This window comes from Heteronotia binoei, chromosome 12 (genome assembly GCF_032191835.1).
Source record: "Heteronotia binoei isolate CCM8104 ecotype False Entrance Well chromosome 12, APGP_CSIRO_Hbin_v1, whole genome shotgun sequence".
Taxonomy (NCBI): Eukaryota; Metazoa; Chordata; class Lepidosauria; order Squamata; family Gekkonidae; genus Heteronotia; species Heteronotia binoei.
The window spans coordinates 74920978-75038657 of NC_083234.1; the positions used below are offsets into that span (position 1 = coordinate 74920978).

At 47.9% G+C, this 117680-nt stretch overlaps 2 protein-coding genes and 1 non-coding gene across 6 annotated transcripts; all 3 read left to right on the top strand.

Moving 5' to 3' along the window:
- Nucleotides 1–1089: 1089 nt before the first annotated feature.
- Nucleotides 1090–56157, top strand: LRRC8A (leucine rich repeat containing 8 VRAC subunit A). 3 transcript variants are annotated; one of them, XR_009556023.1, is made up of 5 exons: nt 1090–1216; nt 10778–10955; nt 35658–37821; nt 53741–55377; nt 55524–56157. XR_009556023.1 is itself a non-coding variant. In XM_060250565.1 (4 exons), the coding sequence occupies exons 3-4, from the start codon at nt 35665–35667 to the stop codon at nt 54014–54016; spliced, it is 2433 nt and encodes an 810-aa protein (XP_060106548.1). In that variant the 5' UTR covers nt 1090–1216; nt 10778–10903; nt 35658–35664; the 3' UTR covers nt 54017–56157. The 3 variants fall into 3 exon arrangements, 1 of the variants encoding a protein (XP_060106548.1); XR_009556022.1 differs by having other exon boundaries at nt 10778–10903; XM_060250565.1 differs by having other exon boundaries at nt 10778–10903; nt 53741–56157.
- TRNAT-GGU (transfer RNA threonine (anticodon GGU)) lies at nt 18660–18731 on the top strand. The gene has a single exon. It is a non-coding gene; the product is annotated as a tRNA-Thr (tRNA).
- An 18533-nt stretch (nt 56158–74690) lies between the features above and the next one.
- PHYHD1 (phytanoyl-CoA dioxygenase domain containing 1) lies at nt 74691–113364 on the top strand. 2 transcript variants are annotated; one of them, XM_060250862.1, is made up of 11 exons: nt 74691–74826; nt 77468–77626; nt 81882–81957; nt 84502–84585; nt 90766–90821; nt 90985–91047; nt 91146–91167; nt 99268–99396; nt 104866–104982; nt 108327–108453; nt 112709–113364. In XM_060250862.1, exons 1-11 carry the CDS (start codon nt 74794–74796, stop codon nt 112758–112760), a joined length of 918 nt encoding a protein of 305 aa, XP_060106845.1. In that variant the 5' UTR covers nt 74691–74793; the 3' UTR covers nt 112761–113364. The 2 variants fall into 2 exon arrangements, with proteins under 2 accessions (XP_060106845.1, XP_060106846.1); XM_060250863.1 differs by having other exon boundaries at nt 84502–84549.
- The last annotated feature ends 4316 nt before the right edge of the window (nt 113365–117680 follow it).

Here is a 117680-nt window from a genome sequence, read left to right on the forward strand (position 1 = left end):
GGGGGAGGAAGGGAAAGGAGATTGTGAGCCGCTCTGAGTCTCTGATTCAGAGAGAAGGGCGGGGTATAAATCTGCACTTCTTCTTCTTCTTCTTCTTCTTCTTCTTCTTCTTCTTCTTCTTCTTCTTCTTCTTCTTTCGTGTGCATGCGCATTTCTTCAGATGAGGAGTGAGGTACAGTAACCAGAGTAACATATAGCTTGTGGGATTTAGAATGCAAAGTAGTACAAAGTTAAAATCCAATAGCAGAATAGTAAAATTAACAGATTCAGAAAACCTTTGATCCGGGTAACATTAGCCTGGGAAACCAATAAAAACAGTAACGTGTCAGAATGTGAGAATGTCTGTTAATTATTGTATTGCTAATGAACTTGGGTCAAAATGTGGGCATTTCTTTCCCAGTCCAACTAATTTACCTTTTAACATGTGACATAAATATATACATCATTCTAGTTTGCCATTGAAAAAAAATACGTTAAAACAGAGTGGAGAAGATGGGTTTATTATATGTAATGAGATAAACAGCCAATATCCCTTGTTTGAGAATGTCAATGCAAAAAACATTATTCTGATACATTATTCCGATTTGAGAATCACTTTTTTTGGTAAATCATGATTTAAAAAAAAAAAGTTGAAAAGCTACTGATAAATTTTATTTCACACACATGGCTGCAGTTCTAAGCACATGTAACCCGGGAGTAAGTCCCATTGGTAATAATGGGACTTACTTCTGAGTAGACCTGTTTAGGCGCCCTCCTTGCGTTATGCAACGTGGCCGGCTCGCTTTCCCCCTTAACGTGAGGATGCCCTTTCCCAACATGGCTCCTCGCGCGCACCTTCCGCCACCTCCCCTTAGCCAAGATGGCCGCTCGCCGGCTTCAAGGGCTCTCCGTTGATAGAACGAAATATGGAGAAGGCGGGACTCCCACACCCCGACGGCCGACTCTCGCCCTTCCCCAACATGGCCGCAGCCGCTTCGACTCGCTCTCCTCAGCCGTGCCTTTTGCCCTTCCCAAAGATGGCGCCGCATCCTGTGGGGAAACTTTCCCGCCTTCGACTCGACATGGCGCCGTCTAGCGGAGGCGGGCGCTGCCTGCCGGGGATGCCCATGCCGGCTGGGTGAGGTCAGTTCCGGGGTGGAGCAGGCCGGAGTGCTGCAGTGAGGGACAAACAAAAGAAGGCAAAGCTCCGCGGACCGGACCGGGAAGGCGCCGCCAGGTGGGTGTGGGGGGCGGAGGGGCTGCCCTGAGGCGGGGGCCGCGGCTGGAAGGGGGGCGCCGAGGAGCCCTGCAGGACCAGCCCTGCCTTCCTGGACTGTGACACGCGAGTCCGGGGCACGTGGGAATGCCACTTCGGGGGGCTGCTGGGCTCCAGGACCGCTGGGGCTCCCGGGTTGCTTTGGTGCCCCTCTCTATTGCGGGAAAAATGGTGTTTTTAACTAGAGGACCAGTCCTGCCTTCGTGGACTGTGACACGCGAGTCCGGGGGCACGTGGGAATGCCACTTCGGGGGGCTGCTGGACTCCTGGACCCCTGGGGCTCCGGGTTTGCTTTGGTGCCCCTCTCTATTGCGGGCAAAATGATATTTTTAACTGGAGGACCAGCCCTGCCTTCATGGACTGTGACACGCGAGTCCGGGGGCACGTGGGAATGCCACATTCAGTGAGCCTCTTGGGGGGGGGGCCTGCTGGATTTCTCTCTGACGTGCCCCTGGGGCTCCTGGTTTGCTTTGCTGCCCTTCTCTATTGCGGGAAAAATGATATTTTTAACTGGAGGACCAGCCCTGCCTTAGTGGACTGTGACACGCGAGTCCGGGGGCACGTGGGAATGCCACTTCGGGGGGCTGCTGGGCTCCTCTTCGACGTGCCCCTGGGGCTCCTGCTTTGCTTTGCTGCCCCTCTCTACTGCGAGCAAAATGATATTTTTAACTAGAGGACCAGCCCTGCCTTCGTGGACTGTGACACGCGAGTCCGGGGGCCACGTGGGAATGCCGTATTCGGTGATCCTCTTCGGGGAGCTGCTGGACTCCACTCCGACGTGCCCCTGGGGCTCCCGGTTTGCTTTGCTGCCCTTCTCTATTGCGGGCAAAATGATATTTTTAACTGGAGGACCAGTCCGGCTTTCATGGACTGTGACACGCAAGTCCGGGGGCACGTGAGAATGCCACATTCGGGAAGCCTCTTCGGGGGGGGGGGCTGCTGGACTCCTCTTTGACGTGCCCCTGGGGCTCCTGCTTTGCTTTGCTGCCCTTCTCAATTGCGGGAAAAATGATATTTTTAACTGGAGGACCAGCCCTGCCTTCCTGGACTGTGACACGCGAGTCTGGGGGCATGTGAGAATGCCACATTCATGGAGCCTCTTGGGGGGGGGGCTGCTGGACTCCTCTTTGACGTGCCCCTGGGGCTCCTGCTTTGCTTTGCTGCCCTTCTCAATTGCGGGAAAAATGATATTTTTAACTAGAGGACCAGTCCTGCCTTCGTGGACTGTGACACGCGAGTCTGGGGGCACGAGGGAATGCCACATTCGGTGAACCTCTTCGGGGGGCTGCTGGGCTCCTCTTCGACGTGCCCCTGGGGCTCCTGGTTTGCATTGCTGCCCCTCTCTATTGCTAGTATCCATTTGAAATGATGTTTTGAACAAATGGATTGACAGTGAAACGGGTGGGGTTGGGGTTGGGGTTAGGGTTACCTTGAGGACTAGAAACCTCTTGCTGCTTGAGAAGGAGCTGGGTGCTCTGAGCAGCCCAGGCTCAGAAATCTGGAGGACTAGCAACTTCATTTTATTTAGCAATAGTGTGTGTGTGTTGGGGGGTGGGATATGTGTATTGGTTGGAGGGGGGCTGGGATGGGAGCAGTGTTTTTAAGCTGCAGAGTCTTGTGAGCAAATATTATACTTTGTGAGCTACTGGTATTAAAGTGGAGAGCTACTGCATAAGTTATTGTGCTCTGGGGTCATCCTTCCTGAGCTAAGACAAAAATGTGTGAGCTGGAGGCTAAAAATATGTGAGCTAGCTCACGCTAACTCATCTTAGAGGGAGCACTGGATGGGAGCACTGTTCCCTCTAAGCTGAGTTAGTGTGAGCTAGCTCACAGTTTTTTAGCCTCTGGCTCACACATTTTTGTCTTAGCTCAGGCCAAAAGGCCCCAGAGCAAACGAATTTATGCAGGAGCTCACCACTTTAATGTCAATAGCTCACATAATAGAATTTTTGCTCATAAGACTCTACAGCTTACAGGAAGCATTGGATGGGAGGATGGGTGCCTTCTCTTAATTGGTTTGGGAGAAAAGGGCTAGAAACTTGTGGTGGGGCAGAAGCCCTGGGTCCTGATCTGGGGCTGGAGGGGGGGGGGGAGGATGACTCAATGGGAAGGCGTGTGAGGAAAGGGGCTTGGCCTTGTGGGTCCCGAGTCTGGGGCCCGGAGCAGAGAAAGTGAGTGCAGCCTTTTTGTGGAAAATGGCAAAAGGCCTGTAGGGATGAATCGGCCACACTGGAGCTGGTTGTGGGGGGGAAGGGGTACAGAGAGGAGCAACATGGGGGAGGGAAAGGGGTCTCCAAAGATTTGATGGAAGGGTCTCTTCCCTCCCCCTCCCCCATGGTTGGCTTGGCAGGATAGAATGCAGTGAGAGAGAGACTTTGAAGAGGTGCAGAGAGAGACTTTGAAAGAGATAATCCTCAGGCAGGTAGGTGTTGGGCTCTTGGCCTTGGTATGGATGGTAGAGTGGTTGGGAGTTTCCAGTGAGAGCAAATAAAAGGTTCTGATGAGCCATATGGGGAGACTGGGCAGAGGGGTGGTCTGGGAAGGGCTTGGTTAGTCTGGTGCGACAGGGAAGAGCAATTTGGAAAGATGCTTTCGGTGGAAGGGTTCTGTCAAACCGGCCTGAAGGGTTTTTTGCTCTTTTTCCATGTGCTGAGAGACAGGTGATGGAACGGGAGATGGAGGAGGAAAATGAGAGGGCGGTAAGGGAGGCTGCTTGGAAGGGAACTGGAGGAGATGGAGCCGATATGCTGAGGCGGGCATCAGAACAGTCTCTTACTGTGCAGTCCCTAGCTGAGTGACACCTTCCAAGTCCATGATAGGGAAGACTGCTAATAGAGTGACAAAGGAACAGAGAACGGAGATGTTGATAAACAGCCTGTGTTATCAAGATCTTCTTGTCGCACCAATATTTAGTTTTTGAATTGCTTATATATGTTTTTATTCTTTTATGATCGTAATTTAAATCGTTTCATCATGGCTGTTAGCCGCCCAGAGTCCGCTCGCGGAGTGGGTGGCATATAAATCTAAAGTAAGTAAATAACTAAGAGGGCACAACTCTGGACAGGCAGGTGACAGAAAAAATAACAATGAAGTGCAGTGGTGTTGTAGCTGACCCCCAGAAAGAGACAAGCAGTAATGATTTGCCATTGCCTATCTCTGCCTAGCAACCCTGGGCTTCCCTGGCAGCTCCCCATCCGAGCACTAACCAGGGCTCAGGCAAGCCTGGCCTATTAAGTCTGTTACAGCCAATAGAGGAAAGGCAAGGTCCCCTGTGCAAGCACCAGTCGTTTCCGACTCTGGGGTGACGTTGCTTTCACAACGTTTTCACGGCAGACTTTTTACGGGGTGGTTTGCCATTGCCTTCCCCAGTCATCTACACTTCCCCCCGCAGCAAACTGGGGACTCATTTGACCGACCTCGGAAGGATGGAAGGCTGAGTCAACCTCAAGCCAGCTACCTGACAACCCAGCTCCCACCAGGGATCGAACTCAGGTCGTGAGCAGAGCTTAGGACTGCAGTACTGCAGCTTTAACACTCTGCGCCACGGGGCCTTGTACAGTCAATAGAAAGAGGCTGTAAAAGTAGAAAACGGGACCAGATCGTTCTCCAAGCCCTGCCTTGGAAACTTATCGTGCTAACAAGGGAGGAGTGAATGAATGCAGATCTGAGAGGGGGTAACAGTTGCAATGAAAACTGCAAGATTCCGAGGGCTAGAGGCTGCAGGAGGGTCCAATTCTGGTTGTGCTTCAAGGCTGCCTGGTCTTTTAGGAGGAGAGGGTCGTATGGGGAGGATGACCCTTTGGCACATTTGTTGTTGGAAACTTCAGGGGCTGCTGACCAAGCAAAGGGAAATGGGCGCTGGGGGGAGGGTTGAAGTTGTCCAGGGACATGATAGGAAGCGGGTTGGCTGATGCATGCAGAGTTGGTGAGTCAGGCTGTGAGCAAGCTGTGAGCGGAGCTGGAGAAGGGAGTGTGGGAGCTGAAACTACGTTACTAGTCCCTATTTATTTGTTTGTGGCTGCCATGGGAATAGAGGGGTGGCACCCAAGGGGGCAGGGGTTTCCTCCCAGGGCTGGGGCAATAAAAGAGGGCAACAGAGAATGCGTGGGAAAGGGTGCCAGGAGAGAAGGTACATGGAGGTCAGCCAGCCATGAGTGTGGGGCGACTAGTGCAACGAAGGGGGCTGAGCAGGAGGGGTCGATGTTGATGGGAGAAACGAGAAATGGAGTAAGAAGGGGGAAGGAAAAGTCTTAGAATTGCCAATCCCCAGATGGGGGCAGGGGATCCCACAGTTTGGAGGCCTTCCCCCTGCCTCAGGGTCATCAGAAAGTGTGTGTGTGGGGGGGGGGGGAAGGGACATTTCTGCTGGGAACTCCGTCATTCCCTATGGAGCGATTCCCGTAGAGTATAATGGAGAATTGATCTGCAGGTATCTGGGGCTCTGGGTGGGGCGGCTGTTTTTTGAGGTAGAGGCACCAAATTTGCAGCACAGCATCTGGCATCTCTCCTCAAAATACTCCCCAAGTTTCAAAAAGATTGGACGAGGGGGTCCAATTCTATGAGCCCCAAAAGGAGGTGCCCCTATCCTTCATTATTCCAAATGGAGGGAAGGCATTTAAAAGGAGTGTGGTCCCTTTAAATGTGATGGCCAGAACGCCCTTTGGAGTTCAGTTGTGCTTGTCACACCCTTGCTCCTGGCTCCACCCCCAAAGACCCCAAATATTTCTTGAGTTGGACTTGGCAACCCTCAAAAGTCTGCGGGAAGAAGGCTGAGTGAGAAAGGCAAAGATTAGGATGTGGGAAAGGAGAGCATGGCAGGAAAGGATTTGGAGGCTGTGGGTGAGCTGTGCGGGACTTTCAGGAGGGAGTGGCCAAATTTCTGCTGTTTAAAATCTGTCTCTTCTCCCCCCACCCCTTGCTTTAAAGCGCTAACAGTGGGGTTTGGTGTTGCCAGCTGCCTCCCAGCCCTTTGGCTCTTTCCTGTCTTTTGGGTTTGGCTCGTCTAGGCGTGTGAGCCCTGGGGGTAGTGGTTGATGTAACAACCAAGGGTGTTGCAGAGGCTTCCTCTCTCTCAAGGGTTATGGTGTGGTTCCGCTTACACCCAGAGAGAGGGTCATCTGGGGTTACTATCTCCTTGCAGTGCGGGGGAAGGAAAAATAAAGCGTGCACACAAGCGGGACATCAGTTGTGGCAATTCCAGGAAGCTGGTTTCAGCAGGGATGGGTGAAATGCATGCCTTCTCTGCCTTTCTTGAAATTAGCATTGGGCTCTTGATTTTTGTCTCTCCTGGCTAGTCAAGAAGAAGTGGCTGAGCGCTCAGGCATCTTTATCCTGTTTTGAAATTGTGTGTCTTGGGTTTCGCTGCTATGAAATGTACCTTGTCATGCCATTAGGTGCTTTACAAGCAGGAAAAAAGGAAACCCAGTCATAATTTGGGAAACAGGCATAAGCTTTATAGATTTATCCAGACCTCATTGGGGCAGGAGCTCACAGGAGTGGAGCTCCAGAATCTCCAAATGTTACTGTGCTCTTTCTTTCTTACCCTCCCCCAAATACTTGCTTCTGGGCTCCCTTGTTCAAACTCCCTGTGAGAATTTTTGCTGAACTCTAAGATTTGACAGTCTTTCTTAATATTTCTCCCCACAAAAAAATGGGAAAATAACCCAGACATCTAAAGCAGACAGATAGAAATCTTTATTATGCCGCTGTGGCCACTTAGGAGAAAGTAATTGTAAAAGTATGATGGGAGTAAGGTTTTGTTACGACAGTTACAATTCAAGAAGCATTTTAAGGTAGATGCTGAGCTGATGTAATTTAGTACACTTTCTGGCGATGTCAAGGGTTTGTGGCATGAACATATGAACATAAGAAGCTGCCTTATACTGAATCAGACCCTTGGTCCATCAAAGTCAGTATTGTCTTCTCAGACTGGCAGCGGCTCTCCAGGGTCTCAAGCTGAGGATTTTCACGCCCACTTGCCTGGACCCTTTTTTGGAGATGCCAGGGATTGAACCTGGGACCTTCTGCTTCCCAAGCAGATGCTCTACCACTGAGCCACCGTCCCTCCCTAAATGAGTGATGCAAATGAGCTCTGGCACCTCTTTTTCTACAAATGACCCCTGGATTTATCACAGGTGGTGTGGAGGAAGAGGTGAGAGTGGTTTCTAGGTCCCCTGTGACAGAGTTGCTCTAGAATGTAGTCCTTACGTTCGAGACAGACGAAATAAACTACTTGTCCATACAGCACTGAAGATGTTCTTTCGTAAGGTGTGGTGGCTTTAAAGGGGAGTAGACAGTTTGCAAAGGACAAGCCTATTGATGACATTTAGCCAAGCCAGCCAAATGGGGAACCTCCATGTTCAGAGGCAGTCTATCTCTGCTTAACAGATGCTGTTCGTGCCCCTGCTGATGAGCTTCCCAGGAGCATCCTGGTTTAGGAATGGGATGCAGGAGTAGCATCATTTGGCACCTCATTCCTTTGCATGCGTGAACCAGGCCTAAATCAGTTACTTGGTGGCATGTTAGATACGTGCTGTTGACTTGCGTGGAATGTGCGTATGCCAGGACCACACCTGCAGCCACTCGGTGTGCTTTGTGGCCTCACCTGCAGCTACAAGACCGGTTGAAGAACCATAATTAAAGGTTCTTACAGGCATTAAAGCTCACCCCACGTGTTGCATTAGCCCCATTGCAACAAATAACTGCTACTAATCTGTTCACTGGTGGTGATAAGGGACTAATTGCACACTTCCTTTGGGGAAAGTTGTTGGGTGAGTTTGGCTCACTCTTGGGGCCTGGCTGGTTTGCCACTCTTGGGGGTTTGAATAGCATGACCGGTGTCAGGTTTTTTGATGTTCTCTTCCCAGCCCACCCCCCATTTCTCTGAAGCGTGTAGTTTGGGTTGCTTGTTAGAGTCTTCTAATTGGGGCTACCCTTGAGGCTGTAGTGCGTACAGAATGCTGTGTCTAGATTACTGTTTGAGGCCAGATATTAGGACTGTGTGACCCCAATGTTGCAGCAATTGCATTGGCTGCTGACCCATTCTTGCACCTAATTCAAGGTGCTGGTTTTGACCTTTAAAGCCTTATCTGGCTTGGGACCTGGGTTTCTGTTGGACCATCTTCTCCTCTAGGTTCCTGCCCAAGGGAGGACCTCTGAACTGTCTCATCCATCAAAGAAGCCCGTTTGATGGGTATGCAAGAAAGGGCCTTTTCAGTGGTGGCCCAAGCAGGTGCACCTGCTCCCCCTCCCTTTCAGCCTTTAGGAGGCAGTAGAAGATGGTTTTCTTTAGGACTGCATTTGATTAAGCTTTCTGAAAGTCTTGAATTGCAGTTTAAAATTTTATTTTTGGTTTTATGTATTTTATTTGAGTTCTTGAAGGAAGAAAGGCAGCTTATAAATGTTTTAAATATAGAAATAGATCTAGAGCAGGGGTGACCAGACTTGTTTAACGTAAAAGCTGTATAGAATAAACATCAGATGTTTGAGAGCCACAAGGAAGGCAAATAGATGGGGAGAGAGGTGGAAAGAAAGCAATTTTAACTTCAAGCGCACTCTCCAAGCAGCTAGCTGGCTTAGCTTGGAGAAGAGACAAATGCCTTCTCCAAGTCAGCTGATGGAGTGGTGGGGGATTCAAGAGCCACACAATGTGTGTGAAAGAGCCACAGTTGGCTCCCAAGCTGAAGTTTGGCTACCCCCAATCTAGATTAAACTGTATGTACATATCACCTTTTTTGCCACCCCCATATGGCTTCCCGAGAAATAAGCCCACAAGCGGTTGACACAGCATACCTGGTGTTAGTCATCAGTGGCTTGAGAAGGGCGAAGAACCATCTTTTTGTAATGTTTTCCTGTCTGGTCACCTGGAGGTGATTCTTTCTCACAACAGGTAACCAGGCAGGTTCCTGTTTACAAGTTTGACATGAGGCACCGCCCACACTAGTTTGGATGGTTGGCTCTTGCGGCGGCAGAAGATTGATGGCATTGTCCTGTAGTTAGGGATTTCAGAAGCGGTAGCTGTGCGGTTGCTTCCAGCTTTCCATGCGTGCTTAAATTTTGATCCTTCCGCATCTGAGAACGTAAATGTGGTTTCAGGGTTTATGAAATAGTCTTTAAAAATGCGACCAGCAACGATTATGGGAGGGGAGAAGGAAGGATAGGAGGTGTCCCTGACGAGAAAAGTAGCATCGCTTCATAGATACCAGAGAATCGCCAAACCATCACATCTGATGAATGTCTGGGTCTCCATTTAGTTGGGGATTCCTCTATTTCTCCCTCCCCCCCCAATGGGGCACAACATTGTTTTCTCCTCTTACATTTTGTCTTCAGAAACAACCGCCACCAGGTGAGGGCGCTTAGACCACCACCTGATGAGGACGCTTAGAATATGTGACTGGCCCAAGCTCACCCAGCAAGGTTCTATGCCTGAGTAGTGGTTTCCATCTGGGTTGCCCGGATCCTAATCCAACACTCGAACTACACTGGCTCTTAGTTAATGGAACAAAGATTGAGTCAACGGCACCTTTTAGACCAACACAAAAGCTTATAGTCAGAATAAAACTTTATTGGTCTCAAAAGTGCCACCGGACTCAAATTTTGTTCCGTGGCTTCAGAGCAATGCGGCTACCCACCTGGATCTGTCTTAGTCAATAGGTTTGAGTAGAACAATATCAAACCTTGAGGTTTTGAACTTTAAAAAGCTTTCCTCTCTTCACCAAACGTCCAACCTGAAAAGAAAAGGGTGTAACTTTCCAGCTGGTAGACATTCTTGCCTCCCCCCAATCCTCTACTTGGCAAGAGGTAGTTCCAAAGTAAGTTCTTGTTCCTCTGTGATTGGCTTTCATTCTCCCAGTGATAGCGACCGAAGCTGCAATGTCAGTGATGAGCAACGTTCCCTCTTAAGTTGCAGAGTCTTGTCAGCAAAAAATCTACTTTGTGAGCTACTAAAGTTGTGAGCTACTGGCATTAAAATGTATGAGCCGGAGGCTAAAAATCTGTGAGCTAGTTCACCCCAACTCAGCTTAGAGCAGGGGTGGCCAAACTGTGCCTCAGGAGCCACGTGTGGCTCTTTGACATATATTGTGTGGCTCTTGAACCCCGCACTGCTCTGTTGGCCTGCTTGGAGAAGGCATTTCTCTCTTTAAATCACTTCTCCAAGCCAAGCCAGTTGGTGGCTTGGAGAATGCATTCAAAGTTAAAGTTATTTTCTTTGCACCTCTCCCTCCCCCCATTTATTTGCTTACCTGCCTTCCTGTCTTGTGACTCTCAAACATCTGATGCTTATTCTATGTGGCTCTTACATTAAGCAAGTTTGGCCAGCCCTGGCTTAGAGGGATCACCGGTTATGAGGATAATGAACTTTTTTGCACACTTAAAAAAAATATCTGGGTGGAAGTGGGTGTTGTAGCCCTGCCTTTGGCAATGGCTGCAGCTTCCAGGCTCCGTGTACCTTTTCCAAGTATTCCAGGTGAGCCCCATCCCTCCTATCAGCATTTGTGAGTCAATATTGTGTGTTTATTTTAGGGAAGCTGCTCCCATGGCTCCTGGGGAATGTGTCCCTTCAGCACCCGCTCAGCATCCATCTCTCGGAGGCAACATCCGTCGGCAGCACAGAGGCCTGAAGTGCAGATAGCAGCAGCCAGCCACAGGGTGAGGGCCTGTGTCCTATTCCTAAGGGGCAACTCAGGGGACAATGTCCTTGGTAATGTGGCTTTTATTTTATTTAACACAGAAATGGGGAGGGCAGGGGAGGCCAAATGGAAAAAGCCTGCAGGGGGGAAAGACGAAGCAAAGGGGTGGTGGGAAAGGAAAAAAATGTTCCTGCATCTCATTACTGCTCAGGCATGACTCGAATCTGAAATGAGTTTGGCCGAACTGCAGAATGTTTGGTTGTGCAACTTGGAGAGGGACTTCCCAGGCTCAGATATGAAGAACACTTTCAACTCTTAAGGCTGGGCTTGGAAACCCCTCCCCAAGTTACAGTTGGAGAAAACAGCCGCAGCCTGCAGCTTCCATTTGTGAGCCTTTCCATCAACCAGACCCCTCTCTCACTGTCTTCATACCCTTTACTGTGTGACACTTATAGCCCCTTCCTCTTGAGAACATCCTTGTCTCTCCAGCAGTCTGTCCTTCTATTTTCCCTTTCAGTTTTTTAATTGACAGTAACAATACAGCATTGAACTTCTGGATTTTGACTTCTTCCCCACCCCCCTCCCACCCACTAGTTGGAGGCTCTTCTGGGGGAACAGAGATGGTTTTCGCTGTCATCCTTTTTGTGTTTTCTCATTTCTTCCTCTTTTCCCATATCTGTTGCTGCCTCTTGTAGCCACAGCCCCTGCCGCTCCAAGGGACATCCCAGCCTTGTATTTTCGAGAGTAATGCGGTCATGATTCAATTAAAGTGTTGACTTAATTAACCAGTTGCAGGTTCTCTATTCAACCAACCTGATGGATACTCTGGTAAAAGAACACCATTCTTCTTTTGAAAGTGGATCTATTGCTTTCATATGCATGGGAGGCCCGAGAGGTCTAACTGTCTGTTTTTTGCAAATAGCTGACCAAGTGAGTCATAAAACTACCAATTAACTTCCCTTGAATCTGTAGCTATGCCTCGAAATTCACCTGCAGTCCTGCAGGTTTCTGGGTGCTGCCGAACTAGAGATTAAAAACCGCTCATTAAAAACTATTCCTGTGGCAAAGAATTATCTCTCCTTGTTGCGTGTGGAACGTCATTAACACATGGTGGAAAATGCATCCTGGGACAAAGCAATAGTAGATTGGTCTGTTGCCCCCCCCCCCCCCCATGTTGAGATATTGGATCAATAATATTTAAATGTTTGTCTTTCATGTACTGAGTTGTCTGCAAGGAAACCTTGTCTAAGGCAGAGAACAATAGGACATGTTCTGTTTTGTTATTGATTTATATCATACCTTTCTCTCCAGGGGGAACCCAAAGCTGCTTACATTATTCTCCTCACCTCCGTTTTAGCCTCAAAACAATCCTGTGAGGGGAGGTCAGTGGGGATTCGAACCCAGGTTTTCCAGATACTAGTTCACGGGTGGCCAAGCTTGCTTAATGTAAGAGCCACATGGAGTAAGCGTCAGTTGTTTGAGCACCGTGAGATATGAATGCCAGATGTCTAAGAGCTGGAAGGAAGAGGGAGAAGTGGAAAAAAAGCAACTTTAAATGCTTTCTCCAAGCTGTCAGATGGCTTGGCTTGAAGAAGCAATTTAAAGAGAGAAGTGCCTTCTTCAAGCTGGCTGGTGGGGCAGCGGGGGCTTCAAGAACCACACAATATGTGTGAAAGAGCTACATGTGGCTCCAGAGCCACAGTTTGGCCACCCTTGTACTAGTCTGACACTCTTAACCACTACACCACACCAACTCTCTATTTAGGCATATTCTAGACTACACATCGGGTTCATTCGCCATTTTCCAAAGAAATGCATCTGCTGTTAGCATTCTTCAGATTGAAGAATCCTTAAAGCTCTTAAGGGAAGGGGGACCCATGGTAATTGCTTGAGAGCTTCCAGTCTGAATGAGACTCATAAGAACATAAGAGAAGCCATGTTGGATCAGACCAGTGGCCCATCCAGGCCAACACTCTGTGTCACACAGTGGTCAAAAACACCAAGTGCTATCAGGAGGTCCATCAGTGGGGCTAGAAGCCCTCCCACTGAGCCCCTCCCCCCAAGCACCCAGAATTACAGAGCACCACTGCTCCAGACAGAGAGTTCCAACGATAAACTGTGTCTAATAACCACTGATGGACCTCTGCTCCAAATGCTTATCCAATCCCCTTGTGAAGCTGGCTATGCTTGTAGCCGCTGCCACCTCTTGTGGCAGTGAATTCCACGTGTTAGAATTTTACCTTTTTAGAATGCTATTTTCTCTGCTCTCTGAATGTTAACAGATAGTTTAGAACTCTTCTTCTTGCTATATGAGAAAAGGCGGCATGTTCACGTCACAATTGCTAGACTTTAGAATGCTGGGGGGATTTGTGCTCTAGAACACTCTGGCTCTGAGGAAATTGGAGAGAAATAGGTGAGCATATGGATCTATTCTACAATACTTTTTTATGCCACCTTTTTTCAAGGGAACTCAAAGTGGCATGTATAATTCTGTCCTCCTGCATAGTATTGTGACATGGGTTAGGCTGACTGAGCCCATGAGGTAGGCTGGGATTTGAACTCAGGTCTCCCTGGTCCTTGGTTCAGCCTCACTGCACAATGTTGGCTCATACAAGCAGTTCTCAGCATCAGTATTTTCCCTCCTTTATTAGCTGGTTTTATAGTGTTCCTTCCCTTGTTGTGTCTTCCAGTTTTCTTCCAGGCATTCTAGTTCTCTGATAAAATGAAGAACAGGGCATAGGTAGCCTTCGATATTTTTCCATTCACTTGTTGTGCCGTTTTTCCATACAACACTTGAACCATCTCTTTGCGCAGGATATTTGTTTTTAAATAAGCAGCAAGGGATTTTGTGATCCACTTGTCAATCCTTTAAGCTGCAGGTCACCTTTGCTCTTGCTCTAGAGCAGGGGTAACCAAACTGTGGCTCGGGAGCCACATGTGACTCTTTCACACACATTCTGTGGCTCTCAAAGCCTCCACCACCTTGTTGGCCAGCTTGGAGAAGGCATTTCTCTCTTTAATTAACTCCTCCAAGCCAACCCAGCTGGTGGCTTGGAGAATGCATTTAAAGTGAAAGTTGCTTTCTTTCCACCTCTTTCCCCATCTATTTTCCTTCCCTCCCTCCCTCCCTCCTTCCCTCCCTCCTTCCCTCCCTCCCTCCTTCCTTCCCTCCCTCCTTCCCTCCTCTTTCCCCATCTATTTTCCTTCCTTCCTTCCTTCCTTCCTTCCTTCCTTCCTTCCTTCCTTCCTTCCTTCCTTCCTTCCTTCCTTCCTTCCTTCCTTCCTTCCTTCCTTCCTTCCTTCCTTCCTTCTTTCCTTCCTTCCTTCCTTCCTTCCTTCCTTCCTTCCTTCCTCCCTCCCTCCCTCCCTCCCTCCCTCCCTCCCTCCTTTCCACCTCTTTCCCCATCTATTTTCCTTCCCTCCTTCCTTCCTTCCTTCCTTCCCTCCCTCCCTCCCCCCCCCCCGTGGCTCTCAAACATCTGATGTTCATGTCTTGTGGCTCTCGAGCATCTGATGTTTGCGTCTTGTGGCTCTCGAGCATCTGACACTTATTCTGTGTGGTTCTTACATTAAGCAAGCTTGGCCATCCCTGCTCTAGAGCATGGTAATCTAGTCACCTGGCTGGGTGCAGAGAGTGGCATTGCAGCCAGATGACCTTTGCAGACTTCCCACCAATACATTTCCCTGCCTCTTGTAAGCACCCGTGGTGTCTCTCTGGCTGTGGGACGTCTGTCCTTGGCAGCACCTGTGTCCTTTCCGGCTAAAGTGCCAACACCAGGCTCCGAGCAGGGATGTGGTGACTTTGCATGTTCATAATTCATAAGCAGATGCTGTCTAGCTTGGGTTTTTTAACTTGTGTTTTTTTCCACTGAACTGCATCATGGTGACAAATGGGCCTTTGGTTGTTGCTGCAGTATCTCTCTCATTTCATCTCAAGAAACAGAATCCCCTTTCTCCTTGTGTCAGGGACTTGCGAGTCTTCCACATGGAATTATCCTACGAAAGGGCACAGCAACTGAGGTACTTCAAAGCTATGACTGGCTTTCCTGGAAAGGCAAAGTGACATGAAAAGTGGTTACCAGAGTGTGTCTGTCTGTCTGTCTGGAGATTTGGGTCCATACACAGACCCTAGGAGAGCCAGTTTGGTGTAGTGGTTAAGTGTTAAGACTCTTATCTGGGAGAACTGGGTTTGATTCCCCACTCCTCCACTTGCACCTGCTAGCATGGCCTTGGGTCAGTCATAGCTCTGGCAGAGGTTGTCCTTGAAAGGGCAGCTGCTGTTAGAACCCTCTCCAGCCCCACCCACCTCACAGGGTGTCTGTTGTGGGGGAGGAAGGTAAAGGAGATTGTGAGCTGCTCTGAGACTCTTTGGATTGGAGGGCGGGATATAAATCCAATATCTTCTTCTTTTATCCTCTTAACAATGAAGAAGATATTGGATTTATATCCCTTCCTATACTCTGAATCTCAGTCTCAGAGCGGTCACAATCTCCTTTACCTCCCCCCCACACACACACATTCACAACAGACACCTTGTGAGGTAGGTGGGGCTGAGAGAGCTCTTACAGCAGCTGCCCTTTCAAGGACAACCTCTGCCAGAGCTATGGCTGACCCAAGGCCATTCCAGCAGGTGCAAGTGGAGGAGTGGAGAATCAAACCCGGTTCTCCCAGACGAGAGTCTGCGCACTTAACCTCTACGCCTAACTGGCTCTCATTGTGGGGTAGATGAAGCTAAGAGCTTGAGGGGTCACAGTTATCCAGTGAGCTTCAAGGCTAAGTGGAGATGTCCACCCCAGTCTCCCAGATCCTCCTGCAGCACTCTAACCACTGTACTTGTTCTCCTTTCTCTTCTTCCCATCACTGGAGCCTGTTATCCAGTCCTGAGGGTGTGACATCCACACGTGGAGCTGTCTTATATGGAATCAGGTCACCTGTCCATCAAGGTCCGTCTTGTCCACCCCGATTGGCCATGGCTCTCACAAGACTCAGGAAAGGGTCTTTTGCACCACTTACTACTTTATCCTTTTACCTGGTGATGTCTGGGATCAAACGTGGCACATTCTGCATGCAGCCTCACAGCATGGCTCAGTGGCAGAGTATCCGTTCGACATGCAGAGGGGTCCCGGCTTCAATCCCCGGCATCTCCAGTTAAAAGGATAAGATAGCGGGTCACGTGAAAGACCTCTGCCTGAGACGCTGGAGAGCTGCTTCCAGTCTGAGCAGACAATACTGGCTTTGATGGCCTTATGGCCTGATTAATTATAAGACAATTTCATGTGTAAAGCAGTGGCCTTTCCACTGTGACAAGAGCTGGATACCCCCTCTCCCCCCAACAACAGAAGGTGGGAATAGCAGCAGGTTCTGTAGACCACACCCCGTTCTTAAGAGGATACTATAAAGCTTCCCATTTTTCTGCTTTCCTAGAAGCAGCCATTAACAGCGCATTCCAGTGCACCAGTCTTATACCTGGCTGCGTTTCCAGTTTCTTTATCTTGGGCGATTAGGAGCAGGAACTGGACTCCTCAAACATTTCCGGCTGCTCTTAATCATACTTTGCATTTGTATTGTGCTTTTCATGTACAGGGCACGCCACGTGTATCATCTTGGTAATCCTTAGAATGGCCTTGCGAGGCTTGTCTTAGGCCACCGAATGAATTTAGGCCTGGGGGGACATGTGAACTGGTGGTCTTTCAGATTGCTACACCGTCTTATGTATTGTCTGGGGATACCCCATCAGGGATGAGAAGATTCTCTCTTTCTGTCTGTGGTCTGCAACCAGACTTGCAGGAGAGCTGCTGCAAAGATGAGACAAAAGTCGGTGGGATGAGTCTCTGCCTGTCATTCCCCAAAGCAAACTCTTCAGCCAGTTCAACTGTCACAGTTTTCCCTGCACCTCTCTTTCCAGCAGGGGCAATCGTGGGACCTGCTCTGGGCCTGAGCCTCTATTTAAAAAAATTCATAAGGAAGCTTTCATTGATTTGCTGGCTGGTGGCTTTTCCCTTGTATGTCCTGGTCGTCATGGGGATGTGGGAAACAGGATGGTGGTGAATTCTTTTGGAAATTGTCTATGCCGGGCTTATCCTAGTAGGACTTGGTAACTTAAGGGAAATCAGTTTCCCTTCCCAGCCTTTTTCCTTAGTCTTGGAGATCCTTGTTGCCTGGAAACTGTTTTTTGCCCCCCATAAAAAGGGAGTTAGCAAGGCAGAATTCTTTCTGAAATGTCTGTCTCTGTCTTTGTCTCTCTCTTGTAATGGACATGAATGAGGGATGAGCAGTCTCTTTCCCACCCTCTTCCCTTTTTCTTACCCTTTTGGGGTTGAAGAGTTTCTTGTGCCAGAACAAAGAGGCTTTGTATGCCTTTTTAGGATTTCCAGGTGATGAGAAGTACCATGGGGGTGAGTTCCGAGAGAAGCTCCTAGACAAGATTTCAGCTTTTCTGCCCATCGCGTTTTAGCAAAGAGGGACACAGTTGAGTGTTTGAAGTCAGGTGAAGGTTGGGGCATCGTGCATTTGAATGTTTGCCATGGGTGTTGAAAAGGCAAGATTTCACGGGGCGGCATTGGGGGGGAAGACTAGCTGCTTGTCTTTGAGATAAGATCTATGAAATATTAAAGACAGTCAAAAGTTAGTTGATGGCATGTCGAAATTGCAGAGGCATTGAAAGACTGGAAATTGCAGTCTTGTTAGCTACTCTTTCTGAACAATGCAACTTCTGTTTGCTGGTGCCACTTTTCTTTTAAGCAGGGAACTTATCTTGTTCTCTGCAGGATTTGCATGTGTGTCTAGAAGTCTAAAACGCCCCCAATAGTGCTTCAAATCATGAGCGCTGTCCTCTTAGGATTGAGTGTGGTCAGTTTCCTCCTCCTGCATCCAGAGCTTTTGTCTCTTAGTTTCTAGTACTTTATGGGCACTAGAAAGAGAAACTTGAAAATCTGTGGGCAGTACTTGTCAAAGCCTCTGAGGAAAATGAGTAGCATTTCCAACTGTCTCCTAGGCTACCCGGTAACAACAGCTTGTGCACTGCTCCCTCGCATCTGCTTTACAGATTCTTAGTGCATCTCCAGTCGCTACATTGGTACTCTTCCATACCAGGCACCTACCTTTTAACCCCAGCCTACTACATGGGAGTCAGTGAGGTTGGTTCCCTTTGGAAAGGGGAAAGCCCAAGTGGAAGGGGGTGCTGTTTGCTTTATTTACAGGCAGAGAGACCAAGGCATTCTTGCAAGTCAGCCGAATCACTACTTTGCATCAGATCCCCAGAGAAGACATATCCTGTCACTAGGCAATTCCAACAGAGTCTTTCTTCCAGCACCGCAGCTGTGCTTTCTTTTCACATGGGGCATACCTGCCCTTCCCTCCAGCTAAGTTGGACGTTCACCTCTTCCAACCCTGGATAGGCACTTGAAGCAAGTCATTTCCTTATACCCAGAACTAGAGTTACCAGCTCTGGGTTGGGAAATATTGGAGGTTTTGGAGGGCAGGGTTGAGGAGGGACATTATGTCGAGTCCCTCTTCAGTTATCTGGTTTCCTTCTGTGTTCCTTTGATGTAGATTGTGGAATGCGTGAGTAAAAATGCTTAGCCTGTTGCAGAAACTAAACTTAACCAGCTAGCCTCCCAGGCCCTGGGAACCTGGGGAGGGACGGTGGCTCAGTGGTAGAGCATCTGCTTGGTAAGCAGAAGGTCCCAGGTTCAATCCCTGGCATCTCCAACTAAAAAAGGTCCAGGCAAGTAGGTGTGAAACACCTTAGCTTGAGACCCTGGAGAGCCATGAATGGGGCTGTGGCTCAGTGGTAGAGCATCTGCTTGGTAAGCAGAAGGTCCCAGGTTCAATCCCTGGCATCTCCAAAAAAGGGTCCAGGCAAATAGGTGTGAAAAAACTCAGCTTGAGACCCTGGAGAGCCACTGCCAGTCTGAGTAGACAATACTGACTTCAATGGACCCATGATCTGATTCAGTATAAGGCAGCTTCATATATATGTTCATATGTTCAACCTAAGGTTGTTCCTCCCTTCTTGGGATGCTTTGTATAATGCTTGGTAGAGAATGTGTGAGTGTGAGCTGTGGACACTAAATTTGAACTGTCTTCGCACTCTAAGATTAGGCGCGCTTCTAACAACCTTTGCAAGGGTATATAACCTGAACCATTGCTGTTGTGCTCTACTTTCAACACTGCTGGGCGAGTCAGTGTTTATGTATCCGACCGTACAATAAATGCTTATCTAATAACGTGGAGAGTTAGCTTTATTGAAGGAACAGTGGGAACTTGACACATCAATGGTGTGTAATGGCAGAGTTCACTTTCCAAAGTGGCTTTTTTTTTCTTCTCCTGGTGAACTGATCTGTCACCTGGAGATTAATTGTAAGAGTGGGAGATCTCCGGCATGAGCTGGAGGTTCATACATAGGCACAACCAAAAGGTTATAGTGACAAATAACTGATCTGTTGACAAAAATACAGTGTCATGGACCAATAATAACAATAGTAACAAAGAGACCAAGTCCCTTGATGAAGTTCAATCAGAAGAGTGTCAGTTTCCTGTTCCCGAAGAGGAATCAACAGGCCGTGTTCCAGTAGATGCTGAAGCATTCAGTCCTCACATGTAGAATAACACATAGGAACTCCCTGGACAGGTCGTCAGCTGCTACTACACCTGTTTCAGATCTTTATCAACATGGGGTATTCCACAATATTTGCTATAATTTATTTGTTAATTTACAGCCTGCCCTTTCCCAAAATGGGCTCATAAATGGGCTCAATAATGAATATTACAGTTCTTAAACACAATTCGTAGGGACCTGAAGTCTCCAAAAACATTCTCTCAATTATGACTCATGTTCCCAAATGGCTCGAAGTGGCCGTTTGGTCAGTAGATTAGTTATGTGTCACTATAACCTTTTGATTGTGTCTATGTATGTATCTCTGAAGTGTCTTCTCTCAAATTATATGACCTGCAGGCTGGCAACCTTATGCCAAAGTTCATTGCATTATCTATACTGGTTAAGACACATTACCTTTCCTTGGATGATGTACAATAGGCTAATCTGTGCTATAGACCAGGAGTGGCCAACAGTAGCCCTCCAGATGTTTTTTGCCTACAACTCCCATTGGCCATGCTGGCTGGGGCTGCTGGGAGTTGTAGGCAAAAAACATCTGGGAAGCTACCGTTGGCCACCCCTGCTATAGACTAATCAGAGGCCAAGCTGGCCACATTTTTTATTGCAAATGTTTGTCTTTGTTTCTTCTTCCATCTTTCTCATCTCCCTGCCTAGATCTTAAAAAAAGACAAACGCAAAAAAGACACTGGGCTTCTGACCTGGGGTTTGTTCTGCAACTTCATTCTATGTACTGACCCATATCCTCAAGATGAGCTTACTAAATCTCTACTCTAGAAAATTTTGTTTGTATCAAAGGTGCTGCTTGACTCTCCTTCCCACCACTCCGCTACTAGAGACTAACATGGCTACCTGCCTGAAACTATACTAGACCCACATTAACTAATACTGTTATTTATTTATTTATTTATTTATTATTTAAGAGCCCCGTGGCGCAGAGTGGTAAACTGCAATACTGCAGTCAGAGCCCTCTGCTCACGACCTGAGTTCGATCCCAGCGGAAGCTGGTTCAGGTAGCCGGCTTGAGGTTGACTCAGCCTTCCATCCTTCTGAGATCGGTAGAATGAATACCCAGCTTGCTGGGGGGGAAGCATAGATGACCGGGGAAGGCAATGGCAAACCATCCCGTAACAAAAAGTCTGCCGTGAAAATGTTGTGAAAGCAACATCACCCCAGAGTCGAAAACGACTGGTGCTTGCACAGGGGACTACATTTATTTATCATTTATTACTTTAGATTTCTATCCCGCCCTCTTCGCAAGCGGACTCAGGGGGGCTAACAGTCAGTTCAGACATCTATAATTATATACAATTTAAAACCAATAAAATACAATTAAAACATTTTATACAGCTGTACATCTTCGATATAGGCGGGATCTTTCTTTCTGATAGTGATCCTATAATGATTGTAACTCCTCAGCGGCGTTGGGTGGCAGTCCTCTCCTGGTTTAGGTGTTGAAGGCCTGTCATTCAGTTTTGCAGGCCCTGCGGAATTGAGAAAGATCCTGCAGGGCCTTTTTGGTCTCTGGGAGGGTATTCCACATTTCTGGTGCTACCACCGGGAAGGCTGTAGCCCGTATGGAACACAACCTGGCCTCCTTTGGTCCAGGGATGGACAATAAGTTTTGTGTCCCTGAACGCAGTGCTTTCTGGGGAACATGCAGAGAAAGGCGGTCCTGTAGATAGGCAAGCCCCCGACCAAAAAGGGCTTTAAAGGTCAATACCAACACCTTGAAGCCGACTCAGAACACAATAGGCAGCCAGTGTAGCTCTTTCAGCATTGGCCGAATGTGCTCCCATCTACATCAAGTTAGATTCAGGTGGGTGACCATGTGGGTCTGAAGCAATAAAACAAAATTTGTGTCCAGTGGCACCTTTAAGACTTCAAGGTTTAATTCTGGATATAAGCTTTTTTGCACACCCAGAGTTAAACTTCGTTGGTCTCAGGTGCTTCTGGACTTCAATTTTGTTCTCATACACTTTGTGTTAACTAATTTGTAGTAACTGCTACCTTGGATTTTACACTCGTTTGCTAATGCACATCAGTAAAAGTTCATTTAAGGCCTAGAAGCAATTTCATCCCCTTTTAATATCCCTGCTTGTGTGTACCATAAGGGGGTAAGTCATACATATTCAGTGTTTCCAAGTACTTATTTTTTTCTCTGAAAGATCCTGATCTCTCTCCTCTTCAGCACATATGCTCATTATGCAAAGGTTTGCAGATTTTCTTCCCCCACGGATTCCATGCACCACATGAGAATTCTCTGTAGCTAGTCGCGGAAGTACAGTTGAACCTCACTGAGGAAAAAGGAGGCTGGGAAAAGTGGCCTGAGAAGCAGCCTGCAAATCACCTGAGCGGTGGTGCCACTTCTGTTGACATTTCTGGTGGGCAGGTGTGATTGTCAGTTCTGGCTGACGTCTCGGCTAGCTGCCTGGAAGCACACTGCCCTCCTCTATCCCAGAGTTTGCTCACTTTTTCCAGGTTGGCTACACTCATGGCGTTTCCTCCCTCCCCCCATTTCCTCTCAAACAAAAAGCCTAAAGATGCTGATGTCCTTCTGTAGCTGTGTCTCTCCCCACTCATTCTTTCCCCATCATTCCTCTTGGTCTTTATGAGTTCAAGCCAGCAGAAATACTCCCTGTCTTCCTCTTATCACTGCGCATCTAGCAAAATGGTGTCACGCAAGACACGCAGCGCTTCTGTGCACGGCGAGGAAGGAGCCGTGCTTGATTCCTCCCCCCTAACCAACAATCTCTTTAAGATGCTCTCATGATCTGAAACCATGCTGCTAGGATTCATCCTCCCTGACGATCTACGTAACAGCATTTCTCGGACCCCTGTATTTAGCAGCCATTGGCAAAGTAGTTCTAAAAGCAAAGTAGTTATTTTTAAAGCAGATCTTGAGTGCCCTTTCATTTCTGTCTATAAATACTTCCATGAAGACGTTAGTGACAGGCACTGGAACCAGCCTGGTTAAGAAGAAGCTTTAGTTACACCCAAGGCCAATGGGACGGAGATGCAGATTCCGTGGAAAGTGGCTTGGCGTCTCTCTCTCTCTCTCTCTCTGCGTCTGTCTGTGTCTCTTATGCGTTTGATTTTCGTCAAGGCACAAAAGACAGCTGAACTGTGCAGGCAAGTAAAAACCTTTTGGCATGATCACCCACAGCATACTGGCAAGCCTCTGTACAATCAATTCTTGCATATCATGTTCTGGTGACTGTTATGCGTGGTCTCAATAGGTATAACTGGGAAGGGCAAATCAGAGAGAGCCTATGCAGCTATTTGTCACTTTCAGAAATTAGTGACGGTCAGGCAATACCGGCTCGAGTGCCCATGGCACCCTAGGCAGACTGCCAGCCTGCCGCCCCCCTCCACAGCACCCCCGCCTCCCCCCCCGCAGCGCCACACCCCCTGCACCTCCTCCTCCCTCCCTTCTCCACCCCAGGTGTATTTCAAAACCCGGAAAGGCGGTTGAGCCGTGCTCCCGGGCGATCTAAAGGCTGACTGGTGAGTAAAACAGTACAGCACTCACCATCTTTGAGTGCCGTGGCAGGCCGGCAGCAGCGAAAGAACCACATGAGAGAAGCCATTTTGGATCAGGCCAATGGCCCATCCAGTCCAACACTTTGTCACATAAGAAGAGAAGATAGAAGATATTGGATTTATATCCCGCCCTCCACTCCGAAGAGTCTCAGAGTGGCTCACAATCTCCTTTACCTTCCCCCCCCACAACAGTCACCCTGTGAGGTGGGTGGGGCTGGAGAGGCCTCTCACAGCAGCTGCCCTTTCAAGGACAACCTCTGCCAGAGCTATGGCTGACCGAAGGCCATGCCAGCAGGTGCAATTGGAGGAGTGGGGAATCAAACCTGGTTCTCCCAGATAAGAGTCCGCACACTTAACCACTATACCAAACCGGCTCTCCAGAACATAAGAGAAGCCATGTTGAGTCAGGCCAATGGCCCCTCCAGTCCAACACTCTGCGTCACATAAGAACATAAGAGAAGCCATGTTGGGTGAGGCCAGTGGCCCATCCAGTCCAACACTTTGTCACATAAGAACATAAGAGAAGCCATGTTGGATCAGGCCAGTGGCCCATCCAGTCCAACCCTCTGTGTCACACAGTGGCCAGTATATGTGTGTGTGTGTGTATACACACACACACATATACATATACATACTGTGGCTAATAGCCACTGATGGATCTTTGCTCCATATTTTTATCCAATCCCCTCTTGAAGCTGGCTATGCTTGTAGCCGCCGCCACCTCCTGTGGCAGTGAGTTCCACATGTTAATCACCCTTTGGGTGAAGAAGGATTTCCTTTTATCCTGAAAGGACGCTGCTGCTGCTCCCTCCTCCCATGGGGGAGCCCTTCTGGGCTTTGAAATACACCTGGGGTGGGGAAGGGAGGAAGGTGGATGCTGAGGAGATAGCAAACCAGGCGTTTGCCAAGGTGGGGGGGAGGTTGAATTCAGTGCACTTGCCTTTCCGGCACCCTAGGCAACCACCTAGTTTGTCTAGTGGGTGAGCCGGCCCTGAAGACAGGATTCCCTGTGCTTAGGCCCGCATAGCATCTCTGGCAGTGGACGGCCAGCTGCTTATGGGAGGGTCTTAAGCAGGGCATGGCCAGTGGCGATAGCATGTTGCTTCTACCTGACCACTTCCCAATTGGAGAGATGATTATTGTGGTTGAAAGGAACAGAACTGGATAGCTCAGGCTAGCCCGATCCCATCAAATCTCAGAAGCTAAACAAGGTCAGTCCGGGCTAGTTTTTGGATGGGAGGAAGTCCAGGGAGGCTGCACGGAGACAGGCAGTGACACACCACCTCTGGATATCTCTTACCTCGAAAACCCTACATAAGTCAACTGTGACGTAACAGCACTTTCCACCACACCGCACCTCTATGAATTTGTCCAATCCTTTTTTTTTTTTTTAAAGGAAAAAAAGAAATGACCTAATTAATGGCCGTCACATCAAGTAAGTTGCACAGCTGTCGTGCTGGAGGCTAGCAGAGGTCTGCCTGCTGTATCCAAATAATATCCAATAGATGACTTTGATGTTTGCGCAGGCATTTTCTGCATTACGGTTGCATTATGAGCTTTCCTGGAGGAAGTCTGGCATTTCCCCAAGAAAACTGTAATGCCGTTTCTGAGCAGTTGATCCTAATTTCCCCCCCCCACCCTCTGTTTGATGCAGTTCTTCATAAGAAAGCGGACTAGGCATTCCAGGCTGTAGACTTGAATCTAGATTCCTTTTCTCCCCTTCCAAGTGGTTATTGGACATTGCGTTCCCCAGGGTTAGCTGTGTGTTGTAGAGCCATTTAGAAGAGGGCTTGCCCTGGGTGCCGATGGGGGGGGGGTGGGGGTGACGGCGCCAAATTGGGTATGGAGTCTGTTCTATTCTATGGGTCCATAAAGGGGCATCATTTTTTGATTCCCCCCCTCAAAAACCATGTCGATCCGGTCCCGCTACAGGGTTACCGTAAGTTGACTGCAACCTGACAACAAAACAGAAAGGTCTCTGTGTCTCTTATTTGTGTATTGCTAGTTCATCACTTCTGTTCAGTTTCAGCCCATCTGCTCTTTTTGACGAAATTTTATCTTGAGTCTCCCAGGATCATTGTGTGAGACACTTCCCAGAGCATTTGTAAGTGGCATCCATGGTGGTGTTAATTAGAAACGAGAGGGAAGGAATTCCTGTTACGCTGGAATGTGAGATATTGATACGTCTCTTGAGCTTTGCTTGCTAAATGTTCCTGACACAGCTTTAAGAAGGATCTGGGCATATGGGGGGGGGGGGGGAATGATTCACTGCTATTTAGTCAGTCATAACACTCTCAGAGCTGTTCTCTCAGGAGCCGTTTCTGTCAGAGCTCTCTCAGCCCCCACCTACCTCACAGAGTGTCTGTTGCGGGGAGGGGAAGGGAAAATATATTGTAGGCCTCTTTAAGACTCCTTCAGGCAGTGAAAGGCAGAATATAAATCCAATCTCCTCCTCCCCTCCTGCTCTTCAGTTCATTGGTGCTAATTGTGCTGGTTTCCAGACTTTTCTTTGAAACGACATACACAAAATATCTCAGTCAGGAGACTGCACCGCCTGTCTAGCAGGGCTGCAAAAATACTGGGCATCTGATCACCCAGGAGCCTCGCAGTTGAGCTGTAGAGCTTAAGCACTTTTGGTACCCTTCTTCCCATTCCTTAACCAAATAGTTCCACTATGGGGCCGTCCATGGAGCCCTGCATAACACAGCTTTTATACATGGGTATTTTACTTGAACATAACTGTTAGATACAAAGAGGTGGATGTGTTTCAGAGATAGCTGTCACCAGGGCTTTTTTTGTAGCAGGAACTCCTTTGCATATTAGGCCACACACCCTTGATGTAGCCAATCTTCTTGGACCTTACAGTAGGCCCTGTAGTAAGAGCCCTGTAAGGAATTCTAGCAGGACCTCCTTTGCCTATTAGGCCACACCCCCCTGATGCAGCCAATCCTCCTGGAGCTCTCAGTAGGCCCTGTACGAAGAGCCCTGTAAGGAATTCTAGCAGGACCTCCTTTGCATATTAGGCCACACACCCCAGATGCAGCCAATCCTCCTGGAGCTCTCAGTAGGCCCTGTACGAAGAGCCCTGTAAGGAATTCTAGCAGGACCTCCTTTGCATATTAGGCCACACCCCCCTGATGCAGCCAATCCTCCTGGAGCTCTCAGCAGGCCCTGTACGAAGAGCCCTGTAAGGAATTCTAGCAGGACCTCCTTTGCCTATTAGGCCACACCCCCCTGATGCAGCCAATCCTCCTGGAGCTCTCAGCAGGCCCTGTACGAAGAGCCCTGTAAGGAATTCTAGCAGGACCTCCTTTGCCTATTAGGCCACACCCCCCTGATGCAGCCAATCCTCCTGGAGCTCTCAGTAGGCCCTGTACGAAGAGCCCTGTAAGGAATTCTAGCAGGACTTCCTTTGCATATTAGGCCACACACCCCTGATGTAGCCAATCCTCCTGGATCTTACAGTAGGCCCTGTAGTAAGAGCCCTGTAAGCTCTTGGAGGATTGGCTATATCAGGGGGTGTGGCCTAATAGGCAAAGGAGTTCCTTCTACAAAAAAAAGCCTTGGCTGTCGCCTTTGAGCCGGGATCTGACCCTTTCTCCTTTTGTGTAGTTTGAAGCAAAAAGCTGCATATGAAATCCAGGTGCTGATGTGAAATGCACTTGTGTGTGTCCTTGCATGTATCCTCAGTGCTTGTGTATAGGATAATTTGTGAGAAGTAGCTCTTAGGAAGCAAAGAATCTGTCTGACCTCGAGGAATCCTTCCTACGACTATGCTTCATCTCCATCAGCTACTTAATTAGAGTGGGAATCTGTCACTGTTCCTGGTTTGCAAAGCTTAGTAGAATTCTCCTCTTAATTCAGCCTAGCCTACTTTACAGGGTTGTTGAGAGGATATAATGGAGGAGAGGAGAAGCTGCTTTGAGTTTGCATTAAGCAGAAGGGTGGAGTATAAATGTAAAAAATAAGTAAATGTTGGTCTGTTGTGTCCCAATATATGTCATACTGCGAGTATTTACTCTAGCCCCAATTTTTTTGTTGTTGTTGTCCCGGGGAAGGAAGGGGGCAGGAGAACAGGTTTTGCTCTCTAGCCAGGTGCTAATCTTTAGTGTGCAATTCATGCTTCCTGGGTGCATTCATGTTTGCCTCATTGTGCCACAGCTCCACTCCCTGGTGTTTTGTTCACTTTGAATTTTTAGTGTTGCTTTACAAAGTCTTTACCATTCTTCCTAGCTGCTTATGTATATTAGAAAGTGAAGTGTCCTGTCTAGTTTTCCCCCCCTACAGAGTAATTAATTAAGACTCTGAACTTCCTGAAGCACAAAAACAAACGTTTTTTTGGAACTCTGTGAGGATACATCTTTCCCAATCTGATAGAAATTTTCTTTATCACAATATGTAACAGACTGGCTGAGTGGAAACTCTTCCAGCCAAGCACCTGGGAAGAAGCACTGATCGATTTTTAGATCCCTCTTTCCATTTTCTAAATTACCCATAAGAGAGAACTTTTGATGCTAGCAGCGATTTACACATTTATCTGCTTCCCAACTGGTGTGTCCTTCTTTCCCTTGGTTCCTTCTGCCAGATATTCCTGAAGGCCTTGTTTCTGTAAGCACCCAGAGAAACGCAAAGCACCTCTGCCTTTGTATAGAGCAGGAATGCGAACTCATTTGTTATGAGGGCTGGATCTGACGTAAATGAGACCTTGTTGGGCTGGGCCATGTGTGTACCTATTTAAGATTATGTAGAAGAAGAAGATGATGATTTTGAATTTATATCCTGCCCTATACTCTGAATCGCAGAGCGGTCACAATCTCCTCTACCTTCCCCCTCACAACAAACACCCTGTGAGGTAGGTGGGACTGAGAGAGCTCTGACAGTAGCTGCCTTTTCAAGGACAGCTTCTATGAAAGCTATGGCTGACCCAAGGCCATCTCAGCAGGTGCAAGTGGTTCTCCCAGATAAGAGTCCGCGCACTTAACCACTACACCAAACTGGCTCTTGAAGTTTATAAAGTTTATAAGGAACACAGACAAACACAACTAAAGGGGTTTAACCCCCCCCCCCTTGAAATAAGCTTAGAACATTAGCACTCATTGGTCTTAAAGGTGCTTTCTTTGTATTTCTCCCATGGGGTCCTGGGAACTGGGTCTTTCCTTCCTTCTTTCCCTAGGGGACCAATAGAAGAAAGAGAGGCTTGGCTCAGTAGCTCTGCCGTGCAATTGAGCAGGACCGGATCTACATGTTTTTTGAGGGGGGGGCAAAATTAAAAAATGGCACCCCCTTATGGGCCATTCTGTCTTATGGTCCCATGGAATACAACGGACTCCATACCCAATTTGGTGCCCCCCCTCCATCGGCGCCCAGGGCAAGCACCCCCCTCTGCCCCCCCCCACCAGATCCAGCCCTGCAATTGAGAGAGCCCGGCAAAGCAAGCTCTCCCTCCCCCCCTTTCTTCCCAAAGGAGGAACTTCAACCAATGGAGAAAATAGTGGCTTCGCTCTGTAGCTCCTGTGCATTTGAGCAAGCCTTGCAAAGCAAGCTGTGATGCAGAAGGAAGCAAGAGAAAGGGAGAAGGAAGCAGACAAGATCCAGTTGTTTGGAGGCCCTGATAGGAGCCCTCTGGAGGCCTGATTCGGCCCCTGAGCTGCATGTTTGACATCCCTGGTATAGAGCATCTTGTGAGCCAGGAGGAGTTCCTTTGAGGCCTGCTTTTGCTTGTGTTCCGTGAGCCATTTTCTCTCCTCCTTTCCAGCCTGAGCATGTTCTTTGCTATTTGGTTGATGATTCTCATTAGGGATTTGGTTGATGATTCCCATTAGGGATTTGGTTGATGACTTTCATTAGGGATGTACTTTGAGAGCATATGCTGCAACGAGAAATACTGGAATGATTGGTGGGGGAGATAGCCTTTGATCTCTTGAATGTAGAGTAGAAGAGGAGGAATTGAGTTTTATACCCTGCTTTTCTCTACATTTGAGGAGTCTCCGTGGCTTACCATCACCTTCCCTTCCTCTCCCTCCATCAGGCACCTTGTGAGGTAGGTGGGGCTAAAAGAGTTATGAAAGAACTGTGACTGACCCAAGGGTCACCCAGCAGGCTTCTTGTGGAGGAATAGGGAATCAAAACCTGGTTCTCCAGATTAGAGGCTGCCGCTCCTCACCACTACACCAAGTTGGTCCTTGGTGTTGTAGAAAGACTTCTGCCTTTCCTTTCTGCCTCCAAAGAGCACAGGGCTATACTTGCAAAAGTCTCATTTTATCCCGGTCACGGCCTTGTAAGGTAGGTTAGGAGGAAGGGGAGATGGGGACACAGAGTCACCATATCGTGTCTGACTGAGAATTGGAACCCCAAACTTGGCAACCCCAATCCAATTTGCTATCCAGTGCTCCATACGGGTAAATTATGGCCTGATTCAGGAGGCACCAACCTGTTTGAGTCTATGGGTATCTTTGAAATTAATTTTATTTGTTTGTTTATTATTATTATTAATTTTGTCATTTTTTCTCATAAAACGAATCAAGTAGTAGATTAGGAGAAGATTTTAATTTTCAATACCATCGGCAATCAATATGTAAATACTTAAAAGCAGCATTGTGACAGAGCTCCTATAAAATAATCTGTGTAAAAGCCAGAGTTTACAAGCCATAAAAAAGCCAAACCACCAGAGTAAAAGCAAAATAAAGAGCCTGCTGCTTAGGAAGCCATGATTTAGAGACACTGTTAAAAAGGAACCTTTAGGACTGATGGTAGAAGTCCTGCAGAAAAATCCTTGTATGTTTTTCCCCTTAGGCAAATGACCCTGCTAAGTGGAGCTCTGTGGTCCATTGCATCTATCGCAGGCATCTCCAACATGGTTTCCCAGGGTACCACAGAGCTTGCCCAGCACCTTTCATGGCACTCACCAAGTGTTATAAAAATGGGTGGGACTGGATGGGGCTTTTCCTCAGCGCATTGTCTGATTGGCTGTGCAGATCTTTCAAAGTGTTGGTTTGGCATCGACTTCTCCCACAGCAAAAGGATTCTCATTGCATGACTGAGGGTAAGCCATGTGTATGCAAGAAAATATATTTAAAAAAATAGTTTCATTTTTAAAAGGCATCCTGTCAAGCAGCACTTCTGCCTGATATATTAAAGTGTGATGGCCTCACATTTTGTGGTTGCACCCAGTGTTCCCTCTAAGCTGCAGAGTCTTGTGAGCAAAAATTCTACTTTGTGAGCTACTGGCATTCAAGTTGTGAGCTACTGCGTAAATTAGTGCTCTCTGGGGTCATCCTTCCTGAGCGAAGACAAAAATGTGTGAGCTGGAGGCTAAAAATCTGCGAGCTAGCTCATGCTTACTCAGCTTAGAGGGAACTCTGGTTGTGCTCCCTGCTCTGTGTTAGGATACCAAAGGTGCCTGCATGCTCAAAAAGGTTTACCCACATATTGTCATAAAGCTCCCTGACTGACCTGGGGACAGTCACACAATAAGCTACTTTGCAGGATGGTTGGGAAGATAAAATGAAGACGAGAGGGCCATGCACACTTCGTGGAACTCGTTGATGATGAAGAAGACGACGATGACGACGACAATGATATCGGATTTATATCCTACCCAATACTCTGAATCTCAGAGCGGTCACAATGTCCTTTACCATCCCCCCCCCCACAACAGACACCCTGTGAGGTGGGTGGGGCTGAGAGAGCTGCCCTTTCAAGGAAGAAGAAGAAGATATTGGATTTATATCCCACCCTCCACTCTGAAGAGTCTCAGAGCAGCTCACAATCTCTTTTACCTTCCTCCCCCACAACAGGCACCCTGTGAGGTGGGTGGGGCTGGAGAGGGCTCTCCCAGAAGCTGCCCTTTCAAGGACAACCTCTACTAGAGCTATGGCTGACCCAAGGCCATTCCAGCAGCTGCAAGTGGAGGAGTGGGGACTCAAACCCGGTTCTCCCAGATAAGAGTCCGCACACTTCACCACTACACCAGACTGGCTACACCAGACTTTGGCGAGAAGGCAGGACAAAAAGGTACTAGACCGGGGGTCATCTTCAGCCTTTTTAGCTGTGGGCATCTTTGGAATTCTGACCGTGTGGTGGCCACAGCTGCAAAATGGCTGCCACAATATGGCTGTGCAGGAGGTGGAGCCAGCCATGAAATGGCTTCTGCAGCTTACCTTCGATCACATAGCATAGAATAGATCTTTGTGCTGTGGTGGCAGCTGCTGCCAAAGCAACATTTCTAAAAATCTACGTAGCCAAACGGAAGCCTTGCTGAAGCAAAGCCCCACCTGATCCCTCCCACTTCCTAAAAACAAGTGGTCAGTGCCCTGGTGCCCATAGGCTGCCACACGGGGGACCCCTGTACTAGATAAGTCAACCACAGAGAAAGCTGTGCTCTTCAAGAATTTTATAAGCAGGGGGTCTCCTAAACTGTAGCTCTGGCTTGGGGTGAATTATCCCTGAAGGATGGCTCTGTTGACTGCAGATGCACAATCACTCACGTTATTAGATGCACAACCTCCAAAGGGCATGTCTTTTAAAGACGTAGAGAAGATTTGGGTTTTAACTGCAAAGCAGTAGTTCAGAGTATGCTCAAAACTAAACTGAGTTAAGGGCTCTTGAGTGTTCAGGTGGAGGGATTGTGAATACTGGGACAGGGAGAGGGTGGGCAACCGGCCTCCAGCTAGACTTGTGGTGGGCATTTAATAAACCAGGGGTAGCCAAACTGTGGCTCGGGAGCCACATGTGGCTCTTTCGCACATATTGTGCAGCTCTCAAAGCCCCCACTGCTCCATTGGCCAGCTTGGAGAAAGCATTTGTCTCTTTAAATCACTTGTCCAAGCCAAGCCAGTTGGCAGCTTGGAGAATACATTTAAAGTTAAAGTTGCTTTCTTTCTTCCTCTCTCCCCCCCCCATCCATTTGATTTCCTCCCTCCCTGCCTCTCTTCCTTCCTGTCTTGAGGCTCTCAAATATCTGATGTTCATGTCCTGCAGCTCTCAGACAACTGATGCTCATGTCTTGTGGCTCTCAGACATCTGGCATTTATTCTGTGGCTCTTATGTTAAGCAAGTTTGGCCTGTAATAAACTGTACAAAAGTTCCTGGTCTCTCCTCCACCTGAGGTGGATCGGTCATGGATAAGCCCTGCATTTCTGAAGTCGGCATGTGGAATCGCTGTTGTGTGTTGTGAGGCTCTGCCGCTGAGAAGTGCAGCTTCTGTTTTTCTCATGTGGATCCGTTTTGAATCCCCACGGAGAAGCCTTCTGCCAGGTGGAAGGGGCCTTAGAGAAATTTTTTTCACTTGATTTTAATCTCTCTCATCTTTGCCTCCTCTTGCTGAGCTAATGGAAATAAAAGGAAATAAACAGCTAATGCTTTGGAGTCACGTAACTGCAGTCACCACACAGAGGTCTGAGTCACTTTATCCCCATGTCCTATTATACTGGAAACTAGCGTGACAGAAGAGGAAGGAATTTTAGAGTTTTGCTTCTGGCTGTTCTTCCTTGTGCTCAACTTTCCCCTGCGTCTAACAAAGTGAGTCTGTATTTTCAGTGGAGGATTGCACGTTATTCACTGTTGCAGCCAATGAACCGTGGAATAAATTTCCCATCTATTTGACTGTAAGGCAAGGAGTAGCTGCTAGAACTCATGCAAGCAGCTGCAAGTTTTGCCAGATTACCACATCTCCAGATCAGCTGGTTTTCCCTCTTTGTGTTCCGTTTTGCAAGGCATCAGGTGAACTCCCCAGCCCTGAGTAGAATTCTGCTGTGAGTGTGCCATTTAGGGGCCAGCAAAGTGACCCTCGGGAGAGTCTGATGGATATCTGTCAAGGCTAGAGGACGCACAACTCCATGTAAGCCTCCAAGCAACTTCTTGGGTTAATTGCTGTAAACAGTTTCAGGTGAAGGTTTGTGAAAGCTATGCGTCCGCACCCATGCGGTATGGTGTCTGTTGCCAAGTACTGCAGCTGCGGTGGAATATTGAATGTGTGTGTAGGCCTGGAAGCCATGGTTAACTTCTGACATCCCCGGCTTGGGGGCTTGGACATTCAGAGTGGTAGCTTGCTATTGCCCGCCTCTGCATCCCAGCCTTGGTATTCCTTGGAGGTCTCTCATCCAAGTACTTGTCAGGGTTGGCCCTGTTTAGCTTCTGAGATCCAATAAAATTGGGCTTGTCTGGGCTATCTGGGTTAGAGCAGTCTCAATGGAATTATGATAGCTGGATCTAATTTTTTAAATTTTCTTTCCTTTAAAAAAAAAACAGAAAAAAGAAGGGACAGAGCTCTTAAAAACCAGCGACGAAATAAGATTTTTTTAAAAAGATATATATAAAGACAAAAATATAACAACAGTGATGGAGGATTGATTGATTAATTTATTTAATCAAACTTATATCCCGCCCTTCCCTAAAGGTCTCAGAGCTGCTCACAACAGTTAAAACAAACATAAAATTTTAAAACCGGATATACAGTAAAATCATTTCCAGACATTTTACAATCGTTATGTCCGAGATGTATATTGATATTCTGATTATTTCATTGTTTTTAGTTTCAGTTCAGTGAGATTGCCGGTGCTGTGGAACAGCAGCCACCTCCCCCTAACCGATGAAAGCAAGTTTAAACAATTCGGTCTTACACTCCCTGCGGAACTGTGGCAGGTCTTGCTGGGCCCTGATGTTTTTGGGGAAGGAATTCCACAGTGCTGGAACGCTCTGGCTCTGGTGATAGATAATTGAGCTTCTTTCAGTCCGGCGATCTTAAGATGATTTTGGAATCCTGAACATAGTACTCTCTGGAGTACGTATACATAATTTTTTATAAACGGTTTCCAGTTCTCTAGGAAGAGTTCATCTTAATTGCCATCTGTATACCACACATTCAAATGTTGATGGAGTTCGTAGGTTCTCAGTCCACTGATCTACCAGAAGTGGGCTTTTGCCTTTCTGGCATTGTAGTATGAATCTTTTAGTCGTGTTAAGGGCCAGGAGGGTCCATTTTCAGTGACCATCACTTAGTCTCCAGGAGATAGGCAGATGGTTTAACACTACGTAGGAATCCTCAAAGCCAAAGTGAACATTCTAATACAAAATTAGTATGAGTATTAACTCCTATAGTTGGATCTCATTTTGCAGGCTTATGCCTCCAGGTGGCTGGGGAATAACACAGAGATGCTGCTGTGAACAGAGAGCCAGTTTGGTGCAGTGGTGAAGTGTGCAGACTCTTATCTGGGAGAACTGGGTCTGATTCCCCACTCCTCCACATGCACCTGCTGATGTGACCTTGAGTCAGTCACAAGTCCTCACAGAACTATTCCTCTCGAGCAGTTTCTGTCAGAGCTCTCAAGATGTTTCTGTCAGACACCTCACAAGGTGTCTGTTGTAGGGAAGGGAAAGGAGATTGTAAACCGCTCTGAGACTCCTTCAAGTAGTCAAGGGCAGGATATAAATCCAACTTCCTCCTCCACCACCACCTTCAGATTTTAGTAGCCATTCAGGACCAGAAGTCCCTAATTCCAGCTCCTTCTAACCTTAAATGTGTGTAAAGAGCCGTCAAGTCATGGCCGACTTATGGTGATCCCCTGCCTATGGGTTTTCAAGGCAAGAGATGAACAGATGTGGCTTGCCATTACCTGGCTTTGCACAGCAGTCCTGGACTTCCTGTTGTTGTTGTTTGACTCTTTGCGTCCCCACGGACAAAGTCACGCCAGGCCCTCCTGTCTTCCACCATCTTCCGGAGTCTGCTCAAATTCGTGTTTGTGACATCAGTAACGCTGTCCAGCCATCTCCTCTTTCGCCGTCCCTTTCTTCTTTTGCCTTGTCTTTCCCAGCATCAGGGTCTTCTCCAGGGAGTGCTCCCTTCTCGTTTGGTGGCCAAAGTATTTGAGTTTCAGCTAGACTTCGTAGGTGGTCTCTTATCCAGCTATTGACCCTGGCCATCCCCAGTTAGCTTCTGAATTCTGAACATAGCGGGGCTAGTTTGGGCGATCCAGATCAGGACCTTCACAAACCTCATTTCCCTTTTTCCTCTCCCGTGAATTCTTCTTTGCCCCCCCCCCCCAAAAAAAACGGGATTCTAGTTGGGTTCTTTGGCATTTCCTCCTCTTCAGATCTGGCTAACTTGCACAACCGATTCACTTAAAGTGGTAATGGTTGGGTAGCCTAACCCTTACATCTGTTTACTTGATATTAAGTCCCACTTGGCTCAGGTGAGAGTCATGCAGGATCGTCGCCTCAGAGTAGAATTCTAGAGCCTTTCTCTCCAGACTGGTGCACAAGTTGTTGGAAACTGCTCTGGGCAGCTGAAGGTGGAAAGTAAAGAGTGCTAAGTGAGAGTAGAACTGAGGGGCAGAACTGGGCAAGTGGGAGGGAGAAACACGCCCCTGGTTTAAGAATAATCTCTCAGATTAGTGGACGTTTTAGGAAACTTCTGTTGCGTTCTTTTATCTCAGTTGGAGTTGGATTCATGGTTATTCCCCACCCCACCTCTTTGGTTTATCAGCTAGCAACACGCTTAGTCTTACTGTATTTCTGGCTTTCCTGTAGTTGTCCAAAAAGGAAAGCAAGCTGGTAACATTTTGCTTCTGTGCTTCTTTTTTTCTCCCTCCTCACTCCACCCCCCCTGGACCTTTTTCAGGTGAGCCATGATTCCAGTCACAGAACTACGTTATTTTGCCGACACCCAGCCAGCGTACCGCATCCTGAAGCCATGGTGGGACGTCTTTACGGATTACATCTCTATAGTGATGCTGATGATTGCAGTCTTTGGAGGGACGCTGCAGGTCACCCAGGACAAAATGATTTGCTTGCCTTGCAAATGGGTTACCAAAGATGCTTGCAACGACTCTTCCAGAGACTGGACACCTGCGAGCCCAGATTCAAGTTACTATAATTCTTCTGTAGTGCCACCTCCAGTCGCTGGGCCAACAGGGATCAAATATGACCTCGACAGGCATCAGTATAACTATGTGGATGCCGTGTGCTATGAAAATCGCCTTCACTGGTTTGCCAAGTACTTCCCTTACCTGGTGCTTCTCCACACTCTTATCTTTTTGGCTTGCAGCAACTTCTGGTTCAAGTTTCCAAGGACCAGCTCCAAACTGGAGCATTTTGTCTCCATCCTGCTAAAGTGCTTTGATTCGCCTTGGACTACAAGGGCTCTGTCCGAGACTGTGGTGGAGGAGAGCGATCCCAAGCCGGCCTTTGGGAAAATGAACGGTTCCATGGACAAGAAATCCTCCACAGTCAGCGAGGACGTGGAAGCCACAGCTCCGATGCTGCAGAGGACGAAATCTCGGATCGAGCAGGGGATTGTGGACCGGACGGAGAACGGGGTTTTGGACAAGAAAGAGGGCGAGCAGGCCAAAGCCCTGTTTGAGAAGGTCAAAAAGTTCCGCACGCATGTGGAAGAAGGAGACATAGTTTACCGCCTCTACATGAGGCAAACCATCATAAAGGTGATAAAATTCATTCTCATCATTTGCTACACCGTCTATTATGTCAATAGCATCACCTTCGACGTCAACTGCAAAGTGGACATCGAGAGCCTGACTGGTTACCGCATGTACCGTTGCGCTCACCCTCTGGCTACTCTCTTCAAGATCCTGGCTTCTTTCTACATCAGCCTGGTGATCTTCTACGGTCTGATTTGCATGTACACACTCTGGTGGATGCTCCGGCGGTCCCTCAAGAAGTACTCCTTCGAGTCCATCCGAGAAGAGAGCAGCTACAGCGACATCCCGGATGTCAAAAACGACTTCGCTTTCATGCTGCATCTCATCGACCAATATGACCCCCTCTATTCCAAGCGCTTTGCTGTCTTCCTCTCAGAAGTCAGTGAGAACAAGTTAAGGCAGCTGAACCTCAACAACGAATGGACCTTGGAAAAACTGCGCCAAAGGATCACCAAGAACTCCCAGGACAAGCTGGAGCTCCATCTCTTTATGCTCAGCGGCATCCCAGACACCGTCTTTGACCTCATCGAGCTGGAAGTCTTAAAGCTGGAGCTGATTCCCGACGTCACCATCCCGCCTAGCATCGCCCAGCTCACCAGCCTCAAGGAATTGTGGCTGTACCACACGGCGGCCAAAATTGAGGCCCCAGCCCTTGCCTTCTTAAGGGAGAACTTAAAATCCTTGCACATCAAATTCACAGACATCAAGGAGATACCACTGTGGATCTATAGCTTAAAGACTTTAGAGGAGCTCCATCTGACGGGCAACCTGAGCGCGGAAAACAACCGCTATATCGTCATCGACGGCCTTCGAGAACTGAAGAGGCTCAAGGTGCTGCGGCTGAAGAGCAACCTGACCAAGCTGCCCCAGGTGGTGACGGACGTGGGCGTGCACCTTCAGAAGCTCTCCATCAACAACGAGGGCACCAAGCTCATTGTCCTCAACAGCCTCAAGAAGATGGTCAACCTGACTGAGCTGGAGCTCATCCGCTGCGACTTGGAACGCATCCCTCACTCCATCTTCAGCCTCCACAACCTCCAAGAGATCGACCTCAAGGACAATAACCTCAAGACCATCGAAGAGATCATCAGTTTCCAGCACTTGCACCGTCTCACTTGCCTTAAGCTGTGGTACAACCATATCGCCTACATCCCCATGCAGATCGGCAACCTCACCAACCTGGAGCGCCTTTACCTGAACCGCAACAAGATCGAGAAGATTCCCACCCAGCTCTTCTATTGCCGGAAGCTTCGATACCTGGATCTCAGCCACAATCTCTTGACTTCCATACCTGCGGACATCGGGCTGCTGCAGAACCTGCAAAATCTAGCTGTGACGGCCAACAGGGTAAGTAGAGAGAAGGGAGACGTGGGTAAGGCACCTTCATGCGTGGGAAGAAGGTATCCTTGGGTGTGTCTGCTTCATGGATGGCTTTTCCCCACATGGTGCCTAAAGAAGAAGATAAATAGATGAAATGGTATATGGGAATGGGGAAGGTGTTGTAAAAGTTCATCACTGGCTGTTTCATACATTTGCTTATTATTATTATTATTTAAATTGCCTCATCCCGGCCAATGCTGGGCTCTAGGCAATGTACAACAAAAGGTACACATAAAATCAATAAAACCAGTAATTTAAAACAGTTGCAACCCAATGAACCTACTTCGTTGGAGAGCCAGTTTGGTGTAGTGGTTAAGTGCTTGGACTCTTATCTGGGAGAACCGGGTTTGATTCCCCACTCCTCCACTTGCACCTGCTAGCATGGCCTTGGGTGAGCCATAGCTCTGGCAGAGGTTGTCCTTGAAAGGGCAGCTGCTGGGAGAGCCCTCTCCAGCCCCACCCACCTCACAGGGTGTCTGTTGTGGGGGAGGAAGGTAAAGGAGATTGTGAGCCGCTCTGAGACTCTTTGGAGTGGAGGGCGGGATATAAATCCAATGTCTTCATCTACCTCACAGGGTGTCTGTTGTGGGGGAGGAAGGGAAAGGAGATTGTGAGCCGCTCTGAGACTCTTCGGAGTGGAGGGCGGGATATAAATCCAATGTCTTCATCTACCTCACAGGGTGTCTGTTGTGGGGGAGGAAGGGAAAGGAGATTGTGAGCCGCTCTGAGACTCTTCGGAGTGGAGGGCGGGATATAAATCCAATATCTCCATCTATCTCACAGGGTGTCTGTTGTGGGGGAGGAAGGTAAAGGAGATTGTGAGCCGCTCTGAGACTCTTCGGAGTGGAGGGCGGGATATAAATCCAATGTCTTCATCTACCTCACAGGGTGTCTGTTGTGGGGGAGGAAGGTAAAGGAGACTGTGAGCCGCTCTGAGACTCTTCGGAGTGGAGGGCGGGATATAAATCCAATATCTTCATCTTCTTCTTCTTCATCATCTTCATCTTCTACTTTATAGTGTGCTGTAATAAGGTATCATATTAAAAAGCAGTCTCCTAAACCAGGGGTGTCAAACTCATTTGTTATGAGGGCTGGATCTGACATAAGTGTTGGGCTGGATCATGTCAGACCAGGCCATGGGTGTATCTATTTAAGATTAGGTAGCAGAGATATAAACTATGTAAAGGACACAGACAAACACAATTAATTTTTAAAAAGAAACTTAAAACATGCTTAAAGCATTAGCACTCAGTCTTAAAGGTGCTTTCTTTGTATTTCTCCCATGGGATCCAGGGAACTGGGCAAAGGAAGCTCTTTCCTTCCTTCCCCAGGGGATCAGGAGGGAAGGAGCCTCAGCCAGTAGAAGGAAGAGAGAAGATGTTAATCACCCAAAGGGTGATTAACATGTGGAATTCACTGCCACAGGAGGTGGTGGCGGCCACAAGCATGGCCACCTTCAGGAGGGGTTTAGATAAAAATATGGAGCAGAGGTCCATCAGTGGTTATTAGCCACAGTATGTGTGTATATATATATTTATATATCAAAAATTATATATATATATATAAAAAATTTTTGGCCACTGTGTGACACAGAGTGTTGGACTGGAGGGGCCATTGGCCTGATCCAACATGGCTTCTCTTATGTTCTTATGTGACACAGAGTGTTGGACTGGATGGGCCATTGGCCTGATCCAACATGGCTTCTCTTATGTTCTTATGTGACACAGAGTGTTGGACTGGATGGGCCATTGGCCTGGTCCAACATGGCTTCTCTTATGTTCAGAAGGAAGCAAAAGAGAGGGAGAAGGGAACAGATGACAACCAGTTGCTTAGGGGCCTGATAGGAGCCCTCTGGGGGCCTGATTTGGCCCCTGGGCTGCATATTTGACACCCCTGTCCTAAACTCTGTAGCGGCTGCCAGTTTTCAGACTGTCATCGGCAGCCACACCTAGAGATTCTTCTCCTGCAGGCTTAGTTTCCCTTGTGGTGATGTAGCACCTCACTTTTTTCTAGCAGCAGATGGAAATCCTTGTTCTTTTGGGCATCAGCTGCTGTTGGCTGTCTTTCTGTAGTAACCAGCAGGAGGCCGGAGCAGCGAGCCAGAGAAAACAAGAGAGAGAAGGGATTTCCTGTTCCCTTTGGCAAAATACTGTGCTGGATTATGAGGATGAATGTGGGGACAGTGTTGGTTGTTTCCTTCCTTTCCCTGAGCTCAATACACTAAGAGGTCTAGAATGGGGATCTCCAGCAGTTTTGGAACTGGCGGCCCTTGGTGCTTTCCTGCATGGTGCCTCAGAAAGAGGGTAAATGCACAAACCAGCCATACGTTATCAGAATTTTTATTAGGAGGGAAGGAATCATTCCAACGGATAAAAGTTCCAAAACGCTGTCATCCTGGCTATAACTTTTTGTTGGAAGGGATAAATGCAATGATGGAATGGTGGGGATATAGGTAAGGGTAGGTAAGGGTGAACAGGTTTCTGGAAACAATAGCTGGTGTTCTCAGATTGTTATGCCACTCAGTTTTGTATTCTGGTTGCCCCTTGAGTTGTACAAGTCATGACCAATGTTCCTTCTAATCTGAGTTAGTGTGAGCTAGCTCACAATTTTTTTAGAAAAAAAAGAAGATATTGGATTTATATCCCACCCTATACTCTGCATCTCAGAGTCGCAGAGCGGTCACAATCTCCTTTACCTCCCCCCACAACAGACACTCTATGAGGTAGGTGGGGCTGAGAGAGCTTTTACAGCAGCTGCCCTTTCAAGGACAACCTCTGCCAGAGGTATGGCTGACCCAAGGCCATTCCAGCAGCTGCAAGTGGAGGAGTGGGGGAATCAAACCCGGTTCTCCCAGATAAGAGTCCGCACACTTCACCACTACTCCAAACTGGCTCTCCGGCTCACACCTTTTTGTCTTAGCTCAGGAAGAATGGCCCCAGAAAAAACTACCATAAGATGCACTTTTTCCTCCAAAAAAAGTGGGGGGGAAAGTGTGTGCTTCTTATGGAGTGAAGGTACCTTCCTGGGGGGGTGGGGGGGCGATCCGCTGCCTCCACCTCCGATCCCGGCGCTTCCCCCGCGCCTGCCTGCCTGGCTCCAGCTTCTTCCAGCAAGCGCTGGGATCGCTCCACGCTGCCCCCTTTGCGAGCGCCGGCTGTGGAGAGGGCAGCGTGCTTCCTCCGTGCCTGTCTTCCTGGCTCCAGCTCTGATGCTTACAGCAAGCGCCGAGATCGGAAGGCAGAGGGAGCGATCTTGGCGCTTGCTGTAAGCGTCAGAGCTGGAGCCAGGCAGACAGGCACGGAGGAAGCACGCTGCCCCCTCTGCAGCTGGCGCTCGCGAAGCACTGGGTTTGCGGTGGGGGCAGTGTGGAGCGATCCCAGCGCTTGCTGGAAGAAGCTGGAGCCAGGCAGGCAGGCGCGGGGGAAGCGTCGGGATCGGAGGCGGAGGCAGCGGATCGCCCCCCAGGAGGAAGGTGCGTCCTATGGTCCGGAGCGCCTTATGGGTAATTGATGCAGTAGCGCACAACTTTAATGCCAGTAGCTCACCAAGTAGAATTTTTGCTCAGAAGACTCCACAGCTTAGAGCAGGGGTAGGGAACGTTGGCTCTCCATATGTTTGCCTACAACTCCCATCAGCCCCAGCCAGCATGGCCAATGGCTAGGGCTGATGGGAGTTGTAGGCAAAAAACATCTGGAGAGCAAACGTTCCCTTGGCTTAGAGGAAGTATCAGTCGTGACCCATAAATTCATGAGCTGTTGCATCTGGTGCTGAACGCAGAATTTCCAGTTGAGTCTTGTCAGCTTCAGGTCTCATTTTGTAAGCTTGTTCCTTAATTATTGGACGAAGAAAATGGGGAATTCTCCAATGAATATATGGGGGGAGCACCTTTGGGGGGGACATTACAGTTGCTAGAGGAGAATTTGACTTAGAACACTGAGTTTCATAAAAGTGTGAGAGGCTGTAGTAGAATGTCTGCTTGGCATGCAAAAGGTCCCAAGTTCAGTTTCCAACATCTCTGATTGAAAGCATCAAGTGATGTAAAGGATTTTTGTTTGAAACCCTAGTTGTCTTGAGTAGACAACACTGACCGACTGTGATGGACCAATGGTTTGATTGGTATAAGACAGCTTCATATGTCCATATGTGTGTTTTTTATGGTGCAGGGAGCTACAGACCATATCCTCCCAAACCCAGTGCCTCTCCCCGCCCCCCCACACACTCTGGCATTCCTGTTTGCTGCTGAGAGCCAGTTTGGTGTATTGGCTAAGTGCGCAGAGTCTTATCTGGGAGAAACGGCTTTGATTCCCCACTCCTCCGCTTGCAGCTGCTGGAATGGCCTTGAGTCAGCCATAGCTCTGGCAGAGGTTGTCCTTGAAAGGGCATCTTCTGTCAAAGCTCTCTCAGCCCCACCTACCTCGCAGGGTATCTGTTGTGGGGAAGGGAGATAAAGGAGATTGTGAGCCACTTTGAGATTTGGAGTGGAGGGCAGGATATAAATCCAATATCATTTTTTTCTGCTTCTTCTGAGAAAAAAAAACTTTCGGGGAAGAGAATTTATTTGCGCACCCGTGACACACATGCAGCTTTCTACTCTATGAGGTAGGTGGGGCTGAGAGAGCTTTTACAGCAGCTGCCCTCTCAAGGACAACCTCTGCCAGAGCTATGGCTGACCCAAGGCCATTCCAGCAGCTGCAAGTGGAAGAGTGGGGGAATCAAACCCGGTTCTCCCAGATAAGAGTCTGGGAGTCTCACCACTACACCAAACTGGCTCTCCGGCTCACACCTTTTTGTCTTAGCTCAGGAAGAATGGCCCCAGAAAAAACTAATTGATGCAGTAGCTCACAACTTTAATGCCAGTAGCTCACAAAGTAGAATTTTTGCTCAGAAGACTCTGGTGGATTTCTCCCTCTCTCAATTGAAGCTTGCCTGTAGGCACCCAGATTTTCTCCTACAAACTCTCACATGCTGAAGCTTCTAAATTCCTCTATCAAGTAGCCCTTTGTCGTCTGGGATCGACAGGTTTTCAGAACAGCGACCTGAAACCACAGAGCTCTGTGTATCTTTCGGTATCTCGTTCACATAATTGGGGTGCTTGCATGACTAAAGGGAGGTTAGTAACTACAAGCCAGCATAAACCCAGCATTATTCTCAGAATATTTGTCTTGAGTTGCAAAGGTAAATATGCTTTCTGGAGCCTGCCAGGTCTTGTGCCCTAAATAACATAGGATTGGACATACAGCAGCTCCACCATGAGGCTGGAACTGAGCGGTTTTTACTGACAGGGAAAGAGAAGGACACTAGCAGCGAGAGGAAGCCGTGGAAAAGGCACCCACAAAAAACCTCAAAGGCTCACAGCTGCAATTACTGGCAAACAATTATATAGCATTAAAGAGTGTGATTATTCCAAAATTCAAAAGTGCAATATAAACATTAAAAGACAATTTCATATGTGTTTGTTCATTCAACTTTCACTTTGACCCAACAAACTCCCGGTGTAACCGGGAGACAACAAATCAGCAGTTCAAAATCCAATTAACTCCACTGCAATCATTCCATAAATTCAGAGGCAAAGATCAGGGCCATTTTCCAGGGACTGTCAGTGGCAATGAAGCTGAGCCCCAATTCCTTTAACTGATCACGGGGCCGCAAGCTGGAGCCGGCCGTTTCACACGGAGGCTTCGTCAGATATTCGTGCTGCGGTTGTGCAAATCTTCAGTATTTACGCTTCATTCATAAACATCTCGAGTCTTCTCCCAGGACATCCAGAGAAAGAGAAGGGACATTAGTGCTGATAGGCCGGGACTTAGTTTGAAACAAAGTTTGGGCTGGGGAGCTGAATCCCAACGCTGGCGTCTCTGTCCTGGGTGTCTCTTGGGGATGAGCTAGCTTTTGATTTAGGGCCGGGATGGCTCAACTTGCTTAACATAAGAGCCACATAGAATAAACATCAGATGTCTGAGAGCTACAAGACACGGATGTCAGATGTTTGAGGGAAAAGAAGGAAGGAAAATGGGGAGGGAGAGTGAAAAGAAGGCAACTTTAAATGCATTCTCCAAGCTGCCAGGTGGCTTGGAGAAGTGATTTAAAGAGAGAAACGCCTTCTCCAAGCCGGCTGATGGAGTGGTGGGGGCTTTGAGAGCCATACATGGCTCCCAAGCTGCAATTTGGCCACCCCTGATTTAGGGCATTGAGCTGGGAGTTGGACTAGATAGCTGATAAGGCCCCTGTGAAATACAGTAAAATCCCAGCAGCACTTTAAAGACTAGCTGAAGCTCATGTAAGCTGATACTGAAATAAATATTGCTAGTCTTTAAGGTGCCACGGAACTTGTGTTGTATGTTGCAAGGACAGGCTAACATGGCTACATTTTTGCACTTTGTAAAGGCCCTTTCCAACACCACCGATCTGCGTAATGTGAAATACATCCCTGCAGGGCTTTTTTGTAGGAAAAGCCCAGCAGGAACTCATTTGCATTTTAGGCCACACACCCCTGAAGCCAAGCCAGCCGGAACTGCGTTCCTGTGTGTTCCTGCTCAAAAAATTCCCTGCATCCTCCAGTGCCTTCTGTTGGATATATAACAGGCTGCACCCTCTAAAATTAATTTCCAGCTTTGCTAATATCAAGACTGCCACGTTTTTCTTCTGTGTCATACCTGAGTGTTCTGGCCAGGGCTGGAGACAGATCTGAGTAATTGCTGGCTCTTATCTTTTCCAAGAGAGGTGCCAGTTGCTTCTTTATCTCTGTATGTTTTGTGCCAAGTGCCCAAGATATCAGGTTGCAACAAACTAATTCAGCATGCCGGGTGTGATCATTTTAAGAAGGCTGCATCTTCCAAACAGGGCTTTTGCTACCCCCTTTGCTGACATGGGAAGCTACCTGCCAGAGTGGTGGTGGGAAAGGTCCTTCTCTGCCTACAGAGGCAGACCAATGGGATAAGGTAGCTTCCCATGTTCCTTAGATGGTTTTGTTTTCCTTCAACTAAATCAGTTTTGGAAATATGGGGTCCTACTTAGGACCTTTCCTTTCCCCTTTCTCCGCTCTGTCCTTATCCAGCAAAGTTGTACCCGACTGCCCCAGTTTGGGTGAGGAGTGAGTGAGGGCGGTACATAATTTAACAACAGATCCAAAAGCTCAGATCCCCCCCCCCCCCCCCACCTGCTTGTGGAACAGTAGGAGGCTTAATGTGGCGAGGGGCTGTTGGTTGCTCTTGGAGCACAAAAGCAGATGGGGCAGGCTTTTTAAGGCTTTGCAGTCAAACAGAAGGCGATGTGTTTCCTTGCTGGCAGGGGCCCAGTTCTCACAAGAGTCTTAGAAGAGACAGATTTCTCTGCAGCTACTGGGCAGGGTTTCTTTTTTTGGGTATCAAAAGACCTTGAAGTCTGAGCTTATGGCATTTGTCTGTCTCCTTTTAGCCTGCGCAAAGAAGATTTAGCTACCATTCTAACAGGAAAGCTGAAAGTGGTGTGTCCTTTTTGTCTCCTCCTTCTCTCCCTCCATTGGATCTGCAGTGGAACAGCTAGCAGGTCCCTGTTCCCTGCTGGCTTGGCCTGGGAGGAAAGACCACAATTTCTTATTTTATTATTATTTTACTTCAGGTCATGCTTTTCTTCTTAGTGGGGACAGTTACTGCGCCTAGGGGAACATTGCCTTGCAGTAAAAGTAAATGGTCATAGCAGGGAAATGCAAGAAGTTTCAGGCGGCAGTTTGCTAGATAAAGCAAAAATCTAAGTGGCACTGAAATAACTAAACTTGAGTTCAGTTTATTTGGGTTTGCAGCCAAGTTGCAAAGGTAGAGGTGGTCTACAACAATGTTCCCCAGCCTGTGGGTCAGAACCCCAAAGTAGGTCTGAAAATAAATTAGAAGAAGATGATGATGATATTGGATTTATATTCCACCCTCCACCCTGAATCTTAGAATCTCAGAGCAGCTCACAATCTCCTTTATCTTCCTCCCCCATGACAGACACTCTGTGAGGTGGGTGGGGCTGAGAGAGCTCTCACGGAAGCTGCCCTTTAAAGGACAACCTCTGCCAGAGCAATGGCTGACCCAAGGCCATTCCAGCAGCTGCAAGTGGAGAATCAAACCAGTTCTCCCAGATAAGAGTCCACACACTTAACCACTACACCAGACTGGCTCTGTCCTACACCAAACAGTGGGCCAGCCCTCCCTAATGGCCAGCTGCTGCCCTTTCCTTTGAACATATGAACATATGAAGCTGCCTTGTACTGAATCAGACCCTTGGTCCATCAAAGTCAGTATTGTCTTCTCAGACTGGCAGCGGCTCTCCAGGGTCTCAAGCTGAGGCTTTTCACACCTATTTTTGCCTGGACCCTTTTTTGGAGATGCCGGGGATTGAACCTGGGGCCTTCTGCTTCCAAGCAGATGCTCTACCACTGAGCCACCGTCCCTCATCCTTTACTCTTTTGTATTTTGGAAACCAAGATTTGACCTTGAAAACAGTATCTTCCATTAGCTGGTTTTTTCCCCCTTCCCGGTATATACATGTTGATCAACTAAAAATGTCCCGATGGTCGCCAGAGAGTGAAAATCTTAGCAGGGATTAGAAGGGAGTCAAGGAGGAGAAAGCACTTTCCAGGGGCGGGGGATGTAACTCGGACCCTGTAAATCCAATCCTCACCAAACTTGGAGGAGAGGTAGAGGAGAGTCAGATTGAGATCCCCTGTGAGCTTGGTGTCTCTGGCTTACACAGGATCCATTCTGTACACTCCTGAACTTGCACCTGTCAAAATGACCTAGGTTCAGGAGCGCATAGAATATATCCTGTGCAAGCTACAGACCTCAGAGTTATTGGGGACCTCCCTGCCATGCTTCTCTACATGCTCTCCCAAGCAGCGTTCCCTCTAAGCTGAGTTAGTGTGTGCTAGCTCACGGATTTTTAGCCTCCAGCTACACACATTTTTGTCTTAGCTCAGGAAGGAGGACCCCAGAGCACACTAATGTATGCAGTAGCTCACAACTTAAGAACATAAGAGAAGCCATGTTGGATCAGGCCAATGGCCCATCCAGTCCAACACTCTGTGTCACACAGTGGCAAAAATTTTTATATATACACACACACTGTGGCTAATAGCCACTGATGGACCTCTGCTCCATATTTTTATCTAAACCCCTCTTGAAGGTGGCTATGCTTGTGGCCGCCGCCACCTCCTGTGGCAGTGAATTCCACATGTTAATCACCCTTTGGGTGAAGAAGTACTTCCTTTTATCCGTTTTAACCTGTCTGCTCTGCAATTTCATCGAATGCCCACGAGTTCTTCTATTGTGAGAAAGGGAGAAAAGTACTTATTTCTCTACTTTCTCCATCCCATGCATTATCTTGTAAACCTCTATCATGTCACCCCGCAGTCGACGTTTCTCCAAGCTAAAGAGTCCCAAGCGTTTCAACCTTACTTCATAGGGAAAGTGTTCCAGCCCTTTAATCATTCTTGTTGCCCTTTTCTGGACTTTCTCCAATGCTATAATATCCTTTTTGAGGTGCGGCGACCAGAACTGCACACAGTACTCCAAATGAGACTGCACCATCGATTTATACAGGGGCATTATGATACTGGCTGATTTGTTTTCAATTTCCTTCCTAATAATTCCCAGCTGGCGTTGGCCTTTTTATTGCAAACGCACACTGTCTTGACATTTTCAGTGAGTTATCTACCACGACCCCGAGATCTCTCTCTTGGTCAGTCTCTGCCAGTTCACACCCCATCAACTTGTATTGGTAGCTGGGATTCTTGGCCCCAATGTGCATTACTTTGCACTTGGCGACATTGAACCGCATCTGCCACGTTGACGCCCACTCACCCAGCCTCAACAGATCCCTTTGGAGTTCCTCACAATCCTCTCTGGTTCTCACCACCCTGAACAATTTAGTGTCATCCGCAAACTTGGCCACTTCACTGCTCACTTCCAATTCTAAATCATTTATGAACAAGTTAAAGAGCATGGGACCCAGTACCGAGCCCTGCGGCACCCCACTGCTTACCGTCCTCCACTGCGAAGACTGCCCATTTATACTCACTCTCTTCTTCCTATTACTCAGCCAGTTTTTGATCCACAAGAGGACCTGTCCTTTTACTCCATGACTCTCAAGCTTTCTAAGGAGCCTTTGATGAGGAACTTTATCAAAAGCTTTCTGGAAGTCTAGGTAAACAACATCTATCAGGTCTCCTTTGTCCACATGCTTGTTTACTCCCTCAAAGAACTGTAATAGGTTAGTGAGGCAAGATCTTCCCTTGCAGAACCCATGCTGAGTCTTCCTCAATAACCCGTGTTCATCAATGTGCCTACTCATTCTGTCTTTAATAATGGTTTCTACCAACTTTCCCGGTATTGAAATCAGACTGACAGGCCTGTAATTTCCCGGATCTCTTCTGGAACCCTTTTTAAAGATGGGGGTGACATTTGCTACCTTCCAGTCCTCAGGAACGGAGGCAGATTTTAATGCCAGTAGCTCACAAAGTAGAATTTTTGCTCACAAGACTCTGCAGCTTAGAGGGAGCATTGCTCCCAAGTTGTTGTTTTGAAGTTTTGTAAATATTTTGAGTCTGTCTAGGAATGTATTCCCTCAATGGCAATGGCAGAGTTCTTGGAAAGTTTGTGCCAGGCGCCCTGCCACGAACTTGACTCTGTGAACCATGAACGGGGCATGACAAAATTCATGAGAAAGTTTGCTTTGTTGTTTGGTTCATGCCCTTCCTTAATGCTGAACTAGACAGTTATTATGGTAACTGGATAAAAATACAGAGCAGAGGTCCATCAGTGGCTATTAGCCACAGTGTGTGTGTGTGTGTGTGTGTGTGTGTGTGTGTGTATATATATATATATATATATATACACGCACATATTGGCCTTTGTATGACACAGAGTGTTGGACTGGATGGGCCACTGGCCTGATCCAACAGGGCTTCTCTTATGTTCTTATGTGACACAGAGTGTTGGACTGTATGGGCCACTGGCCTGATCCAACAGGGCTTCTCTTATGTTCTCATGTGACACAGAGTGTTGGGCTGGATGGGCCATTGACCTGATCCAACATGGCTTCTCTGATGTTCTTATAGATTGCCTAGGGTGCCAAAACTCTGGTTGCCATACCAGGTAAATTCGGACTTTGTGGGTCATCATACCGAAAAGGTTGGGATCCAGTGGTCTACAAGACCTGCATCGGACACATGCTCACAAACTCAATCTGGTGCAAAACCTGGAGTCTGCATGCAAAGCGGATTATGCATGTAAATAGCCTGGTGGCCCCTGGGGCAAAAAAAAAAGAAAAGAATTGCTGGGCGCTCACTAGAAGAAGAAGAAGAAGAAGATATTGGATTTATATCCCGCCCTCCACTCCGAAGAGTCTCAGAGGGGCTCACAATCTCCTTTATCTCCCTCCCCCACAACAGACACCCTGTGAGGTGGGTGGGGCTGGAGAGGGCTCTCACAGCAGCTGCCCTTTCAAGGACAACCTCTGCCAGAGCTACGGCTGACCCAAGGCCATTCCAGCAGGTGCAAGTGGAGGAGTGGGGAATCAAACCCGGTTCTCCCAGATAAGAGTCCGCACACTTAACCACTACACCAACTGGCTCTAGGCAGGGAAGCTTTGCTGTTAGTTCCTTTCTCTCCCCCCCCACCCTGTCCTCAACAAGGGGCAGGACTTTCTCAGTGCTAGCCCCAACCTGGTGGAACGTTCTGCCGGAAGATGCTAGGGCCCTGGGGGATCTTTTGCAGTTCCGCAGGGCCTGCAAGGCAGAGATGTTCCACCAGGCTTTGGTGAGGCCAGCGATGGTTGCCAGGGTGACATTCCTCTCCTTCCCCCCTCCAAGGGGGCTCCCTGCCCCGATGCAGTACCTAGAAAACAGGAATTTGACAGCACTTCATAACAGACGTCCTCAGGTCTGTAACCTATTTTTAGTACCATATTTGCCGGCGTATAGGACGATCCCCCAACATTTCCACTCAAAATATAGAGTTTGTTATATACTTGCCGTATAAGACTACCCCCTCTTCCGCACACCATTGTATGGCCGCAGCGCCTCCGGCCCGCCCCTGCATCTCCCTGTGACTGGCACTAGTGCGCAAATGCTAGCTCTGCGTAAACAAGGGGTGGGCCGGAGCGCCGCTGCTTCCCGCCGAGCAGAACGGGCCGGTCACGCCGAAAAAGCTAGCACCCCTGTCTCGCTGCTGATGCTCGCCGCAGCCACGCTGATGACCCGCTGCGGCCACGCTGGATACTGCGCGATACTGGACGGTATGTAGAATGAGGTGGGCGGGCATCGGGAGGCCACTATGGGCAGCTATGTCTATCCCAACTGAAGTGCACCTGGAGTATAAGATGACCCCCCCGCTTGGAGGCATGTTTTTCAGGGCAAAAAAGTAGTCTTATACGCCAGCAAATGGGGTAATTGGTTTTAATGATTATTGTATGTTTTTATTGTTGTACATCGACTAGAGCCTGGCTTTGGCCAAGATGGGGCGACTCATCAAGCTGAATTGATGATGGTGGTGGCAATGGTGGTGGTTTCTTTCTTCTCTTTACTCCTGCATGCATCGCACCTCTCAGGTTCTGTAGGTTTTGAATTGCTGGCCCTGTGGTATGCCTGCCCAGTTCAAAGGGCTTCCTTCCTGGAAGTGCTCCAAAGTAAAAACAATGTGGCAGCACAGATGACCTTCTTCAAGATAGGACTCAGTAGTTAATGTTTGGCAGAAGTCTAACTTCACTCAGTCTGGTCATTGGCATGCACGGATTTTGAGTTTAGCAGGATGCTGAAGCCCGAAGCCCGAAATTAATTTCCTAGTCGTCCCCCCCTCCCGCAAAATTGTGGAATAAACACAGCCCTGGTGATGGTTTTTTAAATGCTGCTGGGCAGGATGTGATGCCAATACTGACAACTGTTCACTAGGGGCGGCGACCAGGAGATTTTTCCGTTGCCTGTGGCTTTCTGTTATGCTACAAATAATACCACCAATTCTACCATTCCTCTCTTCTTCTGCTGCCCCTTTGTTTTCTCTGCATTCTGATCCCCGTTTTGAGCGTGCCCGAAGGTTGCAAAAAGCTAATGTTTTACAACTGGAACATGCTTAGGAAAAGGAAGTTCATAAGAAGCTTTGAGTTAAATTGTTTTTGATCCTAGAACTACAGCGTGCTCACCTGCAGAATTCAGGAGGGTGTTCTGATCTCCGGAGAGCTGACGTGATGACCAAGGAGTAACGTTGGCTCCTGCCAACTGGGTCTGTTGTGGTTTCTTGGAAATGATGAGTTGATCCGATTAGCTCTATGACAACAGCGATGCAACTTGGGATAGCTACAGCTACGATGGCTGGTCTTCAGTCAACATATTTCCCCCCACCCCCACCCTGAGGTGTGAGATGATTTTCTGCAGCGGTTTGCTTTCTCTAGGGAAGGCTCCCCTCTGCCCCTCTTGGGATAGTGACTTCTGAAAGGGCCGCAGGGAAATCCTTGCCAAACCAGGAATATCTTTAGAGGCTTCAGAAAGTCCTCAGTTTTACCTAAGAGAGTTTGAGTTACGATCAAGAGGATGGTTTTTCTCCTTCTGCTAAAAAGCTTGCTTTGTTGAACATCTTTTTAGCTTGCTTAAAAATCTTAATTGCCATTCTGGCCTGGGAGCGAACGGCAAGCATTCATGCCTTGCGGCTCTCAAACATCCAATGTTTATTCTGTGTGGCTCTTATGCTAAACAAGTTTGGCCATCCCTGAGCCATCTGTGTCAAGGCAGGCATACAATCTATCCCACAGTGGAAGCCTAGAAGACTGCCAAAAGTGTACATTGATGGATGCAACCAGTCTGTGTGACCATGACAAAGTGGCCTTGGTCTAAACTTCAAAAGTGAGATCCTGTACTACCCAGTGCCGAAGATACCCCTGCCCATTGCTTGTAGGCAGGTTACAGGCATCACTGAGAGCCAACACAGTCCGTTGAATCTGGCAAACCCCCACCCTGACCACATACAAGGGGCATGTTGTTGGTTTCATCCCTGGTCAACTGCATCACTATTTTACTTTGAAAACTTCAGGTCTTAATGGAGTACTTTGCAAATTTTAAAAAGGGGCTAAATAATCCATAGTGCATATAACTTCAGTTTGCTATGTGAGAGCTACAAGCATAGCCAGCTTCAAGAGGGGATTGGATAAACATATGGAGCAGAGGTCCATCAGTGGCTACTAGCCACAGCGTATTGCTGGAGCCAGTTTGGTGTAGTGGTTAAGTGTGCGGACTCTTATCTGGGAGAACCGGGTTTGATTCCCCACTCCTCCACTCCAGGGTGTCTGTTGTGGGGGAGGAAGATAAAGGAGATTGTGAGCCGCTCTGAGACTCTTCGGAGTGGAGGGAGGGATATAAATCCAATATCATCTTCTTCTCTCTGTCTGGGGCAAGTGATGCTCTGTATTCTTGGTGCTTGGGAGGGGCAACAGTGGGAGGGCTTCTAGTGTCCTGGCCCCACTGATGGACCTCCTGATGGCACCCGGTTTTTTGCCACTCTGTGACACAAGAGTGTTGGACTGGATGGGCCATTGGCCTGATCCAACATGACTTTTCTTATGTTCTTATAAATGGAACTCTCTGTGTGAGGCAGTGATGCTCTGTATTCTTGGTGCTTGGGAGGGGCAACAGTGGGAGGGCTTCTAGTGTCCCGACCCCACTGATGGACCTCCTGATGGCACATGGTTTTTTTGGCCACTGTGTGACAGAGTGATGGACTGGGTCGGCCATTGGCCTGATCCAACATGACTTCTCTTACGTGCTTATGAGAGACGTGTTGCTGTGTCCGTAAAGGTAGGCTTTCAAGTTTGTAGAAAGTGTCAGGAAAGGTAGAACAGTAAAATGAATCCTGTGACGGGGTTGCCAACTTGGGGTTGGAAAACTTCTGGAGATTTTGGGGTGGAGCCCAGGAAGGGCAAGGTTGAAGTGAGGGATCTCTGCAGGCTGCAGACATTTTCTCCAGAGAGGAAACCATCCCTGGCATCTAGAGATCAGCTGCAGTCCTGGGAGATCTGAAGGCTGGCATCCCTACCTGTGTGTGTTCGTATACAGGTAGCAGGGACTCCTTTTGCATATTAGGCCATGGAATGAAGGGTTTTTTAAACCCTTTTTGGTAGCAGGGAGAGCCAGTTTGGTGTAGTTTGGTTAAGTGAGCGGACTCTTATCTGGGAGAACCGGGTTTGATTCCCCACTCCTCCACTTGCACCTGCTGGAATGGCCTTGGGTCAGCCATAGCTCTGGCAGAGGTTGTCCTTGAAAGGGCAGCTGCTGTGAGAGCCCTCTCAGCCCCACCCACCTCACAAGGTGTCTGTTGTGGGGGAGGAAGGTAAAGGAGATTGTGAGCCGCTCTGAGACTCTTCGGAGTGGAGGGCAGGATATAAATCCAATGTCTTCATCTACCTCACAGGGTGTCTGTTGTGGGGGAGGAAGGTAAAGGAGATCTTGAGCCGCTCTGAGACTCTTTGGAGTGGAGGGCAGGATATAAATCCAATGTCTTCATCTACCTCACAGGGTGTCTGTTGTGGGGAAGGTAAAGGAGATCGTGAGCCGCTCTGAGACTCTTTGGAGTGGAGGGCGGGATATAAATCCAATATCATCATCTTCTTCTTCTTCTTTTGCATATTAGGCCGGAGAGTGAAGGGGCTTTTTAAACCCTTTTTGGTAGCAGGGACTCTTTTGCATATTGGGCCACACACCTCTGATGTAGCCAATCCTCCAAGAGTTTTCAGTGCTCTTCATACAAGGCCTACTGTAAGCTCCAGGAGGATTGGATACATCAGGGATGTGTGGCCTAACATGCAAATAAGTTCCTGCTATAAAAAAAGCCATGCGTGTGTGTTAAAAATAACCCATTGCTCTTCCTTTCCTTCTCCCGTCCTGCAGATCGAGAGCCTCCCGCCTGAGCTCTTCCAGTGCAGGAAGCTTCGGACTTTGCACCTGGGGAACAACGTGTTGCAGTCTCTGCCTTCCCGGGTGGGAGAGCTGACGAGCCTGTCCCAGATCGAACTGCGGGGAAACCGCCTGGAGTGCCTGCCCGTGGAGCTGGGCGACTGCCCCTTGCTGAAGCGCAGCGGGCTGGTGGTGGAGGAGGACCTCTTCAACACCTTGCCCCTGGAGGTCAAGGAGAGGCTGTGGAGAGCAGACAAGGAACAAGCCTGAAAGGGAAACCAGGGAAAGACAAGCACCTCCCACGAAAGAGCCATGGGAACCACAGGCCTTCTCATTCCTGGGCTCTTCTTCCTCCCTCCCGTCCAACCCAGCAAAAAGGAAACCTCCCAGCCGAAACCAGACTCGGACCAAGGAGAGCCCTAGAAAAGGGTTAGCGGTGGGTTTGCAGTGAGGCTGCCTTTGCTCCCTTGGAATGCAGGATGTGGGCAGGGAGGGCGGTCTGGGGTCAGGGAAGGCTCCCCAGAGGAGAGGGGGAGCAGGCACCCGTGGAGGCTGCCCTTCCTGGGATGGGAAGTTGGATGTTGTTGCAGCCAAGGAACGGAACTGTTGCTAGCGCGGCATCGAAGAAGGGAACGGCCTTGAGATCAAAGTGGGAGGGAGGGAAAGAGAGAGAGAGAGAGCTGTTCTAATCCGGTTTAAGCTGCCTGCTGCTGTGTCATCCCTGCTAGAACTCTGACCAGGAATCCAGCCATTTCCATGCTGTCTGTTCCAAGGTTCAACCTTCAACGCTACACAGCCCCACCAGCTTGGTTGCACACTCACTCGACCGATATCTCATGCATTAAGTCTTTTGCAGGAGCCGAGAGGAAAACAAATCTTGGTTTTGTGCGTGTGTTTGTTTGTTTTTTAAATTATGCTGGCATTCCCTCCCTGCAAATCATGAATTTTACTCCTAGTCACTACGTTAAAAACAGGGTTGTTTTTTAAAAAATGAAAAATGTTTCTTAAAAGCTTTCCCTCCCTCTCGTGCTATTCCTGAGGCTAATTTTATCCTCCAAACCTGCGTCTTTTGATGCGTATCCTACAGACACAACTGGACAGGATGATTTTATTGTTACTTTTTGTGTAGCAGCTCCAGTGTGTTAAAAGTGGGCTGCATTTCCGTGGAATCTGAAATACGAAGGGTGCCGATCTGCACTCTTTAATTTGAGAAGCAGCCTGTTCGGCTGAAAGGCATTTTGAAGGGTTTTATTTTTATTTTTAGTATGATTTTTAAAAGTCCTTCCTTTTGGTCTTCTTTCTTGAGTATTAAAGGCACGGTGACCTGTTCAAAATGTCTTTTTGCAATAGGAGTCATGTGTGTTGGCAATCCCAGCACTCAAAAATGAACGCAGATTTTGTCTTATGTTTCCTTCAGGACCATCTCCTGTGTTGAGATGCCGCCAGCATCTTCCAACAGTTTCAAACTGTCTTGCTGCCCCCCCCCCCCCCCCCGCTTCTGTGTCGCACTGTATTATTTCTATAGCAGCTGGTCTGTTATCGCTGGCTCACATGTAGGCAAATAATTCTTAGCTGTCGTTTGTCGGAGTAGTTCCAGCAACGAGGGATGGTTGCCGATGTATAGAGCAGGGGTGGCCAACGGTTGCTCTCCAGATGTTTTTTTGCCTACAACTCCCATCAGCCCCAGCTAGCATGGCCAATGGCTGGGGCTGTTGGGAGTTGTAGGCAAAAAAACATCTGGAGAGCTACCGTTGGCCACCCCTGGTATAGAGGATAGAGCTGAGCTGCTTTCCTCAGTCCCTCTTAATTCTTCAGTGTTAAAAGGGTATAGAAAGCCCTTTCACTCCACGGGCTTTTTATCTTTCCGTCGCAGGCATTCCTAGGGAAGTTGAACAAATGCGCCTCGAAACCAGTAGAGTTTGCACTACAGTCTTACCTGTCCAGTGAACATGAAATGACTAACCGCTACCAATCCTGTCCCAAAACAGATGGGAAAACCATTGTATACAGTTGCAACTAGTAATCGCTCTATTCCGTTAAAGACTGAGGTCCAGGGAAGCAGCCGGGTTTTCTTTGAGGTGAAGTGATGCCTTGGAGGAAGATAGGAGGAATTGCAGCAATCCACGTTTTGGAAAGCTTTCGGTTGCTTGTTAGCTGCCAGAACAAGGTTCAGCTTTGGTAAACGAATGTGTTTTGGTAACGTTCCGGCCCCCCATTTTTAAATGGTTCTGGCAGTGAAAAGGGAGGAGGGGAAAGAAATACCGCTATAGCATCCCTTTCTTCTGCGTCAGATGTTCTCGGAGAAAGACACACACATACTTAGCATTGCTGAAAACCCTGACCCGAAACAAAACCTGTTAACCGGGCTCTGGTATTGTCAATGTTTAAATAAAGCTACGTGGAAATCCCAAGCAATCTTCAGTCCATTTCTTTTAAATGCAAAGAGAACACCCTGTACAATGGTGCACCGCTTAAGAGTGAGCATACGTATTTCAGACACGTCAGGGTGGTGCCATGTGCGGAGTCAGGCCAGTGGGGACCCATCCTGCGCAGTTTTGTCGGATCCCAGGAAGAGGTTCCTGGCGCCTGCTGGCAGCCCTTTGAAGGAAGATGGCAGGTATCGAAATGAGAACCTTCTGTGTGCAAATCATAAGCTTTACCACTGGCTGCAGAAGAACCTGTGATTGGGCCAAACCATTGTTCCTTCCCCTCGCCCATCCTTGTGAACGGAAGTTCTTAGCTTATCAGGCTGATGAAATAATTTCAGTATATAGAATGGCCCAACTGACTTCAGAGCTAGTCCACTTTTCAGGTGTGTCAGTGGAGCCAGCAAGAACTCCATTCAGTTGTGCAGGGTTTGGGGGCGGAGGCCTTTGAGACGGAGGACTGGGCACTGTTCCACTAGGCTTCCGCCTTGGCCAGTTTTAAGTTTTCATCAGTTTTCATACCTGGGGTGGAAAATGCAAAATGACAGTTCTCCTCTGTTAACTGGCTAGGGTAATATAAACGTGGTTTCTCTTGGTTATTGGCTGCCATATAGAAATGTATTTCACCTATGCAGGGTTTCCAAATTCCTCTTGAATTCCACTTTCAGAGGTACGTGGTGGTGGCAGTTCTACTTGATTCCTATAGCAAAGTGGGGAAGCAATGCCCTCCCATCTGCTCTCGGACGCCCCCAAAGCCTGGTGTAGCAAAGTGACTAGGAAACGGAACAGTGATCCATCCAAAAGGTTCCTAGGTGAAAGGTCACCTCCGCCACAAATTCACTAGGCAGCCTTAGTCTACGTTCCCTTTCCTGACCCTCCCTGTACAACATGGAGATAATGTTGACCTACTTAACAGGTAAGTATTACAGTAGGATGCTGAATGCTTTCAACATTCAAAGTATTATATAAAATTCAAACTATTGTGTTTTTACCCCCATTGCAATTTGAGGCTCTCTCAACTATTCTCGTTTTCACCAAAAGAGTCTCCAGTTACCGTTTGCTGGTGGGTCGTCCCTATTAAATGGCATTCAGGTTTCTTGGGATCAGAAAGCACATGAAAAGCAAACTTTGTAATGGTCTTTCAGAACAACAGTGTATACATGTAAGTTTTTTATGATCTCCAGGATGAAATTTGAGACAAGTAGCACCTGTAAAACCAACAAAGCTTAATTCGGGCTATAAGCTTTCATGTGCATGCACACTTCAGATACATTGAAACAGACTTTGCCAGCCATTACATATAGGTATTGGGGAAGGGGTGGATTAGTTGCCAGGAAAGGCCAATTGGAATCAAGGTACATAAGTAACTGAGTGATTAGTATGGTTAAGATTGGATTAAAGCAGTTGGTAAAACCTGTGAATAGCAGCAAATTAGCAAGAACTGAGTAGTATGTGTAGTAAGATAAGAACCCGATATCTCTGTTAAGCCCTGGGGATTCCATTGTCCTGAGTGTTGTAATAACTTGTAATTCAGCAATTTTCCATTCTAATCTGTTGCTGAAATTCCCTTGCAATAAAACAGCTACTTTAAGGCCCCCGTTGTGTGTCCTTGGAGGCTGCAATGTTCCCTTACAGGTTTCTGTTTTATGGTCCTTTATGTCAGGTTTGCATCCCATAGGGTTTGACCTGTTTGCTCTGTGTAGAGAACTGAATGCAATTACCCAGTGGAGGTTGTGAGAGCTCTCAGCTCAGAACAGTTCAAAGCATCATCAGCTACTTGCAACCTCTACTGGATAATGACCATTATTCACAAGTGCCAGGGGGCAAACCTTTTCTTGCCCACCGACAGCCCTCCAATCTTAAGCAGCTCCTCACCCACAATAATACAACATCTAATTTGAACATAGACACTGGTGCCAAAGCTTGCAATAAACCCAAATGCCAACTTTGCTGCCAGGTACACCCAGACAACACATTCATTGGACCTAACTGCATCAACTACATCGGGGTGGCCAACGGTAACTCTCTGGATGTTTTTTCCCTACAACTCCCATGCTGGCTGGGACTGATGGGAGTTGTAGGCAAAAAAAACATCCGGAGAGCTACCGTTGGCCACCCCTGAACTACATTATCTCAGGTTCATTTAGTTGCTCATCTTCTAACACTGCACATGCCATTAAATGCCAACAGTACCCTTCAGTTCTCTATATAGCGCATATGGGTCCATATCTTTTGGATAAACATATGGAGCAGAGGTCCATCAGTGGCTATTAGCCACAGCGTGTTGTTGGAACTCTCTGTCTGGAGCAGTGATGCGCTCTATTCTTGGTGCTTGGGGAGGGGGGACACAGTAGGAGGGCTTCTAGTGTCCTGGCCCCACTGATGGACCTCCTGATGGCACTTGGGTTTTCTGGCCACTGTGTGACACAGTGTTTGACTGGATGGGCCATTGGCCTGATCCAACATGGCTTCTCTTATGTTCTTAAGCCCTACACCAAAGGAGAAATGGATAAACATCTGACATCAAATTTGTTAATCTGTATGCTGAATTGCTGCTGTCCACAGGTTTTACCAACTGTTTTAATATAATCTTAGCTATACTTATTGCTCCGTTACTGATGCATCTTGATTTAAATTGGCCCTCCCTGGCAACTAACTCCCCCACACACCTATGTGTAACGGTTGGCAAAGCCTATTTCAGTGTGACTGAAAAAGTGTGCATGCACATGAAAGCTGACAACCTGAATTAAACTTGGTTGATCTTAAAGGTGCCACTAGACTCAAACTTTGTGCTGTTGCTTCAGACCAACAAGACTACCCATCTGAATCAGTCCCTAGGATAGTGGTTGATTTCCCGCCGCCCCCCCCCCTCCCCAATCAGCCAGCAGGATGCCCTGTATCAAGCCAGATCACTGGTCTAGCAAGCCCCATATTGTCTGCACTGACTGACCTGTCAGATGCAGAGGAAGACCTTTCTAGCTACCTGACAGTCTTTGATGGGAGATGCTGGGATTAAACCCAGCACCTTCGGAATGCAAAGCAGGTGCTCGATCCCTGAGCCACAAGCCCTCCGTTGATTGGTTTAGTTTAAATGCTCTCTATTAATTACCGAAGGTGGTCTTAGATCTGAGCTTTTTATGCAAAGCTAGTTTGCGGCTGGGTTCTCTCCCTAAGCGTGCCCCCCCCTCCCACAAAAAATCTGATGTAAGAGCACAGGGTAGATACAGACTGGGACATCTGTCCCAGTTGAATTGGAGGCTGCATGCAGGTGTGGTGTTTTAGTACAGGTGAGGGACGCAGTGGGGTCAGACCACAGGAGAAGAAACGTAGCATTCTTTTATTTGAAAGGGGCAGGTGTAGAACTTGCAAGGTTTCATTCTCCAGGGTTCAGGTCTCACTGCATCCCACATGGCTGCCCATCCAAAACGTGCCAGCTGTTGCATAATCAGGTCACCTCTGGCTGGATAAATAAAACTCCATTTCCTCTTGAGCAGGGGTGTCAAACATGCAGTTTGGGGACCGAATCAGGCCCCCGAGCTACTGGCTGTCATCTGCTTCCTTCTCCCTCTCTCTTGCCCCCTCCTGCATAACTGCAAGGCTTGCTCAATTGCACAGGAGCTGCAGAGCAAAGTCTCTATTTTCTCCATTGGCTGAGACCCCCCCCTTGGGGAGGAAAGGAGGGAGAGCTTGCCTTGCCAGACTCTCTCAATCGCACAGCAGAGCTACTGAGCCAAGCCTCTCTTCATTCTATTGGCTGAGGCTCCTCCCCCTCCTGGTCCACTGGGAAAGGAAGGAAAGAGCCAGAGCTTCCTTTGCTCAGTTCCCTGGATCCCAGGGGAACGATACAAAGAACACTTTTATAGACCACGAGTGCTAATGTTTTAAGCTAATGTTTCAACCAATGGGTTGAAATTAAATCAAGAGTTTCCAGCTCAACATTAGGAAGAACTTCCTGACCGTCAGAGCGATTCCTCAGTGGAAGATGGGCTCAGGAGGTGGTGGGCTCTCCTTCCTTTGGAGGTGGTGGGCTCTCCTTCCTTGGAGGTTTTTAAACAGAGGCTAGATGGCCATCTGACAGCAATGAAGATCCTGTGAATTTAGGGGGAGGCATTTGTGAGTTTCCTGCATTGTGCAGGGGGTTGGACTAGATGACCCTGGAGGTCCCTTCCAACTCTATGATTCTATTTTAAGGTTTTTTAAAGTATTTAATTGTGTTTGTGTCCTTTATAAAGTTTATATCTCTGCTACCTAATCTTAAATAGGTACGCACGTGGCCCGGCCTGACGTGGCCCGGCCCAACAAGGTCTCATTTATGTCAGATCCGGCCCTCATAACAAAGGAGTTTGACACATCTGCTCTTGAGGGTGCCCATAACCTGCTACCAGTGTTCTCTCTAAGCGGAGTTAGTGTGAGCTAGCTCGCAGCTTTTTAGCCTTCAGCTCACACATTTTTTTTTTTTGTCATAGCTGGGGAAGGATGGCCCCAGAACAAACTAATTGATGCAGAAGCTCACAACTATTTGATGCAGATGCTCACAAAGTAGAATTTTTGCTTACAAGGCTCCCCGGCTTAGAAGGGGTATTGCCTGCGACCAGCTCCTTTGCAAATCCACCCCCGCCCCGATAGAGATGGCTACCTCTGTTTTCCACCCTGCAGTGAATCTGCTGTCACATTGAGTAAGGTCATATTTCCCTTTGAGTGGACAAAAAGATGCTTTTGGGTCCCTTGTGGTTGGAAGTGCTTTGGCAGCTGTTCCTGGGGCGGGGATGCTCAGGCAATCTTTTTCGAGATGTATTTTCTGCAGGAAGGAAGAGGGCGGGCGCTGTCAAGTTGTGATGTTTCTGAGCATCACCAGAAGCTGCAGAGTAAAGATCTGATAAAGCCATTGCTTCAGGTGACCTCAGATTCTTCCCTCCTTATTCATCCCATCAGACTGTACAGGTAAAAAGCTAATGGAAAAGCTTTGTTGTACATAGATCCAAGCGGGCAGCCGTGTTGGTCTGAAGTAGTAGAACAAAATAGGAGTCAAGTGGCACCTTTAAGACCAGCTTAGTTTTATTCAGAACATAAGCTTTCATGTGCTCTAAGCACACTTCATCAGACAAGGAAATCCGGCACAGTGAGCAGAGCCACACACAGCTGGTAGGCAGTGGCTCAGAATGCAAAATGGTGCAGATTTAAGATCCAATGACAGAATAGTAAAATTATCTGGTAGGCAGGGTTTTAGAATGTATGCCATTTTGCTGGCAGGTGCTTTCCTAACGTCATGCATGAGCAATGCATCTCTCAGAGAAGGAGGTGGAAGGAAGTATAGTTCAGATTCTGGGGATGTCTGTCCCAGTTCAGTTGGAGGCAACATTCAGGTGTGGACAGCCCCCCCCCCCCCCAAAAAAAAATATTTTTTAGTATTTCCAAATATTCCCAACTTCCAATACTTGTATGGTACTTGGATTTGGGATTTTTTCCAAGAATCCTGAATTTTTTTGGCTCCATAATACTCTATGAGAACTACTGGGGAATCTATCTGAGTAGGGCTGGGTTGTTGTTTTTTTAGGTAGATGCACCAAGTTTGCTGCATAGCTGCTGATACCTCTCCTTAGAAAAACTTCCATGTTTAAAAAAAATGGATGAGGGGGTCCAGTTCTATGCCCCCCCAAAGAAGAAGGCCCATCCTCCCTTGTTTCCAAAAAAGGGGGAAAAGGGGAAAACCAAGCCCAGCAGAACAGAATCAGTGTGCCAGTGAATCTCTGCAGTAGAAACTGAAGAGGCCGGGGGGGCGGATTTTGCAAGCCTGGCAGAACCAGTGCAATGCACAGAGTGCACAGCAGTAGCAGGGCAATCACAGAGTGCCTAGCAGAACCCAGTGCCATTGTGACAGTGCCAACTCGACAGGACAGATGTCGAGCAAAGAATTCAAGCAAGGGGGAGGGAGAGGTTGGAAGCCCAACAGAACCAGCATGCAATGTACTTAGTGCTCTGTAGAACTCAGTACCATTGTGGCAATGCCACCTCGCTAGAACTGATGGGAAGCACAAAATCACAATCCAAGCAACCAGGGTGGAGTGGGGGGTTTGCAAACCCAGCACAACCAGTTCAGTGTACAGAACACCCAGCAGAACCCAGAGCCACTGTGACAATGGAAGCCATAGAGGACTAATGTCAAGGCAGGGAATCTCTGCAGTACACATTGAGGCATTTTTCAAGTCCAGCACAACCAGTTCAGTGAGTAGAAAGCCCAGCAGAACCCAGTGCCACTGTGGCACTGCAAACTTAAAAGGACTGCTCTCAAAGCCCAGTGTCACATAAATCCAAGCTGGGGTGGGGTAAGGACTTTGCAAGCCCAGCACAATCAGTGTGGAATGCCCAGCAGAACCCAGTGCCACTGCCATTGAAAGGGCTGATCTCAAAGCACAGAATTACAACCAAATCCACAATGGTGGGTAGGATTTTGCAAGCATTGAGCAAGAAACTTGGAAGGGGAAGCCCATAAAAACCCAGAGACACAGAAACAGAAAAGGAAAAAAAACCCAAATATATCTGGGATATTTTTTTTCCTGAAAAGTCCTGGATATCTTTCGGCTGCTGAAATGTACCTGAGATTTTCGACTAGGATGTCTTTGATGTGCATACTCTAATTATTAGCTGATGGTTGGGCTATCGTTAGAGCAGTTCCTCAGTGGAACAGGCTTCCTCAGGAGTTGGTGGGCTTTCCTTCCTTGGAGGTTTTTAAACAGAGGCTAGATGGCCATCTGACAGCAATGAGAACATAAGAACATAAGAGAAGCCATGTTGGATCAGGCCAACGGCCCATCAAGTCCAACACTCTGTGTCACACAGTGGCAAAAAATGTTATATACACACATACACTGTGGCTAATAGCCACTGATGGACCTCTGCTCCATATTTTTATCTAAACCCCTCTTGAAGGTGGCTATACTTGTGGCCGCCACCACCTCCTGTGGCAGTGAATTCCACATGTTAATCACCCTTTGGGTGAAGAAGTACTTCCTTTTATCCGTTTTAACCTGTCTGCTCAGCAATTTCATCGAATGCCCACGAGTTCTTGTATTGTGAGAAAGGGAGAAAAGTACTTCTTTCTCTACTTTCTCCATTCCATGCATTATCTTGTAAACCTCTATCATGTCACCCCGCAGTCGACGTTTCTCCAAGCTAAAGAGTCCCAAGCGTTTCAACCTTTCTTCATAGGGAAAGTGCTCCAGCCCTTTAATCATTCTAGTTGCCCTTCTCTGCACCTTCTCTAAAGCTATAATATCCTTTTTGAGGTGCGGCGACCAGAACTGCACACAGTACTCCAAATGAGACCGCACCATCGATTTATACAGGGGCATTATGATACTGGCTGATTTGTTTTCAATTCCCTTCCTAATAATTCCCAGCATGGCATTGGCCTTTTTTATTGCAAACGCACACTGTCTTGACACTTTCAGTGAGTTATCTATCATGACCCCAAGATCTCTCTCTTGATCAGTCTCTGCCAGTTCACACCCCATCAACTTGTATTTGTAGCTGGGATTCTTAGCCCCAATGTGCATTACTTTGCACTTGGCCACATTGAACCGCATCTGCCACGTTGACGCCCACTCACCCAGCCTCAACAGATCCCTTTGGAGTTCCTCACAATCCTCTCTGGTTCTCACCACCCTGAACAATTTAGTGTCATCCGCAAACTTGGCCACTTCACTGCTCACTCCCAACTCTAAATCATTTATGAACAAGTTAAAGAGCATGGGACTCAGTACCGAGCCCTGTGGCACCCCACTGCTTACCGTCCTCCACTGCGAAGACTGCCCATTTATACTCACTCTCTGCTTCCTATTACTCAGCCAGTTTTTGATCCACAAGAGGACCTGTCCTTTTACTCCATGATTCTCAAGCTTTCTAAGGAGCCTTTGATGAGGAACTTTATCAAAAGCTTTCTGGAAGTCAAGGTAAACAACATCTATCGGGTCTCCTTTGTCCACATGTTTGTTCACCCCCTCAAAGAAATGCAACAGGTTAGTGAGGCAAGATCTTCCCTTGCAGAACCCATGCTGAGTCTTCCTCAATAACCCGTGTTCATCAATGTGCCTACTCATTCTGTCCTTGATAATGGTTTCTACCAACTTTCCCGGTATTGAAGTCAGACTGACTGGCCTGTAATTTCCCGGATCTCCTCTGGAACCCTTTTTAAAGATGGGGGTGACATTTGCTACCTTCCAGTCCTCAGGAACGGAGGCAGATTTCAATGAAAGATTACAGATTTTTGTTAGAAGATCCACAAGTTCAACTGTGAGTTCCTTCAGAACTCTCGGATGTATGCCATCCGGACCCGGTGACTTATTAGTTTTTAATTTGTCTATCAGTTGTAGGACCTCCTCATTTGTCACCTCAATCTGACTCAGGTCTTTCAACACCCCTTCCAAAATTAGTGGTTCTGGGGCGGGCAAAAAGTTCTCGTCTTCTACAGTGAAGACGGAGGCAAAAAATTCATTTAGCTTCTCAGCCATTTCCCTATCCTCCTTCAGTAATCCTTTTACCCCTTGGTCATCCAAGGGCCCCACTGCCTCCCTGGCTGGTTTCCTACTTCTAATATATTTGAAGAAAGTTTTATTGTCGGTCTTTATGTTTTTTGCAATATGCTCCTCATAGTCCCTTTTTGCCTGCCTGATCACAGTCTTGCATTTGATTTGCCACAGCCTGTGTTCCCTTTTACTAATCTCACTTGGACTGGTTTTCCACCGCTTAAAGGAGTCCTTCTTACCTTTTACAGCTTCCATTACTTTGTTTGTTAACCACGCAGGCCTTTTCTTATGCCTGTTTGTGCCTTTCCTAACCTGTGGTATGTATTTTATCTGAGCTTCTAGGATTATAGTTTTAAATAGCGTCCAAGCTTCCCCAAGGGTTTTGACCGTATGTACCTTTCCTTTCAGTTTCTTCCTCACATGCCTCCTCATCTCAGTGTATTTACCCCTTTTAAAGTTAAATGTGGTTGTGGTGGTCTTTTTGGACAACTCCCTATTTATACAAACGGTGAAATCAATAACATTATGGTCACTGCTCCCAAGCGGCGCGATCACTTTTACATCTCTCACCAAGTCTTGGGCATTACTTAGGACCAAATCGAGGATCGCCCCACCCCTGGTAGGTTCTGAGACCATCTGCTCCATAGCACAGTCATTGAGAGCATCAAGAAACTCAATCTCTTTCTCTCGACCAGAACACATATTGACCCAATCAATCTGCGGGTAGTTAAAATCACCTATTACAACACAGTTTTTACGTTTAGCCGCTATCTTTAAGCCTTCCATCATATTATAATCGTCCTCTCTCTTTTGATTTGGTGGGCGATAACAAACTCCCATAGTTAAATTTCCTTTTGGGCCCTCTATTTCAACCCAAAGCATTTCTAAAAGTGAATCTAATTCTCTGATCTCAGTCTTACTGGACCGTATATCCTCTCTGACATACAGAGCCACCCCACCTCCAACCCTTCCCTCCCTATCCTTCCGATATAGCTTATATCCAGGAATCACCGTGTCCCACTGATTCTCCTCATTCCATCAAGTTTCTGAAATTCCCACAATGTCTATGTTTTCTCCCAACACTAAACATTCCAATTCACCAATTTTACTTTGAACACTTCTAGCATTTGCATACAAACATCTATAATTTCCCAGGCGAGCTAGGCCCGCCACCTTCCTCCTGCCGCCTCGAGACACTGGCAGACAGTCCATATTGTTTGTCACCTGTGAGGATCCTGTGAATTTAGGGGGAGGTATTTGTGAGTTTCCTGCATTGTGTAGGCGGTTGGACTAGATGACCCTGGAGGTCCCTTCCATGATTCTACGATTCTACTACTACAACAAACATCTGCCTGATTCTACTGGGCACCTCTATTGCTGTTGATGGCCCTAGAGGCTCCTCCCAAGGCCTTTTTTTGTAGCAGTAACTCCTTTGCATATTAGGTCCCACGCCCCTGATGTAGCCAATCCTCCTGAAGCTTACAGTAGGCCCTGTATGAACAGCCCTGTAAGCTCCTGGAGGATTGGTTAAGTCAGGGTTGTGTGGCCTAATATGCAAAGGAGTTCCTGCTACAAAAAAGCCCTGCTCCTCCCACTTTTTATGGCATCCTGCCAGGATTTGGGATGCGTAGGAAGGTTTTTAATAAGAGCCTCCTCTCTGGTTTTGATTTGGTCTTCACATGGCTGGGATGTGCACGTTGTGGACTAGAACCCCTCAGCTCTGGTGGAATGAATCGCAATGGCCAGGGAGAAATTAAACCGTTGTAATGCCAGGAGACCGAAGTAAGTTCTCAGTTTGTTATTCATTACTTATTGATCCAGCCAACACACAGGGAAGAGAGTTTAAAAGCTCTGAACCCCCAAATAAGGTTCATGAAAAAGGGACTCCAAACCAATGTTCCCTCTAAGCTGAGTCAGTGTGAGCTAGCTCGCAGTTTTTAGCTTCCAGTTCACCATTTTTTGTCCTTAGCTCAAGAAAAATGGCCCCACAGCAAACTAATTTATGCAGTAAAAGGTAAAGGTAGTCCCCTGTGCAAGCACCAGCAGTTTCTGACTCTGGGGTGACGTTGCATCATGATGTTTTCACAGCAGACTTTTTACGGGGTGGTTTGCCATTGCCTTCCCCAGTCATCTTCACTTCTCCCCCCAGCAAGCTGGGGACTCATTTTACCGACCTCGGAAGGATGGAAAGCTGAGTCAACCTTGAGCTGGCTACCTGAACCCAGCTTCTACCGGGATCGAACTCAGGTCATGAGCAGAGAGCTCGGACTGCAGTACTGCAGCTCTCTGTGCCACAGGGCTCTTTAATTTATGCCGCAGCTCACAACTTGAATGCCAGTAGCTCACAAAATAGAATTTTTGCTCATAAGACTGCACATCTTAGAGGGAGCAGTGCTCAGAACCTACTTCAAGCTCCTGTATGAGTCTTGAATATGTGTAGCAGCTCATTGTCCGGAAATCCGAGTTTTGACCCCCGCAGAGCCTCCCGCATCCCAGCAGGCAGAAGATAAATCTGCTACCAGTCTCTTAGAGAGATGCATTAAGGTAATTGTTCCCAGAAATATATTAATGCCAGCAAGATTCAGGTTGTGTGTTCGCAGAGCGCTGGATGTTCCTTCTTGCTTTGGGCTGTGCATGCCCTCCCCCTGCACGGGTTGGCACAACACACTGTTCTCTTTCTTTGCAGAACAAACACCTGTCCTTGCAGTCCCATAGCTAAGAGTCACAGTGGGGCCGTAGGAGGGGGGCCATGGGGTAGAGCAAGAAGCTGGAGAGGCTGGGGACCACCGCTCTCCTTCTCCCCTCCAGTGTGATTTAAATTGCATGTAAGCTCAGATTCCTCTTCTACCTTTCCTAGAGCTCAACCTGCAGTGATCGACTTCCAATTCTGAAGTTCCAAAGAAGGCTGATTTGGATCTCTGTGCTCCCCCCCCCCCATTCCCCTGCTTCTCTGTGCCCTTCCCCAACCGGGAGCAGCAGGGAACGCAAGGCTTGTACAGGCTGGCTGGGGGATGCATGTCCTGGCCGCCCTCCTCCCTCCCTCCCCACCCCGAAAGGACTCTAGCTGCCCTTGCAGCCTGTGCAATTGAGGGGCCTCTTCTCCCACCCAACCAAGAATTTACCATTGGGTTGAGGGGTCCCCAGGGGAAGGGGGGAGCCAAGGCTTGGGGAGGGGGGTCGTAAAATCCACAAGGAGGCTAGGCCCTCTGGGCCCCATAGGGTGGTTCAGGCCTGCGTCCTTGGGTCTTAAGACAAAAGCCATCTCCTCTGCTGAAACAGCATCTGGTCCCCAAACCTTGAAGGGTAGAAGTCCAGATGGAACACATTTGCCTATTAGGGCACACCGCCTGGTGCCAACTTCCAAGCCAGCCGGGACTGTGTTCCTGGGTGTTCCTGCTCAAAAAAAGGCCCTGATTTTAACCACTATGCCATCACGCTGAAAATCGATCCATTCAGAAGGGTTCCTATCTGGGGAGAGCTTTGGTAGCACGGAGACTGATGCAGACATGGTACTGAGTCGAAAGATTCCAAACCTCAGCATTTGATAAAATCCACTTCAACGAGGACCAAAGGGGTAAAGGGCAAAAACAGAAAACTGGAGACAAAATGCCAAATTCAATGCCTTCTCTGCCACTTCAGTTTCTCCTGCTGCACTTTGAAATGTTCTCCTGCTAGCTACAAGGGCCAATCACTGGCTCCCCTTAACGGAAATTAAAGTTGTGGGGGGTCCCCCCCCCCGAAAGCTGCTCCAGAATGCAAATGTTGATCAACTGGTGCAAAAAAAAAAGGTATGCAAAGAGAAGCCTGGCTTTACACCCACGGGATTGTAATGAATGGTTCCTGCTCCAGATGTTCCACGATATGTTGTCTGTCTGAGGTGCAGTCAGCATTGTCTTTAGAAACTTCTCTCTAATCTTTAGTCAGTCAAGATAAGGTATCCGTTGCCATGGGAATCTTACTCCTGGACAACTCTTTGCCTTGCCCCTTGGCAACCATGAAGGCTCCCTTGTTTACCCTTCCAAAATAAGAGGCCAGGAAATCTGCATGACTTGGATCATGCAAACTGCAGGTGGAAGCTCACATGGCTGAATGCTCACCATCATGACATACTGATATTACACTGGCTTTTTTTGAGCAGGAACACAGTTTGATGTCAGGGGGTGTGGCCTAACATGCAAATGAGCGCCTGCTGGGCTTTTTCTACAAAAAAGCCGTGTGAAACAATGGTGACATCAGGGGGTGTGGCCTAATATGCAAATGAGTGGTGCTGGGCTTTTTCTACAAACAAAAACCCTGTGTGAAACAATGGTGACATCAGGGTGTGTGGCCTAACATGCAAATGAGCTCCTGCTGGGCTTTTCTACAAACAAAAGCCCTGTGTGAAACAATGGTGACATCAGGGTGTGAGGCCTAATATGCAAATGAGCTCCTGCTGGGCTTTTTCTACAAAGAAGCCCTGTGTGAAACAATGGTGACGTCAGGGGGTGAGGCCTGATATGCAAATGAGTGGCCGCTGGGCTTTTTCTACAAACAAAAGCCCTGTGTGAAACAATGGTGACATCAGGGGATGTGGCCTAATATGCAAATTAGTGACTGCTGGGCTTTTTCTACAAACAAAAGCCCTGTATGAAACAATGCTGACATCAGGGGGTGAGGCCTAATATGCAAATGAGTAACTGCTGGGCTTTTTCTACAAACAAAAGCCCTGTGTGAAACAATGGTGACATCAGGGGGTGTGGGCTAATATGCAAATGAGTAACTGCTGGGCTTTTTATACAAAAAAAAGCCCTGCTATTTCCAGGCCTGCCTGGGGCTCCCATAGCTGTACCATTGGTCTGTATGAAAAGTTCATTGCTAAATCTGTAGTACTTATGGGTGAGAACAAAATGGTACAGTTTGGTGGCAAAGTCAATGGCACCCGCATGGCCCCACAATATGCTAACATCTTCATGGCTGACTTGGAGCAACGCTTCCTAGACTCCCACCCACTCCTACCTACCTTATACCTGCATTACATTGATGACATCTTTATGGTCTGGACACATGGTAAAGAAGCCCTGGATACATTTCACCAGGCATTCAATGACTTCCACCCCACCATCAACCTGACAATGAACCAGTCTATGCAAGAAATACATTTTCTGGATGCCACTGTTAAAATACACAATGGATGCATAGACACTACCTTATACCAGAAACCTACTGACAGACAAACATACCTGCATGCCTCCAGCTACCATCCCAAACATACCAAATGAGCCATTGTATACAGCCAGGCTCTATGCTACAGCTGCATTTGCTCCAGTCCTGCTGGCAGAGATTCTCACCTGAGGGATCTACAACAAACCTCTTTGGAACTAAAGTACCCACCTGATGAAATTAGGAAACAGATTAACAAAGCCAGAATGATACCCAGAGAAAACCTGTTACAAAACAAACCCAAAAAAAGACAATAACAGAACACCACTAGTGGTCACACACAACTCTCAACTGAAAATAGTTCAACGTATCATCAACAACTTACAACCTCTACTGAATAGTGACAGCTCTCTTTAAAAGTACTGGGGGGGTAAACCTTTTCTTGCCCTAATCTCAAACAATTCCTCACCCACAACAATACAACATCTCATCTGAGCATGGGCACTGGTACCAGAGCTTGCAATAAACCCAAGTGCCAACTTTGCTGCCACATAAACCCAGGCAACACAATCACTGGACCTAACAGCATTAACTACACCGTCTCAGGCTCATTCACTTGCTCATCTTCCAACATTAGATATGCCATTAAATGCCAACAATGCCCTTCAGTTCTTTACATAGGGCAAACAGGACAAACCCTCCTTCAAAGGATAAATGGACACAAATCTGACATCAGGAATTACAGAACTGAGAAACCTGTGGGGGAACACTTTAACCTTCCAAAGCATCCAATGGGTGACCTCAAAGTAGCTGTTTCACTGCAAAGGAACTTCAAGAACAGAATGGAGAGAGAAACTGCTGAATTACAAATTATTATGAAACTTGGAACAAACACCTCCCCAGAACGGAACAGGAATATTGGTTTTTTTATCTCATTACAGATGCTAAACCCACTCTCAGAACTTCAAGAACAGAATGGAGAGGGGAACTGCTGAATTACAAACTATTATGAAATTTGGAACACCTCCCCAGGACTGAACAGAGAGGTTGGTTTTTTTTTTATCTCATTACATATGCTAAACCCACTTTCACCAAGTAGGGCAATATATTCACAGTATTCCAATGTATTTCTCTTTTAGGATAGTGTGTCAGAATAATGCTTTTGTATTGACATACTCAAACTAGGGACATTGGCTGTTTATCTCATTACATATATTAAACCCATCTTCTGCTATATTTTAATGTATTTTTCTCTAATGGCAAACTAGAATGATGTATATATTTATGTTACATGTTAAAAGATAAATTAGTTGGACAGAAAAAACTTCTGGGAAAGAAATGCCTTCTTTTTGACCCAGGTTTATTAGCAATAGAATAATTAACAGGCATTCTCACATTCTGTCATTTTACTGTTTCATGGTTTCCCATGCTAATTCAACCCAGATCAAAGGTTTTCTGAAATTGTTAATTTTACTATTCTGCTATTGGTTTTTAACTCTGTACATAAGAAGATAAGAGAAGCCATGTTGGATCAGGCCAATGGCCCATCCAGTCCAACACTCTGTGTCACACAGTGGCCAACATTTATATATATATATATATATATATATATATATATATATATATATATATATATATATATATATATATATATATATATATATATATATACACACACACACACACACATATATACACACTGTGGCTAACAGCCACTGATGGACCTCTGCTCCATATTTTTATCTAACCCCCTTTTGAAGCTGTCTATGCTTGTAGCCGCCACCACCTCCTGTGGCAGTGAATTCCACATGTTAATCACCCTTTGGGTGAAGAAGTACTTCCTTTTATCTGTTTTAACCTGACTGCTGAGCAATTTCATCCAATGCCCACGAGTTCTTGTATTTTGAGAAAGGGAGAAAAGTACTTCTTTCTCTACTTTCTCCATCCCATGCATTATCTTGTAAACCTCTATCCCGCAGTCGACGTTTCTCCAAGCTAAAGAGCCCCAAGTGTTTTAACCTTTCTTCAAAGGGAAAATGTTCCAACCCTTTAATCATTCTAGTTGCCCTTTTCTGGACTTTTTCCAATGCTATAATATCCTTTTTGAGGTGCGGTGACCAGAATTGCACACAGTATTCCAAATGAGACTGCACCATCAATTTATACAGGGGCATTATGATACTGGCTGATTTGTTTTCAATTCCCTTCCTAATAATTCCCAGCATGGCGTTGGCCTTTTTTATTGCAATCGCACACTGTCTTGACATTTTCAGTGAGTTATCTACCATGACCCCAAGATCTCTCTCTTGGTCAGTCTCTGCCAGTTCACACCCCATCAACTTGTATTGGTAGCTGGGATTCTTGGACCCAATGTGCATTACTTTGCACTTGGCCACATTGAACCTCACCTGTCACGTTGACGCCCACTCACCCAGCCTCAACAGATCCTTTTGGAGTGCCTCACAATTCTCTCTGGTTCTCACCATCCTGAACAATTTAGTGTCATCTGCAAACTTGGCCACTTCACTACTCACTCCCAACTCCAAATCATTTATGAACTAGTTAAAGAGCATGGGACCCAGTACCAAGCCCTGCGACACCCCACTGTTACTGTCTTCCACTGCAAAGACTGCCCATTTATACTCACTCTCTGCTTCCTATTAATTAGCCAATTTTTGATCCACATGAGGACCTGTCCTTTTATTCCATGACTCTCGAGCTTTCTAAGGAGCCTTTGATAAGGAACTTTATCAAAAGCTTTCTGGAAGTCAAGGTAAACAACATCTATCGGGTCTCCTTTGTCCACATGTTTGTTCACCCCCTCAAAGAAATGCAACAGGTTAGTGAGGCAAGATCTTCCCTTAGAGAACCCATGCTGAGTCTTCCTCAATAACCCGTGTTCATCAATGTGCCTACTCATTCTGTTCTTGATAATGGTTTCTACCAACTTTCCCGGTATTGAAGTCAGACTGACTGGCCTGTAATTTCCCGGATCGCTCTGGAACCCTTTTTAAAGATGGGGGTGACATTTGCTACTTTCCAGTCCTCAGGAACGGAGGCAGATTTCAGTGAAAGATTACATCTTTTTTTCAGGAGATCCACAAGTTCAACTTTGAGTTCTTTCAGAACTCTTGGATGTATGCCATCCGGACCTGGTGACTTATTAGTTTTTAATTTGTCTATCAGTTGTAGGACCTCCTCTCTTGTCACCTCAATCTGACTCAGGTCTTTCAACACCCCTTCCAAAATTAGTGGTTCTGGAGCGGGCAAACACTTCTCGTCTTCCACAGTGAAGATGGAAGCAAAAATTGCATTCAGTTTCTCAGCCTATTATCCTTCAGTAATCCTTTTACCCCTTGGCCATCCAAGGGCCCCACTGCCTCCGTGGCTGGTTTCCTGCTTCTAATATATTTGAAGAAATTTTTATTGTTGGTCTTTATGTTTTCTGCAATATGCTCCTCATAGTCCCTTTTTGCCTGCCTGATCACAGTCTTGCATTTGATTTGCCACAGCCTGTGTTCCCTTTTATTAATCTCACTTGGACTAGCTTTCCACCACTTAAATGAGTCCTTCTTACCTTTTACAGCTTCCATTACTTTGTTTGTTAACCATGCAGGCCTTTTCTTATACCTGTTTGTGCCTTTCCTAACTTGTGGTATATATTTTATCTGAGCATCTAGGATTGTAGTTTTAAATAGCCTCCAAGCTTCCCCAAGGTTTTGACTGTATTGACCTTTCCTTTCAGTTTCCTCTTCACATGCCTCCTCATCTCAGAGAATTTACCCCTTTTAAAGTTAAACGTGGTTGTGCCGGTCTTTTGGAGCAACTCTCTATTTATACAAATGGTGAAATCAATAACGTTATGGTCACTGCTCCCAAGCGGTGCGATCACTTTTACATCTCTCACCAAGTCTTGGGCATTACTTAGGACCAAATCGAGGATCGCCCCACCCCTGGTAGGTTCTGAGACCATCTGCTCCATAGCACAGTCATTGAGAGCATCAAGAAACTCAATCTCTTTTTCTCGACCAGAACACATATTGACCCAATCAATCTGCGGGTATTTAAAATCACCTATTACGACACAGTTTTTACGTTTAGCCGCTATCTTGAATCCTTCCATCATATTATAATCGTCCTCTATCTTTTGATTTGGTGGGCGATAACAAACTCCCATAGTTAAATTTCCTTTTGGGCCCTCTATTTCAACCCAAAGCATTTCTAGGAGGGAATCTAATTCTCTGACCACTTGGCATTCCAAACCCCACCAACTATATGTGGCTCTGCTTACTGTACCTCATTCCTCGTCTGAAGAAGTGTGCATGCACACGAAAGCTTACGTTCTGAATAAAACTAAGTTGGTCTTAAAGGTGCAATCGACTCCTATTTTGTTCTGCTACTTCAGACCAACACGGCTGCCTATTTGGATTTGTTCTATGTTGTAATTTGTACTTTTTTTTTTAAGTGATACTTTAGCTTTAGACATCTTGTTTCTCAGTGCTTTCTTTTTTTTATGATGAGGCCAGGAACCAGTAAGTATTGTAAATAAAACCACCGTAGGGGCAGCAAGCCTTTCCCTCAGCACTCTCAGAGGGCCTTATTCACTCTGCAGCTGGGATTCAAAGCCGATTTGACAGATCCTCTCAGCTTTGGCACGTTCTCTCCTGGTCCGTCTCTCCTTTGGACTAGCCTTACTCCTCGGATCTTTTACGATGTTCCTTCCCCCTGAAGGCAAAAAGCTGCACCCAGGTTTTCAGCCAGACGGTGGAGTCCAACGAGAACGGAGCCAAAGTCCTTTCGAAGGGGCCTCTGAGATCTCGTGGTTTGTGTAACCAGCTGGATTTCCCTCATCCTTTTGTCACATGGTGCTGGGATCGTATGAAGAGAAGGAGAGTGAACAGCTCAGAAAGAAGCTAGAATTCGGCGCAGGGCTCTATTTTCTCTTTTTCATAAATCCCGGATGGCGTTTGTCACTCAGGAACAGATTTCTCAGGTAAGAGAAGAAAGCATCAAATGTCACTCCGTGACATCAAACTGGGAAGAGCAAAAGATTGTAAGTGAGCTGGCCCAGAGGAAAATCCCCAAAACAGCAGTTGTGCAATACCTAATTAAATGTGCTGTTCCAGGAGACAGAAAGTGTGTGTCTGTGTAAGTACTCAAAATCATGTCCAATTTGCAAATAATCTTTCATTCCCCCCAGTGATTGTAGTTAGCAATGATTTGTTGGTGCAGTGGGTTCTGTATTCCGCTCTGATCACATTAGTTTCTAAAGATACCTTGCTGAGGCTGAAAAACTTCTTCAGAAGCTCTGGGCCTTGCCCTCTTGGCTGGAATGTTTTTTTTCACTCTGTGCTCCCTCTGTGTTAAGTAATGACCTCTGCTAAGCCTTTCCATCCAGAAGTAATCGTCTTGGTTTCTATAAAAGGCAACATGCAGTCAAAAGTGGACAGGAGGATTGCATTCAGATTTTACCATAAACTAGGGTTGCCAAATCCAATTCAAGAAATATCTGGGGATGGAAATATTTGGGGGTGGAGCCAGGAGACTTTGGGGGTGGAGCCAGGAGCAAGGTTGTGACAAGCATAATTGAACTCCAAAGGGAGTTCTGGCCGTCACATTTACAGGGACCACATACCATTTAAATGCCTTCCTTCCATAGGAAATAATGAAGGATAGGGGCACCTTCTTTTGGGGCTCATAGAATTGAGAATCAGACAAAAGGGGGAGAGGGAGGAGAAATTGACCTTTGGAAACCTCGGAGAGGAGGTGCATTTTTATTTTTTTGTATTTATAGGTGTGTGTGCATGCGTGTGTGCACTTGGAAGTCATGGCAACCTCTGGTGACTGATCCCTATTGGTGGCCTGGAGGATATTCAGAGAGGTGGCTGAATCAAGCCTACCCCTGCCTCCTGACTGCTGGTATTCCAAGGAGGTCTCCCTCCCATCCAAGTACTTGCCAGAGTCGACCCTGCTTAGCTTCCGAGATCTGATGAGGTCAGGCTTGCCTGGGCTATCGAGGCCAGGGTGAGAGAAGGGGCATTTTGACTCTCCTGTGATTCCTGGCAGCCCCCCTCCCCAATTCATTCTCTGCAATTATCACATTTGCACGCCTTAAGTTCTGAACGTGCACAGAGGGATACATTAAGACAAAAGTGTTGGACACAGATAAAGGAAAAAGAAGGGTGTGCATAGAAAGAAACATGGTAGCAAGGGAGTTTAGGGAAAAAACTCTTCCTCTGGCCCTCAGTGGTGCTAGGCAAGGGCAGGCTGGCTTTCTGCGGCCAGGGCCGGTCCTGCCACAAGGCAAACTCGGCAATTACCTAGGGCACTGGCCTTTTGGGGGCACCCCCATGTAGGGTTGCCAATCCCCAGGTGTGGGCAGGGGATCCCCCGGTTTGGAGGCCCTCCCTTCGCTTCAGGGTCATCAGAAAGCAGGGGGAGGGAAATGTCTGCTGAGCTCTCATTATTCCCCATGGAGACCGATTCCCATAGGGAATAATGGAGAATTGATCTGTGGGTATCTGGGGCTCCGGAGGAGCTGTGTTTTGAGATAGAGGCATCAGTTTTTCAGCATAGCATCCAATATCTCTCCTCAAAACACCCTCCAAGTTTCAAAAAGATTGAACCAAGGGGTGCAATTCTGTGAACCCCCAAATAAGGTGCTCTATCCATCATTATTTCCAATGGAGGGGAGGCATTTAAAAGGTGTGCGGTCCCTTTAAATGTGAAGGTCAGAACTCCCTTTGGAGTTCAATTTTGCTTGTCACAGCCTTGCTCCTGGCAGCACCCCCAATATCTCCTAGCTCCACCCTTTATTACCTTTAAAGCCCTATATGGCCGAGGACCGACCTACCTAAGGGACCGTCTCTCCCCGTATGAGCCCCAGAGAGCACTGAGGTCAGTAGGGAAAAACAAACTGACCATCCCTGGGCCAAGAGAAGTTAAACTTCAGAATACCCGCGCTCGGGCCTTTTCTACCGCGGCCCCATACCTTTGGAATCAGCTCCCAGAGGAGGTGCGGGCCCTGCGGAGCCTTGATCAGTTCCACAGGGCCTGCAAGATCACCCTCTTCAAACTGGCATTCATGAATTGCTGATTTATGGTTGTAACAAGGAAAACGCCAAAACGGCCTGGTTCAGGGACCCTGTTATTATTATGTCAACTGACAGGGATAGCGTTAAACAACAATGTTAATTTTAGATTTAGTAATGTTTTAATTAAGTATTGACTGGTTTTTAAATATTGTAATTTAATGTTTTTTCGTCTATTGTATTGTTTGCTTACGGATGTTGTTAGCCGCCCTGAGCCTGCTTTGGCGGGGGAGGGCGGGATACAAATAAAATTTTACTTACTTACTTTTACTTACACCCGCAAGTCTCCTGGCTCCACCCCCCAAAGTCGCCAGATATTTCTTGAATTGGACATGGCAACCCTACCCGCATATGACTCGCATATGACTCGGTGATGTTACCAGTGCAGGGGTGGGGGGCAGAAGTTAGCCTCGCCTAGGGTCTAAGTCTAAGTCCAGCCCCGTCGCAGCTCTTTTCTGTGTTGCTGTCATGATGGAACACGTGGAGGGCTTTTGCAGAGTTTTCCCTCCAGCAGAGCCTGAACTGTAGCGTGCTGTTTTCCAGTTCCACAAAGATGGCTTCTTAGCTCTGGAGGAGTTTTTCACCTCGGAGGAATGTGACGCGATGCAGGCCCAGATCCGAAAGATCATTGCTGAAATGGACGTGCCCCCTCAATGCCGCACTGAATTCTCAACAAAGCACGACGAGCAGCTCCAAGCCCAGGTATGGGTTCAAACTCCCAGACTTTGGGTGTTCCTTGGGGAGGAAGGTGAGGTATAAGTGAAGTAAATAAACACATGAAATGCTTATGTAATATATGTATGACATAGTATAGTGTGTAAAATTTAATGAAGATAAATTCATTAACCAACTTCCCAGTCCTTCGGTTAAGCATTTATAGCAAACAAAAGCTGAGAGTCAAAGCTAAGACTGTCCTTCTTTATAAAGAAAGTTTGTTTTCAAGACAAACAATTCTTCTGTTTTCTGCCACGCTGACCTCTCCTCGGGGGGGGGGGGGGGAGATGCAGGTAATTGAATTTTTTTTTATTTCAAATGCTTGTATCCCATTTTTTGGTAAAGATTTCCCCAAACCTGTTCACATTCTGATCAGATCCTTAATTACAAAATGCAGTGCTGCAGCCCCCCCCCCCCAGAGCCCCAGATACACGGATCAATTCTCCATGATTTTCTAGGGGAATAAATCTCCATAGGGAATAATAGAGTTCCCAGCAGACATTTCCCTCCCCTCCCCCGGCTTTCTGACGACCCTGAAGCGGGGGAAGGGTCTCCAAAGAGAGTTCTGGCCATCACATTTAAAGGGACGGCAGCACTCCTTTTCAATTCCTTCCTTCCATAGGAAATAATGAAGGCTAGGGGCACCTTCTTTTGTTGATTCATTGGACAAAGTTTGAGACCAGTGACAACTTTATGACCAACAAAGTTTAATTCTGGGTATAAGCTTTTGTGCACACAAAAGTTTATATCCAGAATTAAACTTTGTTGGTCTTCAAAGGGCCACCGGACTCAGACTTAGGGTTGCCAAGTCCAATTCAAGAAATATCTGGGGACTTTGGGGGTGGAGACAGGAGACTTTGGGGGTGGAGCCAGGAGACATTAGGGGTGGAGCCAAGATCAAGGCTGTGACAAGCATAATGGAACTCCAAAGAGAGTTCTGGCCATCACATTTAAAGGGACGGCAGCACTCCTTTTCAATTCCTTCCTTCCATAGGAAATAATGAAGGCTAGGGGCACCTTCTTTTGGGGCTCATAGAATTGGACCCCCTGGTCCAATCTTTTTGAAACTTGGGGAATATTTTGGGGAGTGGCACTAGATGCTGTACTGAAAATTTGGTGCCTCTACCCCAAAAAGCAGCCCCCCCAGAGCCCCAGATACACGGATCAATTCTCCATGATTTTCTAGGGGAATAAATCTCCATAGGGAATAATAGAGTTCCCAGCAGACATTTCCCTCCCCTCCCCCGGCTTTCTGACGACCCTGAAGCGGGGGGAGGGTCTCCAAACCGGGGGAACCCCTGCCCCCACCTGGGGATTGGCAACCCTACTCAGACTTTGTTCTGTTGCTTCAGACCAACATGGCTACCCACCTGAATCTATCATAGAACTGGAAGGGACCTTCCAGGGTCATCTAGTCCAACCTCCTGCACAATGCAGGACATTCAGACATCCCCTCCCTCCCATCCCCAGTGACTCCTGTTTCATGTCCAGAAGATGGCAAAAAAACCCCCTCCAAGATTCCTGGCCAAACTGGCCTGGAGAAAAATTGCTGGAGATTGCAGTTTACTGGAAAATGTAAAAACTGCAATTTGCTTGAATCTGTGTTAATTCATAGTTCAAAAAACAATCCAATAATCGGGGAAAAAAAACATTTACCGGGACAGACAAACTAAAGCACTTCTTTGTACAAAGCAAAAACTAACTCATGGAACTCACTGCTACAAGATGTGGTGGTTGTCAGTGTCTTAAACAGACATATTTGGGGAGAAGAGGGCCTTCCATGGCTATTGGCCATGAAGACTCTCATGCCTTGCTTCCAGGCCTTCTGGGGTCATTGTGGGAAACGAGATGATGGACTACTAGACTTGAGAGACCTCTGGTCTGATCCAACAGGGCTGTACTTATGTTCTGTTGTCAGCAGTTGCCTGCGAAAAGTACACATCACCAGAACTATTTCTGTAGCAGGAACTCCTTTGCATATTAGGCCACACACCCCTGATGTAGTCGGTCCTCCTGGAGCTTACAGTAGGCCCTGTAAGAAGAGCCCTGTAAGCTGTTGGAGGATTGGCTTACATCAGGTGTGGGTGGCCTGATATGCAAAGAGCTTCTGCTACAAAAAAAAGCCCTGCATATCACAGACAAAAAAAATGTAAACAGTGAACCTACAGAGCTCTGGAATGCAATTGGGATGTGACATGTCAAATCTCATGGACAAATGGTGTGACCTTATTGCCTTTACATGGCCTTTTCAAATCTCCTCTTTACAATTTCTTCCTAATCAGCTAGAGAAGCATCAAGCATTGAAAGCCAGTTTGGTGTAGTGGTTAAGTGCGCGGACTCTTGTCTGGGAGAACCGGGTTTGATTCCCCACTCCTCCACTTGCACCTGCTGGAATGGCCTTGGGTCAGCCATAGCTCTCGTAGGAGTTGACCTTGAAAGGGCAGCTGTTGTGAGAGCCCTCTCAGCTCTACCTACCTCACAGGGTGTCTGTTGTGGGGGAGGAAGGTAAAGGAGATTGTGACCACTCTGAGATTCAGAGTATAGGGTGGGATATAAATCCAATATCTTCTTAATTTGATGACATGGGTCCTGGTCTGTGCAAGCTTCGTCCTAGATTACACTGTCAGTCTATGAGAGCCCATTCTTCTTTCCACAGCAAGTCACTAACATGCCTAAGTCCTCTGCAGGGATGTCGAACTCATTTGTTATGAGGGCCTGATCTGACATAAATGAGACCTTGTTGGGCCAGGTCATATTGGGTTGGGCCGAGCCATGTCGGGCTGGCCCATATGTGTACATATTTAAGATTAGTAGCAGAGATATAAATTTGATAAAGAACACAAATATACATATTTTAAAAATTAAAACATTCTTAAAACGTTAGCACTCATTGGTCTTAAAGACGCTTTCTTTGTATTTCCCATGGGATCCAGGGAACTGGGTAAAGGAAACTCTCTGGTTCTTTTCTTCTTCCCCAGAGGACTGGGGGGGAGCCTCAGCCAATAGAAGGAAGAGAGGCTTTAGCTCAGTAGCTCCACTGTGCAATTGAGAGAGTCTGAGAGAGTTTAGCTCAATAGCTCTGCTGTGCAATTGAGAGAGTCTGAGAGAGTTTAGCTCAGTAGCTCTGCTGTGCAATTGAGAGCTCTCCCTGCCCCCCTTCTTCCCCAAGGGAGGAGCCTCAGTCAATGGGGAAAATAGAGGTTTTGCTCTGTAACTCCTGTGCGACTGAGCAAGCCTTGCAAAACAAGCTGTTACACAGAAGGAAGCAAGAAAGAGGGAGAAAAAAGCAGATGACAGCCAGTTGCTTGGGGGCCTGATAGGAGCCCTTCGGGGGCCTGATTCGGCCCATGAAATGCATGTTTGACACCCCTGTTCTAGAGTGTATAAGCAGATTCAATTCATATTCATTTAGCCAGGGCTTTTTTGGCGGGAAAAAGCCCAGCAGGAACTCATTTGCGTATTAAGCCACACCCCTGACATCACCATTGTTTCACATAGGGCTTTTTTGTAGGAAAAGCCCAACAGGAACTTATTTGCATATTAGGCCACACCCGACACCAAGCCAGCCGGAACTGCGTTCCTGCTTTTAAAAAGCCCTGCATTTAGCATTCAGTGAATAACATGGGGCGTTTTCGCACTGACCTTCTAGTGGCGCGACCACCCTCTTCACACCGGAGGATCTGCCCGGATTTCGCACAAGAAGCGCCGGCGCACCCAAAAGAGCCGGCGACTTCCGTCGCGAAACCCGCTCAAACGGAAACCGCCAAGAAGCAGGAAAACGTTTGAGCGGGTTTCGCGACGGAAGTCGCCGGCTCTTTTGGGTGCGCCGGCGCTTCTTGTGCGAAATCCGGGCAGATCCTCCGGTATGAAGAGGGTGGTCGCGCCACTAGAAGGTCAGTGCGAAAACGCCCATGGATTCCTCTTCCACTGTAGCTGTTCAGTGAGCAAAGCTAGGAAAGCTCCCAATTAGCTTTGTGAACGGTCAGTGTGCTTATCTCCTGTGCCTTCGAGCTTTGCATAGAGATACCGTAGCCTGTACCCCTTGCATTAATGGTCTTTGGGCCCAGCTATTTATTTCTGTCTCTACTGTGGGTCTGTGTTTGCCATCTGGAGATGTACTCCAAGCATCTGATGAAAAGCAAACACCACAAAAATAATCTACACCCTTTTGCCGTTGCAAGAGTTTTTGAAATAAGGAATTCCAGTGTCTTGTGAAGCCAGCATTGTGTTTTATCTCCCCCAGGGAAGTGCGGAATATTTCCTAACCAGTGGCGACAAAATCAGGTTCTTCTTTGAAAAAGGTGTTTTTGACGAGGAAGGTAAAGAAATTTACTGTAATTCCAGCGGTGTGCCCAGCAGTTAGGTAGCACTGCAGAAACTGTCCTCGAGAGTCATTAATGTTCCCCTTTTACAGAGAATGTAACTGAGGCAGATAGGTCATCAGAGCCCATCTGATAGGATTCCAGGTCAAACTGTGCATGACGTCTGCAATTCTGTGCCTGGAAATCCCAATGAGAGAGGGCTCGAAATCCAAACCCCCAGGAATATGGGGATCAGGACGGAGATGCTGGGGAGGGGGCTGCTGCTGTTGCTGATATTGGATTTATATTCCGCCCTATACTCTGAATCTCAGCGTCTCAGAGCGGCTCACAATCTCCTTTATCTTCCTCCCCCACAACAAACACCCTGTGAGGTGGGTGGGGCTGAGAGGCTCTCAGAAGCTGCCCTTTCAAGGACAACCTCTGCCAGAACTGTGGCTGACCCAAGGCCATTCCAGCAGGTGCGAGTGGAGGAGTGGGGAATCAAACCCGGTTCTCCCAGATAAGAGTCTGCGCACTTAACCACTGCCCCAAACTGGCTCTCTCTCTCTCCTTGCAACTTTTCCTAACTGAAAATCATCCCTTTCAGACTCTTTAAACCCCAGTAAGGGGGGAAAAAAACCACAGGCATGATATGGGAGCCAGTTTGGTGTAGTGGTGAAGTGTGTGGAATCTGGGAGAACCGGGTTTGATTCCCCACTCCTCCAGATGCACCTGCTGGAATGGCCTTGAGTCAGCCAGAGCTCTGGCAGAGGTTGTCCTTGAAAGGGCAGCTTCTGAGAGAGCCTCTCAGCCCCACTCACCTCACAGGGTGTCTGTTGTGGGGGGAGAAGATATAGGAGATTGCAAGCTGCTCTGAGGCTCTGATTCAGAGAGAAGGGGAGGATATAAATCTGCCGTCTTCTTCCTCTTCTGTGTTTCCCAGGGTAACCATGTTGGTCTGCTGGATTCGAGTCCTGTAGCACTTTAGAAGCCAACAAGATTTTTGGGATATGAACTTTGCAGAGTCAGAATTCTCTTTGTCAGATATAAACCTTGTCTGACTAAGGGAGCGTTGACACTTGAAAGCTTTTACCCCCAACATATTGTTAGTCTCTAAGGTGCTATGAACTTGAATCTGGGCATAATATGGGAGCTGTTTTTCCCTAAAGGTAAAGATGGTCCCCTGTGCAAGCACCGGTTGTTTCCGACTCTGGTAGGGTTGCCAAGTCCAATTCAAGAAATATCTGGGGACTTTGGGGGTGGAGCCAGGAGACTTTGGGGTGGAGCCAGGAGACATTAGGGGCAGAGCCAGGAGAAAGGTTGTGACAAGCATCATTGAACTCCAAGGGAGTTCCGGCCATCAAATTTAAAGGGACGGCACACCTTTTCAATTCCTTCCTTCCATAGGAAATAATGAAGGATAGGGGCACCTTCTTTTGGAGCTCATAGAATTGGACCCCTTGGTCCAAACTTTTTGAAACTTGGGGGGTATTTTGGGGAGAGGCAATAGATGCTATACTGAAAATATGGTGCCTCTATCCCAAAAAACAGCCCCCCAAGAGCCCCAGATACCCACAGATTGATTCTTCATGATTTTCTATGGGAATAAATCTCCATAGGGAATAATAGAGTTCCCAGCAGACATTTCCCTCCCCTCCCCCCGCTTTCTGAGGACCCTGAAGCGGGGGGAGGGTCTCCAAACCGGGGGATCCCCTGCCCCCACCTGGGGATTGGCAACCCTAGACTCTGGGGTGACGTCGCATCACGACATTTTCACAGCAGACTTTTTACGGGGTGGTTTGCCATTGCCTTCCACTGTCATCTGTGATTTACCCCCAACAAGCTGGGTACTCGTTTTATTGACCTTGGAAGGATAGAAGGCTGAGTCAATTTTGAGCTGTCTATCTGAACCTAGTTTCTGCCGGGATTGAACTCAGGCCGTGAGCAAAAAATTCTGGAAAAAATAAAAGAAAACCAGTTTATCTGGGGAAAGGCTAAGTTAGGACTACTCTGCCCCGATACTGATCGCCCAGGCTAGCCTGATCTCTTCAGATCTTGGAAGCTAAGCAGGAACACAGCCATGGTTGATACTTCGATGGGAGACCACAAGTCCAGGGTCACTACACCAGAGGCAGACAACAGCAAAACACCTCTCTCATAAGTTGGCTGCAACTTGATGGAACTTTACACACCCATGCACCCCAAGGTATTCTCTCTGGCTTGCTAGTTTTTCCTAAGGGTGGAGTTTTTTTTGTTTCAGGTTGGGGTGGGGGAGAGCATTCAAGCGGACGAATCCCCTCCATCAGTCGTCCCTGAAATTCTTAATGCAGCATGTAATTTGGCTTCAGCTCTCCGTTAGATGGTTTCTCCAAGTCCAGTCGCTGAGAAGAGTTAGAGTAGAACTTGCTTCTCTCCTGGGAATGATCTGAGCCAGACGCCCAACCAGAAAACCACCAGTATGAAGTATGAACTCCCAGTGACGTTACATGAATGTTCTAATATTTTTTGTTCGGTGATATCTATTTAACTCAGGGTTTTTGCTTTCTTTTGGCTGTCTCTCAGGGGAATTCCTGGTATCGAAGGACAAATCTATTAACAAAATTGGCCACGGCAAGTATGAACAATGGTGGTTATCTCAAAGAGGGGGTGTGGCTGTGAGCACCATTTTCTATAAAGGAGTTACGGCATGTTGCAAGTGAATTGCTTGGCATGGACTGTGTTCCATGGGAGGGCACCCGCTTTTATGTGCAGAAGGTTTCAATCTTGGTAAAAAAAAATGGTAAAGGTGGTCCCCTGTGCAAGCACCAGTCGTTTCCGACTCTGGGGTGACGTTGCTTTCACAGCGTTTTCACGGCAGACTTTTTTACGGGGTGGTTTGCCCTTGCCTTCCCCAGTCATCTACACTTTTCCCCCAACAAGCTGGGGATTCATTTTACTGACCTGGGAAGGATGGAAGGCTGAGTCAACCTGGAGCTGGCTACCTGAGCCAGCTTCTGCTGGGATCGAACTCAGGTCGTGAGCAGAGAGCTCCGACTGCAGTACTGCAGCTTTACCACTCTGCGCCACAGGGCTGTTCTTCAATCTTGGTTTACCTGGTTAAAACATTTGTTAGCAGGTGCTGGGAAATTCAGCTTGCTATAGTAAATCACTGCTATAGTAAACTATAGCATTTAAAAGGCGTGACGTCCCTTTAAATCTGATGGCCAAAACTCCCTTCAGAGTTCCATTGTGCTCCTCATAACCTTGCTCCTGGCTCCACCCCCAAAGTCTCCTGGCTCCACCCCCAAAGTCCCCAGATATTTCGAGTTGGACTTGGCAACCCTATCGCCACACCAACCCCCACTGGCAACTCTATCCTGCATCTTTCTTCCTTTCTCCAGTTTCCCTCTCCAGTCCCCAAGATTACCTTCTTTGCCTCTTTGAAGAGGCTTTTAAAAATTCCTTAAAACAGAATCCATGCCATACGTGCAAGGGCTTTTTTTGAGCAGGAACACACAGGAACGTGGATCCAGCTGGCTTGGCACCAGGGGTGTGTCCTGATATGCAAATGAGTTCCTGCTAGGCTTTTTCTGCAAAAAAGCCTGTGTGAAACAATGGTGACATCAGGGGGTGTGACCTAATATGCAAATGTGTCCCTGCTGGGCTTTTTCTACAAACAAAGCCCTGCGTATGTGAGAACTCAACTGCATGCCAGATTTTTAAATCAAAGGATGGAAAGTCAGAATATGTAAAAACAAAGACCAGTTTGTATCAATATAATATAGTCAAGTGGGTTCTATGCAATGATGAGGCGAGGTGGTAGTGATGTCAAGCATGCAATTTTCAAAAGAACCCGTCCTTGAGTTGAAACAAAGTATGGTTTATTGATAATCCATGTGGCTCTATTGAGCTAGGTATTGGAACTGATACAGAGTAACAGTAGAATGCATACTTAAAGATGGCACATCAAAGGTTCTCTAAACATTGCTACAAATTCTAAACAAGCCTGCATTCACGTGTGAAAGTTCACACCGTAACTTCCTTATCTCCCCTGTGGTTATTCTTCCCGGGTCCAGGACTAGCCTGGGAAACTGTCCCTGGAGGCTTTATCTTCAAAGAGCAAATTCCTGCATCTGTTAGTGAAAGTGAAAGAGGCGCAAAAGATCTGTCTCTACTTTTCTACTTTGATGCGCCCAAGTTTAATTCAGAGTTAGTAACATCTCTATAATATATTGGTTTTATTCAGACAATAAAAGAGAGATTAAACAATGCTTGACAAGTGAGTGATCATAGCTCTTTTACTGAATACAGCATAGTATTGGGCTGCCTTAAAAGACTGAAAACTGGGCCAGCAGGCCCAACTATATATACACACAAGGTTCCCATGCTGGCATGCTATTGGACCATTCAAACCAGCAGGGGCCACATGATTGGAGCAGGGATTTGGATCTTGCTGCCTATTGTTCCCGAGTCCCCAGGCTTGGTCCTTCAGGCTCCAAGGAGCCAGGCAAGAATGCCATATCATAGATACAATTCCAACCACATACACAACAATCAAGATCATGATGTTGGTGTCCTGGAAGCAGCACCAGGCATGCCACAAAGCACTTTCTAAAGAAGGCACTACCTTCATTGGTCTGATCCAGCAAGTCCTTAAGGGTGGGGAGGAATTATATCCATCTGGAGAATTTAAAGCCCTCTCCTCTTCAGGGTTTGCAAGTGGCTGTAGGAAGGCAATGAAAACCGATCTGTAGCCAAATCCAAAGCCCCAGGGGCGCTGGGGGTGGGGAGCAGAAAGCAAGCAAGCAACCCCTGCAGTGATCTATTTCAGGGGTGGCCAACGGTAGCTCTCCAGATGTTTTTTTGCCTACAACTCCCATCAGCCCCAGCCATTGGCCATGCTGGCTGGGGCTGATGGGAGTTGTAGGCAAAAAACATCTGGAGAGCTACCGTTGGCCACCCCGACCTATTTAATAGATGGGGCCCTCCCACTAGCTCACCCTGCTGGGCTGAGTAACACAAACCAGATGATGATTCTGTCATCTGGACGAGCACATCTGAAGCCTATTTGGCTTTCGGTTCAAAAGCTTTTGGAGAACTTGGATGCATCAACAAAGACTAATTTTTAAAAAGAAATATTTATTCTTCTCCTTTCTCTGAAGGCCTTATTGATGTAATATATTAGCGTTTGGGGATTTCAAGCTGATATTATTATTGTCGCTGTTCGCCCAGCCCCTGCTGCTATAGGGCTCTGAGTGATTTACAATATTATTAAAACATTCTAATAAAACGTAATTTAAAATACGGTTTAGAACATGTAAACCTTTAAGAACAGATGGAGAGTGATGATTTAATCCAAGTTGCAGACTGCTGACGACTTCATGGGAGGATTGTAAGATCTGACTCAATAAATATTTGGGGACTTTGGGGGTGCAGCCAGGAGACTTTGGGGGTGGAGCCAGGAGCAAGGGTGTGACAAGCACCATTGAACTCCAAAAAGAGTTCTGGCCACCAATGTTCCCTCTAAGCTGAGTGAGTGTGAGCTAGCTCACAGATTTTTAGCCTCCAGCTCACACATTTTTGTCTTAGCTCAGGAAAATTGACCCCGAGCACACTAATTTGTGCAGTAGCTCACAACTTTAATACCAGTAGCTCACAATGTAGAATTTTTGCTCACAAGACTGCAGCTTAGAGGGAACATTGTTGGCCACCACTGCTTTTAAATGCCTTCCTTCCATTTGGAATAATGAAGGATGGGGCACCTTCTTTTGGGGCTCATGGAATTGAATCCCCTGGTCCAATCTTTTTGAAACTTGGGGTTTTTTTTAGGAGAGGCACCAGATTCTATGCTGAAAATGTGGTGCCTCTACCTCAAAAAACAACCCCCCCCCCAGAGCCCCAGATACCCACGAATTAATTTTCCATTATATCCTACGGGAATCTGTCTCCATAGGGAATAATGGAGTGCCCAGCAGACATTTCCCTCTCCCCTCCCTCCACTTTCTGATGATCTTGAAGCGGGGGGGGGGGGAGAGGGCAGATGTGCATGAAACAAAGAGACAACAAACCCTATGGGGGTAAAAGCTTTAGTTGTCAAGTTAATCAGCAAAAACATTATATTTTATTTATTTTATTTGTACTCTACTTTTCTCCGCAATGGAGATTCAAGGCAGTTTACATAGAATCATAGAGTTGGAAGGGATCTCCAGGGTCATCTAGTCCAACCCCTTGCGCAAGGCAGGAAACTCACAAATACCTCTCCCTAAATTCACAGGATCTTCATTGCTGTCAGATGGCCATCTAGCCTCTGTTTAAAAACCTCCAAGGAAGGAGAGCCCACCACCTCCCGTCCTGAGGAAGCCTGTTCAACTGAGGAACCACTCTAATGATCAGGAAGTTCTTCCTCATGTTGAGCTGGAAACTCTTTTGATTTAATTTCAACCCACTGGTTCTGGTCCTACCTTCCGGGGCCACAGAAAACAATTCCACACAATTCTCTTTTCCTCCATTTGATCCCCACAACGAATCTGCGAGATTATCCGATGAATTGGTGAAGAAAAATTTTAATCGGTGAGGTTGTGAAATCAGAGGAACAGTTAAATTTTCTTACCCCAAGGCTATTTTGATTAAACTGTGGTATTAAAAAAGAAATCAAAGTCGGTCCTCCCTTCTAACAACAAGCACTAGCTAAATTGAATTGGAAGGTATCTCGTGTTTCCTTTGCATTTCAAAGAGGCACTTTGGTTATGTTTTGGGAAGCATGATGCAGGTATTTTTAATCATCACACTGTTTATCGAGTTTGATGCTGTTTCAGATAGGGTTGCCAGCCTCCAGAGAATGTGCAAACCAAATAGAGAATCATAGCAGAGAGTGACTGGAGAAAACCTCAAGGTTCTGTGATAACCAGCCTCACAAAGAAGGAAACATATAAACAAATAATACAAAATAGTTATTAATACTAAATGACACTATCATAACACGTATTTCCGATATCATACCCTGACATACAAAACACCAATATAAAGTGCAACAGAAGGACATAAATACATAATTTAAAGGCAAAGTCCTAAGTTATTTCCAAAAGTCCTTCAGCTTTAAAGGAAACCTCTATCCAGTTTTCCTGAGGAATCGATCTGATGGTAGAAGATCCACTCTGTCCAATGTTTCTTGTACCCAGCAGTCTTGAAACACAGCGATGAGGTAGTACTTTTATATTCCCTTGTTTCCCTAGAAGCTTTGAGCAGCTTTCAACAATATATCAGAACATGGCAAGATGCCAACATTTTTGCACACAGTTAAGTCACAGTCCTTGGAAATAACTCAGGACTTTGCCTTTAAATGATTTATTTATGTCCCTCCATTGCGCTTTATATTGGTGCTTTGCAGGGCTTTTTTTGTAGCAGGAACTCCTTTGCATATTAGGCCACACCTCCCTGGTGTAGCCAATCCTCCTGGAACTTACAGTAGGCCCTGTACGAAGAGCCCTGTCAGCTCTTGGAGGATTGGCTACATCAGGGAGGTGTGGCCTAATATGCAAAGGAATTCCTGCTACAAAAAAAGCCCTGCTTTGTATGTCAGGGTATGATATTGGAAATATGTGTTAGGAGAGTGTCATTTAGTATTAATAATTATTTTCTATTCTAGAGAGCCCGTTTGGTGTAGTGGTTACGTGCGTGGACTCTTATCTGGGAGAACCGGGTTTGATTCCCCACTCCTCCACTTGCACCTGCTAGAATGGCCTTGGGTCAGCCATAGCTCTGGCAGAGGTTGTCCTTGAAAGGGCAGCTGCTGTGAGAGTCCTCTCAGCCCCACCCATCTCACAGGGTGTTTGCTGTGGTGGAGGAAGATAAAGGAGATTGTGAGCCGCTCTGAGACTCTGAGTGCAGGGCGGAATATAAATCCAATGTCGTCGTCTTCTTCTTCTTCTTCATTGTTTATATGTTTCCTTCTTTGTGAGGCTGGTTATCACAGAACCTTGGGGTTTTCTCCAGTCAGACTCCGGAGAATGGCTGGAGATCTCCAGCTATGGCAACTGATCTCCAGACATAAGGTTTCCAAACATGCCCCCGTCTCCTGCTGCCAAGCCCCACCTCCCCGCCATTGATCAGCTGGCCGGCATGGGGGGAGACCTTACTCTGAAAATGAGGGAGATCCATCCAATGTTTCCACGTCACTGCCCCCGTGGCCCAGAAGTGATGTCATCACCAGGGCTTTTTAAAAAAAGGAAAAGTCCAGCAGGAACTCATTTGCATATCAGGCCACACACCCCTGACATCACCGGAAGTGACGTCACCCGCTCAGTCGGTTATCTTCTGCATATTGACACTGACCAGTACAGTGCCATCAGCTGCGTTTCATGGATGTGTGTTCTCACACAGCCCAATGAGAGACCTTGTTTTACCATCCCTCCAACCATGGCCGGGTTGCCAGCTCTAGGTTGGGGAATACCTAGAGATTTGGGGAGTGGAGACTGTGGAGGGCGGGGTTTGGGGAGGGGAAAGACGTCAGCAAGGTATAATGCCCTAGAGTCCACCTTCCAAAGCAGCCATTTCCTCCAGGTGAACTGTTCTCTGTTGCCTGGAGATCAGCTGGAACCCCAGAAGTTCTCCAGCCACAATCTGGAAACTGGCAACCGTACCTGAAAAGGAATCTAAGGATGCAGAACATCAAGGAGGCTAGCAAGTGTTTAACTATAGGTGGTGTATAAAAACCTTATGAAGAGACAAAGCAGAGCTGGTGGGGAATTTTTATTGCCGTTTTCTTGTCTCCGCTTTCATCTCGCTTCCTTTATCTAAAATGTCCGCCTTCGCGGAATGAAATGCCCTCTTCTGCCTTCTTCCATGCAGCATTGCATGCCTCTGATGGTGTCTTCAAGCAAGTGACTCATTCCTCAAAAGTACAGGTGAGTGAAGAAGGACCCAAAGAGTCTGTTTGCCAGGAGCATAGCTATACAATGAGGAGCCAAGGAGTTTTTGAACCTTAGCTGGATGCTCCTTAAATTATGTTTCTGTCAGTAGCTACGCAGAAAATTTAAGACCTCTTTCAATTTTTGGGATGCTTCACAGGCCCTGGCAAGGAAAATTGGCCTCGAGAACCCTGTGGTGGTACAGAGTATGTATATCTTCAAGGTACTGTCACCAAACCTCTCTTTAAAAAGCAACAACAATGGGATGTGGTTTGTGGATTCCCCGCCCCAAGTTCTTCTCTCTCTCTTTCTCTCAAACAGCAGCCTCACATTGGTGGTGAAGGTGAGTCTTCTATTTTGCTTTCATTAGAACTAAAATCGATGCTGGGCCGTGCTGAGTTAATGTGAGCGAGGTAGGAAAAATCCAATGCGTGGTTATAGGATGGGGGAGACTTGTCTTAGCAGTAGTATGTGCAAAAAGGATCTAGGGGTCTTAGTGGATCATATGCTGAACATAAGTCAACAGTGTGGTGTAGTGACTAAAAAAGCGAATGCAATTTTGGGCTGTATCAACAGCAGTATAGTGTCCAGATCACGTGATGTGATGGTATCGCTTTACTCTGCTCTGGTAAGACCTCACCTGGAGTATTGTGTTCAGTTTTGGGCACCACATTTTAAGAAGGATATAGACAAGCTGGAACCGGATCCAGAGGAGGGCGACGAAGATGGTGAGGGGTCTGGAGACCAAGTCCTATGAGGAAAGGTTGAAGGAGCTGGGGATGTTTAGCCTGGAGAGGAGGCGGCTGAGAGGTGATAGGATCACCATCTTCAAGTACTTGAAGGGCTGTCATATAGAGGATGGTGTGGAATTGTTTTCTGTGGCCCCAGAAGGTAGGACCAGAACCAATGGGTTGAAATTAAATCAAAAGAGTTTCCGGCTCCACATTAGGAAGAACTTCCTGACTGTTAGAGCAATTCCTCAGTGGAACAGGCTTCCTCGGGAGGTGGTGGGCTCTCCTTCCTTGGAGGTTTTTAAACAGAGGCTAGATGGCCATCTGACAGCAATGAAAATCCTGTGAATTTAGGGGGAAGTGTTTGTGAGTTTCCTGCATTGTGCAGGGGGTTGGACTAGATGACTCTAGAGGTCCCTTCCAACTCTACGATTCTAATTTTTTAGCCTCCAGCTCACACATTTTTGTCTCAGCGCAGAAAAAATGGCCCCAGAGCAAACTAATTGATGCAGCAGCTCACAAAGTAGAATTTTTGCTCACAAGACTCAACAGCTTAGAAGGAACACTGTTACTGGATCCTACCACACGTTGTTGGGTATTCTAAGCCTGAGATTTAGATACCTATTTGAGCTTCATAACTACTTATGGACCGCCTTTGTCCACAGAGACAGATATAGTATATATACTACTTACTGTAAAAACATCTAATTAAAATGACAATTTATTGTAAAACCATACGCTAATAACAGCTTAACATCCGGATACATCACAGAGTTTTACCGCAGAAGCCAAGGGCCTCAGCCAGAAGCTTTCCAAGAAGGGTTTTACGAGCATTACGGACCTGAATGAGGAAGGAGAGCCAATGATCCCTCTGGTTTTTCTCCCCTACTGGGCAGAGCAGTTCCCATCCGGAGCAGAATGTAACTGTTGTGATCTTAAAATGATACCAGAAACAAGAGGAAACCGTGCAACTGCAAAAGAACAAGTACAAATGCTTACGGCCACAACAGCTGTAAATATAAGAATATACTGAAAAATATATAACCAAGAACAATATGTGAAAGTCTAACAATATTTGCAATGGGTGACATGACTCGAAGTGGCTGGAATTTTGAAAAATGTGTCCCAAAAGGAGGAAGCCTTTGGGAAGCGCCGTGGTTTTGCTAGTTACCAGCACTGTCCCAAGGGCGCATGGTGCCCCAGGCAGGTATCCCCCCCATCGCCCCCCTGCCGCCATCCTGCCTGAAGTGCTGCAATGCAGCACTGCACTCCATTTCCCCCCCATCAGGGTGCGCTGCACTTTGGCACCGTGCCTGCCCCCTCCCTTCAGCTGCGCCTCCCCCCCCCCGCACGATCAGAGCCCCAAAACTCTCCTTTGAAGAACACATTAGAAGAGGCTTCTCCCCCCCCTCCTTTCCGGAACCAGAAGGGAGGGGGAGCCAAGCCTCCAGTGCGTTCTTCAAAGAAGGGAAGGGAGGGGGCAGGCAGCAGCAGCAGGGGTGGGGGGGGCCGAGCGGTGGGGCGGAGGGGGCAGGCAAACTAGGGGCTTGCCTAGGGCACCGGGGGGGGGAGAGAAGTCAAATTTTGCGCCCCCACCCTCCCGGCGCCCCTGGCAACCGCCTAGTTTGCCTAGTGGGCGAGCCGGCCCTTCTAGCTTCTCCATCGTAGCAACTTTGTGTGCGGGGAATCACTGAGTTTAGTCTCATCAGGTTTTTTCAATTTCAGTACATGAAAAAGAACTGGAGTTCCCTGAAACAGACAAATTTGTCTTTGAACTTTGTCCTTCTGACTGTATTTTTTCCCCAGTCTGCAAGCGATTTTTGGATGCAAATCTTACATGGGATTTGAATTGTCACCTGTTGCAAATATCGCTAGATGTTCACATATTGTTCTTGATTGTATATTTTTCAATATATTCTTATATTTGCAGCTGTTGTGGCCGTGAGCCTTTGTGCATGATCTTAAAATGAGCAAGGGGCAGCGCAAGATCCCTCGTGGCTCCAGATGACTTCCTGGGTTAATGAGCGGCCGCTCCCCCACACAGCTTAGAGGGAACACTGGAGGAGACATGTGATACTAGCACTGATGGGCAGGGTTGCCAAGTCCAACTCAAGAAATATCTGGGGACTTTGGGGGTGGAGCCAGGAGACTTTGGGGGTAGAGCCAGGAGCAAGGGTGTGACAAGCATGATTGAACTCCAAAAAGAGTTCTGACAATCGCATTTAAAGGGACCTTTTAAATGCCTTCAGCAGCCCCGTGGCGCAGAGTGGTAAAGCAGCAGTACTGCAGTACTGTGGTCTGAACTCTCTGCTCACGACGTGAGTTCAATTCCGGCGGAATCGACTCAGCCTTCCATCCTTCTGAGGTCAGTCAAATGAGTCCTCAGCTTGCTGGAGGCGGGGGGAAAGTGTAGATGACTGGGGAAGACAATGGCAAACCACCCCGTAAAAAGTCTGCCGTGAAAACATTGTGAAAGCGACGTCACCCAGAGTCGGAAATGACTGGTGCTTGCACAGGGGACCTTTCCTTTCCTTTAAATGCCTTCCTTCCACAGGCAATAGTGGAGGACGGGGGCACCTTCTTCTAGGACTCACAGAATTTGACCCCTTGGTCCAATCTTTTTGAAACTCGGGGGTGTTTTGAGGAGAGGCACCATATGCTGAGATTTTGGTAGGAAAGGAAAGGTCCCCTGTGCAAGCACCAGTCGTTTCCGACTCTGGGGTGACGTTGCTTTCACAACGTTTTCACGGCAGAACTTTAACAGGGTGGTTTGCCATTGCCTTCCCCCCAGCAAGCTGGGTACTCATTTTACCGACCTCGAAAGGATGGAAGGCTGAGTCAACCTCGAGCCAGCTACCTGAAAACCCAGCTTCTGCCGGGGATCGGACTCAGGTCGTGAGCAGAGCTTAGGACTGCAGTACTGCAGCTTTAACACTCCGCGCCGCGGGGCTCTTGCCATTTTGGTAACCCTACCTCAAAACACAGCCCCTCTAGAGTTGAGTGCATTCCAAAGCTCTAGCACCAGCACCAGCACCAAAAAGGCCCTGTCATGTATAGAGGGCAGCCCTCCTGTCCCTTTGCTTTGCTTCCGTCGTCCATCTACAGCCCAAGGTGAATCCATCCCCTTCAAGGTGGGTTTGGCCCCTGACCTTCCTTCATTGTTTCTCCCTCTGTTGACAAATTTATATTGCAGAGGCTTCAGGCTGGTTAGAAGCCACAGCTCCTGTCCAGAAGGGTTCCCTGAGGGCAGAAAGTTCCAAGCTCCCTGTAATAGAAGAAGTGGTATTCTGTTCTTCCACCATCTCTCACTCAGCCGTGCCCTCTTGGTGACTGCAATATTATCAGCGGCAAGGATTATGTGGAGGGGGATGCTGCTAATTACACTTTCACGCCAGCCATTCATGGCAGTTATTCACCGTCTGTAAGTCTGTTTATTGGTCCATTTACATGGCTTAGCCCAGGAGTGTTAAGCTCATTTGTTATGAGCAGTGTTCCTCTAAGCTGAGTCAGTGTGAGCTAGCTCACAGTTTTTTAGCCTCTGGCTCACATAATTTTGTCTGAGCTCAGGATACATGGCCCCAGAGCAAACTCATTCATGCAGTAGCCCACAACTTTAATAACAGTAGCTCACAAAGTATAATTTTTACTCACGAGACTCCACAGTTTAGAAGGAGCATGTGTGATGAGGGCTGGATCTGACATAAATGAGACCTCGTCAGGCCGAGTCATGTGCGTTCCTATTTTAGATTAGGCAGCAGAGACATCAACTTTATAAAGGACACAGACACACACAGAGATATTTTTTTTACAAAATAAATTAAAATAAAACATGTTTAAAACATTAGCACTCGTTGGTCTTAAAGATGCTTCCTTTGTATTTCTCCCATGGGATCCAGGGAACTGGGCAAAGGAAGCTCTGGCTCTTTCCTTCCTTCCCCAGGGGACCAGGAGGGGGAGGAGCTTCAGCCAATGGAAGGAAGAGAGGCTTGGCTCAGTAGCTCTGCTGTGCGATTGAGAGAGCCTGGCAAAGCAAGCTCTCCCTCTCCTCCTTCCTCCCCAAGGGAGGAGCCTCAGCCAATGGAGAAAACAGAGGTTTCGCGCTGTATCTCCTGTGCGATTGAGCAAGCCTTGCAAAGCAAGCTGTGTTGCAGGAGTCAAGAGAGAGGGAGAAGGATGCAGGCGACAGCCAGTTGCTTGGGGGCCTGATAGGAGCCCTCTGGGGACCTGATTCGGCTCCCAGGATGCATGTTTGACAGCCCTGGCTGAACCCTTTCCTCCTTTCTAAGGGAAGGGGAATAAACAATAAAGGGGTGAGGGACTGGTACAGCAGGGTCTGACCTCCTCCAGCCTTTGGATATTCAGTGGAATTCATGTCAAGAGCTGTGCAAATATCTCCTGCCCTCCAGGACAGAACTGTATGGGCATACAATTGTACATGCACATGGCCAGTGGAGCGGCATGTGGGTCTAGGTCTGGGAGACTCTGGTTTGAATCCCCACTTGTGCATTGGAAGCTGGCTGGGAAGTCTTGGGTCAGTCACGACCTCGGAGCCTAGCCTACCTCACAGGGTCATTGTGAAGATAAAATGGGGCACACGCTGCCCTGATCTAGCCCCCTCCCCCATCTGCATTCATTATTCCCCTTTCAAAGTCTGCAAAGAGTTCTTGCAAGCAATGACATACAGTCAGGGCTTTTTTTTTTAGCAGGAATGTACAGGAACGCAGTTTCGGCTGGCATGGTGTCAGGGGCGTGGCCTAATATGCAAATGAGTTTCTTCTTGACTTTTTTAAAAAGGAAAGGAAAGGTCCCCTGTGCAAACTCCAGTCATTTCACGGCAGACTTTTTGCGGGGTGGTTTGCCATCGGCTTCCGCAGTCATCTACACTTTCCCCCCAGCAAGCTGGGTCTTGACTTAAAAAAAAAAAAGTCCTAGGCAAAACAATGGCGATGTCAGGGGTGTGTGGCCTAATATGCAAATGAGTTCCTGCTGGGCCTTTCCTGCAAAAAATTGCCCTGCATACAGTCAAAACTTGCTTTTATTTGTTTTCTGTAAGCAAGGTGAGGATCTCAGGGAATGTAGCTCTTCAGCTTTCCTGCCATAGTCTGCCTTTCACCCCATGTCCTCTGCGCAGAATGATCAGAGCCTGGATTTATTCTTTTTCAAGTCATGTTTTTCGTATGAGCATCAATCCATAAACCTTGTGACTTTCCCTTGCAAGTCTGTACAGAAAGTTCAAAGTTAGTAGCCATTACCAAGCTTCAAACGCTTACTAATATTTTGTTTCTCGCCCCCACCCCCCAATTGCTTTTTGGGAATCTGAAGCATGTAACCAGACACAATGCTCCCCTTCTCTCATGCAGTCTCATAGATTATATAATACTGTATCAGTTTCATTCCCAGGGGTGTTCTGTGTAAGGTCACCCTTTGCATGCCCTTAGCAATAGGTAGGAGTTGTGTTCCCAGACTGCTGCCTTGTATCTTTCTGTAAAAATGTGACATCTTAGCAGGAATTCCAGGCATTTCTTGCATAGTTGGTGGCTTGGCTGCATAAGAGGGCCAGTGCAGTGTGGTGGTTAAAAGTTCAGACTAACATCTGGGGGACTTGGGTTTCAGTCCCCGCTCGTGCCATGGGAGTTCACTGGGTGACCTTGGGCCTCTCAGCCTAGCATGTACCTCGCAGGAGTTTTGTGAGGGAGGACAAGAGAACAATGTAAGCCACTTTGGGTCCCCATTAGGAGAAAGGCAGATGAATGAAGTACAGGAGAAAGTACAAATGAATTAAGAAAATGTGTCACAAGCTTTCCCACCGTGGATCTTTTTGTCCATGATGTAAATGTCTCTGTAAAGAAGGGTAGCAGAACAAACTCTTGAGTCCAATGGCACTTTTAAGACCAACAAAGTTCAATTCTGGGTATAAGCTTTTGTGTGCAGCGGCACACTTCTTCACATATCAAAAGAAGTGTGCGTGCAGATGAAAGATGCCTGCAGGACTTAAAGGTGCCTCTGGACTGAAACTTTGTTCTGTAAAGGCAATAAGTCGGATCCTGATCTGTTCTGCTAGCCCAGGAACTTCCCTCCGGTGGATGGACCTGAAGCATGTCACTAAATACAATGCCCTCCCTCTCACCTTCTGCCTGAAGAAAGCGCCTGCACTAGAGAAACTCATCCAGGAATCCAACCCAAATGTGGTGCAAGGGTTCCAGAGTTAACTGTAACACACTCTGAAAGCCAGCATCCTGAGTGTGTTGTGGGGGTCTTGAAAAAATGAAGCCATCTTTAAAGCCTGTTCTCATGAGATATTGGCAGCTAAGCAGGATTGGCCTTCATTAGTATCTGGATAGGAGACCAAGAATATAAGAGAAGCCATGTTGGATCAGGCCCATGGCCCATCCAGTCCAACACTCTGTGTCACATAAGAACATAAGAGAAGCCATGTTGGATCAGGCCCATGGCCCATCCAGTCAAACACTCTGTGTCACATAAGAACATAAGAGAAGCCATGTTGGATCAGGCCAATGGCCCATCCAGTCCAACATTCTGTGTCACATAAGAACATCAGAGGAGCCATGTTGGATCAGGCCAATGGCCCATCCAGTCCAACGCTCTGTGTCACATAAGAACATAAGAAGAGCCATGTTGGATCAGGCCAATGGCCCATCCAGTCCAACACTCTGTGTCACACAGTGGCCAAAAAAACCCAAGTGCCATCAAGAGGTCCATCAGTGGGGCTAGAAGCCCTTCCTCTGTGCGCCCCCCAGCACAAAAATACAGAGCATCACTGCCATCCATTCCCCTCTTGAAGCTGTCTATGCTTGTAGCCACCATCACCTCCTGTGGCAGTGAGTTCAATGAGTTAATCACCCTTTGGGTGAAGAAGGACTTCCTTTTATCAGTTCTAACCCGACTGCTCAGCAATTTCATTGAATGCCCACGAGTTCGGAAGCCCAGGATTGTGATGCAGAGGCAGGCAATGGCAAACCACCTCTGAACGTCTCTTGCCTGAAAACCTTACGGGGTGGCCATAAGTTGGTTATGACTTGATGGCACTTTTCATTGCCATGGCTTGCGACCGGGGTGTCTGAAGGCCTGTCTTCTCCCTGATATCCTTGCCCAGGAATTAAGGTCACAGGGAGAAGCCCTCCTGACTGTCTCACCAATTAAAGGAGCTTATTTGGTGGGTATGAGAGAGAGGACCTTTTCAGTGGCAGCCCCACAATTAATGGGCAACAGCCTCAGGGAGGTCTGCCTGACCCCTCTCGCTTTAAATGTCAAGGGGGCAGCTGAAGATGGTTTTATTTAGGAAGAAGAAGAGAAGAAGACTGCAGATTTATACCCCGCCCTTCTCTCTGAATCAGAGTCTCAGAGTGGCTCACAATTTCCTTTCCCTTCCTCCCCCACAACAGACACCCTGTGAGATGGGTGGGGCTGAGAGAGCTCTCCCAAAAGCTGCCCTTTCAAAGACAACTCTGCAAGAGCTATGCTGACCCAAGGTCATCCCAGCAGCTGCAAGTGGAGGAGGGGGGGGATCAAACCCAGTTCTCCCAGAGAAGAGCGTGCCCTTAACCACTGCACCAAACTGGCTTTTGGACTGCATTTGATTAAAGCAGACCAAAATTATTCACACTGTAAGCTATCTTATGCTCTGTAAGGGGGAAAAGGCAACACAAAATGTTTCAAATAAAATAAAAATGTTTTTTCTGTCTCACTTTCAGTGACACCCCATCAAGATTCCACCTTCCTGCACACAGAACCTTTGGGCAGGCTGGTGGGCCTCTGGATTGCCCTGGAAAATGCCACCAAGGAGAATGGCTGCTTGTGGTTCCTACCCGGGTCTCACACAAGTAAGACGTTGCAGGGGGATAGCCGGGTCTGCAGCAACTCACAAAGACAAAAGGGACAGAGAGTCTCATGGGACCTTAGAGGGCTAACAGATTTATGGTCATACGACAGGGTTGCAAAGTCCCTCGCAGCCGCCAGTGGGGGGCTTTCTTTGCACGCACTTAGCGCGATGACGACATCACGCCAGCAATGTCGTGCAGCGGCCACTCTAGGCATTTCCGGGAACACGATGGTTTTCCCGGACACTCTAGCCATTTGGGAGGGAAAACTCTATGGTACAATAGGTACCATAGAGTTTTCCCTTCCAAATGGCTAAAGCATCTGAGAAAACCATAGAGTTTTCCCAGAAATGCTTAGAGTGACCGCCGTGCGACGTTGCCAGTGCGATGGCATCACTTCCGGGTGATGTCATCATGCCGGGGACATCAGGGGAGGTTCCCCCCGCTGGCCAATGTGGGTTGGGAACCTCCTGGGTGGGGGAACCCCTGCCTGAACTGGGGGCTTGGCAGCCCTAATTTACAGAGCTTTTTGTTTTTTTAGCAAGGAGGCACAGGAATGCAGTTAGGGTTGCCAATCCCCAGGTGGGGGCAGGGGATCCCCCGGTTTGGAGGCCCTCCCCCGCTTTCAGGGTCGTCAGGAAGCGGGGGGAGGGGAGGGAAATGTCTGCGGGGAACTCTGTTATTCCCTATGGAGATTTATTCCCATAGAAAATCATGAAGAATCGATCTGTGGGTATCTGGGGCTCTGGGGGGGGGGCTGTTTTTTGGGGTAGAGGCACCAAATTTTCAGTATAGCATCTAGTGCCTCTCCCCAAAATACCGCCCAAGTTTCAAAAAGATTGAACCAGGGGGTCCAATTTTATGAGCCCCCCAAAAAGGTGCCCCTATCCTTCATTATTTCCTATGGAAGGAAGGCATTGAAAAGGTGTGCCGTCCCTTTAAATGTGATGGCCAGAACCCCCTTTGGAGTTCAATGATGCTTGTCACAGCCCTGATCTTGTCTCCACCCCTAATGTCTCCTGGCTCCACCCCCAAAGTCTCCTGGCTCCACCCCTAAAGCCCCCAGATATTTCTTGAATTGGACTTGGCAACCCTAAATGCAGTTCCGACTGGCTTGGCATCAGGGGGTGTGGCCTTATATGCAAATCTGTTCCTGCTGGGCTTTTGCTACCCCAAAAGCCCTGGAAAACAAATCAGGCTAAAACAGTATGACTAATTGGAGAGTGCGCAGGCTGCTTTCCTGTGCACACTTCTGCGATCCCCCAAATGCACCTCAACTTCTAATTTATTACTGGAAACAGGCTGCAGTCAAATTTATCTTGTGGCCTGGTGGGTCAGCTGCAATAACATTTAAACTCTTCCTGGTGCAACATGAGTTCTGACCTGAGCTTTAAGAATGAACTCAGTTTGACTCTCATACATCATCTTGGGATAAGTTAATGTGAGTTCAGCTGCTGAGCCGAGGGTTTAATCAGAGTCTGTCCCCCATGGATGTCCCAGAATCTAGAATGACATCTCTCAATTTTGCTGAGGCAATTAGATCAGGATGCTATTAACTTAGATACCAATACCTTGTTCCTTTCTTTTTGGGGCCTTCCAGCTCTTCTCCCCCACTCCTTACACATTATTTTACCTTTTAATGGTTCCGCTTTTTCACCTATGATCCTTCCTGGCTGGAACAAATGTTTTACCACTAGCAGAATTGTTTGATTGCTGTGAGGGTAGCCACCCCCAGATACATGGTCTTCAGGGCTTTTTTTCGTAGCTGGAACTGTTTTGCATTTTAGGTCACACCCCCTGATGTAGCCAATCCTCCTGGAGCTTACAGGGCTCTTAGTACAGGGCCTACTGTAAGCTCCAGGAGGATTGGCTACATCAGGGGTGCGTGGCCTAATAAGCAAAGAAGAAGAAGTGGAAGAAATTGGATTTATATCCCACCCTATACTCTGAATCTCAGAGCGGTCACAATCTCCTTTATCTTCCCCCCCTCCCCCACAACAGACACCCTGTGAGGTGGATGGGGCTGAGAGAGCTCTGACAGAAACTGCCCTTTCAAGGACAGCTCTGCAAGAGCTCTGGCTGACCCAAGGCCATTCCAGCAGGTGCAAGTGGAGGAGTGGGGGATCAAACCCGGTTCTCCCAGATAAGAGTCCGCACACTTAACCACTACACCAACCTGGCAAACTGAGTTCCTGCTACAAAAAAAGCCCTGGTCCTTATGGCAGAGCAGTCACTGAAACTTTATCCCATCTCCTATTAAGTCGCCACCTGCACTATCCCAAGAGCCAACTTCATACTGCTTCTATTGAGCAAGTTTCTGGGCTGCTGACACGGTTTCCATCTGCCATATATTTTGGCCGGCAAGGATAGGAGAGTATTTCTGGCCATGGGTATGTTTGTATTCCATGTTCTTCAAAGCAAGCAGGCATGCGTTAAGACTAGAGTTGTTATTTTTAAGTACTAGTGGGACTATAGACTTTGTTTTGCCAAGGAGCCTTGGAGCACGCAGGTGTTCTGATTTTGCTGCAGGCACAGGGCCACTGTAGAAGGCTGCTTAGCCTTCCCAAGCCTCCCGCCCTGGCGGGAGAATACTGGATTTTCAGCCTCTTTTCCCGCTTTCCATAACTCTGGAAGCGGGGGGAGGAGGGGGGAATGGCGCCAAGGAGCATTTGCGTCGTCCGGGGAGGAGGTGCTGAGCCTGGCAAGGGAAATCTTGAGAAGGGAGGCTGGCTCGCCAGCGAGCGGGTGGAGGTGGCTGCCGAACGCAGGCGGGTCTTGACGGACTCCAATGCCCGATGCTTCTCCTCCTCCCTTCCCTTCCCACCCAGCCCCGTTGCAGCAGCCGTTCTTCCTTTTCGCAAGCTGCTTCCCGCGCCCAGTCAGCTGGCTGGGGGGGGGGGGAGGAGAGAAGCCCCGCCTGCAAAGGACCATGTGCCTTTGCACCTCCGGAGGCTTGATTGCAAGGCTCCACTTTGGGATGGTGTGACTGCTGCTGTAAAGAAGCTGGCAGCAACTCGTGAGTAGAAAGGCCAGTCCCTCGCTTCAGTTGCCAGAAAGGGGGGGGGGGGAGGGAGGAGGAGAGGGAAACGTCTTCATTATTCCCTATGTGGAGATCAATTCTCATAGGGTATAATGGGGAATTAATCTGGAGGTTTTGGGGGCTCTGGGGGAGCTGTTTTTTGAGGTAGAGGCACCAAATTTTCAATATAGTATCTAGTGCCTCTCCCCAAAGTACCCTCCAAGTTTCAAAACGATTGGACCAGGGGGTCCAATTCTATGAGCCCCAAAAGAAGGTGCCCCTATTCTTTGTTATTTCCTATAGAAGGAAGACATTTTAAAAAGTGTGCTGTCCCTTTAAATGTGATGGCCAGAACTCTCTTGGAGTTCAATTATGCTTGTCACACCCTTGTTCTTGGCTCCGCCCCAATGTCTCCTGGCTCCACCCCCAAAGTCTCCTGGCTCCTCCCCCAAAGTCCCCAGATATTTCTTGAATTGGACTTGGCAACCCTAAGGCTGCTTCCCAGCATGGAAGTAACCGGTCTCTTTCTGTGGCAAACGAAGATCTCTGTTTTTAGTAAGATTGTCACAAGCAGTGCCACAGGGCCGGATTAAACCCTGTGGAGGCCCCTAGGCAGTCAAAATCTTGGGGGCCCCCTCACGAATTATCTCAGAGTTGGAGCGGCCACCCCACTGCCTGCGGCCCCCGCTGCAGAATGCAGGCCCCTTCTCAAAAGCCCCTGTGACAAAGCTTCAGTGAAGCAGAGGGAGGCAAACTTGGCGACACCAGCAGCAGCTGCACCAGGCAAGTCGGGCAAAGAGCGGCTCAGTTGCTGGCTGGGAGTGCAGGCTGGGAAGGCTGCCATCAGGGGGAAAACCAGGGGGGTGAAGCCAGCGGCGTCACTAGGGCGGGGCCAAGGGGACCATCGGCCTCCCCCAGAGCATTCTCATTGGCCCCAGGCACTGACCCATGACCCCCCCCCCAACAGGAAGGGGCTGGCCCTGGGACTAGAACGCTGCTGCTGTGTGTGGGCTGGCCGGGATTCTGAAACCGGGGCCGCGCTGCCGCCGGCTCAGCTAAAAGCGTGTGGGTGAGTGGGGGAAACTTAAATGCTGCAAAACTGGTATCTTGGATTACGGATGAGGGAGGGGCCATGTGAAGTGTGCGGAGGGGGTGACGCAGCCCTCCAAAAGGGGTGATGCCCAATGGGGGGGGGTGACTTGAATCAGTTACACCCCAGGGTGCAACCCACCCTAGTGACGCCTCTGGGTGAAGCCAGTCCGGGGCCCCTACAGGCATGGGGGCCTCTAGGCCAGTGCCCACTTGGCCTAATTGTTAATCTGGCCCAGCCATCAACTGCTGGATCTCAGGAATAAAAGCAAAGTCTGTTATACCAGATTACTCATAAGAACGTGTCCAAAGACAAAGTTGGAGTCCAGTAGCAAAGCTGGAGTCCAGTAGTTCTGCCCAGTCAACCCAAACTGATGATTTATGTCAAGCATGGTAAAATTCCATTGATAATTGATTGTTTTAGGGTCCTGCCTAAACTGGTCTGTGAAGCATCATGGAGGATTCAACTTTGCTAGCTTGTTATTCTTTCCCTTCTCCTGTCTTGCTTTATGGCTTATAATTAGAAGTAGTGAGAACTGAAACCAAGTAATCAGCACCTTCCCATACATTCCTGTAAGGGAGTACGAGCCATCTGGGGAAAGCAAGGACGCAGTCCTGATAATGTTATGGGAACGTAGACATTTATGATAGTTTATGTGTGAATGCTACCCCGCAACCCCATCCCTTGGAATCCCTTTGAAGTAGGCCTTAAAAGTATTGTATCAATGTATTGTCAGCATTACTCTCAAGAACCTGTTACCATAGTATTGGTCTATCAATAAACGTAGTCTTTGAATCAACTTCAACTTGTCATTGAACCCGCATGCTTGACAATTACCAGACCTGACATGTTATCCTTTTAATCTGCTAAAAACATTTTCACTATTTTGCATACTAATTCACTGCCCACTCTCTTTCTATGTAGGACTGCTAATTCCCTCCTGTACCGTTGTCTGATGAAGTCTGCTTTTAGCACATGGAAGCTGACATCCTGAATGAAACCTGGTTGGTCTTAAAGGTGCCCCTGGGCTCCTACTTTGTCCTGTTGCTTCAGACCAACACAGCTGCTCACCTTAATGTGTCCAAAGACGGAAACCGTGCAGCCTAGAAAACAGGTCTCAGATTACCAGGCTACAAAATTTCAAATCTTTGCGCTATGCAAGTAACCAAATTGGTGATGGGATATTATATTCCAAAGGGGAAAGCTGAAACGGCAAAGCAGCTTCCATTTGGCTAAGCTGACTTCTCCCTTCCCTCGCAAAAACGGTACTGCTTTGCCAGCAATCTACTACTGATGTTCTCCTCCTCAGCAGTTATGCTTGCCTCTCTGATGTGTTGATGTGTCTGCCCTGTGGGGGTTACAGGTGGGATCACAAGGCGCATGGTTCGAACTCTCCAAGGCACAATTCTGTGCACGCAGTTCATTGGCTCTGAGCGGGAATATGACAACAGTCAATTCATTCCTGTGCCGATTGGGAAAGGTAAGCGACAGCAAGAAAAAGGTAAAACGTTGGAGGGACCAAAACAAAATCCATACTTAGACTCTCTGGAGCTCCCTCCAAGCACAAGCTTTTCAGTTCACTTTTGTCGGGCAAACAGTGCTCTACTCTGTATATCTTATCCACCCGCGGACCCCAACTGAGGATAGCTAAGTTCACGGATTGTGGTCACATGGAAGTGAAACATTTTTTCCAGCAAATTTGGGGCAATCCCAGCTGGAAAAATTGGAAAATTAAAAAAAAAACCCATCGATTTTTTTTTCATCTGCCAAACAGTGAAATAGTGTTCTGTATGGAAGCACAGAGAATGCTCTTTACATCTTAGCCTGTGTGGTGGAGCCCGGGAGCCGCATTGCATTCAGGAGCTGCTCTGGGTCTGGCTTTAGCAGCGGGCAGATGCCAGAAGCTGTTTGGAGCTCTGCTGCGGTGGATGCCAGGAGCTGTTCCAGGCCCTGCCACAGTTGCAGTGGTTGCCTGAAGTTGTTTGGGGTAATGCCGTGGCAGTGGACAGCAGGAGCTGCTCTGGGCTCAGCAGCAGCAGGTGCTGGGAGACACTCCAGGCTCCGAGCAGATCCCAGACACTATTGCAGGTGCAATCGAAGGGTCAGCAGTGGGGAGGAAGAGATGGGATTCCCCTCCCACCACTACTTTCCTGTGCTCTGTGGACGTCTTCTACCTTGAATTTTACTAGCTTGGTATTCTGTTATTCTGCTGGCAGCTGCTTTTCAAGGGGAAAGAGAACACTGGCCCACTGGAGACCATTTTAAGGGAGAGGCTGAGGACTGGCATCTTCCTTCTTGCACTATCCCCCCCCCCCCTTTAGGCATAAGGAATGTACAGCTCTGCATTAAATGCCTCCAGATTTGCACATCCAGGGCTTTTTTTGAGCAGGAACTCAGTTCCAGCTGTCTTGGCATTAGGGGGTGTGGCCTAATATGCAAATGAGCTCCTGCTGTTTTTTTTCCCTACAAAAGAAGCCCTGTATGAAACAATGGTGAGTCAGTGGGTGTGACCTAATATGCAAATGAGCTCCTGCTGGGCTTTTTCTACAAAAGCCCTGCACGAAACAATGGTGAGTCAGTGGGTGTGACCTAATATGCAAATGAGCTCCTGCTGGGCTTTCTCTTCAAAAGAAGCCCTGCGCGAAACAATGGTGAGTCAGTGGGTGTGGCCTAATATACAAATGAGCTCCTGCTGGGTTTTCCCTACAAAAGAAGCCCTGCGCTAAACAATGGTGAGTCAGTGGGTGTGGCCTAATATGCAAATGAGCTCCCACTGGGCTTTCCCTACAAAAGAAGCCCTGCGCGAAACAATGGTGAGTCAGTGGGTATGGCCTAATAAACAAATGAGCTCCTGCTGGGCTTTTTCTACAAAAGAAGCCCTGCGCGAAACAATGGTGAGTCAGTGGGTGTGGCCTAATATGCAAATGAGCTGCTGAGCTTTTTCTAAACAAAAAAAGCCCTATCCACATCATACAAACTAAACAACTGGGGAATAATTATTTTGTAAAGTTACTTCATTTTGGTTGTATCCTGTTCGGGTTGCCGATGAGCTTAGCATTAAGACATTTTGAATCTGTCAAAGGGTAACCGCTAATGGAAGACGGTTGATCTCGGAGGCTCCAACTGCAACCGTCTATACAACAATTGCAAAATCTGGAGAGCGTCTAAATATAAATTTGAAGGAAATGCTGGGCATCCCATTCTTGAATTCAAGGCTTTAGCTAGTGTACTGCAGCCCGAAGAAGGCGAATGACATGGGTGGTTACGTAGGCAATCCATCGCTGCTGCTGTTGCAATTGTAATTTTGCCAGTTGTTGTTAAAATCTGGCATCTCGTGTTTAGTGCTTTTTTGTCAATAATATTGATTGTAAATTGTTTGTTTCAAAATATGGAGTAGCAAGCCACGACTTGTATCAACAGTTGTTCCTTTTTATACCCTTTTTACAACCTCCAAATGGTGGCTGGAGACTTTCTGGGATGGCAGTTGATCTCCCAGTGACAAAGTCTGTTCACTGGGAGAAAACGTCCTTTGGAAGGTGGATTCTACGGCATAACGCCCCACTGAAGTCCCTCCCCTCCCCAAGCCCCAACCTCCTCAGACCCCGCCCACAAAATCTCCAGCTATTTCCTACCCTAGTTGCCAACTACCTGGAGGGAAAATGTCCTGCTAGCAGTGTTCTCTCTAAGCGGAGTTAGCGTGAGCTAGCTCACAGATTTTCAAGCCTCCAGCTCACACAGTTTTGTCTTAGTTCAGGAAGGATGGCCCCAGAGCACACTAATTTATGCAGGAGCTCACAACTTTAATGCCAGTAGTTCACCAAGTAGAATTTTTGCTCACATGACTCTGCAGCTTAGAGGGAACATTGCCTACTAGATGTGTGAAAATGGGGAGCTGAAACTCTTCCTGGCATGGAGCAAAATCACATCAACCTGGGAAAGAACTTCTCTTTAAATCTCTGTTAAAGGCAGGCCTCGGATTCAGTGAGAGCTCACAGGAACACAGCTCCCGAACCTTTCTGAGAGTTCCTCCTCCTCCTTCTGAGAGTTCCACCTCCTTGTCCATTGAATAGTATGTGCAGCTGCATAACAATCCCTGGATGAGCTCCACCATCTATTTTTCTACAAAATGACCCTGGTTAAAGGGATGGGACATTTTTTTTCCCTCCAGGCTGTTGGCAACTTTGAGAACTGCCCCCACACATGGTATTAAGATTTCTTTTTAAGGTTAGATGTATTATAAAAGGGCAGGTGGGATGCCAAGAACTCACCGGGGCAGAGAGACAAATGTCTGGAGCCATTTGCTGGAGCAGGGCATTACGGTGTGGGATAGTGGTCAGAGCACTAAACTAGGATCTGGAGGGGCCCAGGGTTGAATCCCCACTTATGGCATGGGTGACCTTGGGCCATTCACAGACACTCTCAGCCTAACCTACCTTACAGAATTGTTGTGAGGATTAAATGGAGACAAGAAGAACCTTGAAAATCACTTTTGGGTTCCCTTTGGGGAGACAGGCGGGCTATAATTGAAGCAAGTAAATAAATATACAATGTTGGGTGGGTTTAGGGTTGCCAACCTCCATGTGGAACCTGGATGACTCTCAGAATTACAACTGACCTCCAGACTACAGAGAGAGAATGGCTGATTTTGGGTGGGAGTTCATGGCTTTTTTTCTCTGCCGCAGTCTCTCCCTAAGTTCTACCCCCAAATCTCCAGGAATTTCTCAACCCAGAATCAGCAACTGTATTAGTAGGCCTCCAAGTCACTATTTCGGAGCGTTAGAAGACCATTGCCAAATGACTTGTCATGTTTTTGATTGCCAACAGGTGGTCTCATTTTGATCCATGGGGAGGTGGTCCATAAAAGTGAAGCCAACTGCTCAGAAGCCTCTCGCCACGTCTACACCTTCCATTTGATGGAGACCAAGGAGACCGTCTGGAGCAAAGACAACTGGTGAGAGTCGGCACGGCACTGTGGAAAAGCTGGAGTTCAAATCTCCACTCGGCTATGGCACCCACTAGCTAGGCCGGTTGCTCTCTCTAAGTCAGGGGTGACCAAACTGTGGCTCAGGAGCCACATGTGGCTCTTTCACACATATTGTGTGGCTCTCCACGCCCCCGCTGCCCCACCAGCCAGCTTGAAGAAGGCATTTCTTTAAATCACTTCTCCAAGCCAAGCCAGTCAGCAGCTTGGAGAATGCATTTAAAGTTGCTTTCTTTCCACCTTTCCCTCCCTCCTCCATCTACCTTCCTTCTTTCCCTCAAAAATCTGACATTCATGTCTTGCAGCTCTCAAACATTCGACGTTTACTCTATGCAGCTCTTATATTATGCAAGTTTGGCCATCCCTGCTCTAAGCCTAACTGGAGTGGGAGGGAGGATGAAATGGGTGGAGGGAATGATCATGCATGCTATTCTGAGTTCCCTTCCCTGGAAAAGGGGCAGAGTTAAAATCTATAGGAAGAATTCCAGCCCATGAACTGAGAGAACTTTGTTGAGGTAGGCTCTGCCTCTGAGATAGTAAGATAAGTAGTCAAGAATGAACTTCCCTTAGCTTTATATGAATGGGATGTCTAAAAGGCCACTAAGGGCGAAAGGGGACAAGGACAATGGGGTCTGGCCTACAGGCTATATTTGCCAGAGAGATCTAGAAGCGCATAAGAACATAAGAGAGGCCATGTTGGATCAGGCCAATGGCCCATCCAGTCCAACCCTCTGTGTCACATAAGAACATAAGAGAGGCCATGTTGGATCAGGCCAATGGCCCATCCAGTCCAACACTCTGTGTCACAGAAGAACATAAGAGAAGCCATGTTGGATCAGGCCAATGGCCCATCCAGTCCAACACTCTGTCACACAGTGGCCAAAGTAAATAAATAAATAAACACACACACACACACACATATATATACACACACTGTGGCTAATAGCCACTGATGGACCTCTGCTCCATATTTTTATCTAACCCCCCTCTTGAAGGTGGCTATGCTTGTAGCCGCCACCACCTCCTGTGGCAGTGAATTCCACATGTTAATCACCCTTTGGGTGAAGAAGTACTTCCTTTTATCTACTTTAACCCGACTGCTCAGCAATTCCATTGAATGCCCACGAATTCTCGTATTGTGAGAAAGGGAGAAAAGTACTTCTTTCTCTACTTTCTCCATCCCATGCATAATCTTGTAAACTGCTATCATGTCACCCCGCAGTTGACGTTTCTCCAAGCTAAAGAGCCCCAAGCGTTTTAACCTTTCTTCATAGGGAAAGTGTTCCAGCCCTTTAATCATTCTAGTTGCCCTTTTCTGGACTTTTCCCAATGCTATAATATACGATACTCAAGCAAAATGGCTGCAACCATCACAAGAACATAAGAATAGTCATGTTGGATCAGGCTAATGGCCCATCCAGTCCAACACTCTGTGTCACACAATGGCCAAAAAACCAGGTGCCATCAGGAGGTCCATCAGTGGGGCCAGAACTCCAGAAGCCCTCCCACTGTGCCCCCCCAAGCACCAAGAATACAAAGCATCACTTGCCCCAGACAGAGAGCTCCAACAATACGCTGTGGCTAATAGCCACTGATGGACATCTGCTCCATAGATTGAGCCAATCCTCTCTTGAAGCTGGCTATCCCTCAGGTGACCTAGATCAGATTGGGAAGGGCCTACTCTTGTGCCAAGATAAGGACTCATTCCAAAACAGTCGAACACTGTGGGCTGCAGATGGCAGGGAGGAGCTCTCCGAATCGTAAAATAGCCCTCCTGTGTAGAAAACCACCATGTTACAGGGAAGAATTCAAGCCTAGCCCTCCCCACAAGATGCTAGGTTTCTAGATGCAGGGACTGCATTCTGTACGGGAGTCTCCCTCTAATCTGAAGTGGTACAAGTTCAGACTAAACTCTTCAGTGAGATGCCTAAGAGCCCAGAACCACCTTGCTCACACAAGGCCCCAGAAAGCTAAAGGGCTAGCACAAGCCCAAATACAGGGGCTCACAGTTTCACTTTGTAGCCAGCTGAACAAAGTCTGAGTCTTCCTGAATTCTCCACAGCAAGGAGGTCCTTCAGCAGGGCAAGAACTCCAGAAGCCCACCCGCTGTGGCCCCCCCCAAGCACCAAGAATACAGAGCATCCCTGCCTTAGACACTGTGTTCCATCTATACCTTGTGGCTAACAGCCAGTGACCCCTGCTCCTTATGTTTATCCAGTTCCCTCTTTAAGCTGTCTGTGCTTTTAGCTGCCACCACTTCCTGCAACACTGAGCTCCACATGTTAACTACTCTTTGGGTGAAGAAGTACTTCCTTTTACCTGTCCTATGTCCCTATTCAGTCTTCAGGGTTCCATTGTCCTGAACTTGCGAATTAACTCAAGTTCAGCAATCTCATATTGTAATTTTTCCTCAAAATGTCTTTGTTTGAGGACTGCTACTCATTATATAGGGTTGCCAATCCCCAGGTGGGGGCAGGGGATCCCCCGGTTTGGAGACCCTGCCCCCCGCCCCCCCCGCTTCAGGGTCGTCAGAAAGCGGGGGGAGGGGAGGGAAATGTCTGCTGGGAACTCTGTTATTCCCTATGAAGATTTATTCCCATAGAAAATCATGGAGAATTGATCCGTGGGTATCTGGGGCTCGGGGGGGGGCTGTTTTGGGGGGTAGAGGCACCAAATTCTCAGTATAGCATCTAGTGCCTCTCCCCAAAATACCCTCCAAGTTTCAAAACGATTGAACCAGGGGGTCCAATTCTATGAGCCCCCCAAAAAGGTGCCCCTATCCTTCATGATTTCCTATGGAAGGAAGAAATTGAAAAGGTGTGCCGTCCCTTTAAATGTGATGGCCAGAACTCCCTTTGGAGTTCAATGATGCTTGTCACAGTCTTGATCTTGGCTCCACCCCTAATGTCTCCTGGCTCCACCCCCAAAGTCCCCAGCTATTTCTTGAATTGGACTTGGCAACCCTATACTCATAGGTCAGCAATGGAACAACCTGCAAGATTCAAAAGGTTCTTCCACTTGGTTTCAACATCTTGCGGTTTTTAATTTCAGATTTATGTCCATTTATACTTTTGCACAGGGACTGAGTTGTTTGTCCTAGGTAGAGAAGGGAATTGTTGACATTTGACGGCACGTAGAATGTTGGGAGACGAACAAGTGAATGAAAAATGTGAGTCCCGTGGCACCTTTATTCAAGCTTTTGTGTGCATACACATTTCTGAAGAAAGTCTGTATCTTGGATAGAACTTGGCTGGTCTTAAAGGTGCGACTGGACTCCAACTTTGTTCTGCTGCTTCAGACCAACATTGCAACCCCTATTGGGAGAGGGGGTAATCTGTTTTATGACAGGAAGGTGGCACTTGGAAAGGGCCTCTGCGTGTGGCAGTACCGAAAGACGGCCCTGAGCCAAAAAAAGGATGCAGGGAGCATATTATAGGATGTGAGGCTACATCACGGAATGGTCTGAAACAGGGTTGGCCAAACTTGCTGAACGTAAGAGTCACATAGAATAAATGTCAGATGTTTGAGAGCCGCAAGACAGGAAAAGAAGAAAGGAGGAAGGCAGGCAGGCAGGCAAATAGAGGGGGGAGGGAGAGATGGAAAGAAAGCAACTTTAAATGCATTCTCCAAGTAGTGAGCTGGCTGGGCTTGGAGAAGTGATTTAAAGAGAGAAATGCCTTCTCCATGCCGGCTGATGGGGGGTGGCGAGGGCTTTGAAAGCCACACAATATGTGTGAAAGAGCCACGTGTGGCTCCTGAGCCGCAGTTTGGCCACCTGTTCCGAAACAATGTGAGGCGGCTGTCTGCTGAGGCCAAGCAAGTCTGGGAAACTATGTGTACACTGCCTTGAATTTCATAACAGAAGCAAGCTGGGATAAAATGGCAAGGCAAAACTCTGAAGTATTTAGTGGACAAATAATTAAATGTACAGGAAGGGAAGGGAGACGCCAAATATTCCTTCAGGACATTGAGGTATGCAAGGTAGAGGATGGCGTTTCTCTTCCTAACAAGATCCAGGAATTCAGGGGCGCTTCCCTGCCTCTTAAATTCAATCTTCCGTCAACTCATTTAATTGCTTTGAATGCCCAGTTTATGAGTACACTATGTCCTAACAGTGACTCACAAAAGCTCATATCCTGCCACAAGTTTTGTCAATCTAAGGTGCTACTGGACTCTTGCTTTTTTCTACTGTGTCCCTACATTCTTTTCCCCTCTAATTTTGCAGGCTTCAGCCAACCCCGGAACTGCCTTTTCCACCCCTCTATATGCAGAACTAACAAGGGACGGGTTGACCTACGCATCCTTCCAAGGCAACTGCTGGCCACGGTTTCCCTCTGATCCTGTTATTGAAATATCAGTTTCTGGCATTGTCTTATCTTTGACCTGAGGTAGTTAAAGCAGGAAGACAATTCCCTTTGGGCTTTACCTCCACGGTGTCAGGCTCTGTTCATTTATGATATTAATAAAGACTGTTACTAACCATTTTCATTGATGCATAGAAATGCCTACTAACAGGGGACCGGGGTGGTAAGAAGGGAGGGGGGAAGAGCAGAGAGCCATTCCCAGGAATATCAAAGGTTGCCAAGGTCCCTTTGAAGTAGACAGTATGTGCCAGATTCTCACCTCATCCCCAGAGGCACCAAGGACATTTGCCTTTGGGAAATGTAACCCACCAACAGAAGAGATAAGGGGGGGGGGGGGGAGCGCTGGGAAAAATCGCACATGCAAAAGTAACCTTTTGTTTTGGGAATTGAGGGGTAGAGATTATTGCTTTGATGTAGAAGGTTAAATGCTAACAATTCGAACTGATCTCCATCAGTTCCAATCTCAGCCATGCTGGAGTAACTCTGAAGTATCCAATAAATGCAACTTTGTTTCAAACTACTAAGTCTGCTTACTTGTGAGCTTCAATGAACCCACGCCTGACATTTTGGAACTGATCCCGCAGTGGATGGCTGAAAAGGCGCCCAGCGACGGAGAACCTTCAGAACCGATTGACATCCTGGGATCCCCGGTGTGGCACGTCACCGAGAGAAGGGCGGTCAAACTAGGGGGAACACGGCATGTACAAGAACTGTTTATCACCCCGAAAGCGTAGTACCCCCGCACCTTGACCACCCTGATGGACAAAGCCGCAATCCAGCACGAAGCCATCCTCAACCGACCGGTGCCAAAGGGGAACCCGGGGAGCGGCTGTGGGTCGCCACTGGGCTCGTACCAGGGGGAGCGATCCTCCACCCCGGAGGACCGGCAGCGGGGATCAGAGTCGGAAGACGAGGATGAGAGGACCCTCCCACGGGGCCCAGAACCGGTAGAGGCACTGTGGGGAGAGATGTCCACCCTAGCCTGAGACCCGAGATGGGAGATGAAGGAGAATATGGCCCCGATGCTGCAGGAGGTCCAGAAGCAGATCGATCGAACCCTGACTGAGGGCATCGGGAGACTGACCAGACCACTGCCAGCAGCCTCCCCGGCGGCCCCAGCTGCGCCGGCGGCCCTGGCCGAGGCAGGAAGGCGAGCGAAATCCCACGAACTGGATGCCACGTTCGACGGGAACCCGGAGGGAGTGGAATACTTCATAATCCAGGCAACCAGCTACATGCGCTATTGGGGGACACCTTCCCCCAACGAGTTCAGCCGAGTGGATTACTTGGGGTCGAAGATGAAGGGGGGCCGCCCAAAGGTGGTTTGTGAGCCTGTACAAGACCCGAGGGCCTGAACTAGACACCGTGGGGGGCTTCCTCCAAGCACTGCTATCGCAGTACGAAGACCCCCCTCCAAAAGACGAAGGCCATCGCCGTGCTTCAGAGCCTGCAGCAAGGGGCGATGTCCATCCGGGACTACACGGCCGAGTTCCAGACCCAATGCGCAAAAATCCGGGGATGGAGCGAGATGATGAAAATAACGGCGTACTGACGGGGCCTGAACGCCAATCTACTAGACTGGGCCCTGGGGCAAGCGAGACCCACCACGCTGATCGGGTGGATGCAACTAGCAGGCGAGGTCAAGACCAACATGAAGATGGTGGCTCTCCAATGTCAACAGCACAGGGGGGCAAAACCATGCGAGAGTCCAGGCCAGGCGCGAAGCCCGAGCCAAAAAAGACTTCGGGGAGTGGGGGGAGCGGCAACCCCCCCCCCCTCGACCTGCAAATGCTACCAGTATGGGGACTCGGGCCACCTGGCAGCCAACTGCCCAGAGCCCCCACTCTGCGGGCCCCCCGGAACCCCCCAAGCCGGGGCCGGTGGGGACCAAGAAGCCGACCAAGCCTAAAGAGCAAAGCCGGAGCAGCACTGCCCTGTTGATGGTGCTAGATGAGGATCCTATAATGTTAGAAGACCTGGGAGAGGATCCCTGGGAGGCCGAGCCGGTGGGAAACGGGAGCAACCTGCACTGAGGGGTGCAGGTTGCTGAAGTCACGGCACCGTTGAGGGTGAGCATATCCGGCTCCCTTTTGTTTGTCCCATTGACTTTATTGAATGTTAAGCTGAAGAGGTTCGTGCATGCCAGAGCCCTTATAGATTCAGGGTGCACGAGGGAAATCATCACCCCCGACTGGTAGAGATGCTAGACGTGCCCCAAGAACCCCTCCCCCGCCCAATCCAGTTCGAGCAGATGGATGGGACAATAATGAAGGGCGAGCCATGCGTGGAGGAGACCCAGAGGATCCCGGTGGGGATTGACGATCACTGGGACCTGGAAATTTTCGTGATCGCCCCTCCTCCTCCTTCGACCTAGTGCTCGGGGTGGGGTGGCTAGCACGGCACCAACCGGGCATCCAGTGGGGGGAACAGACCATAGACTTCACCGACAGGCTCTGCAAGTCTCACCTCTGGCGAGAGCAATGAGGCCCCAAAGCTCCGCCGAAGAACGAGAGGCTGTTCGTGTCGGTTGAAGAAGTCCAAAGCATCCCTCGTGAGTACCGGGACCTACGGGGGGCATTTAGCGAGGTTGAAGCGGACGAGCTGCCCCCCCCTCCAGGGATACGGATTGCGCCATCGAGCTAATCCCGGGCCAATCCCTCCCCAAAGCGAAGCTATACTCCATGGGGTGGGCGGAGAAAGCGGAGCTTTTTGGACAAAAACCTCAAGCGGGGTTTCATCCGCCCCGCCATGGCACTCCACGCCGCCCCGGTCCTCTTCAGGAAGAAGGACGGGAGCCTCAGACTTTGCACTGACTTTCGTGGGATAAATGGGATTTCCATGTCCAACGCCTACCCGATTCCCCTAATTAAGGACTTGTTAAGCACCGTCTCAGAGGGGTCCATCTTTACCAAGCTGGACTTATGAGACGCTTACTTCCGAGTAAGAATTAAGGAAGGGGACAAATGGAAAACCGCTTTCAATACCCCCATGGGCCAGTTCGAGTATCTAGTGATGCCTTTCGGGTTGCAAGGGGCCCCGGGAGTGTTTATGAACTTCATCAACAAAGTGCTGAGAGAGTACCTGTATAAAGGGGTGGTGGTGTACCTGGATGACATCATTATTTATTCCAAGGACCTTCCCTCGCATGTAAAGTTGGTGGGGAGGGTCCTGACCACCCTGTACCAAAACAAACTGTACGCCAAGCTGTCTAAGTGCGAGTTCCATAAGAAGGAATTGGACTACCTAGGGTTTAGGGTGTCCGGAAAGGGCTTAGCCATGGATCCGGCCAAAATACAAGCGGTGCTGGACTGGGAACCCCCGAGGACACGTAGACAGCTACAATCGTTCCTTGGGTTCGCAAATTTCTACAGGTCGTTCATTCAGGGGTTCGCCAAGGTAGCCCTGCCCCTCACCGACCTTCTAAAGACTAAAGGGAAGGGGCTGGAGGCAAAAAAGTCGGGTGCCAAACTAGCCTGGACCCGGGAATGCCAGAGGGCGTTCGATACCCTTAAGAGACTGTTTACGAGCGAGCCGGTGCTAGTGCACCCGGACGAACTTAAGCCCTTCGTGGTTCAATGCGACGCTTCCGACGTGGCCGTAGGAGCCATACTAATGCAGAAAGACGAGGGGGGCCAACTGTGGCCGTGTGCCTACATCTCTAAAAAAATTTCACAAGAGCAACGCAATTGGTCGGTGTGGGACAAGGAAGCATTCGCAGTAACTTTTACCTTGAAAACTTGGAGGTCCTGGTTGGAGGGAGCATGAGTGCCTTTCGAGATTTAGACAGACCATAAGAATCTGGAAGCACTCACGGGGCGCCATAAACTGACAGGGAAGCAGATCCGTTGGGCGGGCTTCTTTGCCAAGTTTGATTTCACCCTACGGCACATCCCCGGGGCTAAAAACTTTCTAGCGGACGCCCTCTCGAGGCTCCTGCAACACGAGAGCCAGCGAGAGGAAGTGATAGACTCTCTTGTGGCCCCAGAGGCAGCAGCTGGGGTGGTGCAAACCTGGTCAAAAGTAAAACCCAAAGAATCGGGACTTTGGGGGGGAAATAGGTTGATAACGGAGAGCAACGACTGGACGGACTACTGAAGGGCGAAGGGGGATTTTGGTACTACGAAAGGAGACTGTATGTCCCCAAAAGCTTGCGCCTGGAGGTTCTGCAACACTGCCACACTAACAAACTCTCCGGTCATTTTGGTTATGTAAAAACCCTCCATCTAGTGAATCGGCAGTTCTGGTGGCCCCAGATGAAAAGGACATTTCTGATTTTGTGCAGACCTGCCCACCTGCCTCATGGCAAAAAGGAGGGGGGGCAAAGTGCCAGGGCAACTGCAGCCTCTGCCCACAGCGGAGAGGCCTTGGCCAGTGGTATCAATGGACTTTATTGTAGAGTTGCCCCCCTCTCAAGGGCGAATGGTGATTCTAGTTCTAGTGGACACCTTTTCTAAGCAAGCCCACTTCGTCCCGTGCCGCAAGCTACCCACGGCTAAGGAATTAGCGTACCTATTATCCCTGCACGTGGTCTGGGTCCACTCATTCCCTGATAAGGTTATTAGCGACCGTGGGCCGCAGTTCGTTGCCAACTTCTGGCAGGAGTTTTGCAAATTGGCGGGAATGGAACAAGGATTGAGCTCAGCCTACCACCCGCAAACTGACGGACAGAGTGCGCAGGTGAATGGGCTTCTAGAACAATAATTAAGGTGCTACATAAACTTCCAACAGTCCATCTGGGTGGAGCTGCTACCATTTGCTGAGTATGGATATAATAACAGCCTCCACAGCTCTACGAAAATGACTCTCTTTCAGGTGGTAAATGGCTACGAGGGA

Excerpts from the sequence above, each read along its gene's own strand:
- LRRC8A (XM_060250565.1), top strand. The coding sequence starts at position 35,665 with ATGATTCCAGTCACAGAACTACGTTATTTTGCCGACACCCAGCCAGCG. Across the intron at positions 37,822-53,740 it reads TAGCTGTGACGGCCAACAGG|ATCGAGAGCCTCCCGCCTGA; the intron begins GTAAGTAGAGAG and ends CCCGTCCTGCAG.
- PHYHD1 (XM_060250862.1), top strand. The coding sequence starts at position 74,794 with ATGGCGTTTGTCACTCAGGAACAGATTTCTCAG. Across the intron at positions 90,822-90,984 it reads CTCATTCCTCAAAAGTACAG|GCCCTGGCAAGGAAAATTGG; the intron begins GTGAGTGAAGAA and ends GATGCTTCACAG. Across the intron at positions 108,454-112,708 it reads GTCTGGAGCAAAGACAACTG|GCTTCAGCCAACCCCGGAAC; the intron begins GTGAGAGTCGGC and ends CTAATTTTGCAG.